The 111,971-nt window shown below is 41.0% G+C and overlaps 5 protein-coding genes across 6 annotated transcripts; 1 reads left to right on the top strand and 4 right to left on the bottom strand.

Moving 5' to 3' along the window:
- The first annotated feature begins 1,602 nt into the window (after positions 1-1,602).
- Positions 1,603-3,400, top strand: lsm8 (LSM8 homolog, U6 small nuclear RNA associated). The gene is made up of 4 exons (XM_085375751.1): positions 1,603-1,751; positions 2,315-2,355; positions 2,487-2,614; positions 3,174-3,400. The coding sequence occupies exons 1-4, from the start codon at positions 1,721-1,723 to the stop codon at positions 3,262-3,264; spliced, it is 291 nt and encodes a 96-aa protein (XP_085231877.1). The 5' UTR covers positions 1,603-1,720; the 3' UTR covers positions 3,265-3,400.
- Positions 3,401-7,138: 3,738 nt separating this feature from the next.
- tymp (thymidine phosphorylase) lies at positions 7,139-14,088 on the bottom strand. Its single transcript, XM_085375734.1, has 10 exons — positions 14,037-14,088; positions 12,516-12,638; positions 12,241-12,443; positions 11,860-11,958; positions 10,777-10,906; positions 10,295-10,413; positions 9,893-10,055; positions 8,172-8,399; positions 7,455-7,595; positions 7,139-7,385 (listed from the first exon to the last, which is right to left on the bottom strand). Exons 1-10 carry the CDS (start codon positions 14,086-14,088, stop codon positions 7,228-7,230), a joined length of 1,416 nt encoding a protein of 471 aa, XP_085231860.1. The 3' UTR covers positions 7,139-7,227.
- A 5,626-nt stretch (positions 14,089-19,714) lies between these two features.
- On the bottom strand, positions 19,715-78,282 carry shank3b (SH3 and multiple ankyrin repeat domains 3b). Its single transcript, XM_085375722.1, has 26 exons — positions 77,940-78,282; positions 48,523-48,694; positions 48,171-48,374; positions 46,662-46,733; positions 46,135-46,243; positions 44,481-44,632; positions 42,416-42,545; positions 42,237-42,274; positions 41,986-42,102; positions 41,794-41,871; positions 40,647-40,713; positions 40,312-40,531; positions 39,494-39,669; positions 39,074-39,187; positions 38,794-38,869; positions 37,768-37,850; positions 37,420-37,544; positions 36,925-37,057; positions 36,322-36,402; positions 34,902-35,032; positions 32,542-32,635; positions 31,621-32,232; positions 31,150-31,440; positions 29,174-30,470; positions 29,037-29,063; positions 19,715-27,963 (listed from the first exon to the last, which is right to left on the bottom strand). Exons 2-26 carry the CDS (start codon positions 48,688-48,690, stop codon positions 27,369-27,371), a joined length of 5,190 nt encoding a protein of 1,729 aa, XP_085231848.1. The 5' UTR covers positions 48,691-48,694; positions 77,940-78,282; the 3' UTR covers positions 19,715-27,368.
- A 17,470-nt stretch (positions 78,283-95,752) lies between these two features.
- On the bottom strand, positions 95,753-101,733 carry LOC146614938 (uncharacterized). Of its 2 annotated transcripts, none has more exons than XM_085375747.1 (6): positions 101,625-101,733; positions 100,694-100,856; positions 100,515-100,616; positions 98,819-98,944; positions 96,109-96,150; positions 95,753-95,999 (listed from the first exon to the last, which is right to left on the bottom strand). In XM_085375747.1, exons 2-6 carry the CDS (start codon positions 100,847-100,849, stop codon positions 95,901-95,903), a joined length of 525 nt encoding a protein of 174 aa, XP_085231873.1. In that variant the 5' UTR covers positions 100,850-100,856; positions 101,625-101,733; the 3' UTR covers positions 95,753-95,900. The 2 variants fall into 2 exon arrangements, with proteins under 2 accessions (XP_085231873.1, XP_085231874.1); XM_085375748.1 differs by having other exon boundaries at positions 100,694-100,853.
- A 1,222-nt stretch (positions 101,734-102,955) lies between these two features.
- LOC146614937 (interferon-induced very large GTPase 1-like) lies at positions 102,956-107,668 on the bottom strand. The gene has a single exon (XM_085375723.1). It carries the CDS (start codon positions 107,537-107,539, stop codon positions 102,956-102,958), a length of 4,584 nt encoding a protein of 1,527 aa, XP_085231849.1. The 5' UTR covers positions 107,540-107,668.
- Between the last annotated feature and the right edge of the window lie 4,303 nt (positions 107,669-111,971).

The raw sequence follows: 111,971 nt of genomic DNA, 5'->3' as shown, positions 1-111,971 counted from the left end.
TTAAAGGGAACTAACAAGGTCTAAGGAAATGGTTTACATTGCTAATATAGAGCTAATGCCTTGAATTGAGGGCTAACACATAGATGTTAGTGTTTTAAGGTTCAGCCAAGAGAACTGCTCCACCAATGGGAACAAGCCACACGGCTGAGGGGTGTGGCTTCACAAAGGTTTGATGAGTGAGACCTAAAGCCATACACACTGTGTTTGTGCGCATGTATTAACATTACCATGTGTGTGGGTGTGTATTTGTTAGAGCCTGTATGTGTGTGTGTGTGTGTATGTGTGTATAACATTGCAGGGATTTGCACTCTAGTGATTCACCTCAGCAAGACATCCACCTACACACACACACACACACACACACACACACACGTGCATTGCACTGCCATTTGAAATAGTGGGTCAGATTAGTTTCCATGTAGCTTCACCAACCAACCAAACTGTATTTTTCTTTAAAGGAACAGGGATGTTGTAAAGTATTTTTGTACAAATTTAATACTTTGGTAGCATGACGTTCCTGTTGTTTGTCCTGTCGGGCTCCACTGCTCTCCTCCACCCGCCTTTGTATGGACGATTACTGAGCAACAATAAAGATGAAGACCTGCTGGGAGAACTGGACTCTGTGTGTTGTCTGACATCAACACACACAAGTTTATTTATGATTTTTTTTCCTAATACATATTTAATTTTACGTCTTTGACAGAAAGAAAAGCAAAGCAGACCTGCCTGTCTTTCCTGTGCTGAAAGTTTCTCAACACCATTTTACCACTCAGCCTGGACATCTTCACCTTCATGGTTACCACTATTTTAAGTTTTCAAAATGACATTAAAGTGTACGTAATAGTTGTGCATTTAGAGAGCATTAACTAGATTTCCTTAATTATCCAAAAGATCCCAAAACTGTTTTATTCCATGTTAAGCTAATTTCAAATGCCCATTATTGTGTTTGGTAGTTAAATCTACGCTAATGGCTTATATTTGTTAGAATCGTCATAATTTTTTAACCATCTTTTCCTGTGAGGACCACATAACTGTAAAAATATGTTTGTATTTTTCTAGTTACAGGAAATGACATCACTTCCGGTGGGCATTTTGTTTGCGGATCACATCATTTATATTTCAGAAATGAGTCATAAATATTTTTACTATTCAAAGAAGCATCTGAGGGCTCTGAAAATATATTGAAATAAACAGAAAGTGGTTATTAACTATGATGGAGCATAGGAAGGAAAGAAATATTTAAAATAATTAAAGATAAAAATTAAGGGATAGGGTGGAAAAACGACAAAATAAATATTTAATGTTTTAGAGTCATTAAAAAAATAGTCAAAAAAATAGTTTGTATCATGTAAGTTTACCAATTTGTATCATAATTTTGTTTTTCTCTTATAAACTTGACAAATTTACTAGAAAACTTGATGTTTTTTTCTTTTGTATTTCCCATTTTCCCACCTTTTTTGTTTTATTTCTTTAAGTTTCGCAGTTTTTACTGTTTTCTTTTTTGAGAGTTAACACAAACCGGATGTGACGCTTCCGCTCGGCGCTCTGCTCTCGTGCATGCTCAGTGTTTGATTGCTCTAGTCTGCGCTCCAGTGTGTTGTTAGCCGTTTGCTACTGCTGCTGTTCGAGTGCGCACGGTTTTATTTTGTCACCGGACTACCACTATAAGTATTTGTCGACCACCCCGCTGGATAAATAGACACCGAGCCCGGGACTTAGGATGTCCACTGCGCTGGAGAGCTACATTAACCGTATCCTTCCGCCGTTAGCCACTAATGTGCAAACCCTCTGAATGAATGGGAAAATGCTAGTTAGCTTAGCTGCATACTTACTTGTTTTGTTAATTAGCGGCAGTTCAGAGATATCTGTGAGAAACGGGTTGCTCAGAGCTGAGTTAAAACATGTTCAGACTTCTTAAATGTAGATTTCACATTCACAAGAAGGAAAATCTCGTGATTTTATTGCTGTGTTTATATTATTTGGACCCGCTGATCAGAGAAGTTCTGTAAATGATTTCACAGTTTGATTCATCAGGACTCATCACATCTGGACCACTTTGAAAAATTGTAAAATCTTAAGCTTTTTTTTTTTCTTTTTTTTTTAAATTTTGGAACCATACAACCTACAGTTTTAAAGCTGGAGCTCATTAACAGACAGAAGCTAAGGTTACAAGCGCCTCTTGTGGCCAGAATGGGTGGGCGGGATAGCTTTCAATTTTGGTGTAATGATAATTGTTTCTATTTGTAGGTTCTGAATAATATTAGAGAGGTTTTGGTCCATAAAGGTGCTGTTTCTTTAACTCGTGCTGATCCAGGTACCGTGGCCATTGTCACCTCGGACGGCAGGATGATTGTGGTGAGTCTGAACACATCCTCATCAGAACTCCACCACTCACAATATTTGGGATTCAGTGAAGTCAGAATTATTTTGGATGTTAACTTTTTGTTATTGTAAGTTGTGTTCATGTCAGTTTGTTTGTTTTTCAGGGCACTCTGAAGGGCTTTGATCAGACCATCAACCTGATCCTGGATGAGAGTCACGAGAGAGTGTTCAGCTCCAGTCAGGGGGTCGAGCAGGTGGTGCTGGGACTCTACATTGTCCGAGGTGACAACGTGTAAGTCACGTTTGACCTTTGTTGATGATGAATCAATACTGAAGACAAAAGATTAGTGAGGCCTTAATGTAAATTTTAATCTACAGAATCAGATTAACATGATTTACCAATTTTATTATTTTATAAAGATATAATTTATTATTGCAAAACAGGATAATTAATCATTAAGAGTTAAGAAAAAAAATGTAAAAGTTTTTTCTGTGATGCTTTAAGGATGAATGCTGTGGTTGCACATTTGATCCGGATACCCCTATCAGAGTTTTGTTTTTGTTTGTTTAAAATTATTTTTATGAAGGAAAACCAAGAGAAAGACTCTTATTCTTAAACTATAAGGAAAATGATGTGTGGGGATCCATACATACATGATAGATGTAGATTTGTTACATGTTGTTTTACTTTAATGAACAAAAAATATTGTTGTTAACAGTTCTGTTATGTAGTTTGTTTATCATTGTTTATTGTTTTCCTTTCTGTTTTTATTTGTTCTTCCTGTTTGTTTTTGTTTGTAATCCTCTCGTTTGTTTTCGTGGTTACATTTTTTTTCTTGTTTTGGTTACAGTGCGGTGATCGGGGAGATCGATGAGGAGACGGACTCCACTCTGGATTTAGGAAACATCAGAGCTGAGCCCCTCAACTCTGTCGTCCACTGACCTTTGACCCCTGATGACAGCGTGACTGTTGTGTGAATAAAGTTTATGGAAGTCTGTTTTAGGAGCGGGTGTGCTAATTATCCGGGACCAGCCGGAGCATCCTGATAACTTGCTCGCCTGCTTCCTGTCTCTGACTCCTGGCTCTTGTTTTCTGTTTGTACTTTTTATAAATAAAGAAGTGAGATGATGAAAATGTTAGAGGAACTTTTTTATGCTCCTAAGTCTTTTTGTCAATGTGAGACTGTTAATAAAGTTTAATTTGTTGTGTTCTGAAAAAGAAAAGCGTTTTTGTTTTGTTTGTTTACTCAACAAAAATGTTTGACAAATTATAATTTTTAGTCAGAGGATATTGATCAGAGGAAAAAGTGAAAACTTTATGAGAAAGAAATTTGATTCTTAAATTCGAGAAGGAGAAAAATCGAATAGCTTCTGAGATAGAGTATGCCACAACCAAGATTCAGTTCTTCAAGAAGCGATTTTTATTTAAACGAAAGATCTGCAGAGCCAGCAATAAAATGACAATTCTAAATGAATCCTTACATCAGTTGCACATCTGAGAGCGAGGAGGAAATAGATGGTGAAAAGATGGCGTGAACACTAAAGGTGTGAGTAACACTGATATCTGTGAAGTGACAGATCGATAAATACTGAAGTTTTACATGAGGGCCATGGTGAGGAAAGCTTAATGGTTAAAAGCAGCTGGATAAAATCACCTGAAGACCAGATAAACTGAGGTAACAAGTTTAAGGATGAGCAGTCGTGAGCACGGAGCCGATCTTTTAATCAGCTCAGCAGGAAGCGGCAGCATCAGAGACGGACGGACGGACGGTGAGGTCATGGGAGCAGTATTCACATTGTTCCTACAGGCAGATTAAACTCTACAACTTAAAAGTATTAATATGTGTATCAGTGATTCCTGAGATTAGGGACAAAACAGGTTTTAATTTTCTAAAATATATTTTTTGAAAAAACAAAACAAAAACATATTTACTTGTGGGGATAGGTTAATTGGATAACCAAAATTGTCACTAGGTGTGAATGTGCAAATGAATGTGAGTGCGAACGGTTGTTTGTCCCTGTGTGTTAGCCTTGCGACAGAGTGGCGACCTGTCCAGGGTGTACCCCGCCTCTCGCCCTATGACAGCTGGGATAGGCTCCAGCGCCCCCCGCGACCCTGAAAAGGATAAGCAGAAGTGAATGGATGGATGGATGGATATTTACATATAATTGTTACACAAAGTTTTGGCTGTCTCACCATGTTTTGGTACAATCTCCCAGGTGTAATATTTTTTAATAATTTATATTTTTGCTGGAGGAGTGCAAGGTTTTTGTCAACACCATCAGACACAAACAAATGCAAAAATATATATTTTAGGTTGTTTCAGCTATTTTGACTATTAGCAGCATATTGTTCTATTGTTTATGCACATATGTTTTCAAACGAATTATACTATGTTTAAAAGTAAGATTGTTTTGGCTTTTTATTAGTAGCGTTACAGTCATACATATTTTCAGAAAAGAAACAATCCTATTTAGCAGCATGCAAATGACACATTGAGAAAATTACGTATTTTTATTGGAAGATCATGAGGGAGGATAATATACGGTTCTTCAAAAGACAAAAATAAACAAAGAAATCCATATTATGGAGTTGACAAGGTGCTGACGGTGGTGACACACTAATAGAAAACAAAATATTATTTCTTTCAAAATGACCATTAAAGTTTAACAACTTATGTAATATCAGACACATCATAACAATTCTGTTTTTGCACATGTCAAGTTCTACATCTTAATAGTTCACCAGCAAGTAGCTGCCTACTACTCTTTGATACCTAAAGTACTCTGGTTGTGTGTTTGCTTGTTTCCAAAACCTTCCCTTCTCCCTTTTTTCTCTTCCTTTCAGATCACCGATGTTCTTTATTTTTCCCTCTTTCACTCTCTTTCTAGATCTTTCCCTTTCCTTTATGAGAAACTCTTTCTTCAACTCAGGCTGGCTGTTAATTTTTTTCTCCTTATTTGATCATCCCTGTTCCTCCTCTTTCGTTCCTCTGACAGGTTCCCCTTTGCAATTCTAGCCTGAAATGTACCATTTTGTAATTACTATAATTTTTCTGAACCTTATGCATTTATACAGATTAAGGATGAATATTCACAACACAATTATGTATTAAGCAATAGAGATGCTATCCAGTCTTTAAGTCTGATGTCATTAGCTGTTTCCAGGTCCAAACTCCGCTGCAGATCCCAAAGTCAAAGGAACTCTGCGGCATCACTGAGAGTTACAAACTGTCTAAATTCTTTCTTTCCTTCATCTTTAATAAAATGATCAGTGTGGCTGCTCTTCCAGGTGTAACATCCAGGCATCCATGAAAACAGAATATATGAAATTTAACAGAGTTAGAAGTTAGCTCGCTGGTTTCCACCTACATTCCAACATAAATGAAGCCAGAAAACTAAACAACAGTGACTTTTGCAGGGTTACTGAAGGGTTACTGAAGTTGGACTAGCTGGTATATAATGATGCTACGTGATCGCTGGTGACACAGCTATGTTAGCATAACATAAACACAGTGAAGCTGGAGGATGGACGCTAAATTTTTTCCACTCGATAAAAGGTAATGCAAGGGTTTCTGATGGTTAGGCTGACAGTGATCACTGACTGTTTTTAGGGGCTTGTTCAGATTAAATAGAACAAGATAAAAAGCAATAAAACATGTTAAAAGCACAACAGCCTTAATAAATAGAGTAGTTTGGGCCCAGAAGCAGGATTCATCCATCATCACTTAAAGATCAGCTCTTGGGGCACAGCTAGCTCAGTAGATGCCACATGATGGAAGGTTGGGTGTTCAAATCCAACAAACAGCGGCTATCCTCGATTGGTAGCTGCCCACTGCATCACTGAGTGAATGGGTTGAATGCAGAGAACTAAGCATTTTCCTACAGGAATAATAAAGTTCAATTTCAATTCAATTTTATTTATATAGCGCCAAATCACAACAAGAGTCGCCTCAAGGCGCTTCATAGACATAGTATACATAAACAATGAGATTCGAGATAAGGCAAATTCGATAATATTCAACACATCTGTAAAGCAGAAATATCAGTAAAATACACAGAAAGTAATATGACTGAAATATTAATTAAAAGAACTTAATATAATTAGTGAATGGGACACTTTTGTGGCATTTGTCAACACCACTGGAAATGGGTCAACACTGTCAGGCAAAAATCCTGATGGTGTTGACACCCTACTTTCTCTCATAACACATGTTTTTCTGACAAAAGCCATCTTGTTTTGCATCATTTGCTTATGGCCTCTACAATCTACCTAAATTAAGCTTTTTATAAAAAAGATACTTAAATCTTGCATTTCATCGACTTTGGTGTTGACACACTATGGTTGTGACACAGGGTTTTCTCAGAAAGGTATGCGATAAATGAAATAAAAAAACAAAAAAACCTTATCACAGCAGTGACCTCATGGCATGTGTATCAAACAGGAAGTGGTAAAGGGGTCCTCAGAGTGTAAGCTAACCACAATAATTCCTGATTTTTTTGTACTTTTAAAAAAAATCTGATGGTGTTGACAAAAACTCTGGACACGATTTTAATCACTTAAAAAATATGTAAAAATAAATTTTCAATTGCATATTTTGATATTATATAAGATATTGACTTAAATATTTAGTGACGAGAGCCATGATGTTTACATTTTGAATTACTTTTAATTTTTTTTCTGTATTTTAATATTATCACACCTGCTTCTGGACAATGGATTTTTAAGGTACTGGTAATGTATTGTACCATTTAAAATAAATGTATATGTATAAAAAATGCAAAATCATAATTTTGTTGTATAAACATTGCCTTGGTTTTTCTTTCAGTCAGTCTTGTATGCATATTTTTAACCCTCAAATTGGGTTTTATCTGGCGGACATGTTTTGTCCCTTATCTCAAGAATCACTGGTATTTCTCAGGTAGTATCTTTTCCACCAAAGTGTGTTTCTGTTGTGTTTGTATTTTTTTGTCTGCTCCCACAGTCAGGGCGCTCTCGAGGTGATTCCTCTGGTCTGGGGTCAGCGCCAGATCCTCATAATGGAGCCGCAGCCACGGGTCGCCTGAAAACACACGACTCCATCAGGAGGATGTCCCTCACACCATCAGCAGCAGTAGCAACAGCCTCTTACCTTTTGTGATCCTCTGACCTATAGACACCAGTAGCACCGCCCCCACGCTGTGATTGACAGGCTCTCCAGCCTTTGATCGCCCCGCACCCAATCTGTGAAGCACCTGAGCTAAAACCAAACCGTCAATCTCCAAAACGATACCTGCAGGAAGACACAGTAAAAATACATGTTATCAAATACGAGGGCTCACATATGTAAGTACACATGTGCAAGTGCATGTGTTGGGATTACATTTTGGATCAAACTCTGACTGTACTTTTCTGTGTTCATATTTCCATCAGTATTGACAACATCCACAGCGCCACTGGCTGAAATGCCCCAAACCATGACTGAGCCTCCACCGTGTTTTACTGATGGCTGCAGACCCTCACTGTTGTACCTCTTTTTGTTCATATTGACTATTTAAACCAAAATGTTCAAATTTGGATTCATCTCTACATCAGACCTCCTGCCACTGATTTTCAGTGCAGTTCTTGTCTAATTTCTGTTGGTAACAAATTCTCTTAAAACAAACCCCAAATGTAACTATAATCACAAACTGTGTAACAACCTGCGCTTCAGCATAAAAGTTCCCGTGTCATCAAAGATAGCTGTGTTTGTTAGTTTCTTTAGATTCCTAAACATGATAAATTTTCTTTGTAAGTGCAGGTAGTTCATATTTCCTGAGTGTGTCTTTGAATGCATCAACAGTGAATGGAGGCATTTTATTGGCTTTACCGTCTGCAGGAGCCTTCAGTTCCAGCTGATGCTTCGCTTTTCTCAGGACGCTGTAGTAATCTGCGTTGGTGGAGCACAACAGCTGAGCTGTGTCGCTGTTCACGCCCTGAGCCTCCATCATGGCCTGGAACTTTGACAGCGCTGCTCCACCAACCACAGCTTCGGAAATCTGCTTTCTGCCTTCTGATAGGTCAGACACTAGACCAGTCATCACGAGCAACAAGCCGCCTACAAACACAGACAAAACACATTTTAAATATTTATCATGCTTTCTTTTTTAAATGTACCTAAAGGGAAATTTTTACACCAGTGTAAAATTAAATAAACTTAAAAATAGACTAAAATTAAAGCAAGTTGTTGTCTGTAAAGGTGTGCATGCAGTGGGTTTAGATTCCCATGATGTTTTTACAGCTGTCAGAATTAAGTGTTTGTTTGTTTTTTAATTTTAAACCCAAGTGGTCTATTTTTCTTATTAGCTATAGCAAAAAAATTATTATCATCATTATAGAACGGGTTATCTCATCTAAGGGTAATATTCACTAGGACTCTATAACAAAGGTAACAATGAGATTCTTGTCATGTCTCTGATATTCACAAAGGAGAGGCTGTTCTGCGTTTTCTAATTTTAATTTTCATGTATAAAGGAAAGGAGCCAGTTGAGGTGGTTCGGGCATCTGACAAGGATGCCCCCTGGGCGCCTCCTGGGTGAGGTGTTCCAGGCATGCCCCACAGGGAGGAGGCCCCGGGGCAGACCCAGGACACGCTGGAGTGATTATATCTCTCGGCTGGCCTGTGAACGCCTTGGAGTTCCCCCAGATAAGCTGGAGGAGGTGGCTGGGGAGAGGGAGGTCTGGGCCTCTTTGCTTAGGCTGCTGCCCCTGCGACCCGGCCTCGGATAAAGCGGATGAAGATGGATGGATGGATGTATAAAGAAAGTTACAGGTTTAGATTAGTTCTGTCAGCATTAACACCATAACCTCATTAACGCGGCAAATCCCCATTAGCAAGTTAATGCGGATCTGCAATATTAAACAAGTTCAGAGTTTTAAAAAAAGATAAAGAATTATGTGGCAGTAGTTCCTGTGGGTACAAAGTCCAAAAAATACAAGCAGTACAGCTCACAAGCATTGAGTGCTGCTCCTCGGTAGACTGCCAGAAACTGATCAGTCAGAACAAAGTAGGCTTTTAGGGAGGAGGACCTTAAAGAGACGGGAGGTAAACTGAGGGGCTGCATACCGTGTAAAATAATAATTTTCTTTTTCTTAATCAGAGGGCATCTGTATGGAGTGCAATATTTAAAACTATATAGAGCTAGGAGAAGAATGAAGATAAGATACATGTTATTTATCCATAATCTTTAATGTTAACTCGACACTGCAAATTATCTGGCTTGCTGCTAGAAGAGGTAAACAGGCAGGTGGCACAAAAGAGATGCTGCAACGTTAGTAGACCGCAGCTGTACTTAATAAAGTGGCCATGGGTGTGCTAATAAAAACAGTTGCCACTTTGAAATGGTTCAGATGCTTCCTGCATTTAGAGAGCCACAGGTGGTCCTAATAAATTGACCACAGGGTATGTGTCTCTAATAAAATGGCCACAGGTGTTCCTAATAAAGTGGTGTTCCTTTGGGGTTCAGGACCTTTTTAATGCCTCGGATAAGACACGTTGTTACTTTGGTGATCAAACCCTGACAGACGAGAGCTGCTGAGCGACGTCATCACCCTGAGTCGTGACCAGCTCCATCAGGTCATCGGGTCCTTTTCCCTTCAGCGTCTCCAGAGATTCGATCACCTCCACGCTGTTTCCCACACATCGACCGATCGTACTGTTCATGCCGCTGAGCACAGCTGCTGTACATATGCCCAGGCTGTTTCCTGCTTCCACCTGAAAGAAAAATAAACAGCGAAATCCAAATTTGAGGTCAGCTTTGCCATTAACGGGCTGTGGCATTGGACGCTGCGCTGTAAATTAAACCTCTGAGTTTGGATTAAAATAACCTGTAATAAACCCAATATTATCCCCTGTGGTTCAATGTTGTGTTGCTGCATCACTCCATGCACAGATGTTTCACATCCCTCCCTCCCTCTTTTATGGTGAAATATTTGAATTGTTGTTGTACTCACTAGCATCTGAGCTAGTTCTGTAGCACTTTCCAAGTCTTTGCAGATAGCAGCTCGTCCAAACTTGACATCCAGCACCAGAGCAAACAGAGACTCGGCTCCTTTCTTTGAGATGATCGAACCTGCAGAAACAGCACAGACGGCTGTAAGCTGACTAGAAAAAACACAGATATCCACGGCAAAATCCAGCCAGGTGCTGGACACCAGTTTTATGTGGGTATCAAAAGATCTGGTTCTTTTCATCAGTTTAAATGGGCATAATGCTATAACCGCTCAAACTTATGTTCAGGTAGAAATGACCCTCCCCCGAAGGCTGATTGGGCTCACATATCAAGTAAAGAAAGTCTAAATCCTTTCCGCCTGTGTGTCGGGTCCCCTGACCCTCGCAACACACGGGTGGAAAAGCTTAAATTTCTCAAAAAAAAAAAAAAAAACAACACAAAAAAAGGGTTTTTGGCTCTTGAAGCACTAATCCCAGTTTTTACCAGTAACCAGAGGTAAACTGTCCACGGTGCTGGTGATGTCCCGCAGAGCGTACAGGACTCGATCTGCAGGAACCAAAGTCTCTGTCTGACCCACAATGCAACAGCCCACTGAGTCCAGGATCTCCAGGATCTGGAGAAGAACAGCTGAATCAGAGAATGACTTTGAGTGTTTATCACTCTTTATTATCCGTATGTAGTTTTATTTATTTATGAATTTAAATATTTAATTTTCTGTTATTTTTGTACCCTTATCACAAGAGCTACCATTGGAATTAATTAACAAATTTCAGTAAAGATGTCAGTGTCCTTGTTTCCCCAAACAGTCAATAGTTTCATCTGTTTAGTTTTTTTTTTAAGAGCCAGCAGGGGGCGACTCCTCTGGTGGTTAAACAGAAGAGACTTACTCACTTTATTTTGACTATTAGGAAATTCTTTCCTTTTGAGTAAATGGTCTCAGTCAATAGATTCGACTCTTGAATAATTTAAAAAAAAGACACTTTAAAAAGTCTCATCCTCATTCGCCAATGACATGTGACTGACAAGAGGTGAGCCAATGAGCATGCAGTGTTGCAGTATTTAGTGTTTGTCACTGTGGCTATATCCATCTATTATATACAGTCTATGCCATCCTTGAGCCCAATTTAATATCTGAAAATCTTTAGAGCCTAAAACTTTTAATATAACTTAATCAATGATCCTCACGTGAGCCTAAAGAGGCGACACAGGAAGTTATTCACTTGTTCCAGGGTCTAGTTGCCTGGCAACTCTGTTATGTGAGCCAACAGTATCCTTGGCTCTCATTGGTAGTTGGCAAATTGAACCGCCCACTCCAGTGGACCAGTGGTTATTTACCTCATAAAATCAAAAATATTTGATATAAAAAAAAAGATTTTTAAGTATATTTATTGTAATTGAGCTCTTGTGAATCACATGCAGTACCCTCATGGCCCACCAGGGGGTGCGCAAAGTGCTTCAGTGTGTTTTCCCCCCAGAGTAACATTTTGCTGACATTTATTAAAAGTTAAAACTATTAATTTTTAAAACTATATGTAAATATATGTGAGCCAGAACAGATTGCTTCACCTGCTCTCTTGATTGCTCCACCTTGAATCCTGGAATTGATTCCAGTTTATCAAGAGTTCCTCCTGTATGAGCCAAGCCCCGCCCACTGATCATAGGAACCTGTGGACATGGACTGAATTAATATTCCTAATATGGTAATCTCACATTTTGAGAAAAGGAAGACACACCCACCCAAGTAAATCACCTTCTACTAATGTGGGGTAACAAATCACAAGAAGTTTGTTTAAAAGGGGAGGAGCTTAAACAGAACCAGGGGGCTGCACTGTGTCCCAGTCTAAAATAATATTAATCATGTAAATTTAGCGCAGTCCAGCTGGGCATGAACAGAATGGGTTCACTTTAACGTTTTAACCAATCAGATTTCATCGTTAAAGTCTATACCTTACAGCCGCAGGCAGCTAGCGCTGGCGCTAACACCAGACTGACTTTATCTCCCACCCCGCCAGTCGAGTGTTTGTCCACCATGAAATTTTTCCACTCATCGGGCCATTCCATCACTTCTCCCGATGACATCATCTCTCGGGTCAGGGCCTTAATCTCGGCGGAGACCATCCCATTCAGCCAAATAGCCATCAGCATGGCCCCTTAAATACAAAGAGTGGGAGACGTTAAAGATGCAAAGGAGGAAATGTGAATGCATGTCAGATGGTTTGTACCTGTCTGAGAGTCCTGAATGGTTTTCTCTTTAACGGCCTGGATGAAGGCTTTGATCTCGTCATCACTTAACTGTCCTCCATCCCTCTTCTTCCTGATCAGATCTGGGATTGTTATCATATCTGCTAGAAGTAAAAACATTACAAGTCTGTTGAGACCTAAAAATTTTCAATCATTCAGTGACCAGGATCTGGTTTTATTAATAGTTCTTTCCTGTGTACTTGTTTTTCCTTTTTCTCTGGATTTTAAAAGACAGGGCCAAAAAAACTGAAACACAAACAAAGTAGATTAACCTCTTAGCAGTACTGAGAAGGCAACACAGTTTGAGTTAAGGCATTAAAACAGGAATCAATCTGTTTGAGCTGCCACATCATCTTTCTCATTTTATAAAGACAAATATATCAACATGGAGAGTTTCTGTTACTGACTTTCCTAAAAGATTAAAAAGTTCAAATTTTATGTAATTAATTGACAATTAAGTAATAAAAAATAGTATATAAAGTAAAAAAGCATCAAAAAACAATTCTTTTCAGGAATAAAAGTTAAAACTTGCACAATTAATTAACTCAGCACTAATTGTGTAAAACAGCCAGTCACACGCCCTGTTCCTCTGAATCATCTTTCTGAAGAAGCTGGTGGAAAGCCACCTGTCCTACATAAAGCTGTTTCATACATCACCTCTGCTTCCTCTGCAGCACTTTGTAATCGAAATGCTTACCACACAGCCAGCTTCTGGTGCAATGCAGATTAACAGCGCAGCAGCACGATGGCAAGTTTCTCTCTCTCTGTGTGTGTGTGTGTGTGTGTGTGTGTGTGTGTGTGTGCAGCAGCTATAAATGGACTCAGCAGAAACAACATCAGGATGAGCATCTAGTTCCCCCAGGAAAAAATCTTTCACAGACTCACTTCTTTTGCAAAGGCAGAAAAAAATTAATAGCCAGCTAGCTTTGTTATTTTTGATATTATCATTATTTTTTAGCCAGCTGTAAATCTTTTATACACCCTCTGTGACTCAAAGGACCAGTACTGCCATGACTCCAGTTTATTGTTGGACTCATAAAGTCAGAGGTGGCTCTGCTGGTGAAAGTTCAGTACTGTGCAAAGGTTTTAGTCACTTTAGACATTCAGCTCCTTATCTGTATCACACAGAAACATCGGGGAGATTTAACAAATCATCACGTTACAGGCAAAAGAACAATAATAATACATGTGTTTGGCACCTAATTAGCAAAATAAAGCCTGTGACTTGTTTTTGCTTTTATTGTCTCCACTTCCTCTTCTCTACCTTCTGAATTCTCAAATAAACCAACCAATCAGCGCATCTGTTTAAACTCTAAAACAACAATAGGAACAATAATGAACACTTTAAAAACTTATTAACAAACAGCCTTAATCCATTCAGCCCCTGCAGATTTTCTGTTAACCATACCGACCTCTAACCACAGGTAAAATTTAACAGTTCAGCTCTGAAGAAGAGGAAAACATCCCTGTTATGAGAGTAAGACAGAGTCAGAGTACAGTACCTGGTCTGATGTTTGCAGTCTGTGAAGTGGCATCGACCCCGTGGTCCTTCATAAAGTGAGTCTGTCAGTCAATAGGAGAGCAGGGAGAGGAAAACGAGTGAGCCACTAACCTTTGACCTCTGATTTGGTCATTCAGAGAAAAAAAAAGCTGACAAATGTCCCCACTAAGTGAAGTTCATGTGCTGTGTGTTTACAGACGATCTGTTTATTTGTGTGTCACGTGCAGGCAGCTGTTATCGGTTCAGACGGGTCCTCTTGTATTTTGGTTTCAGTTTTTGGGCTCCTTTTCCTTCCGCTTTTACTATTTTAAATACTTTACTTTTATTTTGTTCTGAACATTTTCTGTATGTGCTGTAAGGATATGAAAGTATGTGCGAGTTACGAGAAGTTCGGAATAACTAAAGGTATTTTAAGTTTAGTTTAACTGTAATAATTGCCTCCGGACGTTTGTTTCTTCATTTTAAACTTTCCTTCAAAAGGAGCATGGATTTTTTTCCCTGCCTGTTGTACAGCTCTGTTCCCAACTTCTACTGCGTGACTGACAGCCTGGAGTTTGAAATCCGCTTCAGGTGCCATTTATGGTGCTTATACACACATAATACGGTAATATTACGTTGAAGCACAGTGCGTATTACTACGCGAGGCTCCTCGGTAGCCGTAATGCTCCGACAATCCATCAAGCGGTGCAGCTCCGTAGCTTACCAAAGTCGTACTAAAACATTTTTTGACATGTGAGCCTTTGATGGTCATTATGATTTATTGAGGGCAGAACTGTTTCTAATCTAGATGAAAGTGCTTTAGGAATAACTTTAATGTCGGTATTAATTAGTGACAAAGGCTGGTAGCGTCGTTTTCTGTTTTTAGTAACTATTTTATTGCTGCCGTTTTCATATGGGGAGGGATTAGACTGTTTTTTTAGTTTTTTTGTTTTTATTTCTGTGCCAGTTATGAAGAATAGTGGAGATAACACGGACCAGAAATGTTTCAGAAATTCAGCAGGGAATCCATCCAGGCCTGGTGCCTTGCCATTAGGCATTTGGTTTAGAGCACAGTGTAAGTCCCTGGCAGATAGAGGTGATTAGGTTTATTTTCAGCAGAATAGAAATAACGGTAAAAGTAGTAGTAATACTTAATAGTAAGTATTATTGATTTCCCGTCCCAGTATTGTTGCATTCACTGTCGAAGAGATTCTGTTTTTTGTGATAAAATGTAATCTAGTTGCAGTGTTGGGAAGGTCACTTTTAAAATGTATTCCATTACAGATTACAGAATACATGCTCCCAAACATAACGGAATACTTTGGATTACTTAATATGTTATCAAGCTTTTTACAACCACATGAATGTTGCTGTGTGATTTATTACTATTACTGAAGGATACTCGCCATACCAATACCAACTAGAATTTTAAATCTTAATATATCTTAAGGTAAGGCTGCACTTTTTGCAGCGATCTCATATAAAAAACTATTCCGTGCGTATATAAAACAGGTCCGCGCCCCAAACCGTAGTAAAGGGACCTCTGGCTAATACGTTGGGTTCCTGTCGGGCTTGTAGCCAAAAACTAGCTTTACTTTGTTGTCTGGGTCAACTTTGCTAGTGAGAGACAGAGAGAGGCGTTGAAAGGCTGCTCCAACAGAACTTATTGTTTCAGAGGAAAACGCGAACACGGTGTACAGTCGAGTCTTAATAGCTTACTTAAACTTACTTTGGCTGCAGTGGTTATTATTATATTTACATGCTTTCATCTCCTGTTTCTGCTCGGTGACAACTCGTACTGTTCGACTCTCCTTTTTCTCCCTCCTCTCCCTCACAGACACATAACGGGTATGGCAGTTAGTGATGTGCGATACCACTGATTTCCTTTCCGATCCGATCCCAAGTAATATTCAGGGTGGTATCGATGATACTGATCCGATACCGATACTTTATGCAAAAACATATTTTATTTAGTGTATCTCAAATTATAGCGTCATAATGATTACACGACATCGGATTACTTGTTCTTATCACTTAATAATGCAGAGTTCATCATATAGAAATAAAAAAACTGAAGTTGTGCGCTATTTGAACACCTGCCTGCCTGCAGCACTAAAGGGTGGAAATTCGGGAGAATGGTGGCTCCGGGATTCTCCCGGAAAGATCGGGAGGGTTGGCATGTATGGTTGTGGCAACATCACTAACCTTGTCAAACACCTTAGAGTAAATCATATCACAGAATATGACGAGCGTATGTTGAGACGAACTGAAGAGGAGGAGAGGGACAGGTGCTGCTAGGGCGAGACAGACGTCTCTCACGGAGCGCGGCCGAGCTAATTCCAGTTTCCAACAATGGCGGCAGCTACTTAGTTTTAATATTACTCTTATTTCTCTTTCTGGGTCGCAAAAAAAACAAACAACTTTTAACATGTTTTCAGGTGAGAATGTAGCTGTGTAAACTTCAAATATCTGAGCCGATCGACACATCGTCTTCAAACCCCCGTGGCCTTTCACTACTCGGGTTAAACATGAAATATAAGTCACTTTGATAACTTAAAAATGTTATTGGTTGGCTTTTTCAGTGTTTTATTTGTTCGTGAGTAAATCGGATTGGCTGAGATTAAAGTTATTAGATTAGATTAAATTCAATTTAACTTTATTAATCCCTCAGGAGGGTTCCTCCGGGGTTTTCACACAGCTGAATAAACATCAAACAGAAAACTAATTAAAGAAAGTGTGAGACGGTCGAGAGTTTACGCCAGCGCCCGGTTATATTTTAGATGGCAAGGAGCAGGCGGCTGTTTCACTCCACCGAGGGAGCTCGTGACGTACTACCCGGCTTTCTTTAGACCGCGAAGGGCGGGTCCTCAGGTGGAAGCAGCCTCTGAATTTGGACACCCCCCGCTGTTTCCAGGCCGGCTAATAATAACGGTGACATTTAACGTATTTTATCCGATAAATAAACACTGTAAAATGTATTTATCACCCCCCCCCCCTCCCCCCAACAGCCCTTTTGAATGTCTCCCTAATTCTGAGGTCTCAAGGTTGGCAAGTACGGCCACAACACCTCACTCTTGGAGCACTTTTTTGCCACATGTATCGCAAACCATGTCTCAGCTGTTTGTGGAAGTAAAATACGTCCACACAATTACGCTCAGCCATTGTTGTGAGTGCGCGAGCCAAGGGGCTGCAGACATTTATACAGCCGTATTTCGCACATGACTATGAAAGGCGGAAGAGGAAGTAGTTCCTTTGAATGTAGACAATCCGAATGTTATAGTTTCTTTCCACTGTGTTGCTGTTAATGATAAACTACAAATTAACCCTAAATTACTAAAAATATCGATATTTAATGTGAGAATCGGTTCTAGAACATAAATGACTGGTATCGGAGGAATCGATATTTCAAGATCGATCCGCACATCACTAATGGCAGTCCACTCTCCCTGCAGCACGGACTACACTGCCCATGAGTCTACATTCTTTAGGGCTAAATGACCAGGCTCCAGATTATTTATCCAAGCTTCTTAGAAAATACACTGCTGCTCGTCATCTCCGCTCACAGACTCAGAGTCTGGTTGTTCCCCGTACACGACGGAAGACAAAAGGGGACAGAGCCTTTCAGTCTGTTGCACCAAGGCTGTGGAACAGTTTACCACTACAATTACATTTGCTTGACTCTGTGGATTCTTTTAAAAAACAGTTAAAAACTTTTCTGTTCAAACAAGCCTTTTGTTGTTCTATTCATTTTATATATATATTTTTTACATTATTTACATTTGATCTTTTACACTGTATATGTCTATTGATTGTATTGTTTATTTTAATATTTGTGTACAGCGCTTTGTGACTGTCTGTCTGTGAAAAGCGCTTAATAAATAAACTTTACTTACTTACTTACTAATCTTTTGACATCCAGACCTAATTACCGGTGCGGTCGGATGAGAGCCAGCACTGGAACGTTGAGCTAAGCCGGGTAGCGCAGCCGCGGTTAGTGTTTCAAGATTGTGAACGTGAGAGAACAGTTTAGTTACTGTATGTTTGTTTTCTCGCCTGTCTCCAGGATCCGGGGAACAGAGGAGCAGCGAGAGACGGAGTTTTGGATTATTATTGCACTGTCACGCTGGGAGAAGTCACCGTGCTCTTTTTGATTACAGTCGAACTGTTGCCTTGTTTTCACTGTAAATAAATTCACCATCACTTCGCAAGGACTCTCGGACCTGAGTCCTCTAATTCCATCCACCATGACAGTTGTAGTGACTTTACTCCTTTCAGTGCCACTTTAAGCTTTTAAAAACTTTACTTTTAGGTTAGTTTGAAAAAGTTTCAGTGGGAAGTTTAGTCTTTTGTGTGTTATTATTGGAGTATTTAGAGTAAGAAAAGGCTTTTAACACTAAATGAGTGACAAACACAGGTTTATCACTGAGTAAGGCCCCAGTCACACAGGCCGAGAGAGCAGTCCATAACATTTAGCAACCTCTAGGTATGAGGTTTCCCTGACTGGTTGGCAAGTTGTTGCTGGAGGTTGCTGGCAGTCATTGTGAAGTCAGTCCCGAACAGGGTCACTAAAATCTCCTGTGATAGCTTTGTTCACTAGCACACTGTTACAGATTCGTGTAAGTGCATGTGAGACACCAACTGTTCACAGACTGGTATAAAATGTGGAAAAAGTTTGATGTAAACCAGAAACTGAGAACACTTGCCTTTAATGTAAAAGTTTCAAAAGGGTCAGCTTGTACTTTGAAGGAGAACGGTGTCCATTTGCAGTTTTACTTTTCACAGCTTCACTGCTGCTTGGTGAGCAGTTGGCAAGTGTTTGCAGACAAGTTGGCGTCTTCCATGCAAATGAAAGGTGACTGCAGCATTTGGACTGCCAGCAACCACATTTTTCCTAGTGCTCCTATTTACCAATGGTTATGAGTCTCTCAGACTCTTGAGACAGCATTATACATTTCAAAATAGCAAACAAGTTAATGTCACATGGTTAACAGTCACATGACTGGAAACCTGAATCTTCCCTGATTTGACACCTATTGTTCAGGTGAGAGTAAAAAGGTCATGGAGCTGTGCTGACATCACAGTAAATCGTAGCCATGGAGTTACTCATACCTACCCTCCATATTTTCCATAAATCAAGATATAGCTACTTTTTGACAGCTGGCTAGCTAACCACATGACGTTTTCATGTCAGATGATATTTAAATATTTACTGTTAGTTTAAAAAAGAGAAGGAGTGAAGAAAGGGGAAGATGTCCAGGCAGAGTGCAGGAAGCTACAGAAGAGATGCGTCATCACAGGAAAGACGGGATAAAATCATGACATCAAATCTTCTGTTAAAGGACTTTGTTATAAAGTTTGATGCTTTCATTATTCAGCTGTTAAACAGTTTGAACTTCTCAAATATTTTAAATATTTCAGGTTTAGTGTTTGTTTTAATATGAAGTCGGGTAGTAAATCATCATCAGCGCACATCTGAGGTGAAACTCATCAGTCATTAACTCGACTTCACACTTTAGTGGCCAGAGAAGGTCTGAGGTCATAAACCTGTGAAAGAAGCACACGTGAAGGCTGTGAGTGCAGTTTGTAATAAATGACAGTTTATTATAAAGATTACAATCTGTTGCGTTGCAGAGCTCATCAGTTGTCATCGTGTGCTCTTCGGTTTTTAGAAAAGGGAAGAAAAAACTACAAGTACACGCACACCACTCACTCCAGAAGAAACTACAAACATACTGTAAAAAGAGGAAGCTAGAAAGGAGGGGGGGGGGAACCATAAAACCATAAACTTATAAGCAGGTGGAGATTTAAGAGGAGGGGGAGGAGGGTTTCACACGCAGGTTAGAAAGCCAGGATTCTCAGCCAATCAGCAGGAAGCTGTGGATTATTTTCCAGTTTTCCATTTTGGCTCATTCTTTCAGATTTATCCTGCTTCTATTGATCAATTATCACTTTATCACACAGATTTGGAAGAATCTGGAAGTTTTTAAGTTATCGCTTCAACGTTTATCTGCAGCACCCCCTGCTGGGTGGCCTCTGGTTTCTACAGTTGTCTAACCCTAAGCAAAAGAAATTCTGTTCTCAACCAACTTTTAACCAACAAATATGTGAAGTGAACATTTATAAATGATGGCTTTCTATTCCCTTCTGTTTTTGGACTGTAAAATCTCTAAATAAAAACTTCTCATTTTTTTAAACACAAAAATGTAAAAATCTGAACTCTTGAGTTTCCTTACTCTGCCGTGGGCGTGAACATTACTGAACTTTGTGTATTTTCTGACACTTCATGGACATGAACGCTGGTAAAAGAGGCATGACCATCCTCAGCTACCGAACATCGAGGAACATAAATAATAAATATTAGAGGTTTAAACCACGGCTGAGGAGCTATGGTTTGATTTATATCCTCATTTTTCTCTTAGAGGAATTATTAAAAATCTTTTCATCACAGACCTGATTATAACAGTCAAATATAAATGACATTGTTCTGATAGGTTTACAGCTCATATTTAACCCTCGAGTGACCAAGTAGTGCCAAGTGCAAAAGTTTTGAGGCACTCACATATACATATGAATATATGCAGGTATTTTTTTAGAGAAATAAACAATCTGAGCTCGTATTAAATAGCACAAAAATCACGAGGCAGCTTTTTTGTGGTTTTCCGATTGACTTATTATCTTTGTAGATGGCTGGAACACGCAAACACAAACTGTAGAACCAAAAATGACCAAAAGTACTTGGACAGGGTTTTATCTTGTAGACTGAATAACACTGTAATCCAGCTCACTTCAGATGTATTTAAAGTTACTGAATGGGGTGGTTTATGAGCCCCGCTCTTTATTTACATGTGATTTAAGGATAGTTTTAATTATAAAACTGCTATGCCAATATGAGTGTCAATAAATGGTATTAGTGAGAATTTGTTTTTGAGATTTAACAGACACGTCTTTATTTATTGCCTAAGTAAAGTAAAAGTCATAGAAATGATAAAACTTTATTTGTATAATTACTGGCTTAATTATGGATAATTAATTATGTTCACACTGTGCGGTCTCAGTCTTTGTTCGGGGACGTCTTAAAACCATTAAAACACACACACAAAAAAATTCACATTTTTTCTTAAAAGAGTCCAAATCTAAACAGTTAGTGCAAAGTGGGATTCTGTAACTGAAATATAAGCACACATTACATCTTTGAGGCCGCAGGGACTGTGATTGGCTCTCGATAGCATCAGTTCCTCATACACGTTTCTGACTTTCCATCTGCTTTCAGTCACTTCATGGAAGAAACTCCACCACCAAAAAACTAGCTGGTGGTTAAGTAGAGTGATGCGGGGCGCATCACACGAGTATATAAATGTTGTGAATGTTGTCAGCGACCTATGTACTCAGTTGCAGGCTGTGCATGGATTCAATGACTGAGGCCTCACAGGGTTAACTGAAAAAAAAAAATGACTGGAGCTGTTGTAATGACATTATTCAATGGTTTAATGAGGTGGTTCTGAAACCATGATGACGACAGTCAAATGACACGAAGCTGTGTTGAATAAGTAGAATAAGAGTGTGCTGATGCTCGTACAGTAACCTTTACGTAAACGTCTACTTGGATCTATTTTGTTGTTAATAACCAACAAAAAAAAGAAAGTTTGAAAAACAATAGTCTCACTGGGTGAGTAGAAGAATTGGTGCCACCTGCTGTTTAGCCCTACTTACATTTGATTGGCTCAAATAAGACAGAACTGATTAAATGTTGTCATTTCTGATTGGCTGAGAAGTCCTACGATGGGCGACTGACCTCATGTCAGGTGTAACAGAGCACAGGCGGGGACCCGAGGTCGCTGATCTGCTTCCAACCTGCTTCACTGACTCATTCTGCGCATGACTCTGTACAGTAGACTATCAGTAGTCCATTATAATATATACTACACATGTACAGAATACCTGACTCAAGTGATATTCTCTCAGTGTAAGCAGCCACACTGCAGGACTCTGAGCTGCAGATTAAACATTCAAAGACACTTTTGGTCCAGACCGGTTTGGCTAATCGATAAAACCAAAGGAAGCAATAATGATGACCCGAACTGAGTTTTTGTAGCTTTCCACACAGACCATCCACTGATTCTCTTTTTATTGTGTTTTATTTTAAAGCATTTCTGCAGAGCATCTTTCTCTGCTCAGTCTGCGCACAATAAGTACAACATCAATTGAGGGAAGCAAGAAAAGAATCAGGTACTAGCCATTTTCTTTTCTCTGCCACTTCTGTTTTTTGTTTTGTTGGTCACATTTTTTCCAGTGTTATTTCAGACTAGAGTCATTACAGTCTAGTCTGGATAACCAGAAACAGAAAGTATAGGCCTGATTTCCAGGATGTCTGTCGCAAGAGGAAGAATTACAAGAAGCCAGACTTTGGTCATCTGATTTCCCATCAGATGTGTAGCTTTATTTAAGTAGAACTGAAGGTTAAGATTGGATGAACCCAACGCAAAAATATCCTGAACTTAAGCAGAATTTTATTTTATAGTGTATTCAATTCAATTCAGTTCTATTCAGTTTTATTTATATAGCATTAAATCACAACAACAGTCACCTCAATAATGTAAGGTAATAGTACTGGTGAGTGTTTCTGTGGACAAAAACACCGTTAATTTATTGTATATTTAAATGTACGCACGTTTGATTTCTTCATTGAAAAAATGAAACCTGGTTTAATTGAAACTTGCACTGTTTCCAGATGGAGCTCAGTGTAGCTGCTTACAAGCTCTGAATATCTCATTAGATTAAAGACTTCATAGACTACAGCCTACCAAAATATTACTTTTTTAAATAAACTTTGTCTACTTTGTATTTTACACTATAGCTACATTTTATTCTACCATAATATATATTATACAGACCATATAGTCTACTGTAATGTGCTGTAAATAGTCTGTACATTCTATATTATTTTGTCCATAAAAGCATGTCAACATCAACTTGTAGAACTTTGGAAATCATGACTGCAGCTCGGCAGGTTGTTTGGGAACTGGACTTGGAAGGAAACGAGACAGAAGCAGTCGATCTGCTGCGGGAACAGGCACTGAAACTTCGATTATGCTTTAGAGGGCGGCAAACGGAGGGATTCTTTTTTAAACCAAATTCAAATATTCAGAAAAGAAGGGGGCGATGTGACTTTAAGAAAATGTCTGAAATAAAATTCTATTCAAGTCTCCGGTATGTAAAGAACGCTGGTTTATAGGTTGGAGGAATCCAGTTTCCACCCACTTGCTGTTAATGTGCAAATGTAGAAAGTGAAATAAAAAGGAGGCTGTTTGAGTTGTACTCAGGACTGCTCTATTTTAGTTTTCTGAATACAACACTACACTGTGTACATAAGCTAGAACATTCACTTTTACCTTGTGATGGAGCTAGGCTAACAGTTTCCTCCTGCTTCCATGCTTTGTGCTAAGTTAGGATAAACACAAAGCTCTCAATAAGTCTGTTTTCTCAGGGCAAGAGGTCAAAGTGATGGATTATAATAGTATCATTATTAGTGCTGTAGTAAAATATGAAACCTTTACTTATTTTGTTGTCATCTGTCTGATGTTGTGATGTTTAATGTGTGTATATAAACACATAATGAGGTAAACATGAGTAGAAGTAATCCCTGTGAGCCGAACACTTGGCCTTCAGAGTACACCTCACAAGCACTGGATGCCGCCCCTCTGCAGGCTTCCAGAAGTTAGCCAATAAGAGCAAAGTAGGCTGTCAAGGAAAGAGCCCGAAGATAAATTGGCTTGTTTCAGACAGGGTGAACTGAGGGCCTGTATAAAGACAGGAATGTTACTATGAAGATTATTTGAACTTTGACCTGTACAAAGCTACTCTGATCTAGCGCCAGTATAAAAATATAAAGGTCCCCTTTAACGGTGCGTTCACAACAAACGTGAAGCAGAGTTTTCACACGGTACGGATACGATCAGTCTGTTTAATAATACAGGCAAATCCACATTTGCTCGCATGAGAACCCATCAGCGGTGATCCTCTGCTGATACCAGTGAGATCAGAAATGAGGGAGGAGCTTATCGGCGCTGGTCGAGAACAGCTGGAGCTGAAAGGTTCGACTTTGCTTTTAGACAAAGAGGGAAAAAAAGGAGCGAGCTCGGAGGAAACAGAGTGTAAACTGTGAGGATGCGTTTCTGGAACTTGTTTGCAGCTTCGTCTTTATCCCGCTGGCTGCTCGGTGAATATTCACAGGTCACCAGTGTGGCTGATTCCACGGGAGGTGAAACTTTGCTTCACATTTGGTGTGAACGACACATCAGGATAAAGTGCGCCAGCCGGTTTCCATAAACTCTAACTTAGATAGCTTCCTGTAATTTTGGACAGTATCTCCAACTACATGAATTCTTTCAGCTTCTTTGTGATTAGATTCCACAGCAGGCAGATAAATTACTTATTTACATTTATTAGCAGCATATAAACATGTAGTTAATATTTGTAGTGTGTCATATATGTCCAGAGGTTTGTTCCAACTCAAATTGAGCTTTTGAGGAGCAACTACAACTGCAAGCAGAAGATTTTCTGTTATTTCTGGTGACGTGATGGCAAAAACTGCAATCCTGACTATTTTGATCAGCCGTGATCATAATTTGATTTAAACTCGATTACTTTGGAAACATCATGGATTTATTCAGTATTTAAACCCAAAATGTTTCAGAAATTTTCGGTTCATTTGAGTCTCCTTTTCTGTTATCTGAGATTACATTTTGAGTGACAGCTCTACAGATCAATATTTCTTTTTGTTTGCTTGATTAAATTGAATCCATCCAAATGGTGAAACATATCTTTATAAGAGTCCTGGTAAATTTCCTTTAGGGGAAGGCGCTAAATCTCCAGAAAAGCCATATCTTACACTGCTTATAATATCGTTCCCTGTTGCCTATCCATCTAGTGGCACTAATACTTTATTACAAGTTTATATACTGCTGGTAAGTGTAAATATACATTCAATTTAATTAATTGCAAGAGAGTGATCTAGAGTCTGCAGCTGTGTTGGATACTGAAACTGCACAAAAATCCTTCACCTCTGCATTTCAACTGTGACTTAACATAAAAACGTTTCACGGTGAAAAATTAAATAAGATGAAGTAGAATTAAAATGAATGGATGTTAAGTCTTACAGGGGAACTCTGATGTAAACTCTGCGGTCAGGAGGAAACCCCACATATGGCAGGGATGAAAAATCCCCAGTATGGCAGGGAGGAAACTCCATTTATGGCCTGTTCCTGAAAGTCGTTCTTTGATTAAATTTCAGGGGGCTAATTAATAGATATCAGGGTGGGGAAGATAAAGAGGGGAAGGAGGAAAGTATTTTCTGTACAAATGGCTTTAAACAAATAGCACCATGTACAGTAAGCCCTCAATAAGCAGGTTAGAAACCAGAGAGGTTTACAGTTGGAGCTCTGCTGCAGCTCTCCCTGAAACACATAGCACATCAGCACAAAGTCACACTCATTGACAAATCATTATGAATTCCAAAAACATCATCGAGATGACCTTGAAATTCAACTCATTGTCAAATCATAAGGAACTCAAAATCATTTTCCGGACTATTATAAACTCATCACCACCACATTATTGTTACTTGTTATTCATAAATTCTAAATGATCAGCTTTAAGATAGTATGAACTCAAAAATTAACACAAACTCGTCATGAGTGATTATTTGGGAAAACAAAAGTTAAGTCACAAGAAAAGGACGGACAAATATCCGCAGCTATAATTTCCTGGTGTTACAGTAGAGACTCCCAGTAGCTTGCCAGTCATCCAGCTCCGCTAGCAAAGGTCCAGCTAAACTCGTCTGGGGAAGCAGAACGGCACAAGGACACGACCCGTCTCGATGTGTTTGTAGTCGGATTGTCACATCAGCTCTTTGATCACCATTAGAGGCTGGCAGCAGAGCTGTTTGTAATGGTCCAGACCCGAATTCAGGTAATGCTTTCATAGCTGATGTTTCCAGATGTTTGAGTGTTTACTGTCCATCAAAAACTGTAACAACAAGCAACTGTTTGAATTTAAGCTGCAGCTTATAGTCTTCAAGAATCGTAATACATCATAAATTTTATTAACAGTTACTGAGTAGTTACCTTTGGATTAAAAAAAAAAAATGGCCACTCAAATCTCTCGTAGCTTAAGAGCAGAGTCGTGTTGATAAGATTTTTCAGTTCCTTTCATTGTTCTGCCTTTCTCAGATGCACTGACTGTTATTTTTCATTTTTAAATCCTGGCTGTACAGAAGCAGCTGTTTCATAAGTTACATCACGGTCAGGGAAACTTTGATGGTTCCCAGTTTGTTCACATTGTGGGACTTACTGGTACATTTTAATTCTAAGTATAGTAAAATTTAGTGGCTTGTAGTGAAATTGTATACTGGAGAAGATTCTGCTTTTATAGGTAATGTTATCCCAGCAATTGGAAAGACTAGCAAACATGCTATCAGAGAACACTGACAAATCTGTCACAGTGTAAAACCGAGTCCAGCTGACAAGATTTAGTCAGTTCATTTGGTTGTTTCAATAGTTCAGCGACCAGTTTTCACATGTCTGTCATCGATATTTTCTATTAGTGTCTTCTGACATTTTATAATTCCCAGTTAAATGACTGAGTGTCCATGTCTGGGAATGTTAAATGTTTTAGTGTTTTTTGTTGGGGGTTTTTTGACAAAAAGAAAACTGTTTTGGACTAATACTGAGGTGGCGTATTTGAAAAAAATAATTCTCTGATCTTTAATATTCTGGGAAGCATGGACTTATTTTCAACGCCAAATGAAATACTGCAGTTGAACCTCATGATTTTCCTCATGACCACCTTTGTTGGTGTCAGATTGTTAATTTGTCTCTTAATCATTCATCACTGTACATAAATAAAAAAGGATTCAATTTCTCATTTAAAATATTAGCCTATAGTTCATTTGACTTAAAACTTTTGGTATAATCAAGAACATTGAGTTAACACAATGTTCAAGATTATTAAAAACATGCCATGCACATTTAATTTCATGTTAATTTTGTTTTAAATGAATCTACGCAACCATAAGTCAGTCATAACTCAGTGTGAAGTGTTTGGTTTGGTTGGGAGTTTTTATGGGGCATGCAGACATTAACAGGCAAACGAAACATCAGAGGTCTGCAGCTGCTACCAGTCCTTATGTTGCTGATCAAAGAGCTGATAAACCAGAAAACTTCTGGTCTAAGGTCTAAATATCAGTCACTGCTAAGATTATTCAATTCAAAGAGATGGCCTACTGTCTGACCAGAGGTCAGGGGGTCTGAGGTTACAGTTTAGGATATCTAAGAGGTGGGTGGTCAGAGGTGAGGGGTCAAGTGGAACCATCCAGCAGCTGTCGGAGTGCCCTCTCAATGTTGATCCGGTGTCCCAGCCTGGTGACTCCCAGCTCCACGTAGTCCTCTTTGGTGAGGGCAGGGAGATGGGAGCCTTCAATCTCGTGGTCCTGGAAGCGCTGGCGGTGTTCGGCCAGACCCACGCTCTCCAGCCAGTCACCCACATCGTATTTATTCCACAAGTTGAGGGGCCGCTGCCTCCATGGTCGTAGGGACAACAAGGGCCCACTGAGGACCGGGGAGGGGCAGGGCGAGGCATGGGGTGAAGGGGAAGGGGAACGGGATCTGGTTCGTGCACTGGCGCTTCGCATCACAAACCGAACCTCCTTTGGTTCTGAGGGGAGGCTGAGACTGGAGGACTTTAGGATGGTTAGACCGCGACCTGAGCTCAGATCTGGCCTTTCAGAGCAGGGGGCGGTAGTGGAGGGGAGTCCCACTGACCTATCAGAGGGCGAGGGAGAAGGAGAAGGGCTCCGGCGAGTGACAGGGTAGCGACTTCCAGGTCGGACTGTATAGGAGGCGCCATATCCTCTCTGGGAGATGGTGTGAAGTTCACCGAGACTGGAGAACAACCTGCAACACAGCAAATAGAATGTTTAGTTATGAGTTAAACACAGTGTAAATGATCCTTTGTTAAGCCTTATAATCATTAGTTACAGCTTCCTGTCAAGTATTGTATTCTTATGTGAAAGTTGTGGCAGATAAATTGTACATTATTCTTTTCAAATTTTGAAACAGTTGTTGAAGAGAACACCCTGCATTTTGACTGTCTAGATAAGAACCTTTGGTTCTGCAGGACTTTGGAAAACTACTTCAGGCTTCTTTCTGTTGAAAAACTGGGGCTAACGCTGGGCAAGCAATTTCATATCTTTGCTAATACTGATCATGTTGTACAGTCATGAAAATTCATGTGTAGCATTGTTTCACTGGAAGTTAAACCGTCAGATCACACCGATAAACCATTTTAACATAACTTGGTTTGGTTGTTTACATTTCTGTACAGAATATATGAAGATGGCTGTGTTTCTTGTGCTACCCACAAGAAACACAGAGATTAGGGTAAGATAAAATGTCCAATTGATGCCTTGTCAAAGGCCAACATCCTATCATGTTTCGTGGAGTACCTCAAGGCTCTGGTCTAGGTCCTTTTTATTTTGCTAAGTACCTTAGAGTTATGTCTTAAGCTAGGCTATCTCCTTCTTCTTAGTATGTAATCTGTCTTAGATCAAAGTACATTAAAATACTGTTCAAAGTACTCCTTAGTGTCTGCCTGTCTCTGTCCTAGCCCCACTCTTAGTTTTGGTGTATATTAGGTTTAGTCCTAGCTCCTCTTCTATTTTTGTGATTTGAAAATGATAACAGAAGCTATTCCCCCCAAAAACTTCCTGTACAACTTCAAGATATAAACAAATACAAGGCTTGACAGGGCTGTTGTGCTCTGTTATAGTTGCTGAGCACTAAAAAGATTATTCCTTTCAGGTGATGTGGTTATCAAAGATTTCCCTACTTTAGTTCAAAAGACAGATGGGAGAGTAATTTGAGATATTTAGTAGTTAGTCAAGGGTGGTGCATGTTAGTCAGCTGTTAGCTGATGAAAGCCATCTCTTGGTAATAACAAGAAATGTTTACCAGAGATTAAAACCTACGATTTACTCTCCCCACTGTCCACACATCTGGAACAATACAAATAACAGACTGTTACAAAACATCTACTCAAGCAAACACACTGCATGACTGCCAGATCAACAGCACACCACACCAGTATTTACAATATTTGATGTACCTGGCACCTCCTACTGGTGACCTTCGACCTGGATCGAGGGGGCTTGGCTCCTCCCCCAGAGAGTGGCTATCTTTGTTGAGCAGCTGTAGCCGATTGGCTAGATCCAGTCCAGACCCCGCTCTGCCGCTTAGCTCTAGTGCAGAAGCTGACCGGCTTGTTAGATCCACAGCTGAGCCGGATCCCTGGCCTCCCAAGGCTGCTGGACGCCCCCCCCCTTCCTCTGGACTGAGGCCCCGTCGATCTTGATCCCCACCCCCCCACAACTTAGACCTCCTTTGAAACAAATAGCGTGGCTGTCGGCCTCCGCCACTGGTGGGAGAGGAGCAAAGTGGGGAGGAGGGGGAGGATGATGATGCAGCAGATGGGAGGAGCTCACTGTCTGACGACTGCTTTAATAGGGGGTCCCGGAGTGCAGAACGTCCTCGACCGATAGGTGAACGAAGGCGAGGCTTCAAACCTGATGGGGAAACGGCGGCGGATGAAGGAGATGGGTGAGTAGCGGGTGGGGAAGATGGGGAAGATGGAGCAGGAGGAGAAGCCAGGGTGATGGAGGGTGGAAGGGAGCTTGGGGAAGACGAGCTGTCATGAAGCCTTTCATCACCTCCTTCCTCCTCATCTCCTCGTCTACCCAAAGATTCAGGACCACTCTCTCCTCCCCCTCCCTCTCCACCTCGTCGTGGCAACAAGGTGAGAGAGGATGGGGGAGGAGCAGCAGGAGGGCTGCTAAAGCCAGGAGGGGGAGTCACCAGACCAATTCTACGCAGCTCCTCCCTAGTTTCCTCATCGCTGGATGATAACAAGGCAGGTGGGAGTGTCACTGTGTAAGCCCCTCCCTCCTCCTCTGAACTGCCAACTGTGAGGCTTCTACGTCTATCAATCAGAGGAGAATGAGCCTCATTGGCCAGTGGTGGCAAAGGGGAGGGTCTCCAGCGCTCAGGGGAGGGTACGGCAGGTGATGTCACTCCTCCCTCTGTTTCTGGGCGCTCAACTTGTCCATCTGGGAAAAGGGGTGGGGTTATGCGTTTATGCCTTAACTCAGGACTCGTTTGGGGAGTGGTGCGTTTGGTCCGCTGCTCAGGGCTTGTCTGAGGAGTGGTGCGCTTGGATCGTGGCTCAGGACTGCTTTGTGGGGTGGTGATGGGCGTTCGCTTGTGTCTGCCCTCAGGACTGGCAGCCGGGGTGGGGATTGGTGTGGTGGAGCCAGAAGCGTGTTTAGTTCGAGGCTCAGGGCTCGGTGTGCGGGCGGTGAGCGCTCGTTCTCTTGCAGCAAGTGCCAGGGCGAGTGGAGAGGACGGGTCTGAAGACAAACAACACAAGTGAGAATAAAAATCCATCCAGACAAAAACTTGAATTCCAAGGTTCAGTATATTGTCAAGGTCTAGGATCTTACCTAGGTTGTGTTTTGTTTTGCAATATCTCTTAATATTCTATCTTATGTTTTCTGAAGTCGCTAGCTCTGTCCCGGGTCCTGTTATATTCTGTAAAGTGGTTTTCTTTTGAGTTGCCTTCTACTATGCACAGTACACAAAGGCCCTGTCTGCCCTCAGTCTTAATGCCTTTACTTTGTCTGGCCATTTCATGTTTTGTTGAGAGCCTCAACCCTGTGTTCTAGGTTGTGTTTTATTTTGTAAAGTGTTCTTCTACTACGTGGAGAACATTAAGATCTTGTCTGATACCTTCTTCAGCCTTAACACTTTTTCTGGCCTGGGTTGTTCCCCACTAGTGTTTTGCGGAATACCTCCTTAGTTTTAAAATCTCTATTTTTTATTTATTTTCTTCACCGGTACCGCAAGGTTTTACCTGTATACCCCTTTTGATCTGTCAAGCACTTCAAGGCTCTACTATTCTTTTCTATTCTAAGCTTGAATTGAATAAAACTAACTTTTCCAGAGGTGATTATTGTTATTAACCCATACAAAATGTGGCAGCCTGATTCTCATTGAGAACATTCATTAACTCTGTGCTGTCAGACAGACCTAGAGGTTTCCCTGTCAGTGGGTGGAGGAAGGTATGAGGCGTCGGTGAAGGTGACAGGACCGGAGCTGGAGGGGGAAGCTCGCCGAGGTCATCCATCGAGTGGCTCTGCGTCAGAAGAGGCGGTGCCTGATTTTCGGACCCCGCTCCCTCCACTGACAAGAAGAGAGACGACCGGCGACCCTGAACTCGAGCACGCTCTGAAAGAACCTGCTGCTGGTACAGCTCAGCCCTGCTGGGGCTGCTGGGTCCACCTCCTTCTTTGGATGAATCGTGATCTTTGATCCCAAGACCTGGAAAATGTAAATATTAGGAGTCTATTTTTCTTTTGTTTTGGTGTCTCAGCCTAATTTTATTTTAAATATATTTAAAAAATAAGCAAACACGAGTCATGGTTCTCTGAACAACATATCCAATCATGCACTTAGGGTTGAGACAAACATGCCACAGACATCAGACAGAAAAATGCTAACCCTGCTCTTCAACAGGAAGTTGTTTCAGTAATGGTGACTTCCTCCTCTGGGGTTTGGTAGGCGGAGCCTGTTGTCCCACATTAGCATAGGGGTTTTCTATTGCTCTTCCCCGACGTCGCGACAGAGGTGAGTGGCCAAGGGCGGGGCTAGTGCTGTGCAGAGATAGCGTAGATGTGTGTGTCGCGGTGTGAAGCGTGTGTGTGGCGGTGTGTGTGGCGGTGTGAAGTGTGTGAGTAGCAGGGGCACCGTGAGCATCAGGCTGCAGTGGTGGAGGCGTGTCCTGCAGGATGATCATGGACCTTGCTTTCCTCTGCCGCTCGGCGTGGGTGTGGCTCCTCGTTGGTGAATCTGAAAGCTCCTGAAGCCTTGGCTCTGCCCCTGGCTTGAAACTAGAGCGGGTCAGTCCATCTCCTCGTGCTGGAGGAGGAGGAGGGAGAAAAGAGGGAGGAGGGCCAGAGTCGAGTATGAAGAGCGAGGAGGTAGAGGATGCAGAGGGTGGAGGAGGCGGTGCTGTCTGAGGAGGAGGAGGGATGAAGCTGTCTGTCAGCGAAGAGCTCCGTGGAAACCGACTTTCATTGATCAGAGCTGTGATTCTGTCGTCGTCCGGTGTGCCTGTTGTAGTAACAATGAGATGTCAAAATAAATCGACCACACCGATTGGTCTTACGAAGAGATCTTATGTCTGCATTGGATCAATGAATTAAAGTTCTTGGTATAAAGTTATCTGTGGTGTTAGCTAGCTTGAAACCAGTCTGCCTATTACAGCAGCACTATGATGATTTGGCTTTCTTCTTGGGTCATAAAATGGGAAGCCAATGATGCCTCGACTTTCCTATTTCCGGTACTCTTATGCTCAGCCAGTGACATATTTTACAAAATGTGAGCCTATGAGATAGTTTGGTGTAATGCCACATTTCTCACCAAAACTCTTGGTTCTGGACATCCCTCTGGGTAAAGGCATGGTGCTCTTCTCTGGAGCTGAAGGGGGCACCAGACCCTGACGCTCAAACAGCGACTACAGACACAAACAACACAAAGATTTTGTCAAAAATCCAAGAGTTAAGATATTTATTTGCTTTTCTATGCTAACAACTATGTACTTTTTACATATGAAGTCAGTACTGCCATGAAGTAAATAAACCCAGTTTATTTTCCTGGGCAACCAGGGTAAATGTTCAAACAAAGGTGGTTATTGGCTCAATAAATCAACCCAGGGTTTCTCAGTCAGCTGCTTATACTCTTAAATAAATGTGTTGCTTAAATGCTTAAATACTTGGTACTTTTAAGAAAAGTAACAACCCCAACGAGTAAGTATTCTTATGGTGTCTGTGATCTCAACCACATCCTTTAAAGTACAGGTGTTTTCCCCTTTCTCAGCAAAAGTGTTCAAATCAGTCTTTGGACAGAAATACTTATTAGTCACAATGTTTTTCTTTTTACCATCCACCATCTCTCTCTGGCAATGCCAAACAGATTATTCTGCTACTGACATTCAGGTGCCTGACCTGTGCCTGATTAGCAATACCTCTGAGCATGAACCCGGCTACAAACAAGCCATATTTGACTGATCTGCACAGAGACCGTTCCACCGATTTTGAAATGTTTACCGTGACCAAATCTATTTCCAGTAAGTAGCGACCAGTTCAGCTAAAATAAATGCTTGTTTATTATAGAGATGGTCCGATTCGATATTACGTATCAGTATCGGTCCAATACTGACTTAAATTACTGGATCGGATATCGGAGAGAAATAAAAAATGTAATCCAATCCATTAAATATCAAAAAAGCACCTCACAAAACTTGCCACATAGCGTAACCCAGCTCATAACCTTTACACATCGGAGGAGCATGCGTCTCACGATAGAGCGGCTGTGGCGTGTGAGACCTATTGGCGGACTGGTTGAGCATTTGGAGCCTCGCTACTGCTTCCAAACCGGCATTTAAAGGTATCCCAGAGAAGTAAAGCAAGTGTGTAAGTTCATCTCTGAATGTCTGTAAAGCATTCCCAGCGAATGCTGGGAGCGACTGCCTCTCTCTCTCCCTCTCCTGCTGCTACTTCAATCATGAAACTAATCAATGATCAGCTGATCGGCTTTTCTGACGCAAGTCCCGTCTCTCTTGTTTGTTTATCGCCCACTTTACGCCAGAAAGAGGAAACAGGCGGATAAACAACAGCGGCACGTTTAAGCTTGAGAAGCTGTTGTTAGGATTTATTTAATATTACTTTCTACACCAGGATCCTTTTCTATGTAGCTGACAGCTGGTAACTGTGCAGGGGCGGGTCTAGCAAAGTTTTGCCAGGGGGGCCGATAGGGCATGAACAGGGAAAGGAGGGCACAAAGACATACTTTTCTTTCTAATTGTCATGTCTAGCTTTTAATTAGTCCTGTCAGCGTTAACCTTGTTAAAATTACATCATTTTAATGAGGTTAATGCTGACAGCACTACTTTTAATAAATAATTATCTGAATCTTACAACCAAAGTTTTCATCTGATGTAAAATTTATAGAAATCCATTATTGTATATAGGAACATTTTATAGAAATTAAATTTATAACCTAGTAAGCTATAGTACTTTTTCCTTTGGGAAGGTACCATCTGTGCAGTCTGCAATTCTGTTGAAGAAAGATGTTGAATCTATTTAATTATTGTAGAAAAATTATTGATTTCTGTGCATTTTCTTTTTACACTTGCATTAAATTACAGTCAATTACATCAGTTAAGCATTATGAGGCAGAGGGTTGGGGATGGTTCCCTATGGTTTTTATTTGGAGTTGACAACCCTATTAGTTAGGTTGTTTAATATTTCCACTAAGTACTCTTTAAAATACCAGAATAGGGAGGATAGTGTAGGTTTAAGTTTATTAGATTGGTCAGTATTGCTGATGTATGAAATATTTTCGGTGTAGTGTATAACAGAATCGCTTTAGTTTTGGTTTTTTTTTTTAAACTTGAGTATGAACTTATACAAAATGCAGCAAGATATTTAAAAAAAACATTTTATTGTTTATAAAATACGCTATATCGGATTTATATCGGTATCGGCAGATATCCAAATTTATGATATCGGCATCGGACATAAAAAAGTGGTATCGTGCCATCTCTAGTTTATTATTTGATGTTATGGGGGCTTGAAGGCTTTGAGAGAAGAAAATCTGATTAGTCTGTGTGCAGGTAAACACTGAGCTGTGAAAGCCTGCGACTCAGGAATCTCTGATTAAAAATCATCCTCTCGCTACGGTTGCTATGTGTTTATCACATTAGCTCAACCGTGTCTTACATTGATCTCTGCCTGTGTGATACGCCGGCTGGTTGGCCTCTGCTTCACCGTCGCCGCCCTGAAGTCATCTGATGGGCGGCCCCTCAAGACGACTTCCTGTTGACTTCCGGCCAACATCTCATCCAGTTTCTCTGGAGCGACAAAAAGGAACATGAACAGACTCCTAACAAGACATGATTAAGCATCCGGTACACGACCACACCACTGTGAAAGTTTCCAAACAGCGTGACAAACACTGTGGCGAAATCATGACATCAGAGCTACATCACAACATCAGTCACCAGGGCTGCAGCAGGACTTCACGCAAAACAACTCTCAAAAGTGTCAAAATAGACAAAAAAAGGTGTTTCAATTTAAAAGCACTTAGTGTTACTGTTTTTGTTTTTTTTTAGGTTTTTCAAGCATCATTTTTTTGTAGCATCCCCCCCCTTTTGGGAAAAACAGGGGTCAGGGGGTAGATGAACTTATATCAATGATGCCTTAAAAAAATGGACGCCTCAAATAAAAACCGAACATGTGCTGTTTGTGTGTAATTGTAGAAGCTATACTCGATTCAGCTACAGCCCTGAAAAGTCGCGACATCAATGGAAAACATCAGCTGCTTTTCCACCTAACATTCCAGGAGATAAAATTAGGCCAAAGTGTTGGCCCGAATTCCCCAAAATCCTAACTCTGTGCCTTCTTGTCTCCTCTGTCATCCACCCTGTGCCCTTAAAATCAGCTTTGTTGTGCTTCGATGAAGGCTGGCCAGGTGACTAACTTTGTGGGTTTCACAAAGTCCCCATCTGGGCTGGGAGGAGTTATGTTCGTGCTAATGTTCTGAGTATTTGGGGGATTAGTGTCACTTGGAGGCACGGCTTCATCTTTTGGTTGTGTGTGTGGTCAGAGGCGCTAAATTTGTTCGTAAATCCCCGAAACATGTAAGTGTGACAAATATGCAAAACCCCCTAAGAAATCAGGAAGGGGACAAACAGTGTTTCACTGCACTGCAGGGTGGGCTGCTAAATATTTGTCAGACTGCGACTCTGACGGACACCTCATCTTTAAACCATTACTCAGTCACCAGCAACCTGTCCACGGTCACTACACAAAGGCGGGTATTTGGAGTTCCAGTGGATGTTCAGAGCTTGGTGTCATTGCTGTGCGACTGTGTCTGGTTAAAACTGTCTGCACAGAAATAACCTGGACTCTGGTGGAAATGCAGCTGATGACATCACTGCGACATCATGCTAACAGATTGCAAAGACAAATGTCACCGCAGGGTCACAACACGATGACCGTGAGGTCGATGTGACTCACCGAAGCGTCTCCTCCTGGCTGCAGACAGAGCAAAGGTCAGCAACACACACCGCTACAGTCTAACTGTGTGTGTGTGTGTGTGTGTGTGTGTGTGTGTGTGTGTGTGTGTGTGTGTGTGTACCTATCTCCTCCAGGTCAGCCGTCATGGACTTGGATCGCAGGGTCAGGGAGGTGCTGGGGGCTCGTTTTGGAGGGGGCGGTGCTACAAGGCAAGATTGCATATTAGTGGTACACAGTGTGTGTGTGTTGGGGGGTGGGGGTATTTTGGTCTACAGCACTTATAAAAAGAAAGAGCGCTGAGATAAGTTTCCCTGTAAAGAGTCACATGTTCACAGATAGCCGTCATGTCACTGACATGTCAAATACACAGAAGCTCCAGTGAGCACGTGCAGCTGCCTCCTCGCTAACTAAACTTGAACTTCGTCTTGTATTTATACAATGGTTTGACTGTTACATCTATAATTACATCTTGATTTGTTTTGATTATTTATTGAAACAAGGGGGTAAAACTAAAATAAAACTTTATTCTTCCCAGTTCATTTTTATTTTTCTTATTTAAATGTTAACAGAACTGAATAAAACCCACTTTATATGACACCTAAGTTATTGTATTGTAGTCCTTTTTAGGCCTGAAAAGATTGACTTTCTTTGCTTTAAATCACTGTACACTGTTGTGTACCAATAAAATCTAATCTTACTAAGACTGGACAGCAGGTGGCTCTACCTTTTTTCCTGATCAGGTTGGTTTCAGATTTCCTGGAAACTGAGACGACTTTCATCAGGAGGCGACTTCCTCCCTGCCGGATTAGAGAGACGACCTGCCGATGACCCACCTTCACCACGTTGGTACCGTTCACCTGGAGAAAAGACAAACAACTCAAGTCATAATGCTTTAAATGTTTCACGGGCCCAAACACAAAGATTCACAGCTTTTTGTCCCTGTAGGTGATTAAAAAGTTAAAAAAAAAACTGTTAAAACTGAGGTCAGAAAATATCAAGTTTCCATCTTAATCTTTTCTTTTCTGTTCACAGAGCGTGCTCATATGACAAATATGCTTGAGAATGATAAACCAACAAAAAAATATGAAAATAAAAAATAAGTTAAAAATAAAATGAATAAGAAACAAAATAAAGTATTGAAAAAAAAACATGAAAAAATGTCAGTAAATGTGTCAGCTGACTGATGTCTACTTGAATATATAATGAAGTCCGCTAGTACCTCAATGAGAAAGTCTCCGGTCCGTAGCCCCGCCCTCCATGCCACGCCCCCTTGGTCAACTGACTCCAGGTACTGAAGGGCGGGAAACGCCGGGGTTGGAGCGAACTCCTCGATGGGCGTCTCAGCTGGAAATGAAGAGAGAGCCGGTGAGTTAGGGAAGCTCCTCCCACCTCAGACTAGCGAGGGTTCAGTCCACGGAGTGTGATTCTGCTTCCACAGGAAGCCAGACTCTGTGGACTGTGTAGGTGTCATGAAACACAGCAAGGAGCTTTTTTTTTTTTTTTTTTAAATCTCTCCTCCTCTTCCTCCAAACGCCCACCACTCCACTACCCGTCCCTCGGTTTCTACCTTTAGCTCCTCTGAGGACGAAGCCAAATCCTTCGCTCTCCCTCTTCTGCAGCACGGCTGTCTTCTCCTCGATCACATAATCGCTGAAACATGAAGAAAGAAACGAGGCTCACAAAAGATCCCTCCATCTTCTATTGCGCCTCCAAGGTTTGAACCACTTGAAATGAAATTGCTTTTAAAGCATAACTACAGATGACGACGAACAAGTGATAATCGTTAAAACATTAAACTGTCCTCCACCAGCTTTTTGAGCCACGCTCTCAATGCTCTGCAGACATGAAATGAATGATTTATTAATAAAGGTACTTTTTGTAAAAGCCTCAGCAAGGACAGCAGCTGAACATGACCTCTTCATCAGTGACCCGAGCTCAAATCTAAGTACAGTTGGCTCTCAGACAAAGTTTGGATTCAGAAGACAGACATTTTTTCTGCTTTCAGAATCAAAAACTTTCCTTTTTGATAAAGCTCACAGTTAGAGCCAGAGCAGGAGACCCTGCACCCTCTCTTAGCGATGGTGTTATATGAACAGCTCACTGAAAAAGGCCATAAACACTGATAACACACGAATCAGGGAGAACTTCACATTCACATAAATGAACATCTCTAAATGTTTATTAGTTCTTCCCCAGCCTGGCGTCTGTTTTCCGGCAACTGAGACAGAAAAGCTGAAAACATCAACAAGCGTCATCTTAAACATAAAAATTTCCTCTATAGTTTGAAACAGCCACGGTTGCTGAATCACCGGGTTACACCTGAGAGGGTCACCTGTCTCATTAGGTCTGTCACATGTTCATGCATGCAGCAGAAGAATCTGCAAACAAAACCACTTTAATGAAGATGATCCTGATTCTGAAGAAAGTCGAACCTGCCATTGAGTTCCTATAGGAGGTGTAGTGGTGCTGTGTTACCTGTAGGAGGTGTAGTGGTGCTGTGTTACCTGTAGGAGGTGTAGTGGTGCTGTGTTACCTGTAGATGGTGTTAGTGGTGCTGTGTTACCTGTAGATGGTGTTAGTGGTGCTGTGTTACCTGTAGGAGGTGTAGTTGTCGTAGGATCCTACAGTGTAGTGTCTGAACAGTCTCTTGGTGCGGTCCTCTCGCGTCTCTGAAACATACGTGTTACATATGTATGTTACATAGCACATTATTTATTAAATATATCCCATCAGATGCTACCCATATGGTCGAGTAAATGAACGCAAAGTTAAAGTACTGATATATAAACAATGCTGCTTTCCCTCTGTGACGCACAGCAGCATGTTCTAGGCGCAGAGAAGACCCTGACCCTGCTGTGGATGTGTTTTTTTACCCAGTCTTGGGTCGTATTGTCTCATCTGGACTTCTTCCACACAGTCGGCAGGAAACCAGCCGGTTCGGCCTTTAACGCTTCCTTCCCAGAATCCTCCTTCACCGATAGAGAGAACTGTAAACACAGCACACACTCATTATCACCACCTCACACATGCGTTGCCTCTGTTTGAGCTCATTATTGTGATGGAGGATTATTAATGTAGAACTATGCAGATATAAAGGTTTTTTAAATAAATAAATAACGTGAGGTCTGAATCTGATTATGGAAGTTTTGTATTCAGTGTTTATTTATTCTTAATTCTTTGGCCTTTGTTTTGGTGATAGTTATATATCCTTATTGAGTTATAAAAGTCAGACATTTAGAGTTTGTTTAGCTCCTGATTTACACTTTCGATAAGAATCATTATCCTGGTCAAACCTTTGACCCGCTCTCCTCGGTGCAGCTGGATCTCTCCAATCCCCTGAGGGACGTGGGACCGGGTGGCGATGAAGGTGCGTCCCGGGACGGCGCTATACAGCCTCCTCTTCCTCATCTGTGGGGTCGGGGGAGGAGAGGAGGGAGGGCTGGTCTCCACATGACCTCCCCCACTTGGACTGCAGGTGAGAAAGGAGATACTGGCTTGACTACACCTTAAAGGACATCTTGTAACCAACTTTCAAATAAAATCACCGAAAAACCATTTTATGAGAAAATGAAACAAAACATTTTAAATGTAAAACTGAGAAACCTGTTATATACACATGCTCAATTTGAACCTGCAACCGGCTTCAAAAAAGTTGTGTCAAAAACCAGAAACGCCTAGAAAAGCTGTAACATGCTGGAATGGAACTGGATTGAACTGGATAAGCAGTCGACACGATGGATGAATCTACAGTTCATAATGTGATCAAAAGATCTCCGTGCATAACGGATATGTCTGAGGACTTGCAAGTAGCCAATCACATTGTTGTGATGTTGTAGTTTTGCGAGAAACCTGTTGACGACCACTCAGGAAGAAAATGAGAACCTGGAATCTGGTAACTCATCTGTAAAGGCACCATTAATGCTGAAAGATGTATACACCGGAGCATCTTTTGGAGCCTCATGTGCTGCTGACCAGAAGATGTATTTTCAGGGATGATCTTGCTTATTTCAGCAACACAAAGCCAGCATCCTTGTTAGTATTAGGTGAAATCATGCACATCTCATGGCTAACTTTTACATGTGTAAAGGCACCATTAATGACTTATAATTACCTGAGTCGGCGTGTGTGTCGGCGTAGCGAGTGTGTGTGCGTGTCGTGGTGCGTCTCCAGGCTTTGAAGGGAGGGGCCAGGTGAGGAGGCAGGGCTTTCCAAGGCATTGTCACTGGCTGAGCGAATCAGGGAGCGAGGAGATGACAGGCCGTTTCCAGCTGTTGTCCGGGTCAAGCCCATGCGGCGGCGCTTGGTATAGGAGGGAGTTTCTCTGAAGGGAACTACTTGGACGCATATATACAAACACACACACACATAAAAACACACAGAGAGTTAATATCCAGCCACTGTGCTAACATTGACACACGCACACGATTTAAATGTGTTGAAACTCACCAACGTCAGACGTTTTGTGGATTTTTATGATTTCTGCCAGATCAAAATTCCCGGCAATGATTGCCACCTGCACACACACAAGCCAGGAGTCATAAAAACACACAAACCGTAGGGCTCAAAATTAAACTCACAGCTTTTTAATCTCGTTTCCACCTGAAACACGAAACATCACAGGAGCAGATTGAACAGATTCACATTTCTGTATCTCTGAAGTTGCAAATAATTTCCGGAGATTTCCAGAGAGTTCCAGGATTTTCAAAGTAAAATTCTCTTTCAACAAGTCTCCTGGTTAGAAAATAATAAAAACTCACAGGTACAACATGAGGCGTGAAAGCACAAGATTAAAGAGAAACTAAAGAGCCAGTATAGCAGCAGGCATCCAATCACAGAACTGCAAATGTGTCTGTGAAGCTGAGATGTTAACATAATTAGATGTGCTGATGGTTAAATGCAGTGATATCATTTCTGGCATTGAAACAAGCGCTCCTTTCTGTTTTTGGTGGGCTAATAATTTTTTCCAGTAACTGCTGTGTTTTGTTTCTGTAGCTCTAACTTTAACGTTTTTTTGACTTCCTGGTCTTTATGTCGAGCAGGGTAGATATAGTCTTGTTTGTATTTCATTTTTTTATTTATCAGAAATAAAAAAATAATAAATGCATTATATTAAATTATATATTATATTACATAAATTAAAAAATAAATAATAAAATAATAAATAATTCTAAAAATATTTTTTACTTAAAGGCACATAATGTTCCTTTATTTGTATTTTTAAACGGTCTATATATGTTTCTTATTTTATAATATTGTATAATATTGTATCGGAAATGTTTTTTTCATTAGATTTCTTTATGTTTATCTTATTTATTTAGTCTTTATTTGATTTTTATTGATTATTTTGGATATTTATTTATCATTTTATTTGTTTTTTACTTCAATAGAAGGTTAAGAAAAAAGACTTTGTTGTTGTTTTTATTTTATTTATTAATTATTGGATTATAATTTTTGAAACTAAAAGCTCATTTTAAAGTGTAATAATCTTTTTTTTACTTATTTTCATGTGAAAAGCTGTCTGGTTGTTTTGGTTTTTTTTTTTTTTACTTTAAAGGCTTCTTTTATTGATCTGCTGATTGATTGACTGGTTTACCTGAAAGGCCGTCTGGTTGTTGTAGTTCTTGATGTCCTTGTTGGCTCCTCTGAACAGCAACACTCGGGCACAACTATCCTAATGAAAAAAAACCCCAAACCCCCAAAATGTGACTAACAACATACATTACACCCACAGGCCGCCATCACATGACCAACATGTGCATTACCTCTTTGTGTGTGTGTGTGTTACCTGGTTGTACAGAGCGCAGAGGTGCAGTGCAGTGTTTCCTGATGCATTCTGGGAACTCATGTCAGCGCCATAGAACAGCAGGTGCTCCAAGTGCTGCACGTTGCCATAGCGACATGCCTGAACTCACACACATGCGCCCACACACACAAGCACACACACACACGCACACACACAGAGTCATAATTGTACAGGGCTTGAACTTGCCATCAGTGCAAGTAATTTTCCTGATTGTGTGTTTGTGTGTGTGTCACCTGATGGATTTCCTGCCACCCGTTCTCATCTGTCATCCCTGTAACCATGACAACAAGTACTCTTAGTGCTAAAGTGTTTTTTTTTAACACAAAAATATGAATAAAATAAATACATAATAATAGAGCTCCACAACATATCAGATGATTCGTCAGATCGGTCCTATGAGACCCCCTCATACCGATGGTGGCGTGGTCCTGCAGCAGCAGCTCACAGCAGTAGGGGGCGCCGCCCACCATGGCCGAGTGATAGAGCGGAGTGAGGCCTCTGCTGTCCTTGTAGTCTGGAGATGCCCCGAGGTCCAGCAGAGTCTGAGGACCAGGAGAAACAACAAAAATGCAGTGATGTTAAAGAATGAGCAAGTACTTTGAACCTGCATTGTTTCTAATGCGCAGCCGGGGGAGACTCCTCTGCACCCACTGTGTAGAAGTCTATGAAGTAAAAATCTAAATTTAGGGTCTTATTAGTACTAGAAAGGACCATAAAGCAGTAAATCCAACCCTCACGTGTTACGTGCAGATTCATCCCCATCACTAAGATGGTGAAAACAGTCAGCTGTGGTCTCAGTGATTTTAATTCATGGGCCATAAACAGCTTATTAAATCTCAAGTGAGCCAAAGAAATGAGGAAAATATGTTCAATATTATTTTTTTTCTCTTAGATTAAAGATGCATTCTTTAAATTCCAATAAAGTCTTTAATTTAAAATGGTTAGAGGAACTGCAGGTTTTGATGGTTTGGTGTTAAATTTGTTTTTGAAATGATGGTGGCAGCAGTGTGGTGGAAACATGTTGGCCAACACGGAGCAGTTTGACATTAATCCATTTAATAACCATCCTCCATGGAGGTCAAGCAGACACACTAATCATGAAATTACTAATTAATTAAGCCACTGCTGCTGCAGGAGCTGCTTTTGTTTTTGATGTAGTTGGTTTTGTGTTTTCTTGCTTTTAATTAGGATATATTTACCAGACAACGGACCAGTTGCAGGAACCAAAGTATGGAAAGAATTGCGCTGAGAGACACTGATTCAGTAAAGGACTAGATGTTACAATCCCGGACAATGTACTGCTTTTAATGGAGAAAATCTTGAGGGATGGCTGTTATGAGGAAAAGCAGCCCAGCAACTTTACCAGCAGCACACATCGTTGTGTGCCTCAAATCTCATTCTTTTACCCAGGCTAACCTGACATTTTCCCTGGTTAGGTTCAGGGATTAGAGATCTGATCTAAATTGTTAAAATTTGGGACACATCGTCAGTAGTGGACCTTGGATTCATCGGGTGTTTCGACAATTATCACTAGACATCGTTATCCAAGGAGGCCCTGCCTGCTGAAAAGAAGTGAAGGATCTGTTGGTTTTGTGAGGAAAGAAAAGATGAGAGATAAGTGTGTTAGCCTAACTATTAGCCTAAGAATCCGTCGTCAGTATTATATGAATCATGATAAAACACGCCTACCATGTTTTGGGTTCCTGCAACTGGTCCGTCGGGTTATTGTCTCCCCAGAAAAACTTTCCATGTGTTTTTTACTATTTCTGTTTTCTTTTTTTTTACCATTTTTGTTGTCGTGTTTCCTATTTCTGTTGAGTTTTGTGTGCTTTTGCAGCGTTTTTCTTATTGCTGGTGTTTTCTTAAGTTGCAGTCCATTTGGCCTCTCAGGGCCACCGTATATATTCTAGCTATGCTTTTTATCTGTTCTTGTTTCTAATGTCTAATGTTTCTAATGTCTCTGTAAAGCACTTTGAATCACCTTGTTGTTGAATTGTGCTATACAAATAAACTTGCCTTGCCTTGCCTTGCCTATTCTAAGTTTCTGTTCCTTTAATCTTGTTTCCTGTAAAACACGTTGTTGTATAAATACTGCTCTCTGGCTTGCTTATGTTAAAAAAAATGTATTTAATGGCATTAACTCACTAGCTTGAAACACTGAACAGGCAGGCAGCAGCCGACATTTATATAAAGGTGAGTTGGTGGATTTTATCAGGTGATGTGTTTTTTCAGTCGGGTTTTTTTAAAATGTTGCTGTCAGATGGAATGAGTCACTCTGTCCTCACTGAAGAAACATCGCTGTATATTAATGTTAAACCCAGACAGGAAGCAGGACTTTGGTAGCTCACAAGATGGAAAAGCTCGGCTGAAATGTCTTTTTGTTGGCTGAAACCTACAAAAATTAGCGAGCTGTGGTGTGATTCAAAATAAAGTGAACACATGGAGACAGAACCAGAGAAAAAAAAGTGTTTTCTTACGGTGAGGGCGGCGCTGTTTCTGCAGAGGACGGCCCGGTGAAGGGCAGTGATGCCGTCCCTGGTCCTGAAGTCCAGGTGAGCTCCTCCATTGCGAAGAACTTTAATCAGCTCGCAGCTCTCCTCCAGCTGCACGGCCAGAGTCAGAGGACACTCTGAGGCACATGGAAACAAGTCTTTGTTAGGCTGAAGGAGAATATCCATCTTTAAAGTCAGTAACAGCTCCACAGCTGTGAGGGCAAACTGAACAATGACACTCGCCGAAGATCAGACACTCCTGAGAGAAATAAAATCTGGAAAAACTGTATAAACGTACATTTTCACATCTGCCTCATCAAAGCTGTAATTAGAAACTAAAAAACAGCCTCCTAACAGTGAGTCAGGAAGTCTTAAAATGGATTCAGAGGTTGGTACATAACAGATAACAGAAGGGGTATCGATGCTAATCAGAAAACCACCTACAAGTTGTTTAATATGTGAGAAGCAACATGGAAACCAAGTGGGGATGATGTTCAATTCAATTCAGTTTTATTTATAAAGCACCTATATCACTGCAGAGCATGTAACAGACCCACTGGTTCATCGTGTGGATGTCACGGTTTTGCCTCTCGTAGGCGTGAAATGGACACGCTTAAGTTGCAGTACCAGCAGGGGGCAATAATTTATTTAAACCCAGTCGCTGCTAACCAAGAAAAGTATGAAGTACATTCCCGGCTCCTTCTGTGTCAGGTAAGATTGAGCTGCACATGCAAGTGTGTTAGTAATGTTTCTTTAAAAGTTTACCCATGACTGTTTTCTAATGGCTTTAAATACCTTTACTGCAAGATAAAGATGCTACAATAACAGAGACAATCAAAGGACCCTGTTTGAGCAAGCACTTGGTGACACTGGGAAGGAAAAACTCATTCATGCCTGGCTCATGGATAGATAAAGTTGGGTATCATCTGCAAAGCAGTGAATATGGATGCGGTGCCTTCTAATGATGCTGCCCGAGGGAAGCATGTGGTGGGTTCAGACTGTAGGATGTTTCTCAGACTAATCATAGCTAGGATGGTTTTGGGAAAGAAGAGCCAGTGATGGTAAATGGACTGGTTCATACATACTTTTCTTCTCCACTTCAGCATTTTATATAACATGTCTCATTCACCCAATCATACAAATAAACTTTTACTTACTTCCTATCTAACATTCAGACACCCTCTAATAAACATTTTGGTAGCTACTTGGGGTTCCTTGCCTAAGAAAATTTGGCATGGAGACACCCACCAACCTGCCTACTAATACATAGCCACTCAAAACTTCATGGAAAGACAACAGTGTTTGAACTCTTTAAAACTGAACCTTTTTAGTCCTTCTCTTTGTGTAGCAATTGGCTTATGGAGGACTTTCTCTCACTCAGGTGGAAACATTTGAAAATCCAAATTAGCTTTAACAGTCCCTTTAAATACATTACACAGATACAGATACATGCTAATTATGCTCAGTAGCATCCAGCCAATAAATACAATACAGAAGTTTAATTCAACAAAACTGGAGGTCAGACTTCTTGGACTGTTAGTAAAATTAATTGCACAGCAGAAATATGTTTATATTTATATTTCCAAAATGCAATTTCACACACTGAAAAATGATGCTGAAGGGATTTGCTTCTGCTCACCTCCCGTGTCAGAGTCGTGAAAGTTGGGATCGAGGCCTTTTTCCAACCACTTGGAGACCTTCTCCACATTCTTCTGGTGAACATGTTCCATGAAGCGCTTCAGATTGGCCTAACAGGGAAAGAAACACAACATAATTTTCTTATTTACTGAATAATATTCTATGAAGAAGCAGCACAAACTCCCTAAATTAAATCTGAGGTGAGTGTGGAGGAGTCGCAGTGAAGCAAACGCTGCTAAAATTTCCTGATCCTTTTTGCACTCTCAGCCAAATATAAATAACACATCTCCGAAAGCATCCCTCTGCATATTAAATGTACAACTATTTTTGTACATATTTATTTAAATCCTTTCATTATTTATTTCACCCAAGCTTCATATCATCACTTGCAGCAGTATTGTAACTGTGGGAATACAGCAGTAAAACTCTTTGTGTCCTTATTTAGAGACAAAGTGTGAGCATTTTGCATTAATACTGTAATAATTCTGCAGCATTTAAATCTTGCATTAACAGTATTGTGTTTCCTACCTTGGTATGCAGCTTTGCCAGCTGTTTGTCGTCCACGTAACTCTGGGTGTAAACTCTCCTCTTGTAACGAAACTTCAAAAAAAGAGACACAAACAGTCAAGTCTGGAATAAACTGAAGCTACATGATGCATGTAGAGGAGATTTCAAGAGTTAGCGTCATGTTTTTAAATCGGTCTGTGATTAAAAAGATCACCAAACAGCCAAGAGCAATAAGTGTCATTCCCTGTTAAAAATATCTGACATTAACCTCTTTCAGTAGCGCCCTCTGGTGTATTAGCAGCATGTTTATGTGGGAAAAATTGCTGGAACCACAGCAAGAAGTCTATTTTGAAAGGGGTGGGGCTTACTGTGATATCACATGCTCATTGGCCAATTGTGAATGACTCATGATTAGCTAATGAGCATCTTGTAAATAATCCCCGTTATTGATTTTTATTGTGACCATAACTTAATGACCATAATAAACTGATCAAGAAAGTGTTTACAGAGCTCCATACGGAAATCTGTTTTCACAAACACGTCTACCACTGCAAGTTATTTGGAACCACAAAAGTCGCCCTCTACTGCCCATAAGAAAGAAAGCAGGTTTAAGGTGCTTCAGGGAAATGTATGTAAGCTACATCCATATTTTATACCAGAGGTTTCAAACATTAGGCCCTGGGGCTGATTTTAACTGTATTTTAGTTTATCTTTAGTAGTAAAGACTTCCTCTAAGGTCTAATACAGAAAAAATTAAATGACAGAAAGGTTCCTGTTTTTTTTCACTATCTACTATTGAAATTGTTTATTTTTTCCTTACAATTTAAGAGTTGCAGTAGTCGTTTACTACAGCAGCATTTCTTTTTCATGCAGAAAAAACTGAAACGCACTGTTGAAATTGCACTTCTTCTTATACTAAGATATCTCAAGGCTTAAATGTGTAAATAATACTGACAGAAAGGGGAGTTTCACTGGTCTGGCCCAGTTAAGGTTAAAGTAGGCTGTATGTGGCCCATGATAAAAAAAAACAAACGAGTTTGACATCCCTTGTTTTATACTATCTATGGTATTGATAGTTAGTTGCATTCTACTTTTCAAAAGAGACTGGGGGATACTCTGACTGCATTAGTATGATGCAGATGTTTGCATTTATACTTGTGCACAGGTTTGTCTGTATCATTAAGAGTTAATTTTACTAAAAAACAACAAAGGGAGAAAACTTCACAGCCAGGTCTGCATGCAGATTAAACAAGAGAAAACAGCCTGCTGGAAGAAAGTTGCTCTAAAGAGGTGTTGTTGATATTCTAATCCACAGGTTCAAATATCTGTTTGTTATGTATATCTTCACTTAAATGTGAAAATTGAAACTACATGGGTTTTTGATTAACTGAACTTTAATCTAGAAAAATATTACAGGGTTTTCTCTAAATATTACAACACTTCAGTCCTAATATAATGTTCTATAAGTTATAGCAGTGCTGTATGTTTTAGTATGTTTCAGTGTTGTAGAAACACTGAGGTAAAGTTTACCTCCAGGTACGGGATGGGTGTGATGGGCGGGAGAGGATACTCCTTCAGCAGCCGCTCCTCGTCCAGAAACTTTCCGGCTCGGCCGTTGAACGCCGGCTGGAAGAGACCATAGTTCAAAACATCCGACAGAGACTGAGTCAACGTCACCAGAACCCTCTGCTTACTGGTCCAAACTGGTAACTCTGGGTCCAACCGCAAACACTTCTGAGAGAGCCAGAGACAGAGAAACAGGCGGACAGACAGAGAAAGAGACAGCCGGACAGACAGACAGACAGGTTTGTGCTGTGCCTTATGTTTATATACAAACTGTACATCGACACACAGTACGCCTGTGTGTGTGCGTGTGTGTTACCGTCTGCTGCAGGTCCGGGATGCCGATGCGGACGACGATGCTGTTCCCAGTGGGCGTGTCCTCTCCCTCGTCGTCCCTGGCAACAACAGAGCCTGCCGGGTTGCCGTTTGTAACCGCCTGTTGCCGCGGGCGATCATGTTTGGTGTCAGCAGCCGGACTCAGAGGCATGTGGCTGAAACAGAAAGAATGGTGATTATGACTGCTGCACTAATCACAGAGCAGATATAGGCAAAACTTTAGAACCTTGTCACACCCGCTGGATTTAATAATGCCATTCAAAGCTGCTGGTAAATCACTGAGACAGCTCTGCCACTCCCAAGTCATCATGGATGGGGGACTGTTTTAACCCAAACCACAATCTTCATGTCAAACCAACCAAGTAGTTCTTTGTGCCTAAACTTAATTAGGCGGTTCTCAGTATCTAAACCTGACCAAGTTATTCTCAGTGTCTAAACCTGACCTAAATCTAACCAAGTAGTTTTTTGTTAAAAGCACAAACAAATAAAAATGAAATGAAGCAGTGACTGGCAAAAAGCTAAACCATTTGCACAACAAAAATATGCACAAACAATAGGTTCCAGATGACCATTAAGCATGGATTATATGGTTGCAAAAATTGTCTTAGAAATTCCACACGCCAAACACAACAGAATGGACAAGTTATCGTGCCATTTTAGTTCTTTAACCTCCTAGGACCTGCTGTCCACATATGTGGACATCACATTTTGGGATGTCCACATATGTGGAGAGTGCATGCTCAGTTGGTGCTGTGTATGTGTAATGCCCCATAGATGAATCTATGCGGTTCCAAAAAACTAGCAGACAGGTACGTGTGCCTTGGATCGGCAGCTGATGATTTTATTAATGTCACTTGAACCCAAGCAGAACCCTAGCATACTCACAGAAGAAACTAATACAGATTCAAAGAACTGTTATCTCTTTGCAACAAGTACAGTGGGGCAAAAAAGTATTTAGTCAGCCACCGATTGTGCAAGTTCCCCCACCTAAAATGATGACAGAGGTCAGTAATTTGCACCAGAGGTACACTTCAACTGTGAGAGACAGAATGTGAAAAAAAAAAATCCATGAATCCACATGGTAGGATTTGTAAAGAATTTATTCGTAAATTAGGGTGGAAAATAAGTATTTGGTCAATAACAAAAATACAACTCAATACTTTGTAACATAACCTTTGTTGGCAATAACAGAGGTCAAACGTTTACTATAGGTCTTTACCAGGTTTGCACACACAGTAGCTGGTATTTTGGCCCATTCCTCCATGCAGATCTTCTCGAGAGCAGTGATGTTTTGGGGCTGTCGCCGAGCAACATGGACTTTCAACTCCCGCCACAGATTTTCTATGGGGTCGAGGTCTGGAGACTGGCTAGGCCACTCCAGGACTTTCAAATGCTTCTTACGGAGCCACTCCTTTGTTGCCCGGGCGGTGTGTTTTGGATCATTGTCATGTTGGAAGACCCAGCCTCGTTTCATCTTCAAAGTTCTCACTGATGGAAGGAGGTTTTGGCTCAAAATCTCACGATACATGGCCCCATTCATTCTGTCCTTAACACGGATCAGTCGTCCTGTCCCCTTGGCAGAAAAACAGCCCCATAGCATGATGTTTCCACCCCCATGCTTCACAGTAGGTATGGTGTTCTTGGGATGCAACTCAGTATTCTTCTTCCTCCAAACACGACGAGTTGAGTTTATACCAAAAAGTTCTACTTTGGTTTCATCTGACCACATGACATTCTCCCAATCCTCTGCTGTATCATCCATGTGCTCTCTGGCAAACTTCAGACGGGCCTGGACATGCACTGGCTTCAGCAGCGGAACACGTCTGGCACTGCGGGATTTGATTCCCTGCCGTTGTAGTGTGTTACTGATGGTGACCTTTGTTACTTTGGTCCCAGCTCTCTGCAGGTCATTCACCAGGTCCCCCCGTGTGGTTCTGGGATCTTTGCTCACCGTTCTCATGATCATTTTGACCCCACGGGATGAGATCTTGCGTGGAGCCCCAGATCGAGGGAGACTATCAGTGGTCTTGTATGTCTTCCATTTTCTGATGATTGCTCCCACAGTTGATTTTTTCACACCAAGCTGCTTGCCTATTGTAGATTCACTCTTCCCAGTCTGGTGCAGGTCTACAATACTTTTCCTGGTGTCCTTCGAAAGCTCTTTGGTCTTGGCCATGGCGGAGTTTGGAGTCTGACTGTTTGAGGCTGTGGACAGGTGTCTTTTATACAGATGATGAGTTCAAACAGGTGCCATTCATACAGGTAACGAGTGGGGGACAGAAAAGCTTCTTACAGAAGACGTTACAGGTCTGTGAGAGCCAGAGATTTTCCTTGTTTGAGGTGACCAAATACTTATTTTCCACCCTAATTTACAAATAAATTCTTTACAAATCCTACCATGTGGATTCATGGATTTTTTTTTCACATTCTGTCTCTCACAGTTGAAGTGTACCTCTGGTGCAAATTACTGACCTCTGTCATCATTTTAAGTGGGGGAACTTGCACAATCGGTGGCTGACTAAATACTTTTTTGCCCCACTGTACTTCAACAGGCAGCACATCAAGGCACAGATGCCAAAATACACCTCGTGTTAAGTTCACAAAATACTAACACTCCAGAATGAGAACCCTTTCAGTAGTGAAAGATAACAATGAATAGTGTGCTTATTCAGACAGGCCATGTAATCAAACTCAGCTGAACCTAAACCAGTCTGCATGAGCCAGTGATCAGCTGTTACCATATAGACTGTGCTACTCAAGCTGCTTTAGACTGGCTAGAGTTGCTGCACATCTGCAAGTGACTTTGCAACCTGTCTCCAGTCTAAATCCTTCATTTCACATTGTTTCTGAATGAAACCCATGTCTGTTGCATTATTTCTATTTATTACCTTCTATGTGCCTTTTTGTTGTCTGTCTATCCTCACATTGCTTCTACTTGTTGTGCTCAGTTTCCTCTGACACAGTTACTGGGTCAGCTTTGCACACTTTTGCTTTGTTGGGACACACAATCATGGACCCACTTTAACTTTTAAATAAAGTTTAAATGAAGAGATGTCCAGACCTTAAAATCATATTAAAATATGGATTGAAAAATGGTCTCTATTATGACAGAGATATTGGCATGAATCTAACAGCCTCCTACAGACATCTCTCACAGGGGATATTTTGCATTTACAGAGGTTAACAGTTAAAATGGCTGCTTTCCATTAGTGTTTTCCACCGCACACCAAATGTAGCACATCAGCGTTCATGTAATTAAACACCAGGTATCTTCATAGTTTAATTCTCTGTGATCGTGGGACGATATCTTATTCATATAGTCTGCTGCTGACTCTGATATGACCTCCACCTCCTCCAACGCTAATAATGTCCTCAGGATGTTACATCACATCCTGTTTTTCACCCCTTAACCAAGCGTTCACACAGTGGGAAGTGTCTGTACAACAGTTTGACTAAAGTTTAGTTGCTGTGTGAAAATTATTAGACAGGGAATGGAAAGGAAAGAGGAGAAAGAGGAGCTGGATGAAATTCATTCCTCAGTTATCTTGCAATATTCATTCTGAAAATAATGTAGTATTTTAATAGTACTATATGTTTTGTTGATAATTGTAACATACATGTTTTGATAACGTTTTATGATCTTTATTATTTTTTAAATTAAAAGGAAGGCCATATCAAAAGGATTAAAGGAGCTGCACTAGATCAGAATCAGAATCAGAATACTTTATTGATCCCTGGGGGAAATTATTTTTTGTTACAGTGCTCCATTTTAAACCAACATTAAGACAAGACAGACAATACGCTAACTAAGAATAGTACAATATATACATATATATACATACATACATACATAAGTCACTTATAAATAAATAGTTGGAAAAGAAACATGTGTAGCTGTAGCAGCAAACAGTGTGTTAAGTGGATGCGTTGTACAGGGAGATGGCCACAGGCAGGAATGATTTCCTGTGTCGTTCAGTGGTGCTTTTCGGTAATCTCAGTCTCTCACTGAACGTGCTCCTGTGACTGACCAACATGTCATGGAGTGGGTGGGAGGTGTTATCCAACATTGTCTTTATCTTGGACAGCATCCGCCTCTCCGACACCACCTTGAGGGAGTCCAGCTCCATCCCCACAACATTGCTGGCCTTACGGATCAGTTTATTAAGTCTGTTGGCATCTGCGACCCTCAGCCTGCTCCCCCAGCATGCAACAGCATAGAGGATCGCACTGGCCACAACAGACTCATAGAAAATCCTCAGCATTTTCTGGCAGATGTTGAAGGACCTCAGTCGCCTCAAAAAATAGAGACGACTCTGGCCCTTCCTGTAAAGTGCTGTGGTGTTTTTAGCCCAGTCCAGTTTATTGTCAATGTGTACTCCAAGGTATTTATAGTCCTCCACAATGTCAACACTGACCCCCTGGATTGAAACAGGGGTCAAGTGTTTCCTGGTCTTCCTGAAGTCCACGATCAGTTCCTTGGTCTTTGCCACGTTGAGCTGCAGATGATTCTGCTCACACCACGTGACAAAGGAGTCGACCACAGCCCGGTACTCTGTCTCATCATCCCTGCTGATGCATCCAACCACCGCAGAGTCATCAGAAAACTTCTGAAGATGGCAGGTCTCTGTGCAGTGGCTGAAGTCTGTGGTGTAGAGGGTGAAGAGGAAGGGGGAGAGGACAGTCCCCTGTGGTGCCCCTGTGTTGCTAATCACCTTGTCAGACACACACTGTGGGAGACGTACATATTGTGGTCTTCCTGTCAGGTAATCAACAATCCAGGACACCAGAGAAGCATCCACCTGCATCGCTGCTAACTTATCACCCAGGAGGGTCGGCCTGATGGTGTTGAAAGCACTGGAAAAGTCAAAAAACATGACCCTCACAGTGCTCGCCGGCTGGTCCAGATGGGTGTAGACACGATTGAGCAGGTAGATGATGGCGTCCTCTGTTCCGAGACGAGGCTGATAAGCGAACTGAAGGGGATCCAGATGTGGTCTTACTATGGGTCGCAGCTGGTCCAGGATGAGCCTTTCCAGGGTCTTCATGATGTGGGAGGTCAGTGCCACGGGCCTGTAATCCTGGGGGCCACTGGGACGAGGCGTCTTTGGTACAGGGACGAGGCATGATGTCTTCCACATCACCGGGACCCTCTGCAGACTCAGACTCAGCATAAACAGTTTATGAAAGACTCCACACAGCTGGGGGGCACAGGTCTTGAGGACAAGGGGACTCACTCCGTCTGGTCCAGCAGACTTGCCTGAGTGAAGTCTCCTCATTTGCATCTCAACCTGGTATTGAGTGAAGGTGATGGGTGGGGGAGGGGTGTCAGGAATCTCACAGGAGGCAACATGTGAAGAGAGAGGCTGGCACAGTGGTGTGGCTCTGGATTCCAGGCTGACTGCAGGTGAGGTTGTGGGGGTAGGAGCAGACACTGTGGTGTCGAATCTATTGAAAAACAGATTCAACTCGTCGGCTCTATTCTCACCTCCCTCAGCTCCCCTGCTGTTGGTTGGCCTGAATCCAGTGATGGTCTTCATGCCCCTCCACACCTCTCTCATGCTGTTCTGCTGGAGTTTCCACTCCAGCTTCCTCCTGTAATTGTCCTTAGCCTCTCTGATCTTGTCCTTTAGTAACACCTGGATCTTCCTCACCTCCTCTTTGTTGCCCCCTCTGAAAGCCCTCTTCTTGTTGTTGAGGAGGGCTTTGATGTCCTTAGTCACCCACGGCTTGTTATTTGGGTAACAATGAACAGTCTGAGCTGGAACAATGGAGTCGGTGCAGAAAGTTATGTAGCCTGTGATACACTCAGTAAGCCCATTGATGTCCTCGGCGTGAGGCTCACAGAGTGTTTCCCAGTCGGTCACCTCGAAACAGCCCTGTAGTTCCGCTATTGCCTCCTCTGACCACCTCCTAACAGTCCTGGTGGTCACAGGTTCCCTCCTCACAATTGGCACATAGCGGGGGGTGAGGTGAATCAGGTTATGATCTGACCTACCAAGTGGGGGGAGGGAGGAGGAGCTGTATGCATCCTTGACGTTAGCATACAGTAAGTCTAAAGTTTTCTCTCCCCTGGTGGGACAGTCCACATATTGTTTGAATGTTGGTAGTGTATTGTCCAGTGATACATGGTTGAAGTCACCCGAGATCACAATAAAGGCACTCGGGTGCTGAGTCTGTAGCCGAGCTATGGCAGAGTGGATAGTGTCACATGCAGCTGTGGGGTTAGCAGAGGGGGGAACATAAACAGCCACCAAGATGACGTGAGAGAATTCCCTGGGTAAATAATACGGCCTGAGTCCAACAGCACACAGTTCAGTGTCCGGGCAACAAATCCTTTCTTTGATTGTTATGTTGGCAGGGTTACACCACCGGTTGTTAACTAAAACAGCAAGCCCACCTCCTTTACGCTTACCGCTAGCGATGCTGTCCCTGTCCGCCCGAACAGTGTGGAAGCCTTCCACGGAAGCATTCTCATCGGGAATGTCCTGGTGCAGCCATGATTCGGTGAAACACATCAGGCTACACTCTCGGTATTCCCTCTGACTCCGTACCAGTGCTGAGAGCTCGTCGATTTTAATTGCCAACGATCGCACATTTCCCATCACGATAGACGGCAGACACGGTTTAAACCTCCTCCTCGCTTCGAGCCTCCGCTGTCTCACCGTCACCTTTTTTCTTCTCTTCTGTCCTTGACCTCTGCATCCCCGATGTGTTTTCCTCCAAATTTCAGCTGGTACTTCTGCGGGCCTGGCCAGCGAGCCGGCCGGCATCAGGGCGATCAGCTGATCTCTGGAGTAAACAGTCCGTGCGTGTAGGAGATGTGCCGCGGTCCCGTTCCTTGATAAAAGTAACAGTTCCACGGCCACCAGAAGAACAAAAACTCTCTCAATCCACGTGATTGAGTAAGAGATAGAAAACGGAGGAAAATACAAGTCAGAAAAAAAAAAAAAAGAATACGTAAGAAAAAAGAGCTAAACTAAGAGAAAAGCAGGAGCGACTGTAACAGGCTGCACGCTGGTTGGCGCATGCGCACTTATTAGATATTCAGCAGATTATTTCCAAAGAGTTTTTGTCACACATTAAAGCAAGTCATGGTGTTCCACAGGGTTCCATGCTCGGACCCATACTTTTAACTGCAATTATACATGCTTTGCGTCAGAAATACTATAAGAAAACACTGCACACATTTTCACGCCATTGCAGATGACACCCAACTAGAGCAGGGCGATATGACCAAAAATATTTATCACGATATACATTTGAAAAATTGTGATAACGATGTAACTGACGATATAATTGACACTAGACAAAATACTTTACAACTCCACAACTTTATTAGTGAAAAAAAATCAATGTATTTTCACTTAAACAAACAGCTGTTTTATATGTGCATTAAAGTTTTATAAAAAATTTGCAGTGCAAATGCAAATTCCTTGCTGACAGTTTAACCAAAAGGCATTTCCAGTGGAAATTGGCCGACATATCCTCAGCATAACCATGTATAATATCCACAAAACTTAAAAAGAGGTTATACACACACACAGTACGGTAATATTATGTTGAAGCACAGTACGTACCACTCCGCGAGGCTCCTGCCTACGATATCCTAATGCTCAGACAATCCATCAAGCGGTGCGGCTTCGTGCCTTAGCAAAGTCGTACTAAAACATTTGACAGATTTTCGAGCGCTGTGTACTAGAGATGGACCGATCCGATATTACGTATCGGTATCGGTCCGATACTGACCTAAATTACTGGATCGGATATCAGAGAAAAATAAAAAATGTAATCCGATCCATTAAATATCACGAAAGCACCTCACAAAACTTGCAACACGCCGTAACTCGCCTCAGAACGTTAGCACGTCGGAGCAGTATGCATCACGTGATAGAGCGGCTGTGGCATGCGGGACCTGTCGGTGGTCTGGATAGCATGTGGAGCTTCGCTAGCAACCCGGCATTTCATCTCCGACAAAGTTATCCCCGAGAGAAGTAAAGCAAGTGTGTAAGTCCATCTCTGAATGTTTGTAAAGCATTCCTGCGTTAAGCTTAACAAACGATATATGGAGCAACTGCCTCTTCTTGCTGCGACTTCAATCATGAAACTGCTTAATGATCAGCTGATCGGCTTTTCTGTCGTGAGTCCGTATCGCTTCTTTGTTTTTGGCCCACTTTGCACCAGAAAGAGGAAACCAGCGGCTGAACAACAGCAGCACGTTTCAGCTTGATAAGCTGTTGTTAGAATTTATTTAATATTACTTTCTACACCAGGATCTTTTTCTACGTAGCTGACGCTGGTAACTGTGCAGGGGCGGATTTAGCAAAGTTTAGCCAGGGGGGCCGATAGGGCATTAACAGGGAAAAGGGGCCACAAAGACATATTTTTCTTTCTTATTCTCATTTAAAATGTCTAGCTTTTGATAAATAATTATCTGACACCCAAAGTTTTAATTTGATGTAAAATGAATAGAAGTCCATTACTGTATATAGTAACTATTAAGTCTAATATATATATATACCTAACTAATATGTAAGCTATAGTACTTTTTCCTTTGGGAAGGTACCATCTGTGCAGTGTGCAATTTTGTTGAAGAAAGATGTTGAATTTATTTAATATTTTAATATATTGAAAAATAATTGATTTCTGTGCATTTTTTTTTCACACTGCATCAAATTAAGGTTGATTACGTCGATTAAGCATCATGAGGTGGAGCGTGAGGGGTGGTTCCCTATTTTTTATTTATTTATTTTTGTTGTTGCTGGGAGTTGGAACCCTATTAGTTAGGTTGCTTAATATTTACGCTAAGTACTCTTTAAAATACCAGAATAGGGAGGATGGTGTAGGTTTGAGTTTATTAGATTGATCAGTATTGCTGAACTATGAAATATTTTTTTTGCATACAGGTATAACAGAATAGCTTTAGTGTAGTTGTTGTTTTAAACTTGAGTATGAACTTATACAAAATGCAGCAAGATATTTAAAAAAATAGTTATGTTGATTAAAACACACTATATCGGATTCATATCGGTATCGGCAGATATCCAAATTTATGATATCGGTATCGGACATAAAAAAGTAGTATCGTGCCATCTCTACCGTGTACCACATAAAATCGTTTCGAGGTCAGTAAACACAACCAGAATTCATACATAAGGCACACGGGATTATAAGGGACAATGTCAATTTTCAGAAAAATCAAAGAATTGATTTTAAGTGTGCCGTATTTTCCAAAAAACACGGTAATAACGACGGCCCGCTAGCATGCTCTACCAAAAATAGTTTTTTGTTGTGTTTCTGACGGACAAAAGCTAAACCAGTTCCACACCACTGAAGTTGCAGCATTTTTGCAAACCAATTCTGGTTCATCCTTTTCATTCAACAATCCGCTTTCGCCCTCCTCATTCTTAGTCGCTGCCATGTGCGTATGAAAACAAAAGCACTGCGCATGCGCGTTTTACCCATATTCTATCGCGATATTTCATTTTCTTATCGTTGCCCAACATTATACCGATATTACCGTGAACGGTATGATATGGCCCAACCCTACACCGAACTCTATTGATCATGGCTGAATATCAAAATGTAGATGGTTGCTGCATTTAGCATGTGAAGTAGCAAGTATCCTTAGGCAAGATAATGAACCCAAGTTTTTCGCAAAGTGTTCATTGGACTGCGAATGGAGTAGAAAAACATGATTTGAATGGGTGAATGGGGCATGTTAAAGTGCTGTTAGTGCTATAAAAGAACCAGTCCATTTAACATCCATTAGGCCAGACTAGAACTATGTTAAAGACATAATGGCCTGGATTACTTGTAATTTTGTTCTTTTAAATTCAGACAAAATGGAGGTTATTGTTCTTGGGCCTAAAAACCTGAAAACCACAATGTCTAATCAGATACTTAGTGTGCCTCCAGCATAACTGAGGAACATGGGAGTAATTTTTGGACAGGACATGTCCTTCAACCAAACATTAAACAAAAGTCTGATGGCAGTAAAGAGAAACATCATGTCTCAGAGTGATGTTGAAAAACTAGTCTACATAATTATTATTTCTAGGCTAGACTTGTAATTATTTCTTATCTGGTTGTAAAGCTCCCTGAAAACTCTTCACTTGATCCATAACAACACCCCATCATATCATAAAGCCCTCATAATACCTTAATATCCCAACAGTACACTTCGCTCTCAGAGTGGAGGGTTATTTGTGATTCCTGACTTTCTAACAGTAGAATGGGAGGCAAAGCTTTCAGCTCTCAGGCCCTCACCTGTGGAACCACCTCCCAGTTCAGATTCAGAAGACACCCTCTCTACCTTTAAGATCGATCGTCAAACTTTCCTTTTTGGAAAAGCTAATAGTTTGGGTTGGATCAGGTGACCATGAACCATCACTTTGTTTTCTTCGTTAAGCTCAGGCTGCTGGGGGGACTTCCCATATTGCAATAAGCATTTCTTCAGTCTTCAGGTGTTTCTTTGCCACTACTGGATGTCTTTAATGTTTGTCTTCTCTCTCCTGTAGTTTGTCTTTTGTCCTGTTTGTTGTCAGTGGTCCTTATGCTCCTCTATTCTCGCTTTGCTTTCCCTTCACTCTGCAACCAGTCACAACAGATGGCTCCTCCTCCTTGAGCCTTGTTTTCTCAGAGCTTTTGTCCAATATGTTCTCATTCCAGGGGCCAATAAGATGCTGTTTTGTCAGAAGCCACCTGTGTACAATATGTCCTTTGGCATAGCTGCCTTGACCCGCCAGCTGCCACAATATGAACCTCAGAGAAATAACAGCTACAAACTGCATCTTTGTCAGCAGGTTAAAGTGATGGAAATGGCCTAAGTAGTGAAATGCTCTGCCAGGAAGCAGAGGTGTGGACTCGAGTCACATGACTTGGACTCGAGTCAGACTCGAGTCATTAATTTTATGACTTTAGACTTGACTTGAAAAAATGTTCTAAGACTTGTGACTTGACTTGGACTTTTACACCAATGACCTGGGACTTGAATTGGACTTGAACCGGTTTACTTGAAAAGACTTGATATTTCACCCCAAATGTAAAATTTAACATGCATATTATATAGAGATTGAAAATGTGACGTCATTCAGGGGTAAAACCGCAAAGGATTCTGGGAACTCGTGGCAAGAGGTACTAGCGCACGCAGGCTTTCAATTGAAATCAGTCACACAGCGATAAAAAGAAACACAAAAATGGCAAGAAGCTGTTGTATTATTAACTGCAATAGCCGGTCGCATGACAGCCACGGGAAGCCGACGGGTAAAGAGATCGGTTGTTATCGGATTACGTCGTTGAAGAGAAATTGTTCGAGCCATGTTTCCGAAGTAACAAAGACGCGACGGGTGGCCTGGATTGCAGCCATTCAAAGATCAAATATAACGTCCCAGAACACTCCAGCTCACAGGTTAGTCTGCTCCAAGCATTTACACGAAGGTCAGTGTTTTTTAGTAGTTAATATGTCATTTTCTTAACATAATTGGTGATATAGGTTACAAGCAAGTCTGGCACTGAACAGAAATTGTCGCGCTATGCTCCTTTGTTTATTGTGCATAAATAGTGAATTGTCCTGACACAATATTGTGTTTCGCTTCTGTTATTATGGTACATTGACAAAAACATATACTTTTATTCACAGGATAAAACAGTTGTTTTGTATCACTAATTGCCCAGTACGATTACAGCATACAGTATTATTGTCACTGCTACATTTCTGTGATGGGTACCAGAAATTATTTCCACTACTAATTAATTACCCTTGAGCTCAAAGGTCCTATTAATAAACGGTTAACGAATGTGTATTTATGAAGACGATTTGTGAGACTGGTAAACTTATGATACGCATGATGGTCTTTCTTTCTACACGGTGCATTTCAAGGTCCTGCACCCATCCGTCGGTAAACTGTACCTGGGCTTGTTGCAGTGACCTGAAGTTACTAAACTTCATGAGTGTGTGCACTCACTCCAAGAACCGTATAATTATAAATATGCATATAAATATGCTACGATGAGATAGCTGACTTCATCTAACTAGCAAATGTTGTCCAGGCTACGTTGGTGATGCAGTTTTTTTTAATATGTATGATATTTTTGTCATGCGATTTTAAAGCCGGTCCTACAACCGCATCCAAGAATAACATGCAGCTTATCTCAGAACTGTCGGTGAAAATTATTCTTGGAGCTAGGTTTAATTGAGCTGCATTTTAAAGAGGTGCAATTTCACAATTTGTGTATATTTTCTAAGTTCACTATTTTGTCATGTGTTGAGAAAAACACAGATTTTAAAATTACATGGTCTAATATTTACATTTAGCATATAACTGCAACATGCTTTTTTCGTTTTTTTTTTTTTTTTTAAAGACTCGAAAGGACTTGAAATTCAAAATTTCAGACTTGTGACTTTACTCGGACTTTTACACCAGTGACTTGAGACTCGACTCTGACTTGCCTGACATTACTTGAGACTTGACTTGAGACTTGAGGATAAAGACTTGCAAAACAATCACTTGGTCCCACCTCTGCCAGGAAGTCATGTTTTATGTCCTGTGAAGTGCTTGAGTTTTGCGCTTTGGTTTTTTATTTACTTCCTGATTTGTTTAAGTTGCAAGCACCTTTACTACAGATTATTTGGTTTGGTTAAGATATCACAAACAACTTGGTTACCTTTAGGTACTACAAACTACTTGGGTGGCTGGGGCCAGGAGGTAGAGCACTACTGCTGCTCCACTCTGCATGCCAAAGTATCCTTGGGTAAGAAACGAACCCTAAGTTGCTCTCCGACGTATTTAGGTATTGTTTTTGGTTCCTGTGTTGAGTCACAACAACAGGTTAATTGGAAATGAAAGCCACATCAGACCACGTGTGTCCTCGAGATGAAGCATGAATGAAGAAGACTGACTGTTGTTTCCTTTTAAAGTGAAGCTGATTTTTTTCTCCCTGCTGTTGTGCTTGTTGGATCTCTTGGTCTTGAGTGTATAATGTTATTGGGCCTTCACCTTATACCAGAAACATGCTTGATGACTGTTGTGATTTTGAGTGATTTAAGTAAAAAAAAAAAAAAAAAAGGGAAAGCAGCAGTTCCTGTGATAAGAAGGACACACCAAACCTGCGAAGTCCTGTGGTTGAAAACAGTCTAAGAGACTCTGGACATGAAGCAGAGAGAGACTCGACCTTGTCGTTAGCCTTAATGGACAACACTGACAGGCCAAATGGTCCAATCGCTTCCACCGAGCTAAAGAGGTCAGAGGAGAAAAAAGCTTTAACACAAGTCCCTCCCAGCAGCTTCTCCTGACCGATGCTCCTCTTGCTGCTGATGCTCTAACACTGCATTAGTACTCCTTTAATCATTGTTCATATTAATCATCACTGCTACTAATTAACAGCTGATTACCCCTCACGCTGATAAAGCTGGGCAGAGCCGGAGTCAGAACTTAATGGCTGCTTCCATTACAGCTGAGGATGAAAGCGAGGAAGACGGGGAGGCGAGGATGAGTTGTGAGTTGTCATAGAAACTGGAATAGCAGGGAATCCTGTGCTAACCTCACTGTGTCACTCTGTATGTGTGTGCGTGTTTTTAAAAAAGCCTCCTGATCTACATGCTCGCTGTTGCTATGGCAACGGAGTTGAACAATTTTCGCAGATCCCGTTTAAAACATCAACCTGCTGACTCTCTCTCTCCTCCTCCTCTCCTGTCTGTCATGCTTGCTCAGCCATCGCAGCACTAAGCTTAAAGTCTATATGTCCATCCACTCCGAGACACTTCAGCTGCGTTTAAAGAAATAAAAGCTATGGGAACGCAATGATTTTCAGCGTAGGATCGATGTAAGCTGACGGGAGGAGAAGCAGATGGGAGTTCAGAGGCAGTTCAGCTATTTGAAGATGGATTTATGAACTCAGCAGGACCCACTCATGTTTAAAGGACCACACTACTGCTTTCTTTTTAATGCCTGTTCTTAAAAACAACAGACTTGTTTCCCTGAGGTCAAAAAGGCAACTCCTTAAAAGGCTCTTCGACAACACGGTTAAAAAAGCTTAATATAAAAGTTTCATATAAAAACAATTAAACTTTTAAAAACAGACCAATCTCAGTAGGGCAAAAATTACAATCATGGTTATTTAACACCCAGCTTTTGAAAAAAAAAAAAAAAAGCATATGTGCTGTTCACCACAGGACTAAGAAGCTGATTTGGTTTTATTATTCATATGCTGTCAAGGATTTGGCTGGATTCATAACAACAAGACAAAACCAGAGCAGCATTGTGAGGAGGGAGGCAACAAAATAATTGGTTTGGTTGTTCATAATCGCAGCCGCACATCTCAGGATCAGACCAGACTAGAAATTAAATAACATCTGATGATTTACAGAATTAAGTATGATGTTCATTTTGTAAATTATGACTCTCATTAGATTCAGAAAGGACAATGAAACAGGGCAGCTGGCAAGTCATGACTCATGAGTGTCCTGTCCTGTGGTTTCTCTGTCTAAGTCTCTCCTCTGTCACCTGCTTTCAAAGCTCAGATGGTAACTGTGATTTTAAAGCTTCAAAAATATGATTTCTCGCAGGTGATGTCACAGTGCCCACCTCCATCTTTTATATCCAGTCTGTGCTTGAAAGTACTGATTGAAATGATAAGGAAAGTGTTTAATGAGGTCGTAGATCAGGTGACCTGCCAATGTCCTAACATGGCCATACGCAGACACTGATCCTTGCACCTCAGCAACCTTGACGCTGCAGCTATGGTGATGCTGATCCATTAAAGGTGTTACTAGAAACAAATAATAAAACCATAAGATGGATCTGTTGCGTCCCTCTGCAGCCCCTCATCTCTTTGCAGCTGCAGTGCAAGAGTGTTCAGCTGTTGCTAATTGACCACACCTAGTCAGGTGTGGATAAAGGCAGCCTTTCATGGTGGCTCACTACTCTTAGTGGTACCAGCTATTTTAGCCAACGTTGTTATGTATTAGTCTCCATATTTATTTATGCCGCAGCTTTTGAGCCGGCTCGTAACATAAATGGGGCTCATCCTGGATAGACAAAAAGGTGAAGAGAGGCCAGGCGAGCTGAGTATGGTGTAGTATTGTTCTGGTATTTTTAAAAAAATATTAAGAATCTAATCGTGAGCTGCTGCCAGATCTGCTTTGATGACTACAAATATGATGAAGGCAAAATAGAGAGTATGAACACTTAAATTAATTAAATTAAATCTGAACAAACCTCAATGATATGGTCGAAATGCCAAATTTTCATGGGATTAGTGACAAAATACGAGGCGCTATCTGTTCCTTTGGTGTTGTGTTGGCCAATCATGCAAAGTTTAATTTCATTACATTCCAACTCCACAAACTTTTCCAGCTTGTGGACTTCAACTTTGTGCACATGCGCAGTAGTACTTCTGAACACCTGGACACTTAGTGGACATGAAGCAGCTGTTTGGACCTTTTTAGTACCCTCGCACTCCATAAATAGCTATGTTTCAAGTGAGCTTTGAGCGGAAAGTGAGCTTTTGAAAACTGTCTGAATTTGTTGCTTGCTGCATTAAAATCTTTCCATTGAGTTCCCAGCTTTAAAGATCTCAGATACTGAGAAAGTGTCCTTGAATGCACCAGCAGCGGATTTTCAAAGCGGTCCCCGCTCTCAGCAGCATTACTACACAACCATAATTTCAGTTTTCCATAAAAGCCAATACCCCAAACACACTTTAAGCTGATTTTGACAGCATGCTGAAGTGAACTGAGGGTAATCAGGCAGCGCCAACAGGACACAGAGAAGCGGCTCCCTGAAATGAATCACTTCCTTTCATTTACTGCAGTAAAAGCCCCGTAATTGCTGATATATTTCACTCTAACATCTCACCCTGTGGAGGAATCCTCAGCAGACAGGATGACATGTCAGCCTGTAAAACGTCACAGGACCAAATTAAAAAGACTCTTTCATTCCTTTTACACCAACACACAGCTATTCAGAGCTAGAGCAGGCTCGAGAGTTTCCCAGCATGCACTGGGCAGAGGTCACACAAAGCTAAAAACAAAAACATTCATAGAAACACGTATGCAAGGTTTATAAAGTCTTTGTTCCTAAGACGTTTTCCTACTGTTGACTTGTTCGTACTGTTAAAGGTTAATTCAGGATAGTTTTACTGTAGGGATGCAATGATAATTTTAAACGATCATTTGGGCTTCTGACAACTTCGGTAAAATCAAGATTAAAAACATCATCAATATAAATATCACAATTGAATCATTTTTTTCTAATCCCTGTTTTTAAAAAAAAAATTGAATTCTGTATGACGTTTTATAACTTAAACTCTACATTTAATTTAAAAAACGGTGGGGAAAATGGATTTAATGATGAAATGGAGAACTTTTATTTATTTATTTAGAATAGCAGTTCATTTTGAGTTTGATGCCTGCAAAAAAACTCAAATAAAGTTGGGGCTGAGGCAGAGTTTTCACTGTGTTGCATCAGATCTTCTTTTAACAACATTCTGTAAGTGTTTTGGGAACCGAGGACACAAATTTGTGTAGTTGTTAAAGCTGAACCCTTTACAGTTCTTGCTTGATGTGGGAGTTTTTCTGGTTAAATGTTCAGAGTTTTGTTTGTCATCATTTCTGCTCCAAAACGCTTCTAATGTTTCTATGGGGTGACAGGTCCAACATCCTGGATCATATCCATATGCAGACACTGCACCCTCCTCTGCCATACAAACTGCTAAGGAATGGCTCGAGGAACACGACAAAGAGCCCAAGGTGTTTAACTGCCCTCCAGTCTCCCAAGATCCCAATTAGCATCTGAATGCTTGAGGCGTTAGAGTAACCCTGATCCATGGAGGATGTCTTAAACGTGCTTTTTTTTAAATTTGCCTCCCACTTTAAATACCACTGCAGACCACCATATACACTACGACAATAGCACTCTCCTGGAAATTATTCATGGCCGATGCAAAATACTGCTCCAAAAGAGCCGAGCCTGTTAAACAGGCCTCCAGATTCTGATACTCTGTCTTTGGCATGGGCCAGAACAAGCCTGATCCAGGGAGACTTCACCCCACAACCCTAAGGAATATATCCATTTCCTAACGGACAAGAGGAGCTTGGTTGGCACACAGAGGATCTAAACAAAAAGGCAACTGGTTTCAAATGCTGGAAGACAAAGGTTTACCAGTCAATCTAAGCCTGGGTATTAACCAAAAGAATGAGATCATGAGACCAGTACCGTGAGAGTTGAGGCTCAGGTGTGAAATTGATGGTTTTCAGGGTTTTTAGTGGTTTTTAGCATTATTTTTTTTTCTTTATCATTTATCATTTTTATCATTATCCCGTGTGTTATGAATAAATCTTCTTTTTTGGTACCAGTACTGGTTTTATTTTGTTGTATTTATCCGCGACAACTTAAAGGCCAGTCCGTGAAAATATTGTCGGACATAAACTGGTCCGTAGTGCAAAAAAGGTTGGGGACCGCTGCTTTAAAGGGTTACCTCTGCAAACATAGTTTTATATGCCCACTAGGAACCAACCATTAATGCGATGCTTGTGATACACGATGATCAAGTCATTTTGCCTCTGGTTTTAGAGTCAGACAATCCTCCTGCGTGTCTCTCCTTGGTGTTTTTCTGAGAATATCCAGCTGGGAGGAGACATTGGGGTAAACCCAGAACTTCCTGCAGATCTGACATGGGAGTGCCTCGTGATCTTCTAAGAGGAACTAGAAAACAATGCTAGAGGAAATGACATCCAGAGGACAATGCTCAGCCACTACAACTGTAACCTGACTTTACATGAGCAAAACAAACTGGATGAATGGTTTTAACCTCTTAACATCCACTAGTATAGTTTGTGTTAGCCACACAACAATTAGGCAAATAAAGTGCAACACATTCAGTTTGGTCTTGCAGTGTTTTTTTTAACAGATTTTTTCCCCCTTTAAATCCGTAATTAGGAAAAACTATATATAACTATAAAAGTATATAAAAGGTGATTGTGAAATAAACTCTGACGCTAACCCTAACCTTAGACAGATTACTGAAAGATGTTATATAAGTCATCTCGTCTGTGAGCAACTTGGGATCCCCCCAGGAAAATGCTGCTTAGTCTGCTGCCCACATGACCCAACTTCAGATAAGAGGAAGACAATGGATGGAAAAGTGGATTTTTTAATGTTGTGGCTGATCCATAATCCATCTAATAGCAGTGGAATACTAGTGTGGACAAAAAGTGAGTGAAATCCCAGGAGACACACTTACTGTAACCTAGTTTTTTCAGCTCAGCTCTTTTGTCTTCTGCCGCTGAATTTCTGTTGTACAAAATGAGCGGAAAATTGTGTTATTATCAATTTGTCATCAGCTCACTGAGTGTTTCTGTGCTCCCTGTTTTCCCAGTAAATAATGGCTCCTAACACCAAAAGAGGAGGTCATATAATATCAGTGTACTGCATCTGTGCTTATTGAAATAACCTGGTGCACTCTCAAACACAGAGCTTGTATTAATGTCCAGCTCTGTCCACTTGCTGCCTTGACAGTTCCCACTGCAATCAGCTTTAAGTTGCAGGGTTTGATTTTCAGCCTCCACTTCAGCTTCCACTTCAGCTCTACCAATCAGAGACGCTGAATCACTTTCCTGTCATTCAAATAACCTTTCATAGAGAGAGAAGGTGGTTGACTGGAGTCAAGAAACACTAAACTGACTGAAGATTATGTTTTCTCTGCTTGTGATTAGCATGGTGAGACCCGAGAAATCCCCCTCTCTGTCTGTTTAAAAAGGCAACAAACACTTCTGAAGCCAAACTCACCGACGAAGCATTTCTGAATAGCCCTGCAGCTGTTGAGGTTTTCACTCCTGTGTGCATTTTTCTTTTTATCTCCACCTGTTCTGAGGGTTTTGAACTGAGACACTCTCATCGGTCGTAACAAAAGAACGCACAGAAAAAGCCAAACTGCATTTTCATGCCTCAGTGCCTGAAATAAAAGCTCAATAAATTAGAGCTTTTCACTGTTGCTTTGACGGATTAACCTTCAAAATGAAGGCAAAGACAAAAGGCGAGCCAACAATGTGACAGCTGTTCAAATATAAATTTGCGACGTGCACTGTTGATGAAAAGCTTGATTACACAGGAGTTTCTAAATGCTACGTGTCCCCAGGATTAATCCTTTTTATGCATCCCATCCACTGCTTTTCTAGAAGTCACGTTTGCTGCCTCTTCATTTGTCTGAAGTTGAGGCAGATGTGAGGTGGGGAACGGTTCCCTTTTGGAAACTCCCAAAAAGTGATTATACCATCCGACAGAATAATGAAGTGTTCTCAAAAACACATTTCATTGAACTATTTTTGTAAGTGGCAGTTAAATAAGCTGGCCCCTTATTCCAGCATGGAATCTAAGAAATCTTCATTGTCAAGCTACACTGCTTCTTTCAACAGTATCACGCTTTCTCGCTTGACACAGTGTGCAAGGTTGGAGCCATGTTGAGTTTTCCCCAACCTGTGGTGTCCCTCGAGGCTTCATTCATGGTCTTATTCTTTTCTGAACTATACCTGCTTCCTTTAGGCTCTACTTTAAAAACGGATGTCATTCTATGCAGACGATACTCTATTACGTTTACTAGTAAAGTTGAAGACCTAGCAATTGGTTTTACATTGTTTAGGGGCCCTAAACATCTGGATGTCCATAAACCTTAACAGCAAAACTGAGGTTCTGTTATTTGTTAGTTCAGACATTGCCTGTGCTCCTGATTGAAACACTATACTTGTCACGGTTCTGGGTCCGTTGGACCCAGTATTTTGAGTTTATTATGTTTTGGTTTATTTCTGCTTCATGGATTGTTTTCTTCTCGTAGTGATGATGATGATTATTATTTCTTGTTTCTGTTTATCCGTGCTTAAGGATTTGTTCTCAGTTATATCTCACGTTTAGTTTAGTTCAGATTCCATGTGTCATTCTGTCTGTCTCTCAGTGTAAAGTCTGCATGCTTGTTTAGTAATTCATGTTTCCTGTTTTATTGTGAAAGTCTTTGTCTTATGTTAGTGTGTGCAGCTTAGCTCCCCCGTCTTGTTAGCCCTGATCTCTCCCAGCTGTGTCTCCCTCCTGTTGCCGATTCCCCCGTTACTACCCTGTGTATATAAGCCCTATGTTTTCCCATGCTCAGTGTCGCGTCGTACCCTCAGAATTATGCCTGTGTCTCCTTGGTCTCAGTGTTCCATCCTCACTCCATGTTTGTTTTTCTGCCAGCAATAAAGCTGAGGTTTTTTTGAGTTTCAATTCTGTGTTCGAGTCCTGCATTTGGATCCTCATCTCTGCCTGCCCGCACACAGAGCCCTGACAGAACGACGCGACCAGTAATGGATCCAGCGGACTCACCGTGGAAGCGCAGCTCCCGTTTTGACGGGACTCGGCTAGCGCCTGGAGGGCCTCCGTGCTGCCGTTCCTCGCTGGCAGCCTACCCTTCGGCCCACTCGTCTGCTTCCTCCCCGCGGACGCCCAGGTCTCGCAGAAAACGCTCCAGCCGGTCCCGGGAGGATTACTACGAGCCTGCAAGCAATCAGCTCACGCCTGCACAAGCCTTTTACAAGATGTTAGGGATTATTATCGTGCCACCTGACTCACCCAGCATTTCCACATCACAGCAGGAGCAGCCACAGCAGAGTCCTCCCTCGTCACATTCCGCCAGCGCCGCTCCCTCTTCAACAGGGAGGCAGCGAACACGCAGCCAGCACTCACAGCTCCAGCAGGAGCCTGGGATTCAGCTTAAACAACCGCCTAGGGTGAGTGACAGAGTCTCCCTTCATTCGCCTTTTTTGTCAAGGGATAGACAGACTGTTTCCCCCAAAGCTGCGAACGCCAGCTACATGAACACTACAGCTCGTGTTTCTCCGGTTCGGGAAAATAAGAGTTTTCGTTTTAAGAATGACTATTTTCCCATTGGTTCAGAAGACTGTGCGCCTGATGTTTTTTCAGATCCAGGAGTTAAGACTGTTCCGTCTGGATCTGTTTATTCTGGAGCTATGTTTATTCAGTCAGCTGCCCGTCCGCTTTCAGCTCAGTCCCCTGCTCGGCAGCCACCTGTAGCTCAGTGTCCTGTGTCACCTGCTCAGAAGCCGCCTGTAGCCCAGACACCAACTCCACCACCACCACTTTGGCCTCAAGCTCAGTTAGCCGCCCGGCCTCAAGCTCAGTTAGCCGCCCGGCCTCAAGCTCAGTTAGCCGCCCGGCCTCAAGCTCAGTCAGCCGCCCGGCCTCAAGCTCAGTCAGCCGCCCGGCCTCAAGCTCAGTCAAATCAATCTAAAAGGAACTGTGTTTCATCAGTTTGTTCTAAGCAGAGCAACAAACCTCATGATAATGTAATCATTCCTAAAAAGCTGGCCAGTTCAGAGACTGTGACGCGCTCCAGGGCCTCCCCAGAGGCTGAGTTTCAGCCCTCAGCCTACTCTGGACCCCTGGAGGCTAGGAACCCAGCTGAGGACTGCACCCGGCTGTCACTGCCTGAGCAGAGTCAATGCTCTGGGCGGCTGAAGTCTGCTATGTCCCTGCCAGAGGCCCGTGCGCCTGCTGGTCCTGTTCTGTCCCTGCCAGAGGCCCGTGCGCCTGCTGGTCCTGTTCTGTCCCTGCCAGAGGCCCGTGCGCCTGCTGGTTTTGTCCTGTGTGTTCCAGGGGCCCCTGTTCCCACTGGTCCTGAGACTGTTCTCGCTGGAGGGCCCGAGGAGCCCGTCCAGCCTCCTCCCTCGTCAGCTGGGGGGCCCGAGGAGCCCGTCCAGCCTCCTCCCTCGTCAGCTGGGGGGCCCGAGGAGCCCGTCCAGCCGCCTGCCTCGTCAGCTGGGGGGCCCGAGGAGCCCGTCCAGCCTTCAGCTGCGGTCTCATCATCCTCGCCCGCTGCGGTCTCATCATCAGCATCATCATCAGCATCATCATCCTCGTCTGGTCCAGCCTCCGCGTCTTCATCCTCGTCTGGTCCAGCCTCCGCGTCTTCATCCTCGTCTGGTCCAGCCTCCGCGTCTTCATCCACGCCAGCTGCAGCCTCCGTGTCTCCACCCATGCCGTCGCCTGGTCCGGCTCCGGCTTCAGCATCACCCACAGCCTCCGTGTCTCCACCCATGCCGTCGCCTGGTCCGGCTCCGGCTTCAGCATCACCCACGCCTGGTCCGGCTCCGGCTTCAGCTTCGCCTGGTCCGGCTCCGGCTTCAGCTTCGCCTGGTCCGGCTTCGCCTTCAGCTTCGCCTGGTCCGGCTTCGCCTTCAGCTTCACCTTCAGCGTCGTCTGGTCCAGCCTCCGCGTCCTCATCCTCGTCTGGTCCAGCCTCCGCGTCCTCATCCTCGTCTGGTCCAGCTCCCGCATCACCAGCTTCGTTTGGCCCCGCCTCTGCATCAGCCTCACCTGGTTCAGCCTCCGCATTCGCTTCAGCGTCGCCTGGCCCAGCTTCGGCTTCAGCCTCTGCCTCATCTGATCCAACCTCCGCTTCGCCTGGGGCTGCAGGGGCCACGCAGCCTTCGGGTCCCCTCCTACCACCTCCACATTGTCGGTCATCTGCCAGGCCGCTTGTTGGGCATCATCACCACCGTGGCCGCCCTCCGGACTTCTGTTGCCGCCACTGCCTTCCGCGTGGCCGGCCTCCAGGCTTGCATTCCCGCCGCCGTTGCCATCCGCACGGTCGGCCCCCAGAACTGCTTCCTCGCCGCCGTTGCCATCCGCACGGTCGGCCCCCAGAACTGCTTCCTCGCCGCCGTTGCCGTCCGCACGGTCGGCCCCCAGAACTGCTTCCTCGCCGCCGTTGCCGTCCGCACGGTCGGCCCCCAGAACTGCTTCCTCGCCGCCGTTGCCGTCCGCACGGTCGGCCCCCAGAACTGCTTCCTCGCCGCCGTTGCCGTCCGCACGGTCGGCCCCCAGAACTGCTTCCTCGCCGCCGTTGCCGTCCGCACGGTCGGCCTCCAGAACTGTTCGCACGTCGCCACCGTTGCCGTGTGCACGGTCGGCCCCCTGGACTTTTTGTAGACTCTTGGTGAGCTCTGGTTTCGTTTTGTTTTTGATATGCTTTCCTGCGTTTTTTGGACTCTGGTGCTCCTTGTTTTTTTTTTTTTTGCTTGGGCCTGTCCCTCCATCCTGGACCCCCTCCGCCCGCCCTGGCCTGGTGCTTTGTTGTGCTTTTGTTGTTTGGGGCTGTCGGGAGCCAGCCCTTAGAGGGGGGGTACTGTCACGGTTCTGGGTCCGTTGGACCCAGTATTTTGAGTTTATTATGTTTTGGTTTATTTCTGCTTCATGGATTGTTTTCTTCTCGTAGTGATGATGATGATGATTATTTCTTGTTTCTGTTTATCCGTGCTTAAGGATTTGTTCTCAGTTATATCTCACGTTTAGTTTAGTTCAGATTCCATGTGTCATTCTGTCTGTCTCTCAGTGTAAAGTCTGCATGCTTGTTTAGTAATTCATGTTTCCTGTTTTATTGTGAAAGTCTGTCTTATGTTAGTGTGTGCAGCTTAGCTCCCCCGTCTTGTTAGCCCTGATCTCTCCCAGCTGTGTCTCCCTCCTGTTGCCGATTCCCCCGTTACTACCCTGTGTATATAAGCCCTGTGTTTTCCCATGCTCAGTGTCGCGTCGTACCCTCAGAATTATGCCTGTGTGTCCTTGGTCTCAGTGTTCCATCCTCACTCCATGTTTGTTTTTCTGCCAGCAATAAAGCTGAGGTTTTTTTGAGTTTCAATTCTGTGTTCGAGTCCTGCATTTGGATCCTCATCTCTGCCTGCCCGCACACAGAGCCCTGACAATACTGAATCCTTAGTAAAGTGCTTTAGTGTGACTTTAGACTAAAATAGACCCGCAGGCTCTCAACGTCCTGAAGGGAAAAGTAAACAACCCTTCTAAAAGTAAAAAAGGTAAAAGAAACTCTAGGCAAATAACTCTAAAAGTCAGTACTGGTATTTAACTTGACTTGAGAGGGCTTGTCGTGTTTTTGTGCAAACAAACTGCCCCTGAACTAAACATCTGCCCTTTTATAGTGGATATTTTGGCATCAGAAGCCATAATTCAAACCTTTTATGGAAAGGTCTACAGATATATGACAACATTTCATAATTCACAGAATCCATGTACAAAAAAAAAATCATAAATTGCAAATATGACCTTAATCTTAATTCAGGTCTGTATTATGTTCCTAATTGGTGTCCGTTTTTAAAGTATTTCTGTCATTGGTTGATACAACCATTTACTCCTGGTACAGGACTTACACAATGCAGTGTACAACATAAAGTCATCTGTTTCTAAAAGGGTTTTAAAACAAGGATCTCAATCTTATTGTTAAGAAATATGTTATTGTAACCCTGGTTAACATAGCTGTCAATAAATAAAAGCCTGTTAGTAAAAACAGTCATAAGAAATATATTACAGGTGATAAATAGTCAATAAATAGATCATAAAGGTTAAAAAACTTGCTAATTCATGGTGTTTTTATGTTAAGTCAGGTAAGATGGCTAAAATATGTGTTCAGACTCTTATTGTGAAAGGGCACGCTGCAGCGTGACTCCTGTGACCAGCCACACCCAACCGGGTTGTTCCTTCCTTTTGATGCTGTAGAGCATATGTGTCAAACTCTGGCCCGCGGGCCAAATTTGGCCCGCAGCCTAATTACATTTGGCCCGCGAAGCCATACCAAATTACTATTAGAGCTGGCCTACCGGTATTATACAGCTAATATATATATTGTTTAGTATTAAGCTTTGCTTGTTCCATATTCAGTTTTTCAGCAAAACTTGTTTGAGTCCATAAGAAGAGATTCATTCTTAAATCTGGAGGAAGATTTTTTTTTCAATAAATATTAATGTTAGCCCGCGACCTTGTTCCAGTTTTAAATTTTGGCCCACTGTATATTTGAGTTTGACACCCCTGCTGTAGAGGGAGAAATGCAGACAGTCCTTGCGGAGCTGCTGCCTAAACAAGTGAAAAAAATATTCAAAAACAAGCCAGAAGTCTACATAAAGCCATTTTTGTACTCTGGAGAATGTATTTTGGTCTTTCCAACCTGTCCTTGCCTTAGTGACATTCTGAACATAACTGAACGGGACTTGGCCATTAAGGTTTGGATTGGGAAATGCCGAGCTAAAATCAAAGCTTGATTCGCTGAGCAAGAAACAAGATGGTGAGCCACCAACAGACCGATTGAACTGTGCTGAGCAGGAAACGGGAAAAGCGCCCCCTGCTGGAGGTTGCGCTCTTTCGCTGAAAAAAAAAAACTGGTAGGATTAATCCATACACCTCTGCAAAAGAACAGTTGACTCTCAAAGCACCGGATAAGCATTCAGAGTAATTCTGGGATTAATAGTTAAAGGACACAGAGACAACTTTTCTTTTTTTGATTGTTTGTTTGTTTAAGGGGTTATTCAGCCTTTTGCTGAATTGTTTTCAGTTTTTTTTTACATTTTTTTGTTCTTTGTAACTTATTTTCTGGTCTGTGGTCTTTATTACACGCTACACTTATTACTACTCTAGTAGTCGAACCTAGCTGGTCCTAGTGTACTGTAACGAAGTTTTACATTATGATTACCACATTCATGAAGTTCACCACAATTCAGCATTATGGTTCATGTTTCAGTTTTTTCACATTCTCAGAGAAAAGAAAAAATCTGCCCACACATGTTTTAGATAGATGGAATAAAACTGAATAGTTTGTCGATCAATGGCAGTTTTTACCATATCTGATATTTATCAGATGTCTTTTGATGACCTGCAGGTATACACAAATGCTTCCATGCAGTTTCTACAACTGATTTCTATTCAGGTCTAAATGAATGGTCTTTTATTGGATCTGAACTGCTGTCTTCAAGGGAAAAGTCCTGAGATTTTTTTTTTTATATCCACTTTAAAGGCAAATGTCTTCAGCCTTAAAGGAAATATAGTTTCTATTTTCTTTGTACAGATCCTACCCTGCACTAGACTTTGAAAAATGAAGGTAGAGAGGAGCCCAGCTTGTTAAATGTTATACCAGAGGACCTTAACCAAATGGCAATATGAGACAAGTTAGGAGTATAAATCCTCTCATTAACTAAAATGCCAAACAGCAGACGATCTATAAGAAATTTGAGTAAAGTTCTAGTATTGCCCTTTCATAAATCTGACGGAGAAGTAGAGCTAATAAAAAATGGTTAAAATCAATTCAGCAAATAGATCTTCAAACACCTGGAAAATGTAGACAGGTTCAGTTTTTTTCTTTCCATCTCTCATTGCTTCTTCCATTTTGTTTCATCCCTCTTCTCTTCCCATTCTTCCCTCCATCTCAGCCGCTCTGAAAATCAGACTTTCACACCTGAGTGAGCAAAACGTTTCTGCTACATATCGGCAATCAAAGTATATTTTCCCTGGTAAAAGCGCAGCTCCTTGTTATCTTTGTGCTTGCTGTTGTAAATGTTAATGGGTCCTTCAGGTAATACTCAGTGGGAGCAGGAGCAGCTTTTGTGTTGCTCACAGTGACTGTTTTCCTCCACTCTACCCTGCAGAGTGCTCTGTTATGTAATGTCTCCTCGGGTTGGTCCTCAGGTTTCTTTCAGGACCGATCTGATCAAGGATGTTCTGTGCTTCTCCGATTTAGGCTCGACTTTTGGGAAAAAGTAGAAATTGTTTGTTCGATTAGAGCAGCAGGAGACTTTGTCCTGAAATAACTTGGGGTCAACACTTTGATCATTTCCAGTTTTTGTCCTGAGTGGAGCCACTGTCCTCCCACACAGAACAATGCTGAGGCTACATTCTTCATCTGGAAGTAGAAGTGAGGTCTAAAAATGCTTTGGTTCCTGAAGACCACAGGAAGAGTCCGATAAGAATTGATTAATAGTAAGAGTTTACACACAAACACTGAATTTTCTCTGTCACCAGTTGGTTGATGAACATTAACTGCCCAATGATAAGGCATAGAGTCCATCTATTTCAAACAGAATCTAAATCTTTGTGAATCCCATAACAGGTGTATTTTTCTATTAACTCTGAGGTGTCAAATGGGTTTCATTTATTGCAGCTTGTTGATGGATACCAAAAGTATTAGAGACAATCCCAAATGAATTCCAACTTGTGCTTCCAGTTCTTGTTTCAGTAATTAAAGACCTATGCTGTACAATCATCCCACCGTGGAAAAAGAACAGTTCAACGAAATCATTAAAAACAAATTACCATGAGATATGCATGACCACAGCTGTATTCATGGCAGTTTAGGCAAATATGTAAATATGGTATATGTCACTGATACATTAAGGTGAAGACCATAGAAAGCCTTCAGTTTCTCTCAGTACATTTGAAATTGATGAGCTGTCATGTGATGAATACCAACCAAATTCCATTAAAAAAGGCCTTTTTTACTCAAAAAAACATTTTAAATCCAACGAGTGTATCAGCAGTCTACATTTTGACATCTGAAAGTTAAGTATAATTTTAGTTGACAGCTGGAAAACTGATAAAAAGCTCAGATGTACTTTCACGGCCCTCTTGTATAATTCAGAAAGACTGAATGTTCCTCTGTAGTGAGAAGAGCGTCTGTGTTTCCAGCTGACAGCAATCACAGTCTGGCTGTTTTACACACCGAGTGATCAGAATAAAATAATTTGGAAAAAAAAATTAGCTTGACGTCCTGAATTTCAAATTCTGTTTCAGAGGCTGAAAGAGAAGGAAAAAAGCACAGCAAGTTGTCGAGTGAAGGCTAAGTGAGAAGCACGTTTTTACTTGTGCTGACAGTTTGCCTTCAGCCTACATACACACTTCCACCTTGTTACAATAGAACTGGCCTAAAGCCAATTAATCAGGCACTTCAGATATTGCCGTTATTATTGGAGGAGTCAGGAGGGGAACACCGGGTTAGTTTTCCTGGACTCGAGGTCAGAAAGGGGTCTTCGTACCTTTAAATATTTTTTTTTCTTTGGTGATTGTTCTTTAATCACGTTGTTGTGTTTTGTTACTCAAGTACTTGTCCAGCATTTCATTCAATTATTTTTTTAATTCTGTTTAGTTTTCTTTCAGTTTATATCAAGTAGTTGAGTTCTAGTTAATTTTTTCACTAGTTTCAGTATTAAATTCTCTAGTGTATTTATCCATAGGTTTGATAACATATAGACTTTATACTCAGACAACTTTGAATTAAACCTATGGGAGAGTTCTGCAACAGCAAAGGTGGCAGCAGAGGCATAACTTCCAAAGGTAAAAATTCGACTGGTGATTCTATACATGCATATTCAAAATGACTAAAAACAGCCATGAAGAGACTCAAAATAAGCCCAAAGAGAGAAAAAATGGCTTCCTCCTCCACTACTGACAGGGCGCCTCAGCTGCTTTCACTGCAGCCAATAGCTGCAGGATGTGAGCGCTGTTTGAATCACGGCAGCAGAAAAGCTAATTCACTTCTTCTTCAGACCTGCAAACATGACTCAAGGTTTGCAATGTTGTGGCATGAATGTGAGCCAGTGAGGAGTGTTTTTTATGCTCTTTATAGACTGAGATATAAAAAAAGAGACTTCATTGACCTTAAATATGCTGGAGGAACCTAAATGAAGAGGTGGATGAACCAGCAGAAACGGGGTCCTATATTAGACTGCAAATGAATGAGTGTCTGGAAGTGTTTTAAAATATCACACTTGTCCTTTTTTTCTTGTGTTAGTCCTAATGTAATAAAGGCATATCTGGACAGAAAAGCACACAGTTGAACAATATCATTCATGGATTGGCCTCCCCAAAGCCTGGACCTCAACATTTTGAAGAAGTGTGGGATCAGAATAAAAGGCAGAAACATCCAAAGAAGAGCTTTGAATGTCCTTCAAGAAGCCAGCAGAAATGTTCATGAAGACTATTTTAAAAAAATTACAGAAAGCTGGCTCAGACAGTTCAAACTGTGCTGAAGAATAAAGGTGATCATATCAAATATTGACCGTCAAGTTTGTTAGAATGTTACAAACTCGATTTCTGTATGCTCTCAATATATTGTGTTTCTAGCAAAATGAGTGGTGGCTCAAGTCTTTTGCACAGTGCTATAAAACCGCTAAAAACAACAAAATGACCTCAGAAAAACTAAATATGTCTCTAAAAGAATGAAATGACCAAAACCAAACTGACTAAATGACAAATGACTAAGTAGCCTCATAAAAAACACCCCCCAAAAAATTACCACAAAAAGACTACAATGACTAAAATCAGAGTCAAAGCACAAAAAATAGCCAACAGTGAGAACAAAAAGATTAAAAACAGTCATAAAACAACTAATATTGACTCCAGAGACAAAACAAATGACTAAAAAAAGACTCCAAATGGACTCAAAGGGCAAAAATGACTTAAAACAAACTCAAAACAGTCTCATAACAGCTGAAAGTGACAACAAAGAGTCAGAAATGGCTAAAAGCAAATCCATCATCGCTTCAAGTGCAGAGAGGAAACCTAGTAATATCAAGATAGATTTACTCACCTATCGTCAAGAGTCCCATCAAACTTTTCCACTGTCCTTTACTGAGTTCGACTGGTCTCTTCTGGTCTTTCCTGATTCTGTTTTGGTCTGGGTTACTGGTCCGGTGATTTCTTTGGTTTCTGGTCCTGGGGCAGCCTGGTGCAGCCTGGGGTGCCTGCTTCCTGTGTCTCTGAAAGGTTTTGATTGGATGAAGATGTGGTGTAATCCTGTAGTAGCAGTCGGATGGGTGCTTTCTGCAGCAGATGGAGACCTTTATATTGTAGTGCCTTTTGTTGAACCCTTCAAACTATGAAAGATTTTGTGTTGTAATACTGTAGTTAAAGTGTAGTAATCCTGCAGGGGAGTGAGAGGTCTCAGGGTTTCAGATTGTGTTCTGGGAGCTGCCCTGCCCATCCTGTAGAAAGGGAGGAAGAGAGATGAGGAAGAGCGAGAGGAAGACGGGTGGGAGGTAAAGGCGAGGGAGGCCAGGATATAGAGGGGGAAAAGAAGGAGAAAAAACATGTTAGGAGATGGTGGAGCAGTGTGAATCAGAAGTGGGTCAGACACAGCTGCATTTCACGGAGGCCATTTCAGGTTCACTTAGTTACACAATATGAAGTTGTTAGCATGGCAACAAGGCTGCAAACCTTTTTTCCTTATCCACTGCCATGCTGGCAGAATTATGTAAAGTTTTACATATTGATTTATTTCTCAGTTTCTATTCTAAGCCGAGTACAAAGAAACGTGAACTGGCTGAGGGCCTCACTGCAGCAGCTGAAGCTCGTACATGCTAGCAGGGTTGATTAGCTGCTAGCATGTACGAGCGAGCCAGTGCATGGACTGCAAACTGACACTCAAAGATAACCTTGAACCATGAGACTTAGCATCAGGGAGCCAGTCGCCAATTATTTTACTCATTAAGTATTTCTCTATTACATTTGGTAAGTAAATTCTGTTTTATTTTTCTATATTACATTTATAGAGCTATTTTACCATACAAAATGAACTCCATTTTTTTCCTGTAAATTTTTAACTTATTCCGCTTTTTAAAGTCTTTGGATTTAGAGCTAATTTAACTAGTTTCAGAGAGAAGATGAACTGCAGAACTGCACCAAAACCCAGCAAGGATTATTTTGAACTATAAGTCAAGCATGGTACTCTAGTAGAGTCCAAGAATAAGAATATGGAGCTGGAAATGAGCAAAAGGTTATTTCAACTTACACTTGTCCTTCTATTTTCTTAACCAGCAATCCAACAGTTGCTTTAATTCGGTTTATTCGATTAATTCGGCTACATGCACTGTTGGGGAGTAACGTAATACATGTACCGGCGTTACGTATTTAAGATACAAAATATGAGTAACTGTGTTCCGTTACAGTTACCTTTTCAAAAGGTGGTATTCAGAATACAGTTACTTTGTTGAAATAAATGGATTACATAGCGGTCTTTTCTTGTTTCATATATTAAGCTATGCTCTCTCTATTTTTGGTAACTCCACGCTGGTGGAAACCCAAACAACACATGCATGCCTTACCCAATGTCCACCTACTGCTACTCATTTTATATTAAGATTTAAAAATCTAGTTGGTATTGGTATGGTGAGTAGCCTTCAGTAATAGTAATGAATCACACAGCAATAGTACATTCATGTAGTTGTAAAAAGCATGATAGCTTATGTTAGCCTACTTGCAGGCAGTTGGTGGCTTGCTAATTGCTAACAGCATGCTAGCCAGCTGGTCTGTGTGGGTCTGTCTGTAAAACCGGAATGTGTCCACAGCAACGCAGACAGCAGGAGGACATGTTGCAAACAAGAACACAATTTAAAACAAGTAAAGACAAAGATTAGAAGGACTTCCTCTGACTCACGCTTCCTGTTTCCTGTCTGGGTTGCCAAGGAAACGGATGTTTGCCAGGAAAAAGCTGAGAACCTGGACTTCACTGATAACACACAAACACTCACATTTAACTTCTATCTTTGTGACAGACCCCGTTGAAATTTCCTTAACTGCAACTTGATTTGACATTAAACCCTCAAAAAGGCATGTGATAAAAAGACAACCCAATGATGGTATAATAATAATTATTACATTAGTCCTCATAAAAACAGCTATACAAGAACACAGACATACACATACACAGCTTTTTAACATTTTATGCCCCATCACTGAAAATTTAAGAGGCAACCCAGAGGGCTGAAAAATGAAGCTGAAGAAAAATTGCAATTGCTCTAATGTCCACTTGAGGCAGGCTTCTTGAGTACCATATTCCCATATTTCTGCATAAATCAATAGATGGAAGAGGATATGACATTGTGCTGGTTTTGTTATTAGGAAGATTGTAAAAGACCTACTATATTATTCAAGTTAAGACGATTTGAAGGAAGAAAAATTGAGAAAAAATCCTGACCTCTGGGATTAAGACACAGATTGTGTTTAAATGCCTGAATGTAAATGTTAACTATAAAAACAGAATTCAGACAGACTAGACTCAGAATACATGCAAATTTGATATAAGGTCCAGAAGCCCTGTTATAGGATCATACATTAACCCTTTAAGACCTATAGAACCAAGTCCGCCAGAGCTTATATTATATTTTTACATGTTGTAGAGCCATTTTTGGGAGCATTTCAAGTTGCTATACATCAATACAACCATTACAGCCTAAATTGTAATAATATGCATGCATTACGTGCATAGTAATTACATAAATGGCAAAAAAAGTGCAATAAACTGCAAAAAAATTTAAAATCGTTTTTGTTTTTTAACATATATTTCTAGTTAGAGAAATTTAAGAGGCTTATCCCTCAAAACTGTAAATACAAAAAAGTTGCACAAACTAGTTTCCCACCACAGGAAATTTATTTTGAGTGTCTTCATAGTTTTATTTTTGAAATACACCAATTTTTATACACTGCAGGAAAAACGAAAATAAATATTATACTGCAAATTTGCAAAAAAGCAGCACATGCATCAAAATAAACTATTTCCAGCAGTGCAATATGAGTCCTAAGCATCCCAGAAACGATACAGAAAGTCATAAAGTCAAACATAAGTTTTAAAAACACCAGTATAAGCTCATGAGGCCCTGATGGTAAAAAAACTACATTTCCGCGAAAATGACGTCACTTCCGGTTTTGGGCAGGTCATGGCGGACATGCGATAGTTCACGCTGATGGACGTAGGAAGTGTTATGAACAGCTGATCGGATCGGCAAAGCGAGTTTCTGGAATATTATGTTTTTGTTGCTGCAAGTGCTTTTTATGCAGTTTTTGCAAAGCTATATGTGGAAGGAAACTGTGACCTAGGACAAGCTGATGGCATAAGATGTAAGTACAACTCCTCCGGTCTCATATGCAAAAAAAATTATTGCGCTAGCTCACGTGGTTGCTGTGCTACCGGGATTTAAAAATAGTTATGCAAAACGGAGCGTGCCCGCTCTGACCGGTTTTAAAGGGTTAATACTCACAGAGTAATAAAATGGAAAAAAAGGTTAACACTAAAAATGTATATTTCTTACTATATTTTTTTTTACTGATGCTCATCAGGTAAACACCAAGACAAACGATACTGAAAAAGTTTAGACCCTCCCGCTATTCATCCAGGAATGTTGATGTTGTTTCCAGAGAATTAACTGGGCGATTGACATCGATTTCATCCAATCACATTTTCCTAACTGTAACCTGATTCTAACCTGAAACCCCACTAAACTCTGCAATAACATTATTACCCAATAAAATGTCCCCGCACTCACACTAGTTCTCACAGCTGAACAAGAACACATGCACATACACATATTCTTGTATATCTTCTTGAGGTCCCTCATTGACAATTGCTTTGATGTGACTTCATTTAAACCTGAACCATCAAACAAGCCTCTAAGAAAGCGAGGACCTGACAAAATGTCCTCAGAAGGTCAAACGCTTACAGAAGTCCTCACATTGATACCTGAACAAGAACACATCCACATATTCTTCTATTTACATCTTTTTGAGAAGCCTCATTGTTATTTCCTTAGCTGTAACTACAGAACAGAACTAAAAGTACTTAAAAAAAAAGGTCTAATACTCACAGTCCGAATAAACATGGACGAACAAGACCACATTAATTGTGTCCTAATTTGTATTTGATATATTTCACATCCAACATGAAGTATTAAAACCTGCTGTTACATTATGTGATGAACACATTACAAATCCCCCCCAAATCCTGTGTGGATTAAACGATCTTTGGAGATTTTTAAAAATATTATAGCCCATCACAACACCAAACGCAGCACAGCATGTACCCTATTTACAAGTGTTGTCTGTACATGTCTTTTCTGTGTCATCGAGCTCCATTGTTGTCCAAAAAAACCATCAGTGAGCTGCACTGTTGCTCAGAGAGAAAGACTGTTCCTTCTATTTATAAATGTAGACACTAGAGTTTATTCAGAGACGACTGCAAAGACTAACAGTAGCGATCACTTTCACGTCTAATTTAGGGTTATAGTTACCCTTTAGGCCTGTAGTGAGTTTGCATTGTTCGCCTGCAAATCAATCACTTCATGAATAATAACAAACAGGCGTCTTGTAGAGAAACATACTGGGATGATTACTGTGGGATTGTTTTGTTTTTCTGATGGCCTTTATGAACCACAGATTTGACAAAACCAACTGAAACTTTTAAGTGCTTTTAACGGTTTGAGTATGTGAAATCTGAATATAAGTAGGGAACACAACAGCTGTCCAGAAATTATGCCAAAATATATTGATTACCCTGTGGTGCTGTTTCCAGCAGAGGTCAAGAGATTAAAAGATGGATTGGGGCCCCGCATACTGTACATGTTTATTGGTGTGAAGAAAGGGCTGAATTTGAAAGTGAAGCTGTTGATTTACCTAAGCTCTGCTGCTACTCTTCCACATCGATAGGAGACAAATGAATTGATTAGGGCATATATCTGCGATACCTAATCGGCATCTCCTAGGTCATAGGTGTCAAACTCTGGCCCGCGGGCCAAATTTGGCCCGCAGCCTAATTACATTTGGCCCGCGAAGCCATACCAAATTACTATTAGAGCTGGCCTACTGGTATTATACAGCTAATATATACATTGTTTAGTATTAAGCTTTGCTTGTTCCACATTCAGTTTTTCAGCAAAACTTGTTTGAGTCCATAAGAAGAGATTCATTCTTAAATCTGGAGGAATATATTTTTCAATAAATATTAACGTTAGCCCGCGACCTTGTTCTAGTTTTGAATTTTGGCCCACTGTGTATTTGAGTTTGACACCCCTGTCCTAGGTGAAGGTGAGTGTTCTTGGCATGCCCTACTGGGAGGAAGACTCAGGGAAGATCCAGGACATGCTGGATATATTATGTCTCATAGCTGGCCTGGGAATTTCCGGATGAGCTAGAAGAGGGTGTAGGGTCTGAGTTTCTCTGCTTTGACTTGATGGATGGATGTTCAACTGCTTCTTAACGGAAGTGTCTAATACCCCAATCACATGGCAGCAGCTTGATGCTTCTAGGTATATAGAAATGGTGAAGACGACCTACTGAAGTTCGAACCAACCACGGGGAAGAAATGCTATCTTTTTGTCTATTAGGATTTTCCCATACAATCAAAGTGGTTATCTGCGTTACCCTATCTCAAACAAACACTTGTTACAACCAAAGTATATAAAAGAGCATCTCTGAATGCTTATGTCGAACCTGGAGATGGATGGGTGATAGCAGCAGAACGACACACCAGATGCCACAACAGAAAACCGAGGCTATAATTCACACAAGTTCCAAAATTTGACATTGAAGACTGGAAAAATATTGCTTTGTCTGATTTCTGCTACAGAATTTTGAATAACTAAAATGAAAACAAGGATCCATCATACCTTGTATTTTCTGGGCACACTCTGTGCCCCTTAGTAGCAACTGTGAAACCTGTACACCCCACAGCCTACCTGATTACTGGTGCTGACTATGTCCATCCCTTTATGACCGCACTACGCCCATCTTATGATGGCTGCTTCCAGCAGGATTACAATCCATGTCATAGAAGCTCCTATCATTTCAAACTAATTTCTTAGTTAGCCTGGGACAACCAGATAACTCATAGTCCAGGCAGGTAGGTAGAACACTAGGCTTTTATTTGGCATAACAACAAGACCACACAGGACAGGTCTCCACGGCTCTACATGTGTCAGTTTCAGGTAGATACCTGTATCAACATGTTACAAAGGTAAGGTCTCCCTCAGGAGAACATGAGAAAGGTGTGGCTGGCTGGCTGTAATGGCTATAGGCAACACACACACTCTGGGGGTCTTAGTGGGAAGACCCCCCCAGTAGATGCCATTATAACAGATGCTATAATATGACAATGAGTTCACTTTACTTAAGTGGCCTCCACAGTCACCAGATCTCACTAGATGTGGTGAAACAACAGATTTCCATCATGGATGTATGTAAGTATGCAGCAACTGTGGGATGCCATCATGCCAACACACATGTTAACATGTACCCAACCGCCAGACACTTAAAGCTACAGTTTGACTCAGGCCTAAACTTTAACTGAGACATCCGGAAAGTCTTCCAGTCTTGCTTCAACGAAATCAGATCTGTCGCCACAATTAAACCAGTGCTTTCAAAATGTGATCTGTGAAAAAGTTGTCCGTGCATTTATTTCCAGGTTAGATTACTCTAGCTTTCTTTTGTTTTTTTGGTATAAATGAAATGTCACTCGTCTCCAACTGGTTCAAAATACAACAGCTCTGGTTCTTACTGGTTTAAGCAGATGGCGTCACATCACCCAGATCCTGGCTTCTCATCACTGGCTCCCTGTAGGTTTTAGAATTGATTGTAAGATTTTACTGATATTTTTAAAGCCCGATGTGGTTTGGCTCCAAGCTGCATAGCAAATATGTTGACCCCACATGAGCCAATTCAAAGCCTTAGATCCTCAGCCCTCCTGGCTGTTCTGAGACTTAAATCTAAAGTAGATGATGTTTTTGCCATCAGGACTTTGGAATGACCTACCTTTGAAATCAGTGTGACTTCTCAGAATTGCTTCTAAAAATCACATATTTATGTGTTTTATATGATGCATTCTCTCTTTCGTTGCTCTTTCTGACATTTATTGTTCTATCATATCTTATTGTTTTGTAATTGCTAGTGTATCATTTTAAAAATGTGCTGTATACTTTTATGGAGAGTTGTACTGTTTTAATTTCCCATTCACACTATTGTTTTATTTTTGGCCATACTGTGTGATGTCTGTCAAGAAACTTTGTCAACTCTCTTTTTTAATTTATGCCAATAAAGTTATTATCTCTCAGAGGCAAATTCTGAACCAAAAAACTAGAAATCTTATAGTTTTTTTAAATCAAAATTGCAACTACTACTAAAAAATATTGTATTGAACTTGTATAGACCACAAACCCTAAAAACTCTGCCTCTCCAGCTTTTTATTAGGACTACTCCTGTTTTTAAAAAGTCATGGTGTACATTACCACACATGCTTCATAAAAGAATCACTATGAGGGCTTCTAAGCTTTCTGAGGCTGAGGATCAGGGTTTTATCACAGTGAGTAGACCAAACCACACAGCAGCATGTCACACCAAACCACTCTGGGGATGGTGTTTGTGCTGATATGTGATGGCAGTAGGAACTTATGATGCCACTGCTGTACCTCACTGATTGAACCTCAGAATATATAGTTTCACTGTGTGCAGTTTAACCCTTACACTGAAAATTATTTTCTATGTTAGCCATCTGATGAGAGATAATTATATGTAAACCAGCCAAACTAGCTAACTCTCCAGATTCAAATCAATAAAATTTTATTTATATAGCACCAAATCACAACAACAGTTGCTTCACGGCGCTTACTAGTTTGTTTATTTTATCCTTTGTGTCCGACCTGGAGCCTATATCCTTTCTGGTTTACTACTGACTGACCTCATAAGCAAAGAGGCACCTTCCTTAAGATTGCGTACAGGTTCACGCTACCGTAAATCAGCCAAATAACAAAATACAAAAGTATTTTAAAGGTTGAAGGTTTATACCAACTTCTCTATGTTTTTGTTTGAGCTAGCTTACTTCCAAACTTCCAATTCACCTCAACCTACTAAATTATCTCCTTCACGGATGACTGGCCTCTATGTTTGACTATAATATCTGGAAACTTTATTGGACTTGTTATAGGTTTTGGCCCTTGAAACTCTTAGTGCTAACTCTGTCCTTGTTTACTTTTGGGAAATAAAAGAAGATATGGACCTAGAAAAGGTTAATACCGTCACACTTAACAATCAAATAGTCACTGTGGATGCATTATCTTGGCCTTCAGTGATGCTGTAAGGAATCTTGGAGTCATCATATCCTTTAACTCGCACACAAAAGACATCTGGAGGACCACGTTCTTTCAGTTACTTAATTTGTCAAAATTAGGAACACCCTGTCTCAGAATGAAAGTGAAAAATGGCCTTTATCCTTAATATCAGGAAGTCCTAACAGCTCTCTGAAAAAGCCTCCAGGTGATCCGAAAATGCTGCTGTGAGAGTACTAAGAGACATCATATTTCTCTCATATTGGCTTCTCTTCATTGCCTTGCTGTAAAATCCAGAATTGAATTTCAAACAATTGTCCTTATACGAGATGAGATTTCTCACTCGCCTAAATGAGTCGAAGTAGCTGCGCAAACAGACCAGTTTGTTTTAGCCGAACCAAAGTGAAAACATCCCTAAATTGAATCTTGAATTCATGACTTTAATTTGATGATAATTTCAGTCCTCTCCCAGCAGTTGAGAGAGGTTTTGACTGCATTTGCATTCATTATGTATCTGCGCTCTTGCTGCACTTCTCGCCACATGTGTCGCTCTGAATATAAACAGCCACATCCTGATAGCACGTCTGAATGCTTCAGGTGTGCTCACAGCTGGATTTAAAGCCATCCATCCATTTGTGGTCAGATCACCAAAGATGCTTTTTATTGTAAGGTGTGAACAAGATGTGTGTGTGTGTGTGTGTGTGTGTGTGTGTCCTGGAAATGCAGCTCCCCTGGCCATTACCATGGTAACCAATAGCAGGAGCTGATAATACACACTGAATTTCTCTCCCTCTGACACACACTTTATCTTGTCAAGTTTCGCACATCACTGGGAACCTAAAATCTGAGGAGAATCTGTACTTCTCACATTAGAGTAAGAACAAGAATTCTTACAGCATCTGATACAATGGACTGAATGAGCATCAGTGTCTTCTCCTGAATGAGACAAAGCACAGCAAATTGGAAAAGATAAAAACCAAACAACGATTTCTGATCTCGAGACATAACATAATATTGTTTCAACATATGCATCCAGCGTTTTCTCATTATACTCAAGGCATCACTTGGCATCGGTGCCCTGACGAAGTGGTTGCAGCAATATCTGTAGCCAAGAGATAAAGGCCTCGTTTTACAGCCCCACAGTGCCCACTTTAGGTGGTGGAAGAATACACTGTATGTATGTCAGGCATGTGTTTTTCTCTTTGCTGATTTGTTTTATGTAAAAACTTAGTTTGATTTAGTTCCTGAACTCTACCTGGTTTGGTTTAGGTACTAAAAACTACTTAGTTTAGCTTATGCTACTGTTGTTTTGACTATTTACAGAGAAATTTGCTTACAGAGAGCCTATGGAGAGGCATTTTTATTCATCATAAATGAGCTCCTGTGCAGTCCTCCAAAAAGCGAACTGCACACCGGATGCAAATCTAATTCTAAATGGGTGACTAGTAGACCAGAACAAGGAAAGAAGAGACAAAGGAGTTCACCAGGAACAGGAGAAGAGGAGAAAAAGACACCAAAGACCAAAAAGCTCAGACAGTGGGTACAGTGGACACTTTTTATTGTTTTTAACGGTTGTTTTAATTTCAGCTCTTTGCATGTTAGAACATCTCTCTGCAGCTGTCTCATGGATCAACAACAGCACAAGAGTGCCCAAGGGTGGACACTCTTGTTCTATCCCATAAATCACCACAGAGATACTTTTAAAGATAGCATGACCATTAAAAGATTTAAAAATATCAATATCAAATATAAGGCTGTAACAAGATGTAATATTGAGAAAAAGAGGCTCAAAAACAACCGCAAAGACCACAGAATGACAAACGGACAATAAAGACTCAAAGAGACTGTAAATGCAAATGCCAATTCAAACATGTTTTCCAACAAAGATACAAGACAATTAGTGTTTCTGGCCTCAGGGCCTTCATGGACTAAATGGGGGTTAGCGTGGCCAAGGCCAGCCTGTTCGGGGCCTTTCGGAGGTTTCCACACAGCTGGACCTTTGGAAACATCTGTTAACTACAATTTTCACCATTTTCCACACAAATAAATTCTAATAGTGTAATCACTCCTCTGAGAAATGTAAATGAGCTTAATGGACAACAAAACAACCCTTTTTAACAATTAGGTTAACTAAAAAAGTTGAAGCTGGCTGCAACAGCCAGTCCCCACAGACTCCTACATTCAAATGTCTAACTTTACAGAAGAAATAAACAGGTTTCTAAAATTGCTAATGTGTAAAAGTTTCACCACTAGATGTCAGTGGATCAGCGGATTTTTGCTTTATTACCCCTCCCAGTTCAAGTGCATAACAATAGCTAAGATGGCTGCTGTATGACAAAAATGTTTCAATCTCCAAAATAGCTTAAGCCAACCTGTGTGTTTCTACTACTGTTTGTACTGGAACCTGCAGATTTTCCCTATTTGTGGAAGGCTGTCAGTCCACTGCTTACCTCAGCTGTTAATGCTGGGTGAGAAGTCTCTACACTCTTTACTCTGGAGTCATCAGTCAGAACTGATACAAGTCATTGATACAAGTCACTTCTGACTGATGACAACTATACTGTGGTGAGTTGTTGAGGATATGCTGAATTTTTCTGTCTGAAAGCGCTGCTTTTTTGTTGCTGCTATTTTTGTTAGCTGTGGTTAGCTGCTAGTAGCTAGTCTTAGTGAAACTGTCTTTGAATTGAATCTAACATTGTCTCTACGATGTGAGAATGTAATCAATATCAGAGGAAAGGTATGATTTTTAAAAATCTGGCCAGCTTCAGTCACAAGCCAGCTTCCACAAACTGCAAACCGGATTAATTATCAGATGTCAGATGTCTTGTCTTGTTTGATGAGTGAAGAACGCCATTTATACCATTCATTCAAAACCACGATCTGGCATTTAAGAATGGAGTTTTTCCAAAGCTTTCCAGAAAAAAATCAGCCTCTATAATTTTTTAAATTACACTTTCTTTTCGCATTAATTTGTGATATAAATTTCTTTCACAACAGCTTTTAACCACCTAGCTGTGACAGCAACAAGATGTCAAAGAGAGTCAGTGCTTTAGAAGAAGATCTACTTCCTGTTCCTGTTTTAAGTGGGGTTTTTTCTTTCTCTTTTTTTAGTGGGATGGGCTGGAGGGGATCATGTGTTTAGGTGGTCGGTCTGAGACTACAGCCTACACATTGACAGCTGCGCTTACATAACACACACATACTCAAAGGACAGTAAAGTGATGCTGGAGGAAATAGAAACAGGAAATAAAAAGGCAGGACAAGAGAGGAAAGGAAAGGAAAGCAGAGGAGAGGAGAAGAGAAGAGAAGGGGAAGGCGGTATGCAGACGTAAAGGAATTAAAAGATAGATAGAGAAGGACATGAGAAGAGTAAAGGAATCAAGAGGAAAGAAGGAAGAAAGCAGAATAAAAATTAAGGAAGGAACAGACAAGGTAAGGTACAGAAGAGGTGAGATGGAAAACAGAGACACGGGGATAAAGAAAAGAGGAAGGGGACAGATTGGCAAAGGAAACTAATGGGGGGGGGGGGGGGGGGGGGAGAAAAAAGTATGAAGAAAGAAAAAAGAAAAAAGGACCAAGAGATAGAAAGGAGGAGATGAAAGACAGTTAGGGAAAGGAAAGAGATGGGAAGGAGGGATGAGGGAAGGAAACATATGATAAGAAGAGGTAAAAATGGTTAAGTGTGAATAAAAGGAATCGTGAGTTTTAAAGTTACAAATTACTGATTCACACACCTACACACACACACTTGCAAACATATTGCTGAAACATCATCCAAACAAACCTTTAACACACACACACACAAACACACACACAGAGCGCTGCAGAGAGAGACTCACCCAGAAGATTGCCGACTCGTTCTCCATGATGATAAACTGAAAAGAAAAGATGGAGAGAGAAACACAGAGGAGGAGAGGATGGGAGAGGATGGAAGATGAGGAGAAAAGAAGAGGAGGAAGAAGAAGAAGAAGAAGAAGAGGAGTATCTGGAGACAAAAAGAGAGAGGAGAAGAAGAGGGAGAGAGAGGGAGAGAAGCAGGATGAGTGGAAGGCTGGTCGGCTCAGCCCACACACTGCTAGCATGACACACTGTGGATGCAAGTGTGTGTGTGTGTGTGTGCACGTGTGAGTGTGCACGTTGTCTCCCACTCCAATGCGTGGGTTAGAAAACACACCTCTCTCTCGCTCTCTTTCTTTTTTCCTTGTCTTTTCTCCCTCGCTCGCTCGCTGTGAGCATGAGAGAGAGCAGAGAGAGAGAGGGGGTAAGCAGTGTGGGCGTGGAGGAGCGGCCCCATCACCATGGCAACGATGAAACCTGGTTGGGGGGGGGGAATTCAGCATCTGAGCATCATCACTCTCATCCAATGATGATGATGATGATGAGCCCCATTTAAAGATGGATGTGGGAAAAACAATAAATCACACACTTTTAACTTGAATTTCAAGACACTCGACCAATCAGAGTGCACGTGGCCCACAATCACATGACTCTTTCCCCTTCTTCACATGTAAACCTCTCACCCGTCACTCAGCCATACTATATGCATGCACCACTCGCAGAGCGCCACCCTGAGGAGTTTAACACGTCACCACAGACCACCTCTGAAAGCTAAATCTGGGCGTAAACGATTGACCCGGACAAAAATGTTTTGAAGTGTTCCATGTTTGGGTGAAAAACCCGAATAAATCTCTTTATATGCACTTTCCAATCATTTAACATGGAGACATGTTGGTTTCAGTGTTATAGACAGACGTGCTACCTAAAGTTAAGGGCAGGGAGCGGCAGAAGACATCAGCTGTGATAAACAAACAATAAACAGTTGTTTTGACCAGTGTTAAGGTTCAAATATTGAGGAAGGAGAGTACAAACAGGTGGATCCAAGGCACACCTACAACGGTGTGTTCACAGTAACTGGCAGAAGAAAATCTGAAGTATTTCAAAATCAGAAAACATGAACAGATAAGTTTAAATACTGTTTGTACATTTAAGAGCCAAAAGAAATAATTATGCTCTTGTTTTAGACTTGTATTCTTTGTAATGGCCACCAGGGGGCCACACTTGTGGCTGCAAAAGGTCTTGTGGTCCTATAGAAATGTGCGGTAAAACCTCTCTAAATACCTTCCTGATGAGTTTGTGAGCCCATTCAAAGAAAGGAAAGGACTAATACCAAACAATCAAGATGGTGACGTTGAAAACACTCAAGGCTTCAGAAGAGGACTTCACAAATCAACAGGTGACATCATGTTCATATTGTCCATGTTTTACACTGACTGTGGTGCTTCTTCTTGTTTCTTGGGCCACTAACTTCAGGGGCTGCCTCAGTGTATCATCCCATCCTGAGCATCTGCCGCACTGTCACACCAACCTTCTCCATCCTGACCTTCCCCTTTCCCCCCTGTTGTCCGTGGTTATACTGCAGAACTGTGTGCAGAACTTGTTCTTTATCTTCCAATCACACAGAGAAAAAGTTGCTATTGGTGCGTCACAGTGCCCTTCTAATGCAAAGGGAAGTGATTATACAGAAATTCACGCCAACTTCTGGTTAAATAAAGTTGTATTGTCCGTTAATCTGTGCTAGTCCTTGATGCTCTTTGTGGGTCATTCTTCAGTACCACAAAACTAACTCCAGTTTCCCACTAAAACGTCTTTAATATCGCTTTGAGAAAAGTTTGCAGGCTTGAAGAAAACCTCTTAAACTGCAGGGCCGCAGGCCACTGAGCCTGTTAAAGAACCACAGCGCTCTCTGGTGGACTGCAGCATGTTTGGCTCCAAGGTAAAACTGCACAGAGCAGAAAACAAACCTTCATTTCCTGTTGTCTAACTAAAGGAAATACATGCAGGTTAAAGGTTGATATGTGATCTGAGTTATAAGGCCTGTGGCAGATTAAAAACCTCCTGAAATTCCTGATTCTTCTTCCTCCTCACCTTTCAGGAGATTTTCCAGCCAAGCTGGATTTAAAGGAAGAAAGAGGAAAAAAATAGTTTCCCACAGAGCTGAATATCTGTGTTTTGGGGATTTACATTTAAATAAGAGGCAGATCGGCTCGCTACCATGGCAACAGCACATGGACGGGAGATTAAGCACCTTGTTAACATGTGCTATACGAGGTGTTTCCAGGTGTACTGCAATTGAGGGTAAAGCTTTAAAGTGAGCACTTAAAAGGTTTTTTCAACTCAGTTTTGATTAAAATAAAATAAAAATGAGCAGCAGCCATAAAACAGTGTCATCTACTGAGGAAGAAACCTACACCATGTATCACAGTGAAATCCACCTTATACTGTTTGGCCATGGTTTCATCATTGGCATCAATGTGAATACTTGGAACTGTTCTTTTTCGATGGTCGAATGACTGTGCAGCATGCATCAATAATGACTATAAAAAACAAGACCTGAGTGCACAAGTTTGAATTTATTTTGAATGATCTCTCATCCACATAGGTTCAAATATATACATACACTCAAAAAAAAATTTCTAAGTGATATTGAGGGTTTTGCAATGTCTTTTAACTTGATGGGTCCAAGGACTATTAACTTCTGATCAGTGATCAGGATTAACTGCAAATGGTAGGTTCTCTTTACAGCATAAAAAGGACTTGTTTGACAGCACTCGGTGGACTGATCAATACTCAGATCAATTAAAAAGTTCAAGGAACTCATCATCTAAAAACAAGAATTCTAGATTTACTTAAGTTGGAAGATCTCTTGGAGCCATTTCTGAACAGCAGCAGATTCTAAGATCATCCGTTCAAACAGCTGAATGCAAGTACAAATTATTAAAATGTGTAACTTTACCAAGGTCTAGAAGAAGACCCAAACTCTCACCCTCAGATAAGAGGAAACTGGTTAGGATGTTCAGGAACGACCCAGGAAACACCAAGGATCAAGCCTGTTATAAACTGGAAAGTGCTGGAACACCAGCAGCACGGTCCATAATGAAGCCAGTTTTACACCACCATGGACTGAGATGGTGCGTACCAAGAAAGAAGTCTCTGCTCTACAATCAACACCGTTGAGACTCACTGAAACTTGCACAGTATAGAACACTGTACCAACTGTGGTGGTAGCATCATGCTATGGGCTGGTACATTGCACAAAGTGTGTGGAATAATGGAGGACTAAATTAAATTAAATTAAAATTAAGAACTAGATGCTTGAAACTTGGACACAGTCGGGTGTTCTAACAGGACAAATACATATCAAAACTGGTTCTGAATTGGATAAAGCTGGCTAACATTAAGCTTCTAGAATGGGCTTCCCAAAACCTTGTTGAAAATATGCTGAATTCAACTTAATTTTATTTATCTAGCATCAAATCACAACTGCCTCACGGTGCATTTTTATTATAAAGTAAAGACCTTACAATAACAAAGACTATAGTCAACTATACTTAAAAGCCAGGAGAATGCGAGGAAACTAGCCAATGTAAATTAACTACCAGTTCTGCCTGGGTGGTCAAATATATAGTCTGAATTATTCCAGAAGCTTGTTGATGTTACCCGAAGTGTCTAGTCAAGGGACATTTAACTAAATATTAATGAGAGCATTTGTATATACAGGGAGTGCAGAATTATTAGGCAAGTTGTATTTTTGAGGAATAATTTTTATTATTGAACAACAACCATGTTCTCAATGAACCCAAAAAACTCATTAATATCAAAGCTGAATGTTTTTGGAAGTAGTTTTTAGTTTGTATATAGTTTTAGCTATTTTAGGGGGATATCTGTGTGTGCAGGTGACTATTACTGTGCATAATTATTAGGCAACTTAACAAAAAACTAATATATACCCATTTCAATCATTTATTTTTATCAGTGAAACCAATATAACATCTCCACATTCACAAATATACATTTCTGACATTCAAAAACAAAACAAAAACAAATCAGCGACCAATATAGCCACCTTTCTTTGCAAGGACACTCAAAAGCCTGCCATCCATGGATTCTGTCAGTGTTTTGATCTGTTCACCATCAACATTGCGTGCAGCAGCAACCACAGCCTCCCAGACACTGTTCAGAGAGGTGTACTGTTTTCCCTCCTTGTAAATCTCACATTTGATGATGGACCACAGGTTCTCAATGGGGTTCAGATCAGGTGAACAAGGAGGCCATGTCATTAGTTTTTCTTCTTTTATACCCTTTCTTGCCAGCCACGCTGTGGAGTACTTGGACGCGTGTGACGGAGCATTGTCCTGCATGAAAATCATGTTTTTCTTGAAGGATGCAGACTTCTTCCTGTACCACTGCTTGAAGAAGGTGTCTTCCAGAAACTGACAGTAGGACTGGGAGTTGAGCTTGACTCCATCCTCAACCCGAAAAGGCCCCACAAGCTCATCTTTGACGATACCAGCCCAAACCAGTACTCCACCTCCACCTTGCTGGCGTCTGAGTCGGACTGGAGCTCTCTGCCCATTACCAATCCAGCCACGGGCCCATCCATCTGGCCCATCAAGACTCACTCTCATTTCATCAGTCCATAAAACCTTAGAAAAACCAGTCTTGAGATATTTCTTGGCCCAGTCTTGACGTTTCAGCTTGTGTGTCTTGTTCAGTGGTGGTCGTCTTTCAGCCTTTCTTACCTTGGCCATGTCTCTGAGTATTGCACACCTTGTGCTTTTGGGCACTCCAGTGATGTTGCAGCTCTGAAATATGGCCAAACTGGTGGCAAGTGGCATCTTGGCAGCTGCAAGCTTGACTTTTCTCAGTTCATGGGCAGTTATTTTGCGCCTTGGTTTTTCCACACGCTTCTTGTGACCCTGTTGACTATGTTGAATGAAACGCTTGATTGTTCGATGATCACGCTTCAGAAGCTTTGCAATTTTGAGACTGCTGCATCCCTCTGCAAGATATCTCACTATTTTTGACTTTTCTGAGCCTGTCAAGTCCTTCTTTTGACCCATTTTGCCAAAGGAAAGGAAGTTGCCTAATAATTATGCACACCTGATATAGGGTGTTGATGTCATTAGACCACACCCCTTCTCATTACAGAGATGCACATCACCTAATATGCTTAATTGGTAGTAGGCTTTCGAGCCTATACAGCTTGGAGTAAGACAACATGCATGAAGAGGATGATGTGGACAAAATACTCATTTGCCTAATAATTCTGCACTCCCTGTATTTGAGCCTTTGTGGATTGAAGAAAATCTTGTTTTTAAAGTCATTAAAGATGTATGCTCTACAATCATTCCCCCATAGAAAAAGTTCAAAGAAATCATTAAAAAAAACCAAATTCTCCTGACATTCACACCCATGACTGGATGTAAATTTCTGACCACTCTTGTATATTTTTCTCCAACACAAAAGCCAAATTTGATTATTATATACAGATTTTTTTTTAGCATTTACTTTCCATAATAATCTCAATATACAGAACTATGAGTAACTAAAGCTTTAAGCTAAATGTAAAATGGTAAACAGACTAGTTTGTATATAGCGTTTTTTTGTTGTTGTTTTTTTTACTCTGAGCACTTTGTACAATTCACTAGTTCACACCCATTCATACATTAACCAGCTCTGTTTGAACAGGAGCCCATTTATTTAGAAAACAAAAACATAAATCATAGTTTAAAAAAGGATTTCATACAAAAACATTATGAATTTTAATGAATCATTTCACGGAAACTAACAGATCACAGTCTACCACAATCACACCACTGCAGCTGAAACTCAGGTGTGTGTTTGTTTTATATCTCTTTGTGTTCCTTCAGCAGCAGGTCCATGTAAGCTCCGGTCACCAGACTCTCCTTAGAAACTCCAAGCTTCTCCATCAGATCCTCAGCAACCTAAAATTAAATAAATATTTAAATAAAGGGAGACAAAAATGTGTCTTTTCCAAAGACAGTGTGAGACTGTGGGCTGCATCTGTTGGTAGATAAACCGTTTAAACCCCACCTGCTGTCCCTCTGCCACAGTCTGCTCTGGTCGCATCACCACCTGAACAAACACACAACAGATTATTCAGTGGGCAGGTTTTCACTTACAGAGCTCTGGATCCATTTCAGCACAGAACTCACCACCAACTCACTGAGGACTTCCTGTCCTCTCAGAGCCCTTCAGATTGAGATCTGACAGCTATTAAAAAAAAAAATAAATAAATCTAACACGATGTCAGAAATGCTGACGATCATGAACTCTGTCCCCCTGAAGCAAAGATGGGTTTAAAATATGTTCAGACACCACTGGAAATGGTCTGATCCAGCCAGTGCTCCTCAGTTCTCCTGCCTAACCAAATCTCACCAGCTTAAACTTATCAAACGAACTGTTTGCATCAGTGTTCAGATTTTTGTATAAATTCAACTAGAGCTGGGCGATAGAACGATAAACGATATGTACTGCGAAATAACTTTTTCTCGATAGAAAAGTTAAACTATTGCGATAGACCTCATCTCGCTTGTCCTCTTAAAAAGAAAAAAAGAAAAAAAGAACAGCCAATCCAAATTAACCCTTTAAGACCTACCATAGAACCAAGTCTGCCAGAGCTTATATCATATTTTTACATGCTGTGGAGCCATTTTTGGGAGCATTTCAAGTTGCTATACATCAATACAACCATTATAGCCCAGATTTTAATAATATGTATTCATTAAGTGCATAGTAATTACATAAATTGCAAAAAAGTGCAATAAACTACAAAAAAATTGAAAATCGTTTTTGCTTTTTTAACATATATTTGTAGTTAGAGAAATTTAAGAGGTTTATCCCTCAAAACTGTAAATACAAAAAAGTTGCACAAAATAGTTTCCCACCACATGAAATTTATTTTGAGTGTCTTCATAGTTTTATTTTTGAAATACACCAATTTTTATACACTGCAGGAAAAACGAAAATAAATATTATACTGCAAATTTGCAAAAAAGCAGCATATGCATCAAAATAAACTATTTCCAGCAGTGCAATATGAGTCCTAAGCATCCCAGAAACGACACAGAAAGTCATAAAGTCAAAGATAAGTTTTAAAAAGACGAGTATAGGCCCTGAGGCCCTGATAGTAAAAAAGACTACATTTCCGCGAAAATGACGTCACTTCCGGTTTCGGGCAGGTAATGGCGGAAATGCAAAAGTTCGCGCTGACGTCTATTCCAACGTAGGAAGTGTTATGACCAGCTGATCGGATCGGTAAAGCGTGTTTCTGGAATATTATGTTTTTGTTCCTGCAAGCGCTTTTTATGCAGTTTTTGCAAAGCTTTATGTGGAAGGAAACCGTGACCGAGGACAAGTTGATGGCATAAGATGTAAGTACAACTCCTCCGGTTTCATATGCAAAAAAAATTTTGGCGCTAGCTTACGTGGTTGCAGTGCTACTGGGATTTAAAAATAGTTACGCAAAACAGAGCGTGCCCGCTCCGATCGGCTGTAAAGGGTTAAGTAGCGCAGAGCCGAACCAATCACAGCCGCAGCGTCACGTCACGTGACTTGTTACGTACAGCACAAGTGCCAAGCCGCACATGTGTATTTGTTTGGGAAGCAGCCAGCCGCCGTGCCGCCCGGGTAATGGAGGAAATGAGTGTGCCGACTAGAGAAAAATCAACCGAGAGCGTGACTGAAGGTTACCGAAGAGAAAACCAATGATGGTTCCAATGCCGGAGAGATTGTCGAACGGAAGAGCCATAGAAGTTCCGTAGTGTGAAGGTATTTCGGCTATTTCAAGTCTGACAAAAAACAGAGTAGCGTGCACTGTAAATTGTGCCGAAAGCAAGTCTGGAAATACAATAAACCGGTGCATGCTCAATCTCTGACTGGAAGCGCTAATTCGTCATTCGGCTTTTGTCAGACTAAAGTAACTGTTAAAACTGTTTGAAAAGCTCAGCTATACAACAAGGAGAGATTGAGAATTTCCTTTTAGTTCTCAGTTTATTTGATATTGACAAAAGTTAGTTTTGTCTGTTCTTCTGTAAAACAAACTAAGATTTATTTTTAGAATTAATATTTTGTTTCTAAGTGGAATTGACAATTTAGTAGCCTGTTTCGTTTGTTCTATTTTGAAACTTAAACGCTTTAGCGGCTGCCTTTTGTGTAGTTTGCAATATTTGCCTTTATTTATCTGAAAAAGTCTCATGTTCCTTAAGTACATCTACCCTGTTGAACTTATTATGGGAAATAAATATTTAAATAAAAACAAGCTGCTGATTATTTCACATTTTACTTGTGAGCAACGGCACATTTAAATCTTACAAATATAGTTATTTGGCTTATATCGTGATAGATATCGTTATCGCCTGAAATGAAAAAATCTTATATCGCCCAGCTCTAAATTCAACCCAAGTCCATGAAAAAAGCGACAGAGTTCTAAGTTTTAGCAGAATTTAGTTTTTGACTTTAATACATATAAAGTGTGCACACTTTACACTACCATCAGGTCTTTATTTCTTTTCATCTTCATTATGTGAGAGGGTAGCTGACGTGTTGACATTAACCAACAGGAACCGCATTTAAAGTCACAGCGTGTCATCTTTAAGCACATTTTGTTGGTGAAATCGAAGCTTTTTAAGCTTTTTGCACAACATTTCACACAGTTTAAGTTTCTGATATTAGCAGATATTCAGCCGGTTTTCTGATTATTCACTGATCAATAGCTCAAGGTAAAGGTGACAGGTTTGCTGACCTCCAGCTCCATGTAGTGACCCAGTCCTTCTACCGTGTCCAGGTGAACTCTGGTCTGACCAATCAGAAACAGCCGCCGCTCCTTCTTTACTTCACCTTTGACCCCGAGGGCTTCTGAAAGGACAACCTGCACAAACATATTTACTGTTATTAAGATTACTGCCACTGAGATATACTTAAAGATCCAAATACACAAGATGCTGAATTTTCAGCTCAGTGTCAAAAATAAATTAAAGATCTGAAAATTAAACTTTTTTGTTTTTAAACATACTGATTATAAAGCTTCTCATATGCGGTACCTTCAAAGCCCACCAGGGGTTGCTACACACACTCTGGCCAGCTGATTTAAGGGGCTAAATTACCTCCCCAACATGTCTTGAAGAGGCCTGGTACTGAACTAATTGTTTGATTCAGGTGTGTTGACCCAGGGTGAAATCTAAAACCTGCAAGACATCTGCCTGGAGTTCCCACCACTGCTCTAAATAGCCTTCTTAACTACCTCAGTAGCTCTAGCTGTCTTTCAACAGCTTGTTATTGTCCCCGTCCCCAAACTCACTGTAAAACTCCAAACACAAACTTCATCCATGTTAGCTGCTCAAAGTACTCCTTTCATCTAAGCAACTCTTTTTTTAGCGGTTGTCATCTCTATCCTTAATCACTCTAGCCTGCTGCACATCCTTATCACCTTGATTTGTCTGCCTAGCCAATAATAAAAGTCCTTTACTTCTTCCTCAGTCTCAGTATGAGCCTTTGCCATCTCTTTCTTTGCTGTATGCCTAGCTTCATCTGTAGCCCCAACTTTAACCTCCCTCTACAGCTCTACACCCTCTCATTCTACACTTTGGCTGTACTATCAAAAACAATTATTACCGTAAATCCCGGACTACAGAGCGCACCTGATTAAAAGCCGCATGCTGTAATTTTAGAAAGAAAATCAATTTTGCACTTGTTCAGGCCGCACTGGATTTTAAGCCGTATGCGTTTCACTCGTAATATGAGATATTTACACAGAAATATTACACGTGAGGATTTTTAACGTTTAATTTCATCCGTAAGGTAACATAAACGTGATGGTAACATACAAAAATACATACTGCAAATGCTTTTTTTCCTCGAACAGCGCCTTAAGTATACGTACGTATCAGTAACACACAAATTACGTTGCTTATGGTTTTTTTACAGAACAGTGCACAAACAACATTATGTCTCTTAACAACCGGTAAAAATATATACCATATATATACACTACTTATCAATTTTATTGGTCTACTGCAGGGGTCGGCAACCCTAGGCACGCGTGAAGGGTTAACTGATGGCACGACCATAGCTGGACTGGCAATCCGGCATACTGGGCATTTGCTCGGTGGCCCGGTGACTTTTTTTCTTCTTTGTAACGGTATAAACAATGAAAGGTGGTGGATTGGCCAGATGCTGGTCGGTGTGTAAAAATAACTCAGTTGTTTGGTGGTGGCTATGGCGGAGCTTCCTCAGATGGTGGTGGAGGCCAGCAGGTGGATGAGAGAAAGGGGAGGAAGGAGGAGGAGAGACCCCAGGCAGCCGCCGGTCCGAGTGTAAATTAAAAAAACAAAACAAAATCCACATTCACAGAGAAATCTTGATTTAAGTTATTTCTCTGGTTTGGGGGCATGGCCTACGCTACCTAATTTCATTAACAGTTACATATGTTGGTGCTTTACCTGGAGGCTCTGTGGGTCACTGGTGGGGGTGATGGAGTAACGAGACAGTTTGGGTCCATCGGTGTCCGGACGCTCGTAGAAGATCAGCTGACCTGACCCATTCTAAGGAGCAAAAAAAACCAAAAATGTAATTTTTTGTATTTTAAACTTCTCTAAACCTCATCGGTTGTTCTCTGTACCATGAAGTCTCGCAGCTTCAGCCGTCCTTGGCTGCAGCTGAAGAAAGTGTCATGCTGCCTGATGATCGTCCCCTCCGATTGGCTGAGCTCAGCCGCCTTCTGGGCAAACTGTGTCAGGTCGCTCACTTTGGCTTTGATCTCCACATTGGATGGCATGGCTCTACTGAGTACATACAAAACATGCAATGTGTTTGTACCTGATTAAATAACACCAAAATTAACTTTACCTGCACAGAAACTTGTTATGAGTTTTATACTCTAACCTGTAACCTTTTAAAGATGTCCCAACCATCACCAAAGATATTCATGCAAAATTAGACCATAAGTCTGAAAAAGTAACAATAATAATAATAATAATAATAATAATAATAAGTAATGTGTTTCTTCAATCATATTTCGGTTCTTTATTTTCGTTATTTATTTATTCCTGAGTTTGGCCCTCCATCCTAACAGGCTTCCACAGACTCACAGCATCCTCAGTCCCTCATCTAACCGTTTATTTTGAAATTCTATGCCATGTTTGAACAACTCAAAAAGACATATCCAAACACGTAGCAGCGTTTTTAATCCTCAAATACTCTTCTAACAATACGGGATAAAGTATATTCACAGAGACTATTTTTATTATTTTCACAAAACTACGCCACTGCTTCAGAACCAAAACAAAGATGGCGTCTTGAAAGAGGCGTATTAAAATCCGTACATGTACTTCAGATGCGGGCATATTTTTCTTCGGATGATTAGATGAGCCTGTACGCATGAGGATAACTTCTCCATGGACCTCGTGACAGGTCTTCAGGAGTTTCTAAGGCTTGGCGGTAAAGACACCGATTAGCTATGGAAGCCGGTGTTAATGCAAAGGTAGCAGAAAGTGCAACAGTCAGCTGCAGGAAAAAATAGATTTGCACAAATAAAGCTTTTTAAGTCTCACCTGTTCACGAGTCTCTGCTGCTGTCTAACTGCGTCAACGAGGCTTAATTTTGCCGCGATACCATGCCTCCGGGGAGGAGAAGCAGAGGCGGAGGTAACGGACCAATCTAACCGCAAGTCAGCGCTGACTGACGGGAGGAGCCGCAGCGCCGTCGGCGTCTTTCTTCTTCTTGTGCGTTTTATTGGTGGCTGGCAAACAGGGAAATGGTGGATTATCGCCACCAACTGGTATGGGGTGCTGCTGTTAGCCTCTGTTAGCTCCTTCCTTTGAAGTGGATCTAACCCTGTTGGGCTGTGTAACTTTACACTTAACTTTTTATCAGAGGCAAAATATGAATTTTAGGGTATTTTAGGCATAATATTAGCTGATTATGCAAGTTAGTTATGCTACTTCCTATGTGTAACACATAAACACTTTCACAAATTTTAAAACGTATTTTCATTGTTATCAGTTGGAAAATGTATTTTTTGCATAAACATACTTTATTAAGTACTACTCTTTTAATTAAACTTGGCTTGATAGGAGTTTTGAAATACTCACTTCTGTGCATATAAATTCACAAAGTTCAGACTGTACGTCAGAACAAAAACAAACAAAAAAAGACTTTTAGAAAATTTAGAGTGTTTATTTTTTAAGCATTTTTAGATAATGTACATGTCATTTATTCATATCACATTTAAAAAGTCTAAAACAATTTCAAATAAAAAAAATTATATGTATATGAAAACTGTCAGCATAAAACAAAAGTCTAACTAACTACATACAGTGAGGATATAGTAACTGTTTTATATGATTCTAGCATAAGCTAGACAACACCATCCTAAATCTTATATGGGACAATGTTCTTTAGCATAAACATAGAATCTAAAACTAAAAAATTTAAATAAAACAATGTTGTGGATCTGATATGGTTTTCAGTGGCAGTAGTTTCAAACTATTTGTGTAAAAAGTTTTACATCCTTTAAATGTTACATAATTTGTGACAACATATCTGATAAATCTGTACATATTAATCAAACTAAATGACTTGATTTGACACACACACACACACACACACACACACACACACACACACACACACACACACACACACACACACACACACACACACACACAAGGTCTGTGTACAGTTATTAAATGCAGGTGATTTTCTTTATGTGGCTGCCAAACGTTTGTTTATGCTGCAAACCCCCTGACCAACTGTCACCGGTTAGTTGTAAGAATCTTGATTAATCCTAAAACAAAATTTTTCAGTGGTTAATTCAGATATTAGGTGGGTTTTTGAGGTGAAAAGAAAAGATAATTTAGCCCAGGGCTTCAGTTTGTTTGAGTTAGCAGTACATTTCATCAAGGCTTTTAATGGCTTCCTCTTTAGAGATTTTTTTCCAGTCATCAGGAATCTCTCCTCTGCCCTGGAATTTTAGATTATAGTGCTCTTCCAGTGTGTTTTGAAATCGGCACACAAACCATTTCCAGTACGATAGTCTCGACCCATCGGGAGTGATTCTCCATGTGGCATACTTTGAGCCAGCAGTTCTGTATTGTTTATAAGGAATGCTTTCCTCTGAATCATGATGAGGGTAAAACCTGCCTTCGCTCGAAACGTTTGTTGTGCAGAAAGTGATGCACAACTCCTCTGTGCCTTTGTAGTGCCATCCTTGGATCCCATTAGGTCGATGGAAAGGGACGCTGTGGTCATCGGGACTGTGATCTTCAATAGTGTTGATACAAACAGCGGAACAGAATGGACACTTTACCCAGCAACGCTTACACAGCTGATCTGTGAGGATTTCATCCGGCTTCAGTCTGGATTCCTTCAAGTTTTCCAGTGACATGGTGCTCATCTGCACAATGATGGCAGCAAATCCTTTCTCTATCTCTCCCTTCAGAAAGTTAAAATCATTTATGTCACTGAAGTTTTGAGAACAAATGGGATCCAGAGTAAGCTTATCATTTAGCGCACTGGAAAACTCCTTCAGCCACCTGTCTGCCTCTCCTCCCTGAGTTTGGACTTTATGTGTTGCAGTAAATAAAGCTTGACTAACAAGTGAGTTGATGTCAAGAACGTTTTTCTCAAGTAAATTCATGGCTTCATCCTTGTGATCTTTGAAGATGTATTTCTCTACTGCTGCTGCGATAAAAGCTTTTGTATGTTTCCTTGGGTTCTTGATGTAGGTGATGAAATCATCAAAGACTTCTTTCTCAGCGAGGGACTTCAGTATATGTTTTTCCAAGTCCAGAGTGTTGCCACTGAATGCTGGGAAATTGCACTTCATCTGGTCAGCCAGATCAATGGCAGTCCTGTTGTAGAGAGCCTCAACAGTGGAAGCTTTCAGCTTTTCACAGATCAGTTCTCCAAGGACAACAGCAGATGAGTTTCCTTTGCAAAAGCTTCTAAAAACTGTGGAAAACTGTGCTTCCTTGCTTTCTAAATATGTGAGTGGATCATTCCTCATTTTGAATTTTTTATGGGACTCGAGAAGCCAAGTCTCTGCTCTGTCGAACACATACAGCAAGAGATCAACTGTAAAATCCTTCTTCAAAGCAAATTTCCTTTCTGACACAAATTTCTCGACTTCATCTTTCACATGTTTGGCAAGTTCATGCAAGTAAGTTGGTGTGTAGCCTCTTGTTACTACAGGTTTACTTTTCAGTGCACCAAGGGACTCGTTTTCAGCTTTTTCAATGAGCGATCTGATTTGTTGTTGTTCTTTAAATGAGAAAGAACTGCTGAAAGCATATTTTTTGTAAAGATCTACCACAGTCCCCAGAAATTTTGGTCCACTTGTCTTCAGGTAGTCTGAATAATCACCAATCTCAGATATTTTCTTGTATCTCCCACGTCTTTTTGATTCATCTACAAAAGCCAGTTCAAAACCGAGTTCTTGAAGAATAGTACAATAATCTTCTTCCAAGTTGACGTCTACAACTGTTTTAGTATCTGCTGTTAATTCAGTAATCCAGCCGCTCCAAACAGAGTTGAACTGTTTGTTAAGCTCTTCTTCATCTCTGACTTTATCCTTCAGTTGCTGAGCGAGCTCTTTGCTCTTCTGTAGCAGCTTGTTCTCAAAGCCTGTCTTATCATCATCCAACTGTTTACATGCTTTCTTCTGGAGGATAACTCCATCAAGTTTTGTTTTTAATCTGCTCACCTGCTCATCATAAAACTCACTGATTTTGATTTCAAATCGTCCTCTCCACTGAGTCAACATTTCTTTATCCTTGTCACTCTCAAAGTATGTTTTTATCGCTTTCCTAATTTCTTTAAATGTTTTGCTTGTTTCCTCCAAAAGATACTTCTTCTCAACCTTGTCAAGATCACCATTTTCAATTCTGTTATGAAGCTGTTCTTCAGTGGTCAACATCTTGCTTCTAAGGGCCCAGGTCCAGTTCCCATACTGAACCTCAAGTTTTCTGTATACTGCGATTTCAAGTGTGTTTTTAAAACTGAAAACAAAGCTTTCATTCAGAAGGGCATTCCACAGGTCCTCAACTTTGGTCTTGAACTGAGAGAGTGTGATTCCAGCAGACTTTGAAGCTTTAGACAGGATGACGTCCTTTAGTTCTTGGATGCTCTCACTGTAACCTGGATTTGGAGGAGCCATGGGTGGACTGCCCTCCCATAGCTGGGCACAGTATTTCACATCTTTTTGCACATCAAATTCAATGACATCACTGAAGCACTCTGCATCGCAAACCTCCTCTTCAGCTGCTAGCTTGGTCATCTGGTCCAGTTTTTCCTGCAGGCGTCTCTTTCCATCCATGTTTTTCTCTGCTGCTGCCACATCTGTAACATTCTGGTGAACAAACACACAACTGGGAGAAAGATGAACTTTCTTCATCCTCATGAAAGCCTGAACAACAATCTGCAGAATGTCCTGCATCTCAGATGGATTCTCTCCAAAGATGTTGATCAATGTCAAGTTTCCCAGACCAACAACAAATGTTGCCAGTTCATTGTCATGGTGAGGAGTGGCATTACCTTCCAACTCAAGAGCACAGAGTCCTTCAGTGTCCACCACTAGAACATAGTCGGTCTGAAAGTCTTTCTGCATCTCCTCTGATACTTTGAGCAGTTGCATAAAGGCACCTTTGGTGCACCTGCCAGCACTTACTGCAAACTGCAAACCAAACATGGTGTTCAGCATTGTTGATTTTCCACTGCTTTGTAGGCCTAAAACTGACAACACAAAAACTCTCTGGTCACCCAGTTTCTTGATGACTTCCTCTAAAAGACTGGAGATCCACGTTAAAGGCACGTGACCTGCATCTCCATCCATCAGCTCCATTGGATATCCTGATATCATCAACTGTGCAGCCAGCTCGGGATATTTAGACCAGTCAGTGTTGTTTCTCTCCTGCTGTATTTCTCTATGGGCTTCATAGAGCTGTCCCATTTCCCTGAAGATGTGCTCCAAGCCAAAAGATGCAGACTGCAGTTTTTTGGAGATGCCTTCGAGCTCAGCCTGTTTTCTCAATAGCAAATCTGATTTGTCATGTTTGCTTTTCAAAACCAAGACCTCAGACCATGTTGTATTGTAACTTCTGAGAATCAAAGAAAGATAATTTGTGGAGAGCGCATCTATTAAGATCTGAGTCCATTTTAGGAAATATTCTTTGTCTATTGGTGGCAATGATGAGAGGCTTCCAATGAACAGCTCCATCAGTTTACTGCAGGAAGCAGCACATTGTTTCTGACGGATTCTCATCAGTTCTTGTTGCTTTTGACTTCTCTCCTTTTCAATTTCTCCTCTAAGATGAAACAGCTGTTTGTGTATTTTGCACCAGTCACACCAGAGCTGCCCTTGAACAGCAAGAAATTCATCTTTGATCTTCGAGACATCCATGTTGTCTTTTGTGAGCAGATTCATTATTTGCAAAGCAGCAGATTTCCCTCTTTGACAGGCTGGGTCACTTTCATCCACTCTGGTTCCAGAGAGCTCAGCCATGGTTTCAAGATGGAAAAAGGGCTTCAAGTTGGAACCATCTGGAGAAGATAAAACTTCTCTAATTATCTTTTTCAGCTGTTCAGATACATCCGCTTGGTTTTTATCTTTGAGCCCGATAATGTATTTTCCATTTTTTGTCTTAACATCATAGCAGTCATCAACAGTGACACAAATGAGCGACTTCTTGGACTTAAAAAGAGTTGCTATGAAAGAACTACTTTCTTTGTTTTTCTGCAGAGTTTCAACAAGAAAAATATTGATGGAGGATTTTTCAATCAATATTTCACACTGTTCTTGAAGTGACAGCGCATCACCATGAAGATTACAAAAGGCAATGCAGTCATTGAAGGCATCATTGGGTTTTCCAGCAGGACAGTACCAGGCAATCTCTGCCACACCATCCATCAGATGGCGAGACTTGATGCTTCCTAAGCAGTTTCTGTGGAAGAAGGTGCTGTGACGATCGTTGAGCAAAGTGTTCATCAGCTGAGATTTAGACACTGACAAAGAACCCAGGCGGAAAAATGACACCAAGGGTGTCTGAGCTTTGTAGACTGGGATGTTCTTCATGGTGACAATTTGTGAGTCAGGTTCGATTTGAGTTACCTTCCAGCTTTTTGTTATTTGTCTGAATGTCCACAAAGGACACACAATCTCCTTTGATACTGGGTCAGGAACAAGCAAAGGTAAGGCATACTGACACTGAGCGAGCTTTGCAATTATGATCTGTTTAAGGAAGCTGTCTGAGCAGTGATATACTGCCATCTGAACATCCATTGGATGCAGAGGAGTCTGTTCTTTCTCATGTGTGTCTACGCTTGTTCTCAATAAAGCCTCTAAATCACCGTCATCCGTCTCAGTGATTTCAGACACCGTGGGATTTAAATAGGCCATCTCAAGACTGTCTGTTCTTACAAGAATACATCTGGCCCTGTAGTCTAACATCATCAGTCTGTAGAGAAACATCTGAGCTAGATCTTTCTCAGATGTGATGTGGTGCAGTTTTATAGGTGGGCGTATTTGAAAAAAATCTTCTACTGAAAACTTGAGTTGGAGTTTGTCTTGAAGATGAAGTCTGCTGAGCAGTGTCTCAAATTGTCGATGGCATGACTTCTTCTGTGAGAATGAAATTAAAATATCTTGTCACATTAAAGAACAAACCAAATATTCATTTCGATCATTTGATAGAAATGTTTATTCTCCTACCTCCTCTTCATTTTCACTCGCGTCATTATCTGACGTTCCTGCGGGATATCAATGAAGCAGAACCAAGCAAGTTGGAATCAGCACATTTCTGTACACACACACACACACACACACACACACACACGTATATATATATATATATATATATATATATATATATTAGGGGTGCAACGATACACAAAATTCACGGTTCGGTTCGGTTCGATACTTTGGTGTCACGGTTCGATATTTTTTCGATACAAAAAAAATGTTCATGCCTTCTTAATTTGTCATTTATTAAAATTATAAATATATATTTTAACTCAAAAGTACAGTTTTTAAATTTAACCCTAACCCTTGTGCGTGTTTTTTATTTTGACAGCGAATGCGCACCTGCGGACCACTTATGTGCAGCCCTGGTTATTTAGCTCATCATATTGCAGCCACAGAAATTCTTTTGTCCATGAAACCATAAAGCTGCACTTTCTTTTTGCCTTATAGTCTGATTTGTCATAACTTCTCCGTTTTGTGGTAAGCTTTTCTTTGGCTGTCACTTCTTCACCCTGACCTGTCTTATTTGGCTCAGCAGAACTGAAATGCTTTTACACACTCACTCACATAAGCTCAGCGATTCTCTGCGCGATCAACCTCTCACATGTTTAAGCTTGCTGCGGGAGATTTCACTTGTCATGTTTGCATAGTAAGCTAACGATTAATAAGACAATGTCAGAGGAATTGGTGCACAAATTATCATCACTCACAGATCAGTGCTGTCGCTCTCTATACACAGTTCGCACGATTGCAAAGTGAAAGCAAAAAAACAAGCGCAAATTCAAACGCGATTTCAATATGTCACATATTGACAGTGGCTCAACGATGCCATTGACATAATTACCCAGCTACATTTCCGAAAGAATGCAAAAGCATTGACATATATTTTTCTTCCTACAATAGCCCGACTGGAAAAATCGCTAGCTCCGGGACGTCGGGCTAGCGATATTGCAAGCCCTGTATCTGATTGAGGAATCACTCATCTTTGGAAAAGAGAGTTTATTACAGAGAAATGTCTCTTTCCAAAATAAAAGCTATACTATCCGCTTCTTCTGGGCTATATTCTCAGCAGCATAAGGAGAATCATGTGCTAACAGCTGTCTAAATGACTCGGCTAAAGTTAGTAGCATGCTTGTTGTTTTTGTCTTTGCACTAGGATGATGTCGGCGTAAATGTGCAGTCATATTCGTTGTGTTCCCACTAGTGCTTTCAGGTTAATCTCGTTGACGCCACAACACGGCAAATCTCCGTTAACGAGCTACCGCCGATCGCCCCGTGCATGGGGCTAGACGGCCAACACGTTAACGAGCTAACTGCGCTAACACACTAGTTCCCACCCATGTAATTGAGCATTGTGTGGCACATCCAACATACTGTTTTACTTTAGTCCATGACTCGCTTACCTTCAGGGTCATACGCCACATGAAAACCAAAATAATTCCAAACACCACATCTGAATGAGGGTGGGGGAGGTGCCCTGCGCTCTTCCTTCTGACGATGCTGTCTGTGTTGAGCGCTCAGTGGATCTGCGCTCGACAGTGCAGCCTAGGCGGAGTAGTCGAACGCAGATTCACTGAGCGCTCAACACAGACAGCATCGTCAGAAGGAAAGTTGATAAAATAAATTACAAATGTTGTATTGTTCGATACATATGCGTACCGAACCGAAAGCACTGTATCGAACGGTTCAATATCGATACGAATATCGTTGCACCCCTAATATATATATATATATATATATATATATATATATATATATATATAAAACAAAAACACCCAGCACGCCCCTGCGGGCGGTTTATCCTTCAAGCTCGGGTCCTCTACCAGAGGCCTGGAGCAGTTGTACGCCGTCTTAGTGACTGGACACGGATCAATACTCAGTACTGAGTTTTATATTGGTTCAACAAACCGAGAAGATTTTCTGACCACACTGATAACAATGTGTGGAAGGCAGTAATTAGTATGCTGACTCTGAGGTAAATTATTTTGCTGCTTGCAAAAGATATTTGACTTTGTTGTTGCTGTTGCTTTAGTGTAAAGCGTAGTGTAAAAACATCGGATTTCATACAGAAATATAACTTTAATTAATGTTTACACATATGTCTCTGTGCTGAGCTTCATGTCTCTTCATAATCATGACAGAGGAAGACATTTTTTCCATTTTTCTGCTGTATGTACGAGTTGTTTTGGGACATGCATTTTTAGAGATCAGAGCTTGAAATATGTACTGAGAATTGTCCAAGAGCAGCCAACAAAAACACTTAAAAGTACTGAAGGAACAGTAAGTAGAGATTACACATTTGATATCTGTAGAAACACAGATTGGACCAAGCTGGACTCCTGTCCTTCAGAGCTTCTCTCCTTTGCACACTTTTGTGTTTAATAAGATTAATAATTCTTCTTCATGTTTAAACTCCAATGTCCAACAAACAACTCCAAAAAATATATTTTAAAATGCTCGGTCAGGCTGTCGTGATTAGATTACCTCTATTATTGGTGGAAGATGGTACAGATGCATTTTCAGTTTCACTTCCTGTGCTTGTAACGTTCAGCTCTAGGTGCTGAGCTTCACCAGTTTTATTCAATAAAGGCTGAGAAAACAGGTAATAAATAACAGGTTAGATCTGAGATAAAATGTTGAAGTGTTTGACTGTAAGGATGTACACAGAAATGCAATTATTTGCAAATCCCATAAACTGATATTTTATTCCTAATAGACCACACAAAAAATAACTGATGTTTAAACTGAGGCATTTTAGTATTTCACTAAAAATACAGGCTCATTTTGAATTTGATGGCAGCAACATGTTTCAGAAAGTAAGTACTTTAGTAGGTACTAAAGACAAACAGCTGGAAGGACATTTACAGCTAATTTGGTTGACAGGTCAGCAACACGAGCAGAGCATTTTAGGGTTTGTGGCAAGTAAAGATAGGCAGAGGTTAATCAATCTGCAAAGGAACTGGGCATTGTGGGTAACAACAATTGCTTGTCATTGGTTTTTGTAGATTTAAGCAAAATGTATCTTATGGACATGTTTGTATTGTATATCTTGAAATGTAACTCTTAGAAAATGAATATGTGTGACAGCTGTACGATTAAATGTGAGAATTATATATATATATATATATATATATATATATATATATATATATATATATATATATATATATATATATATATATTTTTTTTTTTTTTTTTTTTTTTTTTTACCTTTGTTGTCGTTTCACTTTCATCCAACTCATCTATGGAAAAAGAAAAAAAAACACAACTTATACATAATGTCAGGTTTGATTACTACATTTAAGTCCTGAATGTTTCAGTTTGTTACTTTTAAAGTAACAACAGTCGCCTCAAAGCACATTACACTATGCAGTCCCCTATGAGCAGCGCCTAGCGTCAGTGGGAAGGAAGAACACCCTTTTGAAACGAGTAGACCTCTGGCAGAAACAGACGGGCAGCAATCAATGCAACCAGCTAGAAAGGTGAGAAAGAAGAAAAAAGAAGTGCATAGGGAGAAAAGACAAAATGCAAGAGCTCAGACTGAAGTAAATGATCCGCATTGTGAAGAAGTGAACAAGCCCGCTCAACTGTGGGATAACATGGTACTATGAGGTATTTCAGATACGATGAAGTATTGTACATTCAAATCTGGATTTAATAGGAAGTCAGGGAAATAAGCTGATCCAGCAGACATGCCAGTGCAGGCCCACAGTGGGTAGATGTGGGTGTATTGTGGAACTGTAGGTGTGACAAATCCACATTTATCTCATGGAATATGGGGCCCAAGTGGTTGTGCAGACACAGGGTCCACAGCAGTTTTGCCCTGTTGGGTCCTCATGAGGGAAACCCATCATGGGCTCCATCAAGCAGATAAAATAAATGAAGTGAACGACTTTATATAAATGTAGGTCAGATGATTTATCACTTACTTGCGATTTAGTTATCAATGTTCAGTTTCTACGACTGTAAAGAGCAATTAAAACGTTAAGTGTGCTACATTAGCAGTTTGAGTTGTATCTAATAATTCATTAAAACAGATGAATGTTACAGTCAGTATTTAGCAATGCTGGCTCTTCACCATAAAATGTCTTTAACGGTGGCTGCTGGAGTCTCTAGTTTATGTTTGAGTTTTTTTCTCAGTGGGTTTATTCCAAAGTGGGAA

This window comes from Diplotaxodon limnothrissa, linkage group LG17 (assembly GCF_057381915.1).
Source record: "Diplotaxodon limnothrissa isolate DT_005_m linkage group LG17, D_limnothrissa_male_GT1.1, whole genome shotgun sequence".
Lineage (NCBI taxonomy): Eukaryota > Metazoa > Chordata > Actinopteri > Cichliformes > Cichlidae > Diplotaxodon > Diplotaxodon limnothrissa.
Note: the sequence above shows the minus strand (reverse complement) of the source record. Positions and strands in the feature narration are given on the sequence as shown.

What these genes read in the sequence shown, in the direction of transcription:
- lsm8 (XM_085375751.1), top strand. Translation starts at nt 1,721, where the DNA reads ATGTCCACTGCGCTGGAGAGCTACATTAACC. An exon ending in GCTGGAGAGCTACATTAACC is followed by an intron (nt 1,752 to 2,314) that starts GTATCCTTCCGC and finishes GTGCTGATCCAG; the next exon opens with GTACCGTGGCCATTGTCACC. An exon ending in CGGACGGCAGGATGATTGTG is followed by an intron (nt 2,356 to 2,486) that starts GTGAGTCTGAAC and finishes TTTGTTTTTCAG; the next exon opens with GGCACTCTGAAGGGCTTTGA.
- tymp (XM_085375734.1), bottom strand. Translation starts at nt 14,088, where the DNA reads ATGAAGGACCACGGGGTCGATGCCACTTCACAGACTGCAAACATCAGA. An exon ending in ACTGAAGGCTCCTGCAGACG is followed by an intron (nt 7,596 to 8,171) that starts GTAAAGCCAATA and finishes GTCTTCCTGCAG; the next exon opens with GTATCGTTTTGGAGATTGAC. An exon ending in AGGTCAGAGGATCACAAAAG is followed by an intron (nt 7,386 to 7,454) that starts GTAAGAGGCTGT and finishes GTGTGTTTTCAG; the next exon opens with GCGACCCGTGGCTGCGGCTC.
- shank3b (XM_085375722.1), bottom strand. Translation starts at nt 48,690, where the DNA reads ATGCCTCTGAGTCCGGCTGCTGACACCAAACATGATCGCCCGCGGCAA. An exon ending in GGTGGCAGGAAATCCATCAG is followed by an intron (nt 42,103 to 42,236) that starts GTGACACACACA and finishes GTGTGAGTTCAG; the next exon opens with GCATGTCGCTATGGCAACGT. An exon ending in ACAATACGACCCAAGACTGG is followed by an intron (nt 38,870 to 39,073) that starts GTAAAAAAACAC and finishes CGTATGTTTCAG; the next exon opens with AGACGCGAGAGGACCGCACC.
- LOC146614938 (XM_085375747.1), bottom strand. Translation starts at nt 100,849, where the DNA reads ATGCCATCCAATGTGGAGATCAAAGCCAAAGTGAGCGACCTGACACAG. An exon ending in GTCACTACATGGAGCTGGAG is followed by an intron (nt 96,151 to 98,818) that starts GTCAGCAAACCT and finishes GTGTTTGTTCAG; the next exon opens with GTGGTGATGCGACCAGAGCA. An exon ending in CTGTGGCAGAGGGACAGCAG is followed by an intron (nt 96,000 to 96,108) that starts GTGGGGTTTAAA and finishes ATTTAATTTTAG; the next exon opens with GTTGCTGAGGATCTGATGGA.
- LOC146614937 (XM_085375723.1), bottom strand. Translation starts at nt 107,539, where the DNA reads ATGTTTCTCTACAGACTGATGATGTTAGACTACAGGGCCAGATGTATT.